At 44.6% G+C, this 144,179-nt stretch overlaps 2 protein-coding genes across 2 annotated transcripts; both read right to left on the bottom strand.

The window, feature by feature from the left end:
- Window positions 1-376: 376 nt before the first annotated feature.
- Window positions 377-3,754, bottom strand: CISD3 (CDGSH iron sulfur domain 3). Its single transcript, XM_077257686.1, has 3 exons — window positions 3,609-3,754; window positions 1,971-2,084; window positions 377-919 (listed from the first exon to the last, which is right to left on the bottom strand). Exons 1-3 carry the CDS (start codon window positions 3,645-3,647, stop codon window positions 746-748), a joined length of 327 nt encoding a protein of 108 aa, XP_077113801.1. The 5' UTR covers window positions 3,648-3,754; the 3' UTR covers window positions 377-745.
- Window positions 3,755-38,393: 34,639 nt separating this feature from the next.
- MLLT6 (MLLT6, PHD finger containing) lies at window positions 38,394-111,886 on the bottom strand. The gene is made up of 20 exons (XM_077252301.1): window positions 111,729-111,886; window positions 106,667-106,746; window positions 85,245-85,299; window positions 78,277-78,386; window positions 78,066-78,169; window positions 76,299-76,407; window positions 68,377-68,478; window positions 67,407-67,502; window positions 67,106-67,232; window positions 60,055-60,498; window positions 59,793-59,941; window positions 55,575-55,680; window positions 49,597-49,663; window positions 49,359-49,486; window positions 46,567-46,728; window positions 46,376-46,452; window positions 45,811-46,130; window positions 45,635-45,719; window positions 39,236-39,445; window positions 38,394-39,064 (listed from the first exon to the last, which is right to left on the bottom strand). Exons 1-20 carry the CDS (start codon window positions 111,835-111,837, stop codon window positions 39,023-39,025), a joined length of 2,682 nt encoding a protein of 893 aa, XP_077108416.1. The 5' UTR covers window positions 111,838-111,886; the 3' UTR covers window positions 38,394-39,022.
- Window positions 111,887-144,179: the final 32,293 nt, after the last annotated feature.

Genomic DNA, 144,179 nt, shown 5'->3' with positions numbered 1-144,179 from the left:
AATGCTGACGGGGGGTGTGTAAGGGGTAAATTTAAAGTTTTGATTTTGACGAAAATGAGAATCTTGTGAATCTCAGCTGGCAAATTTCAATAATCAAATACAATTAATCGTCCAGTCCTACTTAGAGCCCCATAATACTAACTATAGGTGAGCAGCCGATCAAGCAGTGCCACCTGATTCTGTGCCAGGCAGAGATCACAGACGAGATCTGTGGGCAGAGCTGTGACAGACCAGTAATACTGGAGTTTCATGTGGACATAGGGCCCACAAGTGGCCACCATGGAGGTGTATAGATCCTACACAAGCTAGAAATCAAATGATGAAAACATCTTAATTCTGTATGTTTTTGACAAAATATGAAAAAGCCCATAATGTTCATCTAGTAGACTCATTTAATTTACAATTTCTTACAAACAGTTTAACAGTATTTAAACTGATTCATACATAGATAATTAGCATGTAAATCATGTAACTCGTAGACCAAAGACCAGAAAAACCTGGAACGCCCCTCCTGTAGGTAGTCTACAGCGGAGTCAGGGTGACATTGTGACCACTAGCCACCATAGTCATGTGGTTAAGTCTTTCTGTCATAGACCACTGTCTCCATCGGCTGTGTCACCCTAGCTTTGTCATAGAGACCCCCCGGCAATCATAGTGTACATTACATGTTGCATTGTGACTTATAGCTGCAGTGGATTGGCACAATTAGATTACTCAGGCCGCAGCTCGATTAACAGACCAGAAATCACTGTTCCGAGGAGCAATTCTGCACGTAGCTCTGTTTGTGGGTCCCGTCACAGTATGGAGGCTTTTTTGTCTGCTTGCAGCCGCAGAGCCAGGCTTCTTTATCTTCTGTTAGAGTGAAGCGAACTGGAGCGAGATCAGGGGCTGCCTTCTTGTGCGACCCATCACAGAATGGCTGGAGAGCAGATAAGAAAAAAAAAGTTATGAAGTGCCCAATTGTCTATGTGGAAAACCTCCATCTTTAGGAATAAACTAAATTCACTGCCCAGCAACAGAAAGCAGGTCACTAATTTCACAGAATTGGAGAACCCCTATAGATGTGCATATCTCTTTAACAGAATTGCTCTAATGGCGTGTTTTCCTTTCCCTAAGGCATTTGATTGTGCGGAGAAATGACACCTGCCTCCATTTCCTCTAGGTTTGTCATCTTTTCCTCCTAAACTGGACTCTCCTTCTTTTTCAGCACAATCCAAGAGGTCACTTGATAGAAAATGATAGAAAAAAGCCCATGGCAGAGCACAGAAAAGCTGGCCGCAGAGCACAGAAAAGCTGGCCGCAGAGCACAGAAAAGCTGGCCGCAGAGCACAGAAAAGCCGACTGCAGAGCACAGAACCGGCTCCACGCTGAAGAGCACAGAGCCAGCTCCACGCTGCAGAGCACAGAGCGGGCTGCAGAGCACAGAGCGGGCTGCAGAGCACAGAACAGGCTGCAGAGCACAGAGCCAACTCCACACTGCAGAGGCACCTCCGAATGCTGGTGCAAGCCTCACGGACGACTATGGCAGCCAGTGTAAAGCAGAGCCTTTCTGAGACTGTTCCATTTTATGGAATAAGGCATGCAGAAATCCATATACTTGTCACTGGTAGAATCATTTTCAGATGAATGGAAATGATTTTCAGTCGTTGACATTTCTCTGACAAATCAGCCGTATGTGAATATAGACTAATATGTGCGTGAGCAATGAAAGATAGCTCAACCCTATCCACATCATCACCAGGTGGAGAAAACTTAGGACTACGCCATTGTACCACACTGGCACAGCTACATATTTCAGACATCTAAGCTGAAAATCTGCCAAGTGCTCGGAAGGTGAATCTTGGAATATTGCTGCTTTGCTGGTTGGGACCTATGACCCTTTCCTGGTCAATAACTGGAAATATAGTACACTTATGGGAATCCTTTAGGACATCGCCACATACTTATAGACTATAATTCACACCACCCACCTGCTTCTTGCTGTGTCCACAGCTACACCACGAGTATCGTTTGTCAGCCTTCAGCTGCACTTGAAAAGGATGTTTTGCTGCAATAACCGGGGCCGACTGTGCTGTGCTGCATGCCTATAAAGAGGAAAAAGATTACCGGAAAATGCATTCGGTACAGTAAAGCAAGGGTATTACACAAGTAGATTTCTGGGAACACCTATGATTAATGCTTTAAAAATGGGTTACGCATGAATGATTTTCATGCCAAAAATCTTGAAATATTTATCACTGTTTTTCAATGTTACTGGCATACCAAAATATGTATTCTTTTTTTATAATTTAATGTTTCCATTGATCCCCAATGGGCGGCTGTTAATCTGTCTAGGTGGTGGCAGGATTCAATCCTCTTCCTTTTTGGGAATCCATCCCCTTCCCCTCCTGGGAGCTGACAGTATAATCCCTGCTTATTTCCCATGGAAGTCTTCTCAGCTGTGCTGCCATGCTACTCTATGGAATCTCTTTCTTTCCTGACAAATAAGCTACAAAGATTCTTCCATTGGCTTTTCTGCAGTGCAGAGAGGAGGTAGAGAGAGACCGAGAACTCGGCCAGTGAGCTCAATGGGGACTAGGGATTGGTTAAAAAAATAATAAATTCTGGGGCATTTTAAATGGACATTTATTAATTGTTAAAGGGGCACTATTACCTTACATAGAGGAACTCTGGGATTTATAGCCTTTAATGAGGCATAAAAGGGGCAGGACAATGGCACCAATATTTGTGAAGTACAGTATGTGGTGCAGCACCAGGCACAGAATTAGGGGTGTCAGCGGGAAGGGAAGCTTGTAGGTTGGGAGTAGATGGGGATGTTGTTGCAAACTCTACAGATGAGAACAAGTCATAATAGTCTGAGCCAGATGAAAAAAAAAACGACTGTGCAATTGGGAACAATTAAAACTAGCAAGATAAAGACTATTTTTTTTTAACCCACGGAGCCATGGTCTTTGTGGAAATAAGTGGCTTAATCCCTTATAATCGTCCGTCTAGTGTGCACACGGACCAGACCTATGCTACATCAGCACTGACGAGACTGTAAAGGGGCAAATACTGGGTAACAGTCATTGGGGCAAATATCTTAAAGGATAGACTAAAGCATATATATTCTTTGCGGGGGCGGGGGCTGCACAAGGGCCCAGGAGGTAAGGGGGTCGACACCTAATGGGCTACATTATGATGATGAACTACTGGACTGCAAAGGGCCATATACTGTTTTTGTTGTACAGGGGCCTCTTCTATCTTCGTCTGCTCCTGACAGCAGTAATCCAAGTATATTCCTAAAATAGGTCATCAATATCAAAATAGTGGACAACCCCTTTAAATGAGTAGTAGACTAATGTGCAGATGGATTCGTCTGTAAATCAGACATTAATGGTGACACTAATAGTACACAATACCAGACTTCTAATCGAAACCAACTTGTAATAGCCTACATTGGACGACAGAGGGCGCAAGAGTAACAGGAAAAATCTGCACATAACGAAGCTGCACAACATGCACAGCACACGGCGGAGGAGCTTTACTGCTGCACACAGCTGTGCTCCGCTGCACGGTACAGGGACTCCGGCAGCTAAACTTGTATTCACTATATATTCTGCACTCACCCGCGACACTATGACTTTCAGTCCCTGCAGTGACCTCATTGTGTACGGTACAAGCTGATAGCTGTCTCCTCCGGAAACACTTTCCGAACACTTTGGTTCCGCTTTTTCTCTATACACATCTTGAAGTGGCTCCTTGTAAAACGCTATTATATGAAGCAGGAGCTCACATAGCTCTTGGGGGGGGACTAAATGCCTACTCCACTCAGTGTATATGCTGGCAGTCGCCACTGGGGGGAGCTGAAAACGGGAATTGCTATAATGCCCATTGGCAGCTTTCTTCCCAGGGAGCGCCCTCTAGTGGTTGTAAGCAGCTAGACGGCCACAAAGGGGTAAATACTAAAAAATAATTCCTTTCTCTATTGTTCCTTGCTGTATCTATGTGTCCTCCAGTAAATAATTTTATATATTCCTGAGTCGACACTTTATTATGTCAAGAGTGTGTTCACACTGCAGCTTTGTGTGGAAGAAATGGATGTGTAGTTGTCATGGTTACTGGCAGTGTTGAACTGGGGTGATAATGGCCCACCAGTAACATTGACTTTGGGGGCCCACTTTTCACCTGCATGCAAATATTATACTACCTTTGTTCACAAATTTACCCATATCTCTATATAATAATAAAGCGTGGTTAATGAATGATGAGATGCTGCTTTTGTCTGTACAGAGTGAATCAAGTGAATTATGCCAAGTACTGCCCATACAGTGGAGTTGGGGGCCCAGATCTACACAGGCCCCCCCCGGGGGATTCCCCTGTTACCCTGTGGGCCAGTCCGAACCTGTTTGTTACACGTAGAGGAAAGACAATTATGGCAGCTAAATAGGAAAGGGTTCTTTACAGTAAGAGCAATCAGACTGGAATGCCGACCACAAGAGCTCGTATTGGCAGTTACTATAACAACATTTAAAAAAGGTCTGGATGCTTTTTTTTAACAAAACATGACATTGTGAGTTATAAATAATCTAGAAATATAAAATATATAACTTTGAAGATAGGTTGAACTTGATGGCCCTAGGTCTTTTTTCAACCTATGGAATTATGTGAACTGTACATTAGGAAAATTGAAATGTAATTCCCCATAATATTATTTTACTAGTAATTTCCCCTTATTTTTTTCTGTGTAAAGTGCTAGCTATAAATCCAATCTCTGGATTTAAAAAGTGCAGAACACTCCTGAAACACTTGCATGTTTAATCTGTATTTCTTATGGTGCCTAAGGGAAGCCATAATGATAGGTGCCTGCTTGGTAACAAGTGCAGTTATTTGCCTCTATAATGAAGTGAATTACCAATGATGAAAGGGTTAATACTTGGGTCCTGCATCAGTAAAAGCTCCTGCAGTAACCATGACAACTGTTATGAGGTCATAAACAAGTGTGATAAAGAAGATTCCATAATAGAAGGCCGCGCTGCCACGATCAGCGCCATTACTGATGCGCCTGAGGACGTTGAGCTTGACAACCCCACGTAATGTGCCGACCTTGGTGAAGTTTGGAGGTTCTAGCAGGGAAAGGGTTTGTCTGCTTTAGACACCCCCAGGGCATGGGAAGGTAACCGAGGGGGGTCCCCAGCACAGGATCCCCTTCTGTTACCCTCTACAAAGAGCTGCTCTCCTTTGGGAGTTCATGGAAGCACCTATGACAGAAATGGGTGATAAATTGGGATGGGAGAAGGGGGGACGGGTATTTCTCCTATTAGGGGTTATCTATTATGAACAATCCCTGTAACCAAAAGTCTAAATTTATGAGAGGTGGACCTGGATTTGTAAGGAAGAGATGGTTCATCCATCTGGGCATTCAGATCAACTAAATTGGGTCTAACAACCAATGTGGTGACCGATATCACAGCCAGATCTCTCCCACATCGGGTTTATCACATTTATAGTCTATATTTGTTATGTCGTTCTCTGTAAATCTGGTAAAATGTACAAATGTTAAAACTTGTTACATCTGTTATATATCGGCACTAACTCTCTAAGCCCAAGGGAAGGGCGATCCTCCAGCCTTGGTTTACTAGAGGTTTCCACCACAGGGGTTTTTCCTCTCCTGAGTGCAGGAGGGTGACTCTTCGTGAGTCGGGGGTTGTGCCATTTTTGGTGTCATGTGAATGTAAATAAAATTGAGAACGTTTGACACCTAATTACAATGCTTCGTGTATTTATTTTGTGTGCGTCTGTGTGATTCATTTTGTTTGGGAGTTGGGGTCCATCACATGTCACTGTGTCATAGGGCCAGACATCTGCCAGCCACAGTTTTGCCCCAGGTGTTGCTCCTGCTCTGCTGAATATCATGGAGCAGAGTAGACAAGCAAGTGTGCACTCATCATTGGAATAAGAACTTATATTACAGCAGGATTACAAGCAGCTTCCTCGCCTCATTCACACAGTGAGTATTTTGGCCAGTATTTTACATCAGTATTTGTCAGCTAAAAAAACAGACAGGAGCAAACACTGAGGAAAATAATAACTGAATGACTTTCACCTCTTCTGTGCTTTGGATCCACTCCTGGAGTCTGTTAACAAATACAGATGCAACATATCACCATGTAAAAGTGCTGTAAATCCTTACTGACTTCATCACTACATCGATGACAGCGCTGCAGTCGGTAACTTAGCTCAGTGACTCTGCTTGAGTTGACATCATACGCTGCTGAGCTCACTAATTGCAGCGCTGTCGATGTGAAGTCAGCGCTGCAGACAATCACAGATACCATGGGTGGCACCAGAGATTCAGCCCTGGAGCAGGGGAGAGTGTGTAAAGTACAGGAGAACAGAGATTTCACTTTCTGAATACCCTTCATAAAAACCAACGCATTTCGAACCAGGACTAAGAACGTTGTAACGTTTGAAAAGCGTTGGTTCTTATAGAAAGTGTTCACTTCAACCTTTTGGAAAGTTTGTATATTTTTTCACTTTTTTACTGGATTAAATTAAAAAATTATATTCTGGAAGCTGGATCCTTTACTGTTCTTGGACTTGTTTACTTTTATTAATACTACAAAAATTGAAGTGTGTTGAATTTTTTAAATCTTGCGAATTATATGTGTTTTATTTGCGGGATTTCCCCATACACTTTAATGAGATGCCGAATATTTGCATATTAAAAATTAATATCGGTTTTTAGTACATTTCAGCAGCCAAAAAATGGATGTAATCCACATGCACACATAACATTATCAATAAAGCATTAGCAAAGCTCACAGCAAACAGGAAGTTTACAAAAAAAAGTAATTTTAATTAAAAAATTATACTCAAAAAGAAGCAAGAGCGAAACTGAAAAAATACAATAAAAACATGTAAAAACACTCAGAAGGCAACGAAGAAACACAAATAACCTAATCTGGCAAGCTGAAGAATGAAATTCTGCAGGAAATTTACAGCGTCAAAATCTCACCAAATACTCATGGTAGAAACATAGCCTTAGAGGGTAATTTCACTGATTGTGAGATGGGAGATGAGAGACAAGTCTGCTGCCAATGTGAGAGAATTTGTGATCTAAATTATGAGATTGTCCAGCTAAGAAAAAAGTGCACAACCCCCCCCCCAAAAAAAACATTCTGATATGGTATCTTGAAGAATACTAAGGAATATAGGGGTGTCCTTTGTCTGTGATCCTCGTGGTCAGTGTGGTTACAGAGAACATGTCTTGCTCTTACCTCCGGACGGCTGTTATACCCTGCAGTAACTGACAATCCACGGATATAAATAAGCGCTGTATTGTGAGCGGCAGCCAGGGCCGTAGTCATGGCCCACATAGGTGTCTGCTTTAGCATGCCCTGACCACCCACATCACATATATACAGTCCCAGAGTCTCACTTGCCTGGTTCTCAGAGGCAGGGACACTGTCTCTTTATGTGAACAAGAGTTCAATTCCAACTTAAAATGTAGAAGTTTGCTTGTTTCCAATCGCAGCACGTCCACATAAGTTACAGCAGCAACACAGAGTTGTGCACAGTTCACATCCCTCGCTTTCCCTATGTTCTTCCCTATGTCCTTTAGGTTGTACCCGATTTGTCCCATCTTGACCAGTACTGCAGCATCCTCCCTGTTCAGCTTTGCTAAGTTTAGGAGTTCCCTTGTCCCTTTCGCATCAAACATAAGGTCATCTGCCCAAGTAGAAAGCTGCCACATTTTGGAGCAACCTGCGTTTCTTTTCTGTGGTGACTTCTGCTATCACCTCTGCTCTCACTTCTGCTGTCCTACTCCTCTCACTTCTGCTGTCCTGGATGACTGGGCTTCACACTTAACGTTACGTGGCCCACTGCTTAGTTGGGGGCCCCCAGGCCCAGTTGACCTGCCTGGGCTCCTTAGACTGACTGACCCAAAACCAGGATATCCTCCTGTCTTACCCACAGTTGGCCCCTCCTAAGTTAACTGTTACTGTTCCTATCTCTAATTTCAGTGTGCTATAATGCCCCCCTCTAGTGGCTAACCCAGACTCTTAGAGCTGCTTAAAATGTATGGAAACTATCCAATACCCCATCACCATTTTTTTTTTCGACCAAAATTTAGAAAATTTAAGGGAAGCAACAGTTTAATAATGAGACACAAGCAGCAGCGTAGCTACTGGGGGGCATCTCCCCGATACAGTTACATTCAGAGGCAGAGCAGGGATAATTGATCTCCCTGCTCTGTCGCCCGGCCGCTATGGGGCCCCTGAGCAGGCGGGGGGCCCCCGTGCAAGCAGCGGGCCCCCGCCAGTCATCGCAAGGTCAGCTGTACCAGCATTTAGCCGATACAGCTGATCACATTGATGGGAGGAGCGCTATGCTCCTACTCCCATCATCCCCCTGTCAGCATCTGACGTCACCGACGCTGACACTGACAGCGGGCACGATGACGTCACTAACTGGTGCCCGCTGTCAGGAGATTAGCGGGTGCTCAGAGCTGCGGAGGAACCAGAAAGAAGAGAGGTGAGTATTTATTTATTATGGGGGCTGCCTTATACTACAGGGTCTGCCTATGGGGGTGCTATCTTATACTACAGTGTCTGCCTATGGCATTCTGTCTTATACTACAGAGTTTGCCTATGGGGTGCTGCCTTATACTACAGGGTCTCCCTATAGGGGTGCTGCCTTATACCACAGGGTCTGCCTATGGGGTGCTGCCTTATACTGCAGGGTCTGCCTATGGGGGTGCTGCCTTATACTACAGGGTCTGCCTATGGGGTGCTGCCTTATACTGCAGGGTCTGCCTATGGGGGTGCTGCCTTATACTGCAGGGTCTGCCTATGGGGGTGCTGTCTTATACTACAGGGTCTGCCTATGGGGTTGCTGCTTTATACTACAGGGTCTGCCTATGGGGGGGTGCTGCCTTATACTACAAAGTCTGCCTATGGGTGCTGCATTGTGCTATAAAGTCTGCCTATGGGGGGTGCATTATACAATATAGAGTTTGCCTATGGGGGCTGCCTTGTACTATAGAGTCTGCCTATGGGGGTGCATTATACTATATGGAGGCTTATGGGGAGTGCATTATACTATATGGAGGCTTATGGGGAGTGTATTATGCTACATTTAGGACTATCTGGTGCATTATACTATATGGAGGCTATCTAGGGGGGCATCATATAGTGTGAAGATTACAGTGAGGGGGCCATCGTACAGTGTGGGGATTACAGTGAAGGGGCCATCATACAGTGTTGGAGCCATCAAATAGTTTGGAGGCTACTAAGGGGTCAGTATACTATGTGGGTGGTACTATACATTGAGGGGGCTTTATACTGTGTATAAGAGAGCATCATGCTGTGTATAGGGGAGCTGTACAGGGGGCAGACTCGGGACATTATTAAATGTAAAGTGGGCACTTATTGTTATAGGGGAACTCAGGGTACTGTGACTATCAAAGGGGCACACAGGTCATTATCACTTTCTAGGGGGCAAAATATGGGTACTGTTTTCGAGGGCACTTGCACCCGGCATTACTATATTCCAGATAGTTGCTTTAGAATTTAGCGGGCACAGAGAACCACACAGCAGGGGCAGTAATAGGGACAAATACAGCAGCAGTGGCTCAGTATTGGGGTATCCGGGGCAGTAATAGGGACACATACGGCAGCAGCGGCTCAGCATTGAGGTATCAGCAGGTTGAGAAGTTTGTGCAGGTTGGGAATAGATGGTGATGGCTGGAATATGAGAAGCGAAACGTGTCTTTGTTGTATTCTCTGCAGACGAGTCGTGTCTGTAAGAAGTTGCCTTGTCGGTCTGGGTTTATAAATACAAAAATATATAATGGTATAGTGATTTAGCAAGCTAACATGTTGACTAATACCGAAAATTAATTTTTATTACTAACCATTTAAAATATCATAGACAAAAAAAAAGCTACACAACCTGCAGACTACAGAAAACAATAAAGTATACGCATATACTCCTAGTAAACCCTACCAAACCCTGATATACCCTTCCTACCAGCGGAGGTTGGCACCCTATGTTGTACGCAATGTGGCGCCCCCGCTCACCGATGGCTCACCCTGGATGCACACTAGTAAACCCTAGATAGAGATAAATGCAACCAGTAAAACACGCCACAATTTGCCAACTAAAGGTGCCGTATGAAGAAGTAGAAAGGAAAGGAGGTAGGAAATAATACAGAAGGTGAAATCTCCTCATTGCCAAGCACTATTCATCCCTCTGAATAAAGGAGCCAAATGCAAATAACGTGACACAAAAAAAAATAACTGACTATAACAACAAATTGGAAACCCAGATATAGATGTTTACAAGGGCAAGGGTAAAAAGTGGAAAGGCCTAAACTGCTAACCCTCCACTCACCCTAAATAGTTTGTCCCTGCCTTGCTGCAGAGGTTGGCGCCCTAAAACCAAATCACAAATGGAGCCCCCGCTCTCGTCGGCTCACCCTCGGTGACCCTTCACACTTACCCTCTCAACTCTCATAAAAAATGGATAGGAATTAATAACCCAAAAGAGAGTGAGGGAACCACGTGTGAGGAAATCCCTAAATCAAGGGTGTACAGGACAATAGATAATCCCAGGTTTTAAGACGCTAGAAAGTGTGCTTAAGGGGTGGTGACAGGGAGTCAATCGAGTGCCGGGACACAAAAATGAACAGCAAACAGTAATCACTTATAATCAGTATATGCACCAATACTGGACTGTTTGCCATCAAACCAATACACATGTAATCACAGCATCCTTCTTTTGTGTGTTACCCAACAACATCCAATACCAGACTATGGCACTATTGCAGCTTCCCTCATTGCACAATCCCACAAAAAACAAAGCCACACTTTAAGCAAAAGAAAAACAATCTTATCTGGGGTCCAGATGATAAACATATGCCTCTGCATGGTATATCAGGGTTTGGTAGGGTTTACTAGGGGTATATGCGTATACTTTATTGTTTTCTGTAGTTTGCAGGTTGTGTAGGTTTTTTTGTCTATGATATTTTAAATGGTTATTAATAAAAATTAATTTTAGGTACATGTCGGTCTGGGCCAGATGGAAAAGTGGATGATTTCATCAGAAAGAACGTCAGCGGTAAGTCATTATTTGTAACTGTGTTGTGATCTCTTATAAGTTCTGTAGGACTGGTATCTACCACTGACCATATGGCGGTAATATCCATGTTGGTCTTTATACAGAGATTATCTTCAGTAACAGCGCGGTCATCTGCTGAGGTTCTCCTTCACTATTAAGGTGCGTCACCGAGTTGTAATCAAGGTTACCTGGTTAGGGGCCCACTCAGAAGCTTCGCCCCCCTGAACCAAAACTCTAGCTATGGCTCTGGACACAAGTCTCCTTTAGGAGCCTCTAAAAGCCAGCAATGGTCTTTGTCCAGCACCGGACAATGTAAAGTGCTAACAAATATATATGCCCTATTTAACTAACAATTTGTGAACAGACGTATATGCTGACAAGGGACAACTGAACACTGGACTGGACGTGGTTGCTGACTGCTGTGTCTGCGCAACTGCAGGTTGTGGGCAAGAGGCATCAGCGCCTCCTTCCTGGATAGCAAATTGGGAAGGGTGTAACACAGGGGAATTGAATTTCTCCATGCATTTAAATCAGGTACATAAAGCACCAATCCGGAGTTACTTCATTGATGCAAGAAACGCAATTTGTAAAACAGTAACAGACCTACATAGTGTCCTGATGGCACCGAAAAATGTTATATTGACAGCATGGAATCTCATTTACTCAGGAAACTTTTTTGAAAGTTTTTTTCCTCTTAATACAGTGTATTGCAATCATCATATTGTATGTCACTGTGTACTTACAATTGCTCATTTTGCTTTTCTACCCAGCTAATAACTATTCTCTTTTCCATTAGCTCTATATCACGTGATGTAGAATTGTAGTTCTAATGATGACTCATGCAGGTAAGAGAGGCTTCCTGTTTCTACATAGAGCTTAGAAGGATTCAGCTAGTCTGTTTTTACTCACGTGATGTCATAGACCTAATAGAAAAGAAAATAATTAACTGGGAAGAAGGGAATAATGAAGGGCAGAAGGGGAAAATGAGCAATTGTAAGTACACAGTGCCATATAATATGATTGTAATATAATAAGAGGAGTGCGTTTTAAAATGTAGTTTCCTTCAGTTGACACATTTTGTGATGCCGTCAGATATTATAGCTTTTCTTCTAGAGTTTATTTAGGTGTCTGGTTCATGTAGGAAACTGGGCTCATAAGATGTGTTTCTCTTCAAGAACTGCAATGAGAAATCATATCTATCCCCTTATGTGGATACATTTTGGTCAATGATTTTTTTAATGATTTTTGTCATTTTTTTGGTCACAATGTACATTTTTACCATAAGTGGGGTTTTTATTTGAAAGGATTGAAAAAGATCAACATTTTCCAACTTCTACCTATTTGACAGTGAAAAGTGGACAGCATTATGACGCCACACGGATAGCGTCAATTTATCTATAAAAAGCTGGACATGTGAGCATGCCCATAGACTATAATGGGTACTTGTTTATAATGGATAGAACACTATGAGAATATTGGATGAGTGAAAATGATCTAATATTTCTTTATCTTATACTCATCATCGATTACAGGCTGTTAATAGCCAACAGCTGCATTCACAATTTTACAGAATAAATAGCAGTAATCTGCCAGCAGTAATTTCTGACTCAGTGCCTTGAGGTTTAGATTATTGATACTCAGAATAGGTATTATCAGATCAGTGGGACTCTTCACACCCCATAAAGATCAGCACAAGTGCGGTTAGAATGAGTCACAGCTCTTGTGCAAGCACTACTTACTGGCATTCTTGGATGGCACCTGGGCTCTAGCACCTTTGAGCTTTGCTCAAAAGGTTTAATTTGTAAGTTATACAAAACAAGGTTGCACTATCGTGCTAAAGCATGTTAATGTGAAATATATTAAATATGAATAGCAATACAGCTTTTTAATATTAGGAAAAAAAATTAATGAGACGCTTTGCTCAAAATATGGCCAATGTCTGCCCTTCACCATGTGGTGATTTTAATTACAGCAGATTCCTACCTACCCATAAATGCAGGCATTACTGAGAGAGGTGTCCACATTCACCCAGGAATTCAGACATCAGCCTAAGGCCGGGATCACACTTGCGAGAAACTCGCACGAGTCTCGTGTCTCAATACCCGGAACTGCCGCCGGCACTTGGGACTAGAGTGTATTTCTATGCAGATGAACGCTCCAGTCCGAACCGCCGGCGGCAGTACCGGGTATTGAGGTGCGAGTTTCTTAAAAGTGTGACCCCGGCCTAAGAGAGGTGTTCACATTGGATAGGGACCCATCAGTCTTATGAGTCCACCTTGACGTTGGTTAATGGGCAGATTTTATTTGGTCAAATTTTGTGCAAAGCGTCTCATTACTTTTCCTAATATTCAAAAGCCGTATTGCTATTCATATTTCATATATTTCACATTGACATGCTTTAGCACGATAGAGAGCAACCTTTTTTGTATATTGTATATGGAGGTAGCTGCTCCCCGTATGCACCTATTCACACTAGTTTGGATGTGCCAGTCAGTTTTTTGTTAATTTGTAACTTAGCCAGTGGTTTCTAGGCGGAATCCACTCATGTTTTTTACATCAGTATTTGTAAGCCAAAACCAGGAGTGGGTGATAAATACAGAAGTGGTGATGTGTTTCTAATATACTTTTCCTCTGATTGTTCCACTCCTGGTTTTGGCTTACACATCCTGAGGTAAAATACTGGCTACATACTGAACGTGTGAACGTGGCCTAATAGATAACATCAGTGACTGATGCAATTTTCAAATCTGTATGAAAGGCAGCACAGGTTGCCCATGTTAAACAATAGTAGCCACGTTGTGGATGATTTTTAAGTGGAAAAAAATCTCAGTGTAATCATACTATGATAGAAATTTTCCCACGGCGCTCGCATTGACGTCAGAAAGGTAAAGTGAGTTCACTGGCTGTGAACTCGCAGGACCTGTCCAACGGCACCGCGAGCAGGAGAACTTTCTCATACTTACGGTGCACTCAAGGAATAGGAGTTCACAAGGAGACACTGAGCACACGCTGCTCAGTGTCTCTGCTGGATGACAGGTTGTATGGTTGCATCATGCAGAACTGGACCCATCGTGGGACAAATGAATTAGCAGCATCTCTGCAGAAAGGGCAGGAATATTGTTTTTTATTTTTAACTCTTTTGCAGATGACAAGGACGTCAAGGAAATAGGCGAGGTCGTAAGTATGGTTTAATTAAGCTTTATTAAAGGAGTCTATCATACTTTCAAAAAAGGACTTTATTCTGAGTGTCTGTGTTTTCATATAATGTGACTATGAGGTTAGTAATGTGGGCTTCTTATTTACACCTCTCCATTAATAACCCTTGGGCTTGATGTCACCTGGCAATACATCGCCCCACTTGCCACATCTCTTAGAGATGTTCCTTTTCTGGGGCAGCTGAGAGCTGATGTTTTTAGCCTGGGGGTGGCAGTATCCATGGCCCCTTCCTAGGCTATTAATATCAGCCCGCAGCTGTCTGCATCTCCTGTGCTTGTTATTAATTATAGGGGGACCCCACGTCACTTTTTGGGGGTCCCCCATTTTAATAGCCAGTAAAGGCTAATTATACAGCTGTGAGCTGATATTAATAGCCTGGGAAGCTAAATGGGTATTACCCCCTTGCCAGGCTATAAACATCGGCTTTCCCTCTACTGGTTACGAAAATTACGTGGGAGCCCAAGCCATTTTTTTCAGAAAAATAACCTTTTATTAATTAAATACATGTACAGTAAGCTGCACACACACTGTGCTAATTGTATTTGTCACAGACATCTGTATATCTATCTATTCTATATGTATATACTGTATGTAATCCATTTCTTCTACCCTGTCGGCTCCTGCAGTGATTTTACAGTACACGACAAATGAATTGCTGGCTTTTCATCTATCTATGTAACATATATACATATATATACAGCTCTGGCAAAAATTATTTGACCACTGCACAGTTTTATAAAAATCAGTTTCTCTACATGTGTGACAGCCATTCCATTCCAGTGTCAGTTGAATTCCAACCAGAGTACACCTCATTCTACTTAATGTGCTTCTGATTAGGTGATCACCTGAACCAAATCTTATTTAACGAAGGAAAGTATAAAAAACACTGCTGCGGTGTTCACAATTTTCTTGAAATAGGACAAGCTGGATGGCAAAACAAGTGCTAGTAATATCCCACAAGTAATAGGAATGAAATAATAACTTTTAACCATGCCAAAGTAGTTGAAAAGAAAAATCTTGAGTGAGGCAAATAAGGGCTCAATTCTGGCTTTACTGGCAGAGGAATACAGTGTTACCTCCATCCTTAAAATTTCTAAGGTGGCAGTCCATTACAACAAGGTCAAGCAGCAGACATTGAGGACAACAAAGCTACAGACCGGCAGAGGGCGAAAATGATTCTCCACTGACCGGGATGCCTATCATCTTATTCGAATGTCACTCAGCAACCACAAGATGACATCAGGTGACCTACAAAGAAAAAATGACAAATGGCAGCTGGGGTGAAGTGCACAGCAAGAACAGTTCGTAACAGGCTTCTACAGGCAGGGCTCAAGTCATTTAAAGCTAGAAAAGAGCCTTTGATCAATGAGAAGCAAAGGAGAGCCAGGCTGAAGTTTGCCAAAGACGATAAGGATTGGACCATAGAGGACTGGAGTAAGGTAATCTTCTCAGACGAGTCTAATTTTCAGCTTTGCCCAACACCTGGTTGTCTAATGAGTAGACCAGTGTCCCCCAACTCCGGTCCTCAAGAGCCACCAACAGGTCATGTTTTCAGGATTTCCTTAGTATTACACAGGTGACACTTGCATCAGCTGGATGACCAAGAATTCCATCACCTGTGTAATACTAAGGAAATCCTGAAAATGTGATCTGTTGGTGTCTCTTGAGGACCGGAGTTGGGGAACACTGGCTTAGACAGAGACCTGGAGAGGCGTACAAGCCACAGTTTCTTGCACCCACTGTGAAATTTGGTGGCGGATCAGTGATCTGGAGATGCTTCAGCAAGGCTGGAATTGGGCAGGTTGTTCTTTGCGAAGGACGTATGAATCAAGCTGCATACAAGGTTATCCTGGAAAACAGTTGATTCGTTTTAGTTTGATACCAAACTCTCCCCGCTCCAATCTGTCCTGAATGCTGCTGCCAGAATCATATTCCTCACCAACCGTTACACCGATGCCGCTACCTTGTGCCAGTCATTACATTGGCTACCCATCCACTCCAGAATCCAGTACAAAACTACTACCCTCATCCACAAAGCACTCCATGGCTCAGCACCACCCTACATCTCCTCTCTGGTCTCAGTCTACCACCCTACCCGTGCCCTCCGCTCCGCTAATGACCTCAGGTTAGCATCCTCAATAATCAGAACCTCCCACCCCCGTCTCCAAGACTTTACACGTGATTCTTTGGAATGCATTACCTAGGTTAATACGATTAATCCCCAATCCCCACAGTTTTAAGCGTGCCCTAAAAACTCATTTGTTCAGACTGGCCTACTGCCTCAATGCAATAATCTAACCATCCCTGTGTGGCCCATTCAAAAAAAAAAAAAAAACATAATCAGGTTCCTCTCATCATGTTCTCATACATTTTATGCAGTTAATAGCACTCTGTGTCTGTACTGCTACATACTTAGGCAGTTAACTGGTTCATGCAGCTTTACATGAACACCCGAGCCTTACACTATGGCTGGTCCAAATACTTAAAGCAATTGTTACCATCCACCTCTTGTGTCTCCCATTTTCCTCATAGTTTGTAAGCTTGCGAGCAGGGCCCTCATTCCTCCTGGTATCTGTTTTGAACTGTGATTTCTGTTATGCTGTAATGTCTATTGTCTGTACAAGTCCCCTCTATAATTTGTAAAGCGCTGCGGAATATGTTGGCGCTATATAAATAAAATGTATTATTATTATTATTATTTACTCAGGCAATGTTCCCCAATTCTGAGGACTGTTTTTTCCAGCAGGACAATGCGCCATGCCACACAGCTAGGTCAATCAAGGTGTTGATGAAGGACCATCACATCAAATCCCTGTCATGACCAGCTCAATATCCAGACTTGAACCCCATTGAAAACCTCTGGAATGTAATCAAGAGGAAGATGGATAGTCACATGACATCAAAGAACTGCTTAAATTTTTGTGCCAGGAGTGGCATAAGGTCGCCCAAAAGCAATGTGAAAGACTGGTGGAAAGCATGCCAAGACGCATGAAAGCTGTGATTAAAAATCATGGTTATTCCACAAGATATTGATTTCTGAACTCTTCCCGAGTTAAAACATTACACTGTGTTCCAAATTATTATGCAAATTGGATTTAAGTGTTATAAAGATTTAATTGTTTTGTTTTTCAAATAAACTCGTGGATGGTATTGTGTCTCAGGGCTCAATGAATCACTGAAATCAATCTTAAACACATGTGATAATTAGTTTTCCAGGTGATTCTAATTAAAGGAAAACTACTCAAAAATGATGTTCCACATTATTATGCAGGTCACAGGTTTCAAGCAATATGGGAAATAAAAAGGATCTCTGCTGCTGAAAAGCGTTAAATAGTGCAATGCCTTGGACAAGGTATGAAAAATTAGATATTTCACGAAAACTTAAGAGTGATCATCATACTCTGATGAGATTTGTGACTGAAACAGAGCACAGACAGAGTTCATGCAAATAAAGGCATAACGAGGAAGTTTTCTGCCAAATTCATTGGATTAAGAGAGCAGCTGCCAAAATACCATTACAAAGCAGCAAACAGTTATTTGAAGCTGCTGGTGCGTCTGGAGTCCCTCGAACCTCAAGGTGTAGGCTCCTTCAAAGGCTTGCTGTGGTGCATAAACCTACTATTCGGCCACTCCTAAACAGTGTTCACAAGCAGAAACGGTTGCAGTGGGCTCAGACATACATGAAGACTAATTTTCAAACAGTCTTGTTTACTGATGAGTGTCGAGCAACCCTGGACGGTCCAGATGGATGGAGTAGTGGATGGTTGGTGGATGGCCACCTGTTGTGAATCCGCTTTTTGGGCTCCCCTGGTGGTTGCTGGTGGTACTGGTGACTTGTGTGTGCTTTGCTGTCTCAGTTCACCTGCTCCCATCAGTGTTTGGGAGTTTCCTATTTAGCCTTGCTCTCCAGTCATTTCCTTGCCGGTCATCATTGTAACCAGAGCCTTCGGTTGCATGTTCCTGCTACTAGTCTGCTGATCAGCTAAGTGGACTTTGTCCTTTTGTTTTGTATCTTTTGTCCAGTTTGCAGTTTTTGTTATTCTCTGTAGCTGGAAGCTCTTGCGGGCTGAAATTGCCACTCCTGTGTCATGAGTTGACACAGGAGTCTTAAAGTAATTTCAGGATGGTTTTTTGAAAGGGTTTTCAGTTGACCGTGAAGTCCTCTTTTGTATCCTTCTGCTATCTAGTAAGTGGACCTCTCTTTGCTAAATCTACGTTCATACTGTGTATGTCTTTTCCTCTTAACTCACCGTTATTACATGTGGGGGGCTGCTATCATCTTTTGGGGTATTTCCCTAGAGGTAAGCCAGGTCTGTTCCTTCCTCTACCAGGCGTAGTTAGTCCTCCGGCTGGCGCGTGGCATTTAGGAAGTCGTAGGTATGCTCCCTGGCTACTATTAGTTGTGTGGTAGATTTAGCTCACGGTCAGCTCGAGATTCCATCACCCAGAGCTCGTCCGTTATTTTTGTGTTCTGATGTTTCCCTGCCATTGGGAATCATGACAGTATGACCGGCCAATGTTAAAGTTATTGGCAGAAGAAAGGAGAGAAAAAAGAAGTCTGTAGATTTTTTTTTTCTCCCCCCCCTATGCTTGCTCCATAGTTGGATCAGTTGTATTTCAGCTCTAATTACAGCCTTTGCCTTTCTCTCCTTCTAATCCTTGAATGGCTCTGATCTCACCTGTTTAAAGATGGACCCTCAGAGTTTGGCTGTAGGTTTAAATAATCTTGCTACCAAGGTTCAAAATTTACAAGATTTTGTTATACATACTCCGATGTCTGAACCTAAAATTCCTACACCAGAGGTGTTTTCCGGAGATAGATCTCGGTTCCTGAATTTCAAATATAATTGTAAATTGTTCCTTTCTCAGACCTCACTCCTCTGGAGATCCTGTCCAGCAGGTTAAGATTGTAATCTCTTTGCTGCGAGGTGACCCTCAAAATTGGGCATTTTCATTGACACCAGGGGATCCTGCGTTGCTCAATGTGGATGCGTTTTTTCTGGCTTTAGGGTTGCTTTATGAGGAACCTAATTTGGAGATTCAAGCTGAAAAAGCTTTGATAGCCCTATCTCAAGGGCAAGATGAAGCTGAGATATACTGCCAAAAATTTCGTAGATGGTCTGTGCTTACCCAGTGGAATGAGTGCGCCCTGGCGGCAAATTTCAGAGAGGGCCTTTCTGATGCCGTTAAAGATGTTATGGTCGGGTTCCCTGCGCCCACAGGTCTGAATGAGTCCATGACAATGGCTATTCAGATTGATCGGCGTTTGCGGGAGCGCAAACCCGTGCACCATTTGGCGGTATCTTCTGAAGAGACGCCAGAGAAAATGCAATGTGACAGAATTCTGTCCAGAAGCGAGCGGCAGAATTATAGGCGTAAAAATGGGTTATGCTTCTATTGTGGTGATTCTGCTCATGTTATATCAGCATGCTCTAAACGTACAAGGAATGTTGACAAGTCTATTTCAATTGGCACTTTACAGTCTAAATTTATTCTGTCTGTAACCTTGATTTGTTCATTATCAGTTATTACCGTGGATGCCTATGTGGACTCTGGCGCCGCTCTGAGTCTTATGGATTGGTCCTTTGCCAGGCGCTGTGGGTTTGATTTAGAGCCTCTGGAAGTCCCTATACCTCTGAAGGGTATTGATTCTACGCCTTTGGCTTGTAATAAACCACAATTCTGGACGCAAGTGACTATGCGTATGACTCCAGACCATCAGGAGGTGATTCGCTTCCTTGTGTTGTACAATTTGCATGATGTTTTGGTGCTTGGATTACCATGGTTACAATCTCATAACCCAGTCCTTGACTGGAAAACAATGTCTGTGTTAAGCTGGGGATGTCGGGGGGCTCATGGGGACATACCTTTGGTTTCCATTTCGTCATCTATTCCCTCTGAGATTCCGGCATTTTTGTCTGATTATCGTGATATTTTTGAGGAGCCAAAAATTGGTTCACTCCCTCCCCACAGAGATTGTGATTGCGCCATAGATCTGATTCCTGGCAGTAAATTTCCAAAGGGTCGTTTGTTTAACTTATCTGTACCTGAACATGCTGCTATGCGAGAGTATATTAAGGAGTCCCTGGAAAAGGGACACATTCGTCCTTCTTCATCTCCTTTAGGAGCTGGTTTTTTCTTTGTATCTAAAAAGGATGGCTCTCTGAGGCCTTGTATTGATTATCGTCTCCTGAATAAAATTACAGTCAAATATCAGTATCCGTTGCCTTTGCTGACTGATTTGTTTGCTCGCATAAGGGGGGCTAAGTGGTTCTCTAAGATTGATCTTCGTGGGGCGTATAATTTGGTGCGAATTAAGCAGGGGGATGAGTGGAAAACCGCATTTAATACGCCTGAGGGCCATTTTGAGTATTTAGTAATGCCTTTCGGCCTTTCCAATGCACCTTCAGTCTTTCAGTCCTTAATGCATGATATTTTCCGTGAATATTTGGATAAATTTATGATTGTGTATTTGGATGATATTTTGATTTTTTCTGATGACTGGGAGTCTCATGTTCAACAGGTCAGGAGGGTTTTTCAGGTTTTGCGGGAGAATTCTTTGTGTGTAAAGGGTTCAAAGTGTGTTTTTGGGGTTCAAAAGATTTCCTTTTTGGGGTACATTTTTTCCCCTTCTTCTATTGAGATGGACCCTGTCAAGGTTCGGGCTATTTGTGACTGGACGCAGCCTACTTCTCTTAAGAGTCTTCAGAAATTCTTGGGCTTTGCTAATTTTTATCGTCGATTTATAACTGGTTTTTCTGGCGTTGTTAAACCTCTGACGGATTTGACCAAAAAGGGTGCTGATGTTGCCAATTGGTCCCCTGCTGCTGTGGAGGCCTTTCAGGAGCTTAAGCGCCGCTTTTTGTCTGCCCCTGTGTTGCGCCAGCCTGATGTTTCTCTTCCCTTTCAGGTTGAGGTCGATGCTTCCGAGATCGGAGCGGGGGCGGTTTTGTCGCAGAAAAGTTCTGACTGCTCAGTGATGAGACCTTGTGCGTTCTTTTCTCGAAAATTTTCGGCCGCCGAGCGAAACTATGATGTTGGTAATCGGGAGCTTTTGGCCATGAAGTGGGCATTTGAGGAGTGGCGTCATTGGCTTGAGGGTGCCAGACATCAGGTGGTAGTTTTGACGGATCACAAGAATCTGATTTATCTAGAGTCTGCCAGGCGCCTGAATCCTAGACAGGCACGATGGTCGTTGTTTTTTTCTCGGTTTAATTTTGTGGTTTCATACTTACCGGGTTCTAAAAATGTTAAGGCAGATGCTCTTTCTAGGAGTTTTGAGCCTGACTCTCCTGGGGATTCTGAACCTGCTGGTGTCCTTAAGGATGGGGTGGTTTTGTCTGCTGTCTCCCCAGATCTGCGACGTGCTTTGCATGAATTTCAGGCGGATAGACCTGATCGTTGTCCGCCTGGTAGACTGTTTGTTCCTGATGATTGGACCAGTAGAGTCATCTCGGAAGTTCATTCTTCTTCGCTGGCAGGTCATCCTGGAATTTTTGGTACCAGAGATTTGGTGGCTAGATCCTTCTGGTGGCCTTCCCTGTCTCAGGATGTGCGTGTTTTTGTGCAGTCTTGTGATGTGTGTGCTCGGGCCAAGCCTTGTTGTTCTAGGGCTAGTGGGTTATTGTTGCCCTTGCCTGTTCCGAAGAGGCCTTGGACGCACATCTCTATGGACTTTATTTCTGATCTCCCTGTTTCTCAGAAGATGTCTGTCATCTGGGTGGTGTGTGACTGTTTTTCTAAAATGGTTCATTTGGTACCATTGCCTAAGTTGCCTTCCTCATCTGAGTTGGTCCCTCTATTTTTTCAGAATGTGGTTCGCTTGCATGGTATTCCGGAAAACATCGTTTCTGACAGGGGAACCCAGTTCGTGTCTAGATTTTGGCGGGCATTCTGTGCCAGGTTGGGCATTGATTTGTCTTTTTCGTCTGCATTCCATCCTCAGACTAATGGCCAGACGGAGCGAACTAATCAAACCTTGGAGACTTATTTGAGGTGTTTTGTGTCTGCGGATCAGGATGACTGGGTTGCCTTTTTGCCGTTGGCAGAATTTGCTCTTAATAATCGGGCTAGTTCTGCCACTTTGGTTTCTCCTTTCTTTTGCAATTCAGGGTTTCATCCTCGTTTTTCATCTGGTCAGGTGGAATCTTCGGATTGTCCTGGAGTGGATGCGGTGGTGGATCGGTTGCATCAGATTTGGGGACAAGTGGTGGACAATTTGAAGTTGTCCCAGGAGAGGACTCAGCAGTTTGCTAACCGCCGTCGTCGTGTTGGTCCTCGCCTTCGTGTTGGGGACTTGGTGTGGTTGTCTTCCCGTTTTGTCCCTATGAGGGTTTCTTCTCCTAAGTTTAAGCCTCGGTTCATTGGTCCTTATAGGATTTTGGAGATACTTAACCCTGTGTCCTTTCGTTTGGACCTCCCGGCATCTTTCGCTATCCATAATGTATTCCATCGGTCGTTGTTGCGGAGATATGAGGTACCGGTGGTTCCTTCTACTGAACCTCCTGCTCCTGTGCTGGTGGAGGGTGAATTGGAGTACGTTGTAGAGAAGATCTTGGATTCCCGTATTTCCAGACGGAGACTTCAATATCTGGTTAAATGGAAGGGCTATGGTCAGGAAGATAATTCTTGGGTAACTGCCTCTGAAAGGCACGAACCAAATCCGAGGCATGAACATCATAGGGCTCATCCAGATCGCCCTGGCGGTTCTCGTGAGGGTTCGGTGCCCCCTCCTTAAGGGGGGGGGTACTGTTGTGAATCCGCTTTTTGGGCTCCCCTGGTGGTTGCTGGTGGTACTGGTGACTTGTGTGTGCTTTGCTGTCTCAGTTCACCTGCTCCCATCAGTGTTTGGGAGTTTCCTATTTAGCCTTGCTTTCCAGTCATTTCCTTGCCGGTCATCATTGTAACCAGAGCCTTCGGTTGCATGTTCCTGCTACTAGTCTGCTGATCAGCTAAGTGGACTTTGTCCTTTTGTTTTGTATCTTTTGTCCAGTTTGCAGTTTTTGTTATTCTCTGTAGCTGGAAGCTCTTGCGGGCTGAAATTGCCACTCCTGTGTCATGAGTTGACACAGGAGTCTTAAAGTAATTTCAGGATGGTTTTTTGAAAGGGTTTTCAGTTGACCGTGAAGTCCTCTTTTGTATCCTTCTGCTATCTAGTAAGTGGACCTCTCTTTGCTAAATCTACATTCATACTGTGTATGTCTTTTCCTCTTAACTCACCGTTATTACATGTGGGGGGCTGCTATCATCTTTTGGGGTATTTCCCTAGAGGTAAGCCAGGTCTGTTCCTTCCTCTACCAGGTGTAGTTAGTCCTCCGGCTGGCGCGTGGCATTTAGGAAGTCGTAGGTATGCTCCCTGGCTACTATTAGTTGTGTGGTAGATTTAGCTCACGGTCAGCTCGAGATTCCATCACCCAGAGCTCGTCCGTTATTTTTGTGTTCTGATGTTTCCCTGCCATTGGGAATCATGACAGCCACCATGTCCTAACAAGGCTGCGACATCAGCAAGGAGGTGGAGGAGTCATGTTTTGGGCTGGAATCATGGAGAACCAGCTGGTAGGGCCCTTTAAGGTTCCCGAAGGTGTGAAAATGACCTCAGCAAAGTAGATAGAGTTTCTGACTGACAACTTTCTTTCATGGTCTAAAAAGCAGAAACGTGCCTTCAGGAACAAAATCATCTTCATGCATGACAATGAATACCTCTGAGTAATTGGCTGCTATGGGCATAAAAGGAGATAAACTCATGGTGTGGCCACCATCTTCCCCTGACCTCAACCCTATAGAGAATCTTTGGAGTATCATCAAACAAAAGATCTATGAGGGTGGGAGGCAGTTCACATCAAAACAGCAGCTCTGGGAGGCTATTCTGACTTCATGCAAAGAAATACAAGCAGAAACTCTCCAAAAACTCACAAGTTCAATGGATGCAAGAATTGTGAAGGTGATATCAATGAAGGGCTCCTATGTCAACATGTAACTTGGCCTGTTAGGATGTTTTGGGGTTAAATAGCTTTTTTGTTCAGTAAATGTGACCTCCTAATGCTGCAAATTCCACAAATGCGCATTTTCAGTTGTTTAAAACAAATCAAATGTTTAGAAATACTACTGTGCCTAATAATTTGGAACAGTGCATTTTGAGTTTTTATTCATTTTGGAGATTATACTGTTATCATTGGGAGGTTTCTTCAATAAAATTCGATGTATACTCTAACGGGTGATGACTTTTATTAGACTGACTGTTATTTGCACTGACCATTTAGGAAAATCCGAGAAAAATGTCATTTGCATAATAATTTGGAACATAGTGTAGTGCAGCGCCCCAGGGTCCTGGTCGTTGCAGTAATGTCATTTTCCTCTAGGGGGGAGTGATATTATGTTTGGAGGCAAAGAAGGACAACTGCATCCAGGTATCACAAACATGCAACACATTTTGCACTCTAGGTCACCAGGGGAAGCTATGCTCCTATTAGGGCACTTCTCACACTTAGGTAAAACTGTTTGCCTGGGGAGTAAGTTAGTTATTGGCTGGCTCAGCTTCGCTCAGGTAGTTGGTCCCTGACAGGGGTGGGATCCTGTCAGAGATCAAGACAGAAAGACAAGGAGCTGTGCCTGCCATAAGTGCGGCAGCTTCTAGAAAGAGACACTGAAGGAGAACTGTATTGTAGAAAGGGTGAAGAAGTCGTAGCAAAGGAGTGGATACCAGGAGTTCTGTCCTACACAGGCTGCCTCCTTCTGAGGCGCAGGATCCTGGTAGCCGGAACACCGAGGGAGCAACGATCCTTTATGCTCCAGAGACCACCAGGACAGCTAATTTCACGTTACCTGCCCACCCTACACCCAGGAGGCAAGGTGGCACCCCTTAGAGGCTGGGGCATGATTGAGTCCCTGTAAAATGCCTCAAGCCACCGGTCATATGGGTTTGTCCTATCCATCTGGGGGACAGAGAGAGACATAACATCTATAACATCTGTGAGGACCTTATGAGAAGCTTAGCAGTAAGGTACTACAACACCACGGCGCTAGAGGAAGGCTACTGATTTCTACCTGGACAAGGGAACTCTGGACTTGCCACCAAACCGGCCGGACTCTGTCTGCCCTGTGGTCTGGTGCCCTGGACTGTGGACACTGAAGCTTTCAGTAAAGGTAAAGAGACTGCAACCTTGTGTCCTTGTTCTTCACTGCGCCTCTCACCATCCACCATCTACACACTGGGAAGCCCTGAGGATACACTTCACCTGTGGAAGGTATACCATCTAACTGCCATAACATCACCCCAGCGGACCTCTTAAAGCAGCGTCGGTCATCCTGACCGAATACCACAGGTGGCGTCACGAACATTTCCCCTTTAAAGACCTTTCCCTTCTACACGGAAGTCCCAGGGCCACGGACCGGGTCAGCCACCGTGACATCCCCCTGTGAACCGAAGGCCGCGGTACCGAGTACCCCACGGCCCCATGGGGGCGCTCCATTAGTATTGTTTTTTCTAAAATGATTATGATCTTGTTTTCTTAGCATTATTTGAGGTCTGCAAGCAATGCATTTTTTTTGTTATTTTGACCATTTCTCATTTTCTGAAAATAAATACAAAATGTATTGCTTGGAACTTCGGAGACATGTTGTCAGTAGTTTATAGAATAAAAAATATTTTACTCAAAAATATACCTATAAAGAGAAAAATCACACAAACTGAAAATTTTGCATTGGTCTCTCAATTTTTGCCAGAGCTGTATGTGTGTGTCACTGATTATATATATATATATATATATATATATATATATATATATATATATATATATATATGTCACAAAAATAGGCAGCACTCCATATTCTCAAGATAATCTGCAGGTCTTTATTGAGCCCACATCTCGTGCAACGTTTCAGCTCTCAACTGAGCCTTTCTCAAGCCTTATATATATACGTACACACACACGTACACATCTATTCTATTCTGTGTGTATACATCTATTCTAACCTGTCACTCTGTGATTTTACTTTACGCGACATATAGGAGATCGGTGTGTAAAAATCGGACAGCACTTGCATGGTCCGAGAGATGTGTGATTTTTTTCTGCACCCATTGACTTCCATTGCGGGATGCGATCTGATTTCCGATTACAATCGCAGCATGCTCTGAGTTTTTTTCCAGTCCGATCCTGATCCAATCCGAGCTGGGGAAAAAAACGCAGATGTGCACACAATGATAGAATAACATTGGTCCGAATGCAATCTGATTTTTAATCAGACTGCATTCGTCCGATTTCATCGCAAGTGGGCATGAGTCCTAAGATTTAGTGATGAGCGAGTGTGCTGCAGCTGCATGATTTGCAGCTGCTAGACAGCTTGAATACATGTGGGGATTGCCAGTTTGTAAGGGAATCCCCACATGTATTCAGGCTGTCTAGCAGCCGCAAATCATGCAGCTGTGGCGATTCAAACAATCTCCAAGCACGCCCAAAATACTCGGAGAAAACCCGAGCATGCTCAGAAATCTTGAGTAACACACATAGTAACATAGTTTTTATGGTTGAAGGAAGACTTTATGTCCATCTAGTTCAACCCATAGCCTAACCTAACATGCCCTAACATGTTGATCCAGAGGAAGGCAGAAAAAAAAACCATGTGGCAAAGAGTAAGCTCCACATTGAGGAAAAAAATTCATTCCCGACTCCACATACGGCAATCAGACTAGTTCCCTGGATGAACACCCTAACAAGGAATCTAGCATATATACCCTGTAACATTATACTTTTTAAGAAAGGCATCCAGTCCCCTCTTAAATTTAAGTAATAAACCACTCATTACAACATCATACGGCAGAGAGTTCCATAGTCTCACTGCTCTTACAGTAAAGAATCCACGTCTGTTATTACGCTTAAACCTTCTTTCCTCCATACGTAGAGGATGCCCCCTTGTCCCGGTCTCAGGTCTATGATTAAAAAGATCATCAGAAAGGTCTTTGTGCTGTCCCCTCATATATTTATACATTAACATAAGATCACCCCTTAGCCTTCGTTTTTCCAAACTAAACAGCCCCAAGTGTAATAACCTATCTTGGTATTGCAGACCCCCAAGTCCTTTAATAACCTTGGTCGCTCTTCTCTGCACCCGCTCCAGTTCAGCTATGTCTTTCTTATACACCGGAGACCAGAACTGTACACAGTATTCTAAGTGTGGTCGAACTAGTGACTTGTATAGAGGTAAAATTATGTTCTCCTCATAGCATCTTTGCCTCTTTTAATACATCCCATTATTTTATTTGCCTTTGTAGCAGCTGCCTGACACTGGCCACTGAATGTGAGTTTGTCATCCACCCATACTCCCAGGTCTTTTTCATTGACGTTTTGCCCAGAGTTTTAGAATTAAGCACATAGTTATACATCTTATTACTTCTACCCAAGTGCATGACCTTACATTTATCCCCATTAAAGCTCATTTGCCATTTATCAGCCCAAGCTTCTAGTTGACATAAATCATCCTGTAATATAAAATTGTCCTCCTCTGTATTTCCTCTGATTACCCTGCAGAGTTTAGTGTCATCTGCAAATATTGAAATTCCACTCTGTATGCCCCCTACAAGATCATTAATAAATATGTTAAAAAGAAGAGAGCCCAATACTGACCCCTGTGGTACCCCACTGCTAACCACGACCCAGTCCAAGTGTGCTCCATTAATAACCACCCTTTGTTTCCTATCCCTGAGCCAGCTCTTAACCCACTTACACATATTTTCCCCTATCCCCATTATTCTCATTTTATGTATCAACCTTTTGTGTGGTACCGTATCAAAAGCTTTTGAAAAGTCCATATCCACTGGGTTCCCTTGGTCCAGTTCCTAACTTACCTCTTCATAGAAATTGATGAGATTAGTCTGACAGGAACGGTCCCTAGTAAACCCAGACGAGCTCATCACTACTAAGATTTCATCCTAGAAGGAGCCTTTGAAGTTTTTTTTTATTCTATATGGACAAAACCCAATTTCTGGTAAATTTACAAAATGTTTGACAAATCAAAGTTCCCATGCAGGTCCCATGTAGTCCATGGCATTCCCCTGACGATCCCTGAATCCAACGTTCAAATGCTATGGAAGCTCGTTGAGATAAATAATCTCCAAAGGCTGTAGCAGCAGCCACTCCGGGTCCCGCAGCGCTCTGTAAGGGCTTGTTTCCACTTGCGAGAAACACGTCCGTGTCTCACATGTGGTAACCAAGCTATGGCGCCGGCACTCCAGAGCAGAGCGTGCGGCCGCATAGGAACACATGGAGCTGCACAGCTCCGCTCCAAAGTGCCGGCGCCAGACCTTGGTTTCCACATGCGAGACACGGACGTGTTTCTCGCAAGTGGAAACAAGCCCTAAGACTCTGTCTCTGTGATGAGCGGTGAAGTCAGTAACTACACAGCTCATCAGAGAGGTCGGTGTCACACTTGTGTATGCAATGCGAGAAACTCGTGCATCAATTCCTGCCACTGCCATCGGCAGTTCGAACCAGAGCGTTCAGTTGCATATAAATAAATGCTGCCGCACACTACGGTCCCCCAACCTGCTATGTCCCCCATCCTGGCATATGTCCCCCATTTTGCCATCACCGCTGTTCAATGCATAGAAAACAAAAATAAACACTTCTACTCACCTTCCCGCTGCTCCAGCGCAGGGCGGCGCCCTATTCTGTGTGTTCAGAGCATAGCAGAGTGATGATTTCCCTGCTGTGCTCTGAACAGGTCGGCAGTGAACGGTGATTGCAGCCAGTACTGTACTACTGCTGACAGGCTGCGATCACCGCTCCTTGGTCCAGATACTTGCTTCGCCCCGGACCTCCTCTCGACAATTCCTTTCATGGCTTGGCTCACACTTGGCAATGACAGAGAAAAAGTGCACAAAAAAAGGGCTGCGCAGCACTCTTCTGTAGGCGGGTGCATGAATAGGATTCAACTCTGTGGTGTTAGGGTGATGTTGGGGTTAGGGTTAGGGTTGGGATTAGGGTTGAGGTTAGGGCTGGAGTTAGAATTGGGTGGTTTCCACTGTTTAGGTACATCAGGGGGTCTCCAAACGCGACATGGCGCCCGCCATTGATTCCAGCCAATTTTGGATTCAAAAAGTCAAACTGTGCTCCCTACCTTCTGAGCCCTGCTATGCGCCCAAACAGTGGAATTCCCCCACACACTGGGTTATTTGGTGTACTCAGGAGATATTGCACAACACATTTTGTGGTCCATTTTCTCCTGATACCCTTGCGAAAATAAAAAAGTTTGGTTCCAAAATGAATTTTTTGTGAAAAAAAATAAATATATATTTTCCTTCCACATTGCTTTAGGTCTCGTGAAGCACCTGAAGGGTTAATAAACTTGATGAATTTGGTTTTGCGCACCTTGAGGGTTGCAGTTTTTAGAATGGTGTCACTTTTGGGTATTTTCTGTCACATTGACCCACCAAATTCATTTCAAATGTGAGGTGGTCCCTAAAAAATGGTTTTGTAAATTTTGTTGGAAAAATGAGAAATTGTTGGTCAACTTTAAACCCTTATAACGTCTTAACAAGAAACAATTATGTCTCCAAAATTGTGCTGATGTAAAGTTGACATGTGGGTAATGTTATTTAGTAACTATTTTGTGTGATATGACTCTGATTTAAGGGCACAAAAATTAAAAGTTTGAAAATTGCAAAATTTTCAAAATTGTTGCCAAGTTTCCATTTTTTTTCATAAATAAACGCAAGACATACCAAATTGGCTCCGTCACTAAGGGGTTAAAACAAAGCATGGTTTTTGATCAGTTTGTAAGAGGTAATGCCGTTCAGACCTATTTAGATGAATATGGCTAAGCTACAATGCCAGATATAAACTTTGGATATATGTTCCATGTTGTTATAATTCTGTACTATTTTTTTTTTAAATACAATATTCCAAAAGCATTAGGAGCCAGTAAAAAGGAACAGGAGTATGATGACTGACGATAAATCAAGCTGTGATTCTGGAAATGCCTTTGGACAGGGCTGTAATGAAATGTACAATCATCAATGACGGTAATGTATGATGTGTATGTGGAAAACTATACAGAGCAGTAAACGTACGGTATATTGCATATAACATGCCTAACATAAGGGAAACATTAGGCAACACATAGAAATCTAGGATATGTGAAAGGTTATGGTCACACGTTCAGTATTTGGTCAGTATATTACATCAGTATCTGTAAGCCAAAACCAGGAGTGGGTGATAAATACAGGAGTGGTGACAGGTTTCTAATATACTTTTCCTCTTCCTGGTTTTGGCTTAGACATACTGAGGGAAAATACTGACCAGATACTGAACGTGTGAACGTGTGACCGTAGCCCTGGATCAGTCTGATGGATTCTAGACACAAACATTAGGGGAGCAGGTATAGCAGCAGTGATGACGCCGCATACTGTGTCGGGTGTTATCAAATATTGGTTCCCTGCAAAATTTTGTGTCCATTTAAAAGTCTATTAAAAAACACTACTACCGCCACCAGTTTCGGGTGGCTCCTCCTAACCCTACCCTTAGGCCGGGTTCAGACAGCTGTATTTCACAGATCATATACGGACCTGAATTTAAAGAGGACCTTTTACAAATTGTGACCTTATAAACTGTATATTCCAGCACATAATAGAAGGAATGTAGATTAAAATGTGTTTTTTTACCTGCACTCCATTGTGGACAATGAAAAAATTTCTGGTGCCATGACCCATGGCCAATCCAGGCATTGCGGGCCATATATGGGCTGTGAAATATGGCAGTATAAAAAAAAAGTCCAAAGGGTCAGTTCAAATGCTTTTGAAAAAAATGGATAATAAAACCTAAGAAAATCCAGACAATGAACATAAAGATCTGCATCCAATTTGCAGTGGATTTCATAACTTACAGAGCTGTAAATAAAATGTGCAGTGGGGCAAGCTGCATATACTAATTCCTGGACAGTGTCCTAAAAATCCTATGTACTTACATTAAGGGAGGAATTTATGAAGACTGCAAAATTTTGTATAAATACCAGCAACTACAAATTTTGAAATTTGCTGACACCATGAAACTTGCACAGTGTTCCCCTTAGTGTACCTTTGGTGCTGAATTTCGTTTTTATACCAGTCCTGCAGCTGGTGTTCCTGTACTGGTAAGAAGTAGGAAAGTAATGAAAGGACACGGGTCAAAGTGAAAACTGGCATTTTATTAAACAGTCTTATCATTTACTCCTGCAGAAATGGACAAAAAGACACAAAGTATTTACAAGTATAACAAAGAATCCATGGGAGCTATAAAAATGCTAAGAATATGATATTTGTAAAAAGCCAAAACAATTGCCACATTTACCATTTCATAGAAAATTATAATATATATATATATATATATATATATATATATATATATATATATATATATATATATATATATATATATATATATATATATATATATATTTATTATCAGTCATTTCATCCTGGGGTCTGCACTCTACCAATCACTTAATGTGCTGAGAGCCCATCTTTGTATTATAACCTGATAATAATAAATGCTGAATACAATAACATTATACGTCACTGCTCTAAGTGCAAGTAAACAATGTGTAGTAAGTGTCCTGCCAGGAGGACCCCCCTCGCCAATCCAAAGAACAGGTGTACCTTGTCCCCCAATCACTGTGAATGGTACAGCAGGCAGTGGAGGAGGGCGGTAATCAGCAGACACCCCATTCATCTCTATGGGACACATAGATACAGCTGCTTTGAGTATATGGTACCCCTCTTCTGATGATCATTGGGGGCCCAGCTCTTTGGCCTCGCTTATCACACATTTCTTCTATGGAGCAGTTTGCCAGCTGTTAAAGCATGCAATTCCCCAACTGTATGTTACTAGAGAAGTTTACACTGCTATAAACTAACCATATTAGTTGGATGACAACCAGCATGTAAAGGGTTATTCCCAGCATTAAAAGCTAGCGCTTATCAAGTGGACATGGGGCACCGATCTGCTCCATTCTGAAGGGGCATTTCAGAGACCTGTTCTCTAGTTCACTGGGGGAAACCCAGCAATCAGTTCCATCATTTAGAGATACGACAGTTTTTATTGGTGGGGATATCCCTTTAAGACTGCAGAAGCAAATTTCCTATTACATGAGTCTCTCCATTTGCAATGTCCACGGACATTGATTCATGTAACAGTAGTAACTTAGGGAAGTGAAGCTCCACCATAATGCTTTACGTAAAAGATGTCCTGTCTTCTGGAAATTAGATGGTTTACTAGAACAACCAAACAAATAGGAAATGTGTATACATGAGAGTACTGGAATAATCAGCCAGCAACATAGAAATGTATGGACGTTATGATTGTATCTTATTAATGAAATGTGAGAAGTCCCGCATGTGCAGATCATATTGGGGGTCTGATTCATTAAGGTGATGATGCCACAAATCTCCCCCATAAACACCTTAAGAAGACACAAGATGTTTGCACAACTCGGCAGCTTCACAAAAATATTGCGACTTTTGTCATTTATACACCAGACCCAGAACGGGCATAGCCGAGGCGGGACGGGGCATGATCACACCCACCTGTCAAATTCATCATAAAAGTGGTGTAAACTACTCCAGAAATGTACACCAGCCCATGATTTCTGGCGGCAGCGCATGCGGAGTATCAGACGCGCCCGATTCATTGAGTGGTGCCTGCCACGTAATAACTCAGGTGAGTGTACCCAGCGAGCTGGTGTCTGGCGTGCGCTATGTCAGTCTACATGAATCGCCCCCATAGTGTCCGTAGCTTATGTCTTTCCTGGAAAACACTAGCCTTCGTGTCTTACTACTTTCTTAATATGTCACTGAACAACCTGTGCTAGCCCTGCAGATCAACAATGGTCTTTATGGGTGCAAATGACAAAAAAAGCGTCACTTTCCTTCCACCTTTAAAGAGAACCTGTCTGCGCGGATTTACATAGGGTAGATGTAAGGCTATACAAGTGCTTCTTCCCCAATAGATATTTTGTAGATATCCAATGTGTGAGCCATAAGAATCTAGTATAGGAATCGAATGAAAATCAGGCTGAAGTGCCCTAAGGGGGTATCACTGTACTTAGAAGAAGCGGTACAAATGCTTTCCTGCGCCCCCAGTGCACTGGCACCCGGATTTACATTTCATTTCTATGCTAGATTTCTCGCACATCGGATCTTTGCAAAGTATAAGGTTTATTGCTGGACAAATATTGCCATGCCTCTACTTCTGTATGTAAAATCCTCCTGATGGGTTCCTTTGAACACAAAGCTTACAGCCTGGCCCATCAGTTCCAAATACGTTTTCCTTTACATCAGAGACAGTATTCTCTGGCAGAATATGAACCATATAATATACAGCTTATTACTGTAAGCAATAACGGACATAATAATCCAGTAAATACCGCGCTGTGTCCAGCTGCCGCCCATATGACCTTAGAAGATACTAGGTGCACGCTTTCTAGCATAGTCTGGACAACTACAGTAAATTGCAACATTGGACGGAAGAGAATAATTAGACCTGATAACACATTTTAAAGGGATTGACTGAAGAAGAGAAGTTATCGCCTATCCATAGGTTAGGTAATAAATGATAGATTCGGTATAACTGCTGCACCTCCACTGCTTGGTAGAACAGGGCATTTTTGTACCTGACAGCATGTTTGACTGCAGCTCTATTCATTGTCTATGGGACTGATGGAAAAAAAAAAAAAGAGCACTACGTTTAGTCCCACAGTCAATAAATGGAACGATGGCTGAGCCAATTTCTGGAGATTGGTGGAGGACTCAACAATGAGACTCCAACTAATCTACAAGTTATTGCCTATCCTATGGATAAACGACAATTTGTCATCACCGGACAACTCCTTCAAACGGAATCTGTCAGCAGGACTGTGACTGACTGCTATGACTGACAGCCTCTATGATGTGAGACATCAGGCAAAGAAGTCATCAGTCAAGCAAGAGGAGGCACTGCTGAGTAGGGAATAGAGCTGGAACGACAGAGGCTTTAGATCTACCATAGCTCTTCAGCTTGATTTACATATCAATTCAAATGCTGACTTCTCAGTAATGGAGGAACGGACTGGCCATGTAAAGGTATTGTTGGACTTATCTTTGAAAGAGCTATATACATATATAAATATTTTTTGGGGGGAGTGGTGGGGTTTGATGTGACAGTGAAGCTCTGCTGTGCAGCCAAGTGCAATCTTCTACATGGAAAAAATACAACAAATCATAGAAATATGGAGTGTCACCCATTCAGGATAAATTGGCAAACAATCACAGCGTCATCTCTACCTGGCCTTCATCTCAGCTTTTATGCAGCAAAGCTTAACGGATGCATTTAGCCAGATGTTTCATCTCGTTCTCTACTCTTAAGTCTCATTTATATATTTTTTAAGAATAGATATTGATAACAGGGTAATGGTGGAGACAAGTGGTGAATTACAAGCCTCTCATCGTTATGACACTATTGTATTGTAATGCACATGCTCCATTAGTCATTTTCTACTCAACAGGACTGGCTTTTCCTTTTCTTTTTCATTTTTCAAAGGAAAATATGGTGCATACAAAAGAAAAATTTACATGGTCGACATGACCCAGTCGACGCGTTTCGACTGCACTAAGCAGTCTTACTCATGACTATATTCACTTGTACTATTGATTTAAGTAAATTCTGCTGAAAGTTCAGATTCCATTTAAGTTTAATGGTACAGTGAAATATTTTCATAAAATGTTATATCAGTCTTGGGAAAAAAATTTATTGGCACATATACATTTTCTAATAGTATATGGCTTGCAACTTTAACTTGTGTAATAGCACCGGCCTTAGTGCAGTTTAAAGAAAATAATCAGGGTTTTTATGTTATTTATTTTTGTAGTTTTATAATTTTTTTGCCATGACAATGTGTGTTAAAAAAGAATTAAAATCTTGAAATTTTCACACTGTCCACTAGGGTATTTTACATTCACATTTTCGGTTTTGGTTGTTTTTCAGCAAATTCACATGTACATTAGCATCAATGAACAGACCCTGACACTCCTCTTTTGTATTTAACCATCTAATGAGCATTTACAAAGGTCAGTGTGAAGTGAAGAACGGAAAGCTGTGGCATCACCTATTTATTGTGTGTGAATGTTGGAGACTGTATTATTAGCTGTGTATGGAGGCATTACCTGTCATCATAATCCAGCCTCTGATGATAATGAGACTTCTGAAAAGTTTTCTGTAAAGAACAGGAAGTGTGAGTTTAAAATAGACCCAATGGCTACTGTGAAAATTGAAAGTTTTTTTTATTTATTTTTTCTGATTATACACTGGCTTTAGGGCTACATGGCATGATAAGTGAAACTTCCTATGAACCAGTCATCAGTTTGCCAATTCAAAGCATCCCTTGTGTCTACTCGTAGAATCCAATAGGGAGAGCTACATGGAAGATGGGCCACCTCCATATTATACTTTAAATCAGCTGAATAGTGGACACTAGACCTCCTTGTAGAAATGAGACTCCTACTTTTCAGACATTTATGGCAAAATCCTGTGGATATTCCAGAAGTATCTACCCTGCCTGTTTATTATATTATTTATTTGATAATCCTGGAGACCTGCACAATCAGACTTTATCCAGAGGTTAATTTGGACTACCTGAGTATGTGTAGATGAGCTTCCATTGAAAATGCTACTCCTGTGGAACTACAAGTCCAAACTGACCAGAACATGCCACAACTTGTAATGACATAACAGTCATGAGTTCCTTTCATTATGTTAAAGAAGCACTCCAGCTATTTTTGTCTATATAGTGCAGTATAGTGTATCACCGAATAATAAATGTAGAGACTCCTGTGTATGCTTTATGTATACTTCTTTCAGTTTATGTGCTTGCTGTGTCTGGGTTGACACTTTGATTTATTCTTCTCTCTTAGATGGTTTCCATAATATAAACAACATTGTCTATGGTGCCAGAGTGTCATCACATTGTTCTTGCTCCTATGTAATGGTTGATTGATCAGTAACATAGAGCAGATGTCCCCTGATGTATACAGCAGTCTCAGTGTCTCTTATGTGATGCATCTACAGCAGTCTCAGTGCCTCCTATGTGATGTATATAGCAGTCTAATGGGATGTATATACAGCAGTCGGTGTCTCCTATGTGAAGTATAATAGCAGTTTCATTGTCTCCTATGAGATGTATATACAGCAGTCTCAGTGTCTGTGATGTATACAGTCTTAATGGGATGTATATACAGCAGTCTGTCTCCTATGTGATGTATATAAAGCAGTCTCAGTGTCTCCTATTTGATCTATATAGAAGTCTCAGTGTAAGCTATAAGATGTATACAGCAGTCTCAGTGTATGATATGTGATGCATACAGCAATCTCGGTGTATGCTATGTGATGTATATAGCAGTCTCGGCGTATGCTATGTGATGTATGCAGCAGTCTCATTATATCTTATGTGATGTTAGCAGCAGTATCAGTGTATGCTATGTGATGTATACAGCAGTCTCATTGTATACCATGAGATGTATATACAGAAGTCTGTCTCCTATCTGAAGTATATATAGCAGTCTCATTGTATCTTTTGTGATGCAGATTTAGCTCATCTCACTGCTTTCATATATAGAGCAGAAATGGATGGATGGGAGGCATACATAGGGACAGAGAGGTGATGAGTCTGAGAGCAGCTAGGAGGGATCTGATAGGTGATGACGTCTTCCTGTAGTTCACAAAAAGTCAGAGACTGGCATCCTGTTTACACATTAGCGCATGAACTGGACTAGTTGTCAGATTTGAGATCATGTAACCCACCTCCTATAATGAAGAGGAAATTGTACAGATGTATCTGAGGTGGGATGGAATAAATTACACAGGTAAAATATTGATGGTGAGTATGTATCATATGTGCATAAAGAAGCTGGAGTGCTTCTTTAATTGAGGGAATTCATTTAGATCTGTGGCTGTAGACAACAGTAAACTTTCCTGTGTTATGACAAAGCCTTTTATACTAGTCTAGGACTAATAATGAGCAAACATTCTCGGATAAGGTGTTCTCTGAGCACGCTCAGGTGCTGAGTGACTTTGGCGTGCTTGAACAATATGTTTGTGTCCTCGCGCCTGAATGTCTTGTGGCTGTTTGACACAGTGTGTTAGGCTACGTTCACATTTGCGGTCAGCGCCGCAGCGTCGGGCGCCGCAGCGTCGCCGCATGCGTCATGCGCCCCTATATTTAACATGGGGGCGCATGGACATGCGTTGTGCTGCGTTTTGCGCCGCATGGCCGCAAGCGTGGGACGCAAGAAACGCATCAAGTTGCATTTTTTTTGCGTCCAACTTTCGGCCAAAAACAACGCATGCGGCGCAAAACGCAGCGTTTTAGCGTGCGTTTTGACGCGTTTTTGTTTGCGTTGTGCGCTGCGGCGCCGACGCTGCGGCGCACAACGCAAATGTGAACGTAGCCTTAGGCAATACATACATGTTGCAAGACATGCAGGAGCGGGAACTCGAATATATTATTCGAGCACGCTGAAGACACTTGGTTAGCAACCAGCATGCTCAGATAACACCTTATCCAAGCACTTTCACTCATCACCAATTTGGACCAAAAACAGGAGTAGGCAATTTTTAGCTTGCCAGCTGCAAAAAAAAGAAATCCAGCATTTTTTCTCAGCCAAAGATTTCTTACATCAGTCTTATCACGCAAAAAAAAAAAAAAAAATCCTATTTCTGTACAAAACAGTCATTGAGACAAAGGTGCAAATTTTGGGGCTACAAAATGCTCTGGACACATTTCTTACATAGTTATATATGTATATATATGCTTATATTACATAAAAGCCAAGCCCCTTTAAAAGGGATCAATAAATTCCTATTTACCCCAAGATACACACATGGTAAAATATCTACATCTTGTGCTAACGAATTCACAAGAAATTGCTACATACATTGATCCGTGCACAGTTATCACGGAAACATGAGTGACCAGGGTCAAAAGAAAAAGAAAAAACAAAACAAAAAAAAAAAGCTTGTGTATACGTACGTGTACAGATGAACATATACTATAAAATATGGATCGAATGTACACAGAGAAACACAAGGATAGTGCAACAGAGCGAAGAACTTGCCGACACACATCCTTCACATGGACTGATACTTTGTATCACAAGGTGCTTCAGGCTTCGCCCATAGTGCCGGAGAACGGAAATAGGCATGGGGGGTTTAAGGGGCTGAGTGCACAAAGTTCTACTTCCAAGAGAAGAATAAGGAGAGAGGAGAAGGGACGCAAGGATCCCTGCCTGAAATGCCATAGGAGAGGCCACTGGGACATTTAACATCTAGAAATGTATATACACGCACACAAAAATGTGCACAGCGTACTAAGGAGAGCAGTCATCTGCATGACACATACATTTAAAGGTGCTGTGCAAGGATAGACCATTACATAGAAATGACACATCACTCTGAATGAGACACAGATACGCTACATATTTTCAGTATGTGTCCGGAACAGATATTTCCAGCTAGTCTATGTAATATGGCCTTATCTGCAGGCCGGTACATATTGTCATTGCTTTGTAGACATGTGCTCTTTTCTCCCAGAAGATCTGGGTATCCTTTCCTACCGCCGATATTGGGAACATCCTCCCCAGTGCTCCATACAATCCTGCTCAGCTGGGTAGAGAACGGTCAGATATGGTGGACGCAGGGAGTTTGGTTCATCCCTTGTCATGATTTGTGGGCGTCTTCTCACCTCCTCTCTGTAATAAAAAACAGACAAGGAAACGATGGGGGATCATTTGTGTCCATGCTAAGATAAAAGAGAATATAAAGAATGTAGAATGTAACAAGGCTGATGCATGAGGCAAAGGCAATTATAATGAAAAATATATGTCAACTCTCACCTTATACCACTACTTAATGAAACGTACCGTTGACTTCTGTACCCCCCCCTCGCCTTGTGGCACAAGGTAGGGGGGGGCTTGAGCGGTAAGAATGGGTGGGGCCGGGGAGGACGCCAAGGTGTTAGACGTTGATGTCACAGGCAGTAGAGGAGGGGCAGCTGGCGCTGTAATCAGACGATGTAGATCCTGTCGTTGTTGTAAGTGTTGAACAAGTTGATAAAGGACATTCTGCTGTTCCTACGAAAGACACAAAATACAGGGATGAAATAAATGGAAAAAAATGCACCGATTTCTAACTCTACAAGACTACACGGATTGTGATTCGCCATTCCATCCGACGGATCTGTAATGATCTGGTTTTCTATTCCCCTCCACTTATGATAATGTCTGGCAGATTTACATTTTCTTCGTATTGGATTAAACAAAACATCAAAGTGAGCTACAATATTCTCATCAAAAAGCAATGGAAAATGAAGAAAAAGAGCGAACGCGAGTGTGAAGACATCATAAGAAGGCATTGTATAGACTAGATAATACTAACTTACAGCCTAAATCAAAGTTATTCAGTCCCCAGGTTTATTAGTAATATGTACAAACTTTCTGCTGTTGCAATAAACCAAACTAGAAAAATACTATTCACCCTTCATAATATGGCTACTTTCACACTAGCGTTTTTTTTGCATACGTCGCAATGCGTCGTTTTGGCGAAAAAACGCATCCTGCAAAGTCGTCTGCAGGATGCGTTTTTTCTGCATAGAATAACATTAGCGACGCATTGCGACATATTGACACACGTTGCAACCATCGAGCGACGGTTGCGTCGTGTTGTGGCGGACCGCCGGCAGCAAAAAACGTTACATGTAACGTTTTTTTGTGCCGACGGTCCACCATTTCCGACCGCGCATGCGCAGCCGGAACTCCGCCCCCACCTCCCCGCACCTCACAATGGGGCAGCGGATGCGTGGAAAAACAGCATCCGCTGCCCCCGTTTTGCGGCACTTGCACAGTATGCGTCGGTACGTCGGGCCGACGCAGCGCGACGGCCCCATACCGACGCTAGTGTGAAAGTAGCCTAAGCGTCTTCGGCACTCCGTAGAACATTTTTGGTTGTTATGACCTGCTGCAGACATGATGCACAGCCAGACACCAGCTACTGGCAGTATTCATGAGGAGTCTTAGCTTGCTCCTAAATGGTCACTAATTAGGTCACTAATATTCTTGGGTTTTATGGACTGAATCCGCCTTCTACAAATCCCACCAAAGAATTTTTATGAAGTTCAAGTAAAGTGACTGACGGCCGCTTCTGAATCCTCCAGGACATGTTCTGAAACGAAGATTTGGAGAACTTTCACGTATGCTTCAGATGGCTTTCCTCCTAGAAAGTTCAATGATGCCAAAGCTCCAGCTTCCTCACAGAAGGCAGGGCTGTGGAATCGGTAAGCAAAACCTCTGACTCCGACATTTCTCTGTCTCCAACCCCACAGAATTGGTCACTACTGAGCATGTACGTAAAGTGCAGCACAGATTCAGCTCAACTAAAAGCCCAGATCCTCAGATCAGGAACAGAACAGACATTTATAGGACGTTTCCCTTACTCCTGACTCCACAGCGCTGCCTAACTACTGAGCATGTGCATAAAGTGTAGCACATATTCAGCTCAACTAAAAGCCCAGATCCTTAGATCAGGAACAGAACAGACATTTATAGGACGTTTCCCTTACTCCTGACTCCACAGCGCTGCCTAACTACTGAGCATGTGCATAAAGTGTAGCACAGATTCATCTCAACTAAAAGCCCAGATCCTTAGATCAGGAACAGAACAGACACTTATAGGACATTTCATAACTTTCCCAAATTCTTATGGAAACATTTACAGCAAATCCTGCACTGTACTACTGTACACAGTGTATTATATATTTTAAGAGTCAGAGTCGGTCCATTTTATACTGACTCTGGCTCCACCAAAATGGACACAGACTCCAACTTCACAGCCCCGACAGAAGGCATGATGATTTCTCATATGGTTTCTTGATATTTGGTTGAATCTATCTTGACCTGCATATGTAGCAGGTTTCCAGTGTCAGAGAAGGCAAAGCAGGCCCAGAGCATTACTGAGTACCCCGCTAGTGGTACTACAAAGTGTTCCAGGATCTGTTTTTGAGCATGACAGCACCAGGCTGAACGTTGCTTGGTGCTTCTGTGAACAACCTTCGTGGTCTAAATGTGTAATCATGGCCTGCAGTGTCTCTGGACTTGTCTCCCATTAAGAACATCTGGGGTCAGCGGATCTTGATGATTTGTGTGCCCAAGTGCAGTCACTGTGGCAGAACATTCCTCAGACAACCATTAATAACATCACTGATATCAGCCAAAGACAGTAAGTGCAGGGATTTTTGCATGTGGGGCTTAGACTCAATACAGACTAAACTGTGACTTTTTAAAAAATGTTGATTAAACGCTACTCGAGTCACAAATTTGAAAAGATATGGAGTCCTTGGCTTGATACTCCAGAGCTAGTCACAAAACTTTTAATTAGATGCAGAATATATACGGTGTTACTCCCTAACCATTAGCCGCCCTCCCACCCAGACAAATGTTATACTCCTTCATTCTAGAAATGATGTGTAAATAACAATGGTTCTCTCTGGAATGTTGGGATTAAGGGAGAACTAGGGATTTGAAGTTATGATGTTTTGTCTGTGTTTTAGAGCATGGAATTATTATGTCAAACTTGTTTATTGAAAATTTGTATTTAGAGTTTTCAATAAAAATGATCTGATTAAAAAAAATGTGTTTCCTTTTTTTTTTCATCATTTACATATCATTAACATGTCTATCCATCCTGTGGTTTCCATAAATCCTCGTCTCATCCTTCTTGGTGTTGCAATTTCAATGTCAAGGAGTATATAAGGATTTAAGGATTACAACTCACACATCTAAGGGCCCCTGTCTGCAGTTTTGACCCAGTAAAACTGACAGCACTAGGTAGGACAGGTGTAGAGGTGAACATGAATGTAAAACTGAACTATTACTCTGAAACGCGTTGCTGCCACAAGCGCTCTAGAGGTGATCTCCAAGGCAGGAACAGGGCAAAGTTAGTTTACTGAGTAGTTGATGTGGTAGGCTTGTTTGAAGAGATGGGTTTTCAAAGTGCGCTTGAATAGGTCGGGGCTAGGTATCAGTCTGATCGTCTGGGGAAGTGCATTCCAGAGAGCTGGCGCAGCACGAGAGGAGTCTTGGAGACGGAGGTCCGAGGTTCGGTTTACAGGTGATGTAGAACGGAGGGCACGTGTAGGGCGATAGACAGAGATGAGAGAAGAGATATAAAGCGGTGCAGAACTGTGGAGAGCTTTGTGGGTGAGAGAGATGAGTTTATACTGGACCCTGTAGCGAATGGGTAGGCAGTGTAATGACTGGCACAAGATTGAGGCATTGGGGAAGCGGCTGGACAGAAATATGACCCTGGCTGCTGAATTCAAGATGGATTGGAGAGGAGAAAGATTGGTAAGAGGGAGACCGATCAGAAGAGAGTTGCAGTAGTCCAGACAAGAATGAATAAGAGCGACAGTAAGAGTCTTAGCAGTTTGTGGTGAGAAAAGGTCGGATTCTGGAGATGTTTTTAAGATGCAGGTGACAAGAGCAAGTGAGTGATCGGATATAGGGAGTAAAGGAAAGTTTGGTGTCGAATATGCATGCTGCTTGGGAGTTATGGTTGAACCCTCTAGGGTAATTTTAATGTTAGGTAGAGTGAGGTTAGTGGAGGGGAGAAACACAAGAAGTTCAGTTTTGGAGAGATTTAGTTTCAGATAGAGGGAGGACATGATGTTAGAGACAGAAGACAGACAATCCTTGGTATTTTGAATTAGGGTAGGGGTGATGTCAGGAGAAGAAGTGTATAATTGGGTGTCGTCAGCATAGAGATAATACTGGAACCCAAATCTGCTGATTGTTTGTCTAATAGGGGCAGTGTATAGAGAGAAGAGGAGGGGGCCTAGGACTGAGCCCTGCGGAACCCTGATAGTAAGGGGACGAGGAGAGGAAGAGGAGCCGGCGAAAGATACAGTGAAGGAGCGGTCAGAGAGATAGAAGGAGAACCAGGAGAGGGCTGTGTCCTTGAGCCCTATAGAGCAGAGTATAGTGAAGAGGAGCTGGTGATCCACAGTGTCAAATGCGGCAGAGAGATCCAGGAGAATCAGCAGGGAGCAATGAAGTTTGGATTTAGCTGTTATTAGATCATTAGAGACTTTACACTCCACTGACACTGCCCTCATTAAAGAGCGGAAACCAGATTGTAAGGGATCGAGAAGAGAGTTATCCGAGAGATAGCGGATTAGATGGGAGTGGACCAAGTGTTCCAGGAGTTAAGGCTAGGTTCACATTGCGTTAATGTGTGCACGCTAACGGACAGCGTTGCACAGCGAAAATGTCGCAATTAACGCCGTGCAACGGGTCCGTTAGTGCACCCATTGACAGCAATGTTAAGTTTCCCTGTAGCGCATCGCTAGCGCGTGCCTTTTTCGGCTCGCGCTAGCGATGTGCCGTTCTTCTGTGGCGCGCCTCGGACGCTGCTTGCAGCGTCCGCGGCGCGCCCGAGGTCCGTTCCCCGCTCTCGCAGATCGGGGATCTGCGAGAGCGGGGACGTTAACGCGACCCCTAAATAAACATTGCGTTAGCGCAATCCGCTAGCGCTAAACGGATTGCCCTAACGCAATGTGAACCTAGCCTAAGAGATGAAGGAAAGGTTAGAGACAGGTCTGTAGTTAGCAGTGCAGTTCTGGTCCAGTAATGGCTTTTTAAGTAAAGGGGTTATGATGGCATGTCTACATGAGGAGGGAAAGATACCTGAAGAAAGAGAGAGGTTAAATATTTTAGTCAGGTGAGTGGTGACCACTGGTGAGAGAGACTGCAGGAGATGTGAATGAATGGGGTCACTGTTGCAGGTTGTAGGCCGAGCAGAAGCGAGGAGCTTAGGAACTTCTTCTTCTGAAACAGGCTCAAAGATGTCTAGTGAGCTTGAGGTGCGGCAGGGAAGGGGATCCAGGCACTGAGGAGATTGGGCTGAGATATCCTGATGGATGTGGTTGATTTTTTTCTAGGAAATAAGTGGCCAGATCCTCACCGCTGAGGTTAGTGATGGGGGCCGGTACTTTAGGTTTCAGGAGGGAGTTTAAGGTTTCAAAAAGTCGTTTTGGGTTGTTGGATAGTGAGGTGATGAGGGTGGTGAAGTAGGATTGTTTGGACAGATGAAGGACAGAGTTATAGGTTTTGAGCATGAACTTATAGTGGATGAAGTGTTCTGCTAAGAGAGATTCTCTCCACTGCCGCTCTGCACACCTTGAGCAGCGCTGAAGAAAGTGTGTTTGCATTGTGTGCCAGGGCTGCAGTTGTCTGTGTCGGGTTTTTCTGCGTGTAGAAGGTGCTGCTTCATCTAGGGAATTCTTCAGTGTATTATTGAAGTGTGACAATGCTAAGTCTGGACAGGAGAGGGAGGAGATGGGGGCTAGAGATGTGTGGAGATTGTCTATAAGCTGCTGGGTATTAATGGTACGTGTATTCAGATAAGTGTGGTAAGTGGATCTGTCCTGGGTGAGGAGACAATTCTTGACAGAGAAGGAAAGAAGGTTGTGGTCCGAGAGGGGGAAAGGGAAGTTAGAAAAGTCGTGCAGCGAGCCGGGACGGGGGAAAACCAGGTCCAGAGTATTCCCGTCCTCATGCGTAGGAGAATTAGTAAACTGTGAGAGGCCGAATGAAGAAGTTAGAGAAGGAAGATGAGAGGCAGATTGGGAGACGGGATCATTGATGGGGATGTTAAAGTCTCCCATGATGAGGGTGGGGATGTGACAGGATAGAAAGTGAGTAAGCCAGGTGGCAAAGTGGTCTAGAAAATGGCGGGAGGAGCCTCACAAGATACTCACAATACTCACAAGATAGGAATTATTTATAATCCTGGAAGCTTAACCCATTATTTATAATCCTGGAAGCTTAACCCATTACATGCTGCTATCAATAGAATGGGATCTGAGGTGTTTGTCTGGGTCTACCCACTGTCTGAAGTTGCAGTTCAGCGCCTTTAGACTGAATAGGGCCGAGTTGTAATATTACCTGTGTGCTGCTGTTGAATGGATTTTGGAAGAAAGCTTTCATGTTTTTCCTGTCCTGTATACCTCACATGACCTCTGTAGTGAATCCTTAGACTCAGCGTTCTTATGCTGTATATGGCTGAGGCCGGTGATTGGCTGCAGCGTGAAGTAATCCGGACATTATCCCTATATCCAGCTAAGCAGAAGACCAGAGGGGAGGATTGGGGACACAGTGCTGGAATGGTTGGGATTAAATAGGAAACAAAAAGCAGTTGTCTATCCCTTTACTGCTTATAAAAGGCTTAGGTGTAGTTGAAGTGCTCATGTAAAGGCTGAGGATACCTACCACAGTGAGATGAGCAGAGGCGAGCTGCTGCAGCTGTTGTGCTAGCTGCCTCTGTTGTTCTGTCAGTGCGCTCAGTGGGGAAAGGCTGCATAAGAAAAGAAGCACATTTTGATGAATTGTAATAGGAAGCTAATACAAAACATGAGATAGAAAATCTTGGATGTCCACCATCTCACCTGGCTGGTATGTGGCTGCCGGCAGTCCCGCTGCACAGAGGGTTCGGAGTTTGCCCAGATGCCTGCAGAACGCCTGTGATACTTCCTAGAATAGTATTCAGTGAGAGTGCACCAGGATTACCAGAAAGAGCTCCAAGCAGAGGAATAGCTGCCAGTGCAGAGGGCGCTCCAGGGCCTGCGGCTTGTACCAGCCCATTCATTAGTTGTTCTGCTCCCATTGTGGGAAGTGATGGAGCTGTATGAGATAGGGGTCCTGGGGGAGGAGTGCTGTGCAAGGATAGACAGGAGCTGCTTCTGCTGGGACAGCCGGACTGTGGGTCCTGTGAAGGAAAATTGCAAAAATAAGGAAAGGTCATTAATTAAAGGAAAAAAATAGAAAAGCAAAAGTTAAAATGTATAAAAGTACACCAAAACAGGAAATATCCATAGAGAAGAATGGTGCATGACAAGTATGGACAAGGAAGATATGTAACCAATATATATGTGAAAAAATAAGCAAAGAAAGAAAAAAAAAGATTAAATAATGACGATGTATGTAAATTAGAAGAGATAGAAATATCCCCACCTCAGAAGGAGAGTTTTCAGTACGAACGCTGCTCTTGGAAGTCGGACTCTTATTGCTCAAGGTGTCTTGGGTGCTCACTAAGGATACAGAAAAAGGGAGTTATGGAAGAAGAGGTTATTTGTACAGAAACTGCTGGTAGAAGTGAACCATCTCTAAAGAAATATGAGGAGAACCATAAACCAAGGACTCACTATGAGGAACATTAATTGCTGGTAAAGTAGGGGGAAAAGGACAAGCAAGTTGAACATTCAGTAACTGCAGCTTCTCCTTCCGAGCGGTCAGACTTAAGATCTGGTCTTGTAGTGAGCGGTTCTCTTTTTGCAGGGAGTGCAATGCCTGGAGCATGTCCACAACTGTGGAGGCAGAATGAGAATTAAGAATGATAATGCACAGCGGTACTGTGACTGCACTCCCTTTGTATAATTTACAGTAAACAGTGCATAAAGACTCTACTTAGGCCACTTGTAATGGATCCTATTCTGACCTGTCTGATTCCTAACCCACAGCTGCTCTTATCATCCTAACCAATCCCTTATACTATATAAGACCGGTTTTCTTTCTTATATACAGGTCCTTCTCAAAAAATTAGCATATAGTGTTAAATTTCATTATTTACCATAATGTAATGATTACAATTAAACTTTCATATATTATAGATTCATTATCCACCAACTGAAATTTGTCAGGTCTTTTATTGTTTTAATACTGATGATTTTGGCATACAACTCCTGATAACCCAAAAAACCTGTCTCAATAAATTAGCATATCAAGAAAAGGTTCTCTAAACGACCTATTACCCTAATCTTCTGAATCAACTAATTAACTCTAAACACATGCAAAAGATACCTGAGGCTTTTAAAAACTCCCTGCCTGGTTCATTACTCAAAACCCCCATCATGGGTAAGACTAGCGACCTGACAGATGTCAAGAAGGCCATCATTGACACCCTCAAGCAAGAGGGTAAGACCCAGAAAGAAATTTCTCAACAAATAGGCTGTTCCCAGAGTGCTGTATCAAGGCACCTCAATGGTAAGTCTGTTGGAAGGAAACAATGTGGCAGAAAACGCTGTACAACGAGAAGAGGTGACCGGACCCTGAGGAAGATTGTGGAGAAGGACCGATTCCAGACCTTGGGGAACCTGAGGAAGCAGTGGACTGAGTCTGGTGTGGAAACATCCAGAGCCACCGTGCACAGGCGTGTGCAGGAAATGGGCTACAGGTGCCGCATTCCCCAGGTAAAGCCACTTTTTGGGCTACAGAGAAGCAGCACTGGACTGTTGCTAAGTGGTCCCAAGTACTTTTTTCTGATGAAAGCAAATTTTGCATGTCATTCGGAAATCAAGGTGCCAGAGTCTGGAGGAAGACTGGGGAGAAGGAAATGCCAAAATGCCTGAAGTCCAGTGTCAAGTACCCACAGTCAGTGATGGTGTGGGGTGCCATGTCAGCTGCTGGTGTTGGTCCACTGTGTTTCATCAAGGGCAGGGTCAATGCAGCTAGCTATCAGGAGATTTTGGAGCACTTCATGCTTCCATCGGCTGAAATGCTTTATGGAGATGAAGATTTCATTTTTCAGCACGACCTGGCACCTGCTCACAGTGCCAAAACCACTGGTAAATGGTTTACTGACCATGGTATTACTGTGCTCAATTGGCCTGCCAACTCTCCTGACCTGAACCCCATAGAGAATCTGTGGGATATTGTGAAGAGAAAGTTGAGAGACGCAAGACCCAACACTCTGGATGAGCTTAAGGCCGCTATTGAAGCATCCTGGGCCTCCATAACATCTCAGCAGTGTCACAGGCTGATTGCCTCCATGCCACGCCGCATTGAAGCAGTCATTTCTGCCAAAGGATTCCCGACCAAGTATTGAGTGCATAACTGAACATTATTATTTGATGTTTTTTTTGTTTGTTATTAAAAAACACTTTTATTTGATTGGACGGGTGAAATATGCTAATTTATTGAGACAGGTTTTTTGGGTTATCAGGAGTTGTATGCCAAAATCATCAGTATTAAAACAATAAAAGACCTGACAAATTTCAGTTGGTGGATAATGAATCTATAATATATGAAAGTTTAATTGTAATCATTACATTATGGTAAATAATGAAATTTAACACTATATGCTAATTTTTTGAGAAGGACCTGTAGAACAGGATATTTTGAGAAATAATAGCTTTCTTTATAGTTTTGTCAATGTTATCACCACCTTCCGCGTTATTATGGAGCTGCCAAATTCTTATTTTATTCTTTTTCATACTCCCATATCACGGCCATCACCAGGGTCTAATCGGATACTTGAATTCTGTTACATACATTTCTACATGTCCTTTAGCCTTCCCAACAGTTACCCATTATTCTCCAACACCATGAAATGATCCATTATATCTTCCTCTGATCCCTTTGGATTGCAACCGTTCCTTGTATGAGGGCCACATTGTCAGGTTGCCCAGTTGCCAAAGTCCACATTAAAATTCGAAGGGATATTACATTCCGAGACATTTGTGACATATCAAAATTGTATTCCATAAATGTCTCACCAATTCCACTTTCGGGTCTCCCTTCTCCTCTGTTCTCTCAGAAATGGCAAAACAATGAGTCTATGGGGCTCCCCCATTGCAGTTTATGCACTATAATGATGGTATGCATCAGCATTTCATCTTTCTGGCGTACCAGACAGGACTAAGAAGACCCTCATTTTGCCAATATACTGAAGTCCCAGAATTGTCCCCACAGTGCACAGTTAGTACTTTTCTACCCTGACTCTTGCACTATGTACCACTCACTTCTCTTTTCTGGGATATGTAAGATAAATGTGAGCAGAGACAAGACACAGCAAAGGACGGCTATGACCATCTGTTTGGGAGCCGCACAAAGAGGCAACATGGCCCCTCAGGATGCAAATTACAGTCATATTCCCAATACCCCGTGATATGAGAATCAACAGCTACCAATTATTAAACCTTTTAAATGAGAGTCTTACTGTTAACCCCTGCCTCTCCATGCTTCTCCAGTAATTGTTCGAGGTTGGCTGTGACCTGTGGTACATTATCATTCTGTGTGGAGGCGCCACTTGGATCATATAATGGGGGCAGGCTGCTGATTGGTGACCTGTTGGAGAACAAAGTCTTTTTCTTAATGTGAACTTACATGTACACTACATAAACATGGAACGTGCGTTACTATGCTTTATGCATTTCTGCTATATCAAGTTTACTTACATAGAGGACAAACTCTCTCGTGGAGAACTACCTCTACATATAAAGCTGCAGTCTTCCAACTCAGGCTCTGTGTAAGAGAAGTCTTATTAAATATAGAAACATTCAGCCCTTTTATTAAGAAAATTACTTGTTATACATGCAATTGCAGAAAGCGACCCGAGGTTCAGGACCATGTACTAAGCCAAAAGAACAGTCTCGCAATCAAATACAATTCCACAAAATGAACTCAGTCCAACATGTTTAAATTCACTGAAAATATTATGCCGTAGTTCTCTGCAATAGTGTTCAATTCACTGACTATTCCAATTAGGGTAATATATTAAAATAGAAAGTTTATTAATAGATTTAAAAGTCCCTAAACAATCCCAAATTAACATAGAAAAATTAAAGAAAAATTAGTAATAGGGTAATATATAACATATAATAATACTATCAACTATATGCTGAGAGAACTATTACTAATTTTCATTTAATTTTTCTATGTAAATTTGGGATTGTTTAGGGACTTTTAAATCTAATAATAAAACAGGTATTTTGAAGCGGCTAGACCCTTCCTGTGACCCTCAGGAAACACAAACAAAGAATCCAACCTTCGGAAGGACACCGTCCTTGAGACATACTGTACCTTCTCAGAGCTTTGACTACATCCAGAGTATGGAGAGCCCTTTCCACCCTGTGGACTGGAGTTGGACAAAATGAAGGAAGAACAATGTCATCGTTAAGGTGGAAGGATGAGACAACCTTGGACAAAAAGGATGGGGACAGCCTAAGGACAACCTTGTCTTGGTGGAAAATAAGGAAAGGCGCCCGACAGGACAGGGCAGCCAGCTCCAAAACCCTCCTGATTGATGTAATTGCAACGAGAAAGGCAACCTTCCAGGACAGAAAGGTGAGTGAAATGTCCTGAAGCAGTTCAAAAGGAGCTTCTTGTAAGACTCCCAGGATCAAATTAAGGTTCCAAGGGTCTAAATGCATGCGATAGGGGTATGCACATGTGTAACCCCCGAATGAACAACTTCACCTGAGGTTTTGTCGCAATCCTACATTGGGATAAGGTGGATATCTGGCACTTGAGCGAGCTGAGCGCCAGGTCTGAGTCCAGATCGGTCTGTAAGAACTCCAAAATGGTGTGAATAGGGAAGACGTCCATGAGCCTTGCACCAAGCAAAACATTTCTTCCAGGTACAGTGATAAATGCATACCAACGCAGGCTTACGAGCACTGATCATTGTGGACGCGACCTGTGGTGAAAAACCAGCCTGGGTCAGAATCCAGGATTCAACGACCAAGCCGTTAAACACAGGGCCGCTGAGTTCTGGTGGTAAATCGGTCCCTGGGAGAGCAGATCTGGACAATCCGGCAGTCGCCAAGTTACGTCAGCGACGAGGCGCACCAACCCTGCGAACCACGCCTGGTGTGGCCAATCCGAAGCAACCAGGATCACTGGGACCCTTCCGCCTTGATCATCCTGATGACTCTCGGAAGAAGCGGCAGCAGGGGAAAAATGTACAAAAGACGGAACTGTCGCCACTAAAGAACCAGAGCATTTACTCCTATGGCTCTTGGATCTCGCGACTGAGCTATGAACCTGGAGACTTTGGCGTTCAGTCTGGAAACCATCAGATCCACATCCGGGATTCCCCAACGAAGACAGATCTGTTGAAAAACATCCGGAAGAAGTTTCCACTCCGCCGAGGCGAGACCCTGGCGGCTGAGGAAGTCTGCCGCCCAGTTTTCCACGCCTGGTATGTGCACTGCTGAGATTGTGGTTCCTCTCTGCCTATCGAAGAATGCGAGTTACCTCACACACGGCCGCCCTGCTGCAGGTACCCCCTTGATGGTTGATGTATGCCACAGCCGTGGTGTTGCCAGATTGAATTTGGATGGGAAGACCCGCTAGGAGATAATGAAACTGCAGTAGTTAATTGCTGCCACCATTTTCCCCAGTATCCTCATCGCAAAGCGGATGGAATGAGGGGATGACTGAGAAAGTGCACAGGCTCCTTGCTGAAGGGCTAGGACCTTGCCTAGAGGGAGAATCACCAACCCTCAGGAGGAGTCCAGGGTCATGCCAAGAAAGGATATCTGCTGGGCTGGAACGGGGAAGTTTATCAGCCAACCCATACGAGAAAGAGTATCGCAAGTGATACGAACGGACTCCGCACAACCGTGGAAAGACCCTCAACTAAGAGGTCGTTCAGATAGGACGACCACGCCCCGAGAGTGCAGGATGGACATGACAGCTGCCATGACCTATGTGAAAACCCTGGGAGCGGTAGTGAGGCCGAAGGGCAAAACCGTGAATTGAAAGTGCTGGTCGCGAATGGCGAAACGCAGGAACTTTTAATGGGGAGGAAAAATCGGGATGTGCAGGTAAGCATCTCAAATATCGATGGATGCTAGAAACTCCTCTTTTTCTATTGAGGTGATGACCGAACGCAGAGACTCCATGCGGAAATGACGGATCTTGACAAACTTGTTTGAGGTCTAGTATGGGCCTCACTTTTCCGTCCTTTTTGGGGATGACAAATAGGTTGGGGTAGAATCCCTAGAACCTTTAGTTTTCCGGAACTGGGACAATGATGCCATTGTGGCGCAAAGAGTCTATGGCCCGGGAAAGAGCTTTGCCCTTGCCCTTGATGCTGGAAGTCGGGGAGGAAAGAAACGAGTTGGGGGACACGAAGAAAGATCGATTTTGAATCCGGAAGTAGGCGACCGCCTACCCTGCTGGTGTCAACCACATAACCCCATGAGTCATTGGGCGCAAAATCTCTGGGACCTAGATCCCTTAGATCCAGACTGTTTGGGCTGACCCTTCCATTGCTGATTGGACCTATAGGATGTCTGGGGTCCTCTGTTCCTGCGTGGAGAGCATCCTGATCCTGAAGAGGTAGTGGACCAAACCGGATTGGCGTGAAAGAATCGGAAACGGATTTGTTGTTGACACTGAAAAGGACGCCTAAGCCTCTGCTGGGGAAGAAACTTGCTCTTTTCTCCCGTAGCATCTGAGACAAGCTGATCCAGGTTCTCTCCAAACAAACGCCCACTCTGGTAAGGAAGAGATGTCAGACTTTTTTGACGCAGAATCCGCCTTCCATTCTCTGACTCATAAAAATCTTCTGATCGTGATGGCATTTGCCGCCAATAGTGCAGCACAGTTGGCCGCATCCAAAGAAGCGTGTACCAGGAAATCTCCTGCCTGAAAAATTTGGCTAGTCAGCTGCGCTGCCTCCAGAGGAAGATTACTGCTCTGAATTGAATTAGCCAAGGTCTACGACCAGGAAACCATTGCTTTAGCTACCCACGTTGCAGCGAAGGAAGGACATAGAGCTGCACCTGAGTCCTCGAAGACAGATCGAGACAAATTTTCTATCTGGTGGTCTGTGGGATTTTTAATAGATGAGCCGTCCGGCAGGGATAGAAGGGTTTTGGATGCCAGGTGAGAGACTGGCGGGTCTACTACAGGGGACTCGACTCAATCTTTTCTCAGATTGGCTGAGAAAGGGTACTTCGCCTCAAGCGATTTTTGTCCTGTAAAGTGCTTATCCAGTCGCTCTTTGTGCCGATTAACTAAATCCCAAAACTCCGGGTGAATGGGGAATGCTCTATGAGGACGCTTGGCTTTTTTGAAGCACACAGAGTGATTCGGCACAGAGCCGGAGTCTTCATCAACCTTCAGAGTTTGGTTGACAGCCTCAGAGAATCAAGCGTCCTCTGAAAGTCTGGCAAATCTGGATCTAAGGAGATGTCCGATTCATACTCAGAATCGAGTTCGCTACCAACGTCTGGAGAGGGAGAACGAGAAATGGAGCTCACGGACGGCATGTGATTGTACGGGAAACGTACTACGTATCTGCTTCCTAGACGCTTGTACGTTTCTAGATTGTGTGCGGCCCCTGCTAGCCGACTGTTCCAATGTAGAGAATGGTCCCTCTGAGTCAGACGTGCGACCTCCACGATCTCCAGAAGGAACACTGAAGGATTAAAGCGCTTTGACCAGAGAAGTCATAGATTGCGACTGAGACGAGACCCACTCAGGGGGACTAAGGACACTGGGCTCAGTGTCAGAGGGGGCTCCTGAGCGCATTTGGGGTCACAGGCTTTGCAGAGCGGCGAACTCTGAGCTTTTGGAAGCGCAAACTGGCAGGAGTTACATTAAGTGAAAAAGACTTTAAGAGTCTTATGGGACTTTTTAGGTGCCAGAGGCTGGGACATGATGTGTCCCTTTAATCAGGGTTCCCACAGAGGATAGAATACTGAAAGGGAGAGAGAGAGCTAATGGCAGCGCTCCTTACCCACGTCCTGTGTCACAGCCATGAGAATCACACTCCGCGTCGCTATCCGGGCAATCAGGAGGCTTCCTGAGCATCCGGAGGCCTTGTCAGCTTGCGACAGGGTGTAGGAAAATGGCCAATGAGATTTCATGGGCGCCTCTCGTTCAGAACGAGGAGAGCTAAAAAAAAAGTGGGCGGGGCTGCAAAACGCATCATAGAGGGGGCAGAGCTTCAGTCTGTACAAGGTCAAAGCCGGGAACTAAATTTATGCCCAGGCCAAAAAAAACGGAAACATCCCCCCCCCCCGCTAGAAAAAGTCTGCTGCCTGTACCCGGACTGCTCGGAGCCCCACCTTCTCAGCGCTTACCCGGAGAGGCTGGAGCTGTCCTTTGGACGATGCTGCAGGCACCTTCGCTGTAGTGCTGGTGCCTTTGTTGTGCAGCTGCTGTTGGTGGTTATTTGGTCAGTGCAGGGATAAGGGAAAAAAAAACCCTCAATCCACTAATCCACTCTCCGTTTCATAGGGAGATGGGGAGGAACCGTCCGCCTCCTTGCTTCATCCGCTAGACAGTGGTGGAGCAGTGGGGGCTGCACGGACGCCAAAACGGAGGGTGCCTCTGTGCATCCAAGGGGTTCAATCCTGGTGGACAGGGCTGGTTGTCCGGCATTAGGCCTGGCTGCAGATGAGGGTACATAGAGGTGACACTCCATGTGCTCGTCTGTTGATGGTGCAGGGAGATCGGTGCCCTTTAAGAGACCCGTTGCCCCTAAAAATCAGCCCAGGCATGGCATCGCACTTCGCAGGAGGGGGTACATGGTGGCGAAACTCCAAGTGCTTACCTGTTGTTGGTTCGGGGAGATCGGAGACTTGAAACGTTCCGTCGCCCCTTCGTCCAGGTAAAAATTCTTAAAAATTTAAATCAGTTTTTGATATGAATAGCAGACCCGTGTGCCACCTATGGACCCTAAGCAAGAACTGGTTCTCTGGGAGCCAGCAGAAAGGTGTATACTGCAGGGGAGGAGCTAACTTTCCTTGTATCACTTAGTGTCAGCCTCCTGGTGGCAGCAGCATACACCCACGTTCTGTGTCCCCCAATGAGGAGAAAGTTATATTTTAATATATCATTTCAATTGGAATAGTCAGCGAATTCAGTCCTACATTTCATGTACATGAATATCTGTAGGGTTCTTTGTGCCCATTCAAGTCATATATGCACCTGTTTAGCACGATTAAGAGGGGGGTGACATCTAGCAGAAAATTGTGTCACCTACAACTACATATTCTTCTTACCCTCAATTTCTTTTAATGGTAAATCTCACATAACCAGGACTAAATCAACGTTTTGGTAATCAGAAGAGAATTTTCTTTGTCAATCTGAACACTAATTTCTGACTGCTGGTTTTCAACAGATCGCTGGGATCTGCGATGGCTGCAGTGAGGACGAGTTCTATGGAGTGACAGCATTCATGCTCAGACATGAATCAATACACCTGGACTGGTGACGATGTGTCAGCAGCTGATGGGAGGTGTCAGGGGTCAAACCCGACAATCTACCATTTATCACATATTCTGTTGACTTTAACTATTGAAAAACCTCTGTTATGTAATGTTATGTTGTGCTCACAAAATATTAAAACATTTCACTGGCTTGTGTATTTCTGTTTTATGTAATATTTAAGATAACAGAACTAGAGGTTGGTTACCTGTCCTATTATTCTCAGCCTGACTGAGGAGAGGGGGCATTGACAGAGGGCTTCCAAATATATGTGATGATGGTATACTGAATGTGGAGCCTGCCAGTGAGAATACCTGCAGCAAAATTAAGGAAAAACATTGACACGCATTAAAACAGCTCCAAAACCAAGGAGATATTTTCTTATAAAATTTAATATAAAAGTAGATTTCAAAACTAAAATATTGATACAAAATGTGTTAGGGACTTACAATAAAAAAGAAGTGATAATATGAGCTTCTTATATCATAGTTTGCATTTCAACATGTCACCTGAGAAAGGCATGATGTATGTTAAAGGGGATGACATATCCTCAATGCCTGACTGGTGGGGGTGCAACAGCTGGCACCCTCATTGATCAGCTGTTCCCAACGTTGTCGTTGTCGTCGGCCGCCAGAACTGCTCGGTTAGGAAACTGCACAGCTCCATTGACGGAATAGTGGCCGCGGCCGGGAAATGCACATCCGCCTTCTAGTGAAATCAATAGGGAGTGGATGTGCCCTACCTTGCTGCGGCCACTATTCCATCGATTGAGCATTGCAGTTCCGTAACTAAGCAGTTCCGGCTGCCACCGACATCAATAACAGCTGATCGGCAGTGGTGCTAGGTGTCATACCCCTACCGATTTGATATTAATGACTTATCCTAAGGATAGGCCATCAACGTTAAATTCCAGGACAACCCCTTTAATGTAGTTCAACAAACACACAGGAGTGGTTGGCTAGCCATTAGAAAAGTATAGAATACTTTGGGGTAATTAATTTAACAAAATCAGGGTTTGTAAAAAGGGGTTGTCCAACAGTATAAAGGGGATGTTCAGTCTTCTAATGCAGTCACAGACTTCTGAATTCTGACAGTGTGCACACCGCACGCTGTCTGGAGTCTCCGGTGTTGCAGGTGTAAGCGGACATTCACATCACAGTACCTATATATGATCTGTATAAATACAGTCACAAGCCGATTGGACGTGCACGGCCTTGATCAATAACAGTGAGCTGAGTGAGGCTACACACATGTAGTCAGTACTATACAATCCTAACATCCTAACAGCGTGCGATGTGGCAGACAAATCCTAAAAGCAAAATCCTTCTTTGCTTTCTTAAACGGATATTGTGGTTTTGAAGAGTTACTAATCTTCACTTTTCCATGTGATAAAGGATAGTAACTACAGTGGCATGTAAAAGTTTAGACACCCCTGGTCAAAATTACTGTTATTGTGAACGATTAAGCAAGTTGAAGATGAAAGGCCTAAAGTTAAAGATGACACATTTCCTTCGTATTTTAGGGGAAAAAAATGAATATGTATTTGTGTATTGTATGTGTTCATCTTTTACATTTTAAAAATTATAAAAAGGAAATTGGGCAGATGCAAAAATTTGGGCACCCTGCATGGTTAGTACCTAGTAGCACCCCTTTTTGGAAGTATCACAGCTTGTTAACACTTTTCGTAGCCAGACAAGAGTCTTTCAATTCCTGTTTGAGGGATTTTCACCATTCTTCCTTGGAAAATTCTACCAGTTCTGTGAGACTCCTGGGTCGTCGGTTTTCAATGATGTTCAGATCAAGGGACTGTGAGGGCCATTGTAAAACCTTCTTCCCTCTACCCGTTAAATGTTCCCCGTGCCATTGGCTGCAAAACAACCACATAGCAGGATTGACCCACCCTCATGCTTAATGGTTGGCGAGATGTTCTTTTCCTGAAATTCTGTGCCCTTTTTTCTCCACACATGCCTTTGATCATTGTTGCCTACCAATTCTATTTTAACCTCATAGGTCCACAGGACTTATTTAGATGTTCTTTTGCATACTTCTGACACTGAATTTTAGGCCGGGGTCACACTTGCGAGTGCAATGTGAGAAACTTGCGTGACTCTCTCACCTCAATACCCGGCATTAGCGCCAGCACTCAGGACCGGAGTGTGCGGCTGCATGAATTTCTATACAGCTGAACGCTCCGATCCCGAGTGCCGATGGCAGTGCCGGTATTGATGCGAGTTTCTCGCATTGCAATCGCAAGTGTGACCCCGGCCTTAAGGTACCTTCACACTGAACGATATCGCTAGCGATCAGTGACGTTGCAGCGTCCTGGCTAGCGATATCGTTGAGTTTGACAGGCAGCAGCGATCAGGATCCTGCTGTGCCATCGTTGGTCGGAGCAGAAAGGCCAGAACTTTATTTCGTCGCTGGATCTCCCGTAGACATCGCTGAATCGGCGTGTGTGACGCCGATTCAGCGATGTCTTCACTGGTAACCAGGGTAAACATCGGGTTACTAAGCGCAGGGCCGCGCTTAGTAACCCGATGTTTACCCTGGTTACCAGCGTAAACGTAAAAAAAAACAAACACTACATACTTACATTCCGGTGTCTGTCCCCCGGCGCTGTGCTTCTCTGCACTGTGTAAGCGCCGGCCGGAAAGCAGAGCACAGCGGTGACATCACCGCTGTGCTTTCCGGCTGGCGCTTACACAGTGCAGAGAAGCACAGCGCCGGGGGACAGACAGCGGAATGTAAGTATGTAGTGTTTGTTTTTTTTATGTTTACGCTGGTAACCAGGGTAAACATCGGGTTACTAAGCGCGGCGCTGGTTACCAGGGGACTTCGCACAGTTGGTCGCTGGAGAGCTGTCTGTGTGACAGCTCTCCAGCGACCACACAGCGACGCTGCAGCGATCGGGATCGTTGTCTAGATCGCTGCAGCGTCGCTAAATGTGACAGTACCTTTATTGTGAAGATGCATGAGAGGTCTTCTACTCATAACTCTTCCATGAAGGCCATATTTGTGCAGGTCCCCCTGGACAGTAGAACAATGTACCACAACTCCAGACTCTGTTAAATCTTTCTGAAGATCTTTTGCAGTCAAGCGGGGGTTCTGATTTGTCTCTTTAGCAATCCTATGAGCAGCGCTGACTGAAATTTTGCTTTGTCTTCCAGAACTTATGTTGACCTCCACTGTTCCTGTTAACTGCCATTTTTTAATTACTTTTCGAACTCGGGAAAGGGCAACTTGAAAATACTTTACTATCTTCTTATAGCCTTCCCCTGCTTTGTTGGCCTCCACCATTTTCAAAGTGCCAGGCTGCTGCTTAGAAGAACCCATGGCTGCTGCTTTTTTGACACAAGGATAGAGGACGCTGGGTTTTATAAAGCTGGGAAATTAGCATAACCTTTCTTAATGATGATAGGGTTATGGCTTGTGCACTAACATCCTAATTAAGGTCTGAAACATTGGTCAAGGTTCTATGAGCACACAAATCTCCAAGGGTGGACAAACTTGTAAAAAATTATATATATATATTTATTTTTTCTGCCTAAAATACAAAGGAAATGTGTCATCTTTAACTTTAGGTTTTTTATAGATGATTTCTTCTTCAACTTGGGTTTTTTATAGATGATTTCTTCTTCAACTTGCTTAAAGGGAACCTGTCACCCCAAAAATCGAAGGTGAGCTGCGGCCACCGACATTAGGGGCTTATCTACAGTACCCGCCCAGGTGAGTATAATATAACCTCTTTTTCTCATCTTTCAGGTTACATCGGGGGCCTATCTAGAGCATTACAGAATGCTGTAGATAAGCCCTCATGCCAATGGCCACAGCTCATCTTCGATTTTTGGGGTGACAGGTTCCCTTTAACTGTTCACAATATCAGTAATTTTGACCAATAACTTTTACATCCCACTGTATATCTGTCAGGGTCCAACCAGGGTCTAAATATCGCCACAACTGGGGGTCCTGAGTCTCCTGTGTAAACGTAGCAAGGGACCAGTCTGTGTGCTTGTGCTCTATTCAATGTCTATTGGCCTTCCAAATAGTACGAAATTGTAGAGCACACAAATTAAGTTTTAGGTGCAACTAAAGAGGGATATAAGACCCTTCAAATAACTGCTGCAATGATTTACTGCACACTGTAGTTTTGATGCAAAAGTGTTACATACTTTTTTTGGATATTTCAGCAGCAACCAAGGTGAAACTGACAATTCAACCCTCCCATGTATTATTCATAAGAGTCGCTTATGTAACTTCACTGCATCTTGTGTAAATGTCAACAATTAAACTACACCTTGGAAATATTACCTTAATAAATCTGAATATATGCACAAACCACTAACATAGTACATGCACAATAGTAAGCATACATATGTATTTACATTAATATTCTGCATCACACAGCATTTAATTTCCAAGTTCAGACCTGTGTGGTAGAAGTAGAAGAAGACGGGGTGATGGAGCAGCCTCTGCTGTATGGAGTAAGGGAGCTCTGGTGAGACAGGAGGCTGGAGGGGAGTGGAGTGCTGCAGGCCGCCCTCACAGAGATGGGGTCCTTATTACTGGTGTAGATCCCTGATGAGAAGAAAGTAGAGTAAACCTGTCAGATTCACATGAACATTTTCATTCACACTGGTTTGACTCCTGTGACAATCCCAGCACCAATATACAAGTATTCTTTTTTGTACCTGATGACATCAGGGGCGATTCCATGCTGACACTGTGCAAAGAGGATGAGTGAGTATACTGCCTTGGTAGCAGGGACATGGCAGAGGAGGCAACACTGTGCGGTGGGTTGTTCTTGCTACCCCGAGGCCTCCCAGGACCATGCCTGCTTTTCCTGCTTCCTTTATGCTTTTTCTCTCGTGGAGGCTCACTACCTTCTCTGCTCCACCTCTGGGGTCTATGATCACCAGAAGAGGAATCCCATGGTCGGGGATGAGTGGATGAGTCACTTGAAAAGCGCATGATAGAGCCAAAGCTTGAGAAAGTGAGTTCTGGAGGAGAAGATGGTGTAGGTCTAGAAGGCCTTCCCACATCTTCATCTTCCTCTTCTTCCTCATCCTCCTCTTCTTCTTCCTGCTCTTCCAATTTAGGGAATGTGACCAGATCGGGGGGAGAGGAAGCACTACCTGTAATGTGAGATCTGATGAGTGGCAATAAAATGGCACCTTTACATGACATGCTTGCTTGACTGTTTGTGCAATGACATCAGAAATGAATGGAGAGACCCGCAGACGTGTACAGCCACCTCTTCATTAATTCTCCACTTGGCATTTGGGTGACCCCCGTTCTGGAGATATTTAAGGCGGAGATAACTCTTTAGCTATCTTCATATTATACAGTACACAACTTTAACGATTCATTCCTGTATATGTACAGAACTGGCTGGTTATAATAACATGACTCTGTGAGTGACAATACTGAGCTGTTAACCAGTTGATTACAGTCAACCTAAATCTGTCTTTAAACCAGACAAATAAGAAACTATCAGCAAAAAAAAAAAAAAGAAAAAAAACAGGATTTTTGGTTGCTTACCGTAAAATCTGTTTCTCGGAGCCTTCATTGGGGGACACAGGAACCATGGGTGTATGCTGCTGCCACTAGGAAGCTGACACTATGCACAAAAAAGTTAGCTCCTCCTCTGCAGTGTACACCCCACCGACTGGCATTATGCACTTCAGTTAGTGAGAAAGCAGTAGGAGACAAAACAATAAGGTTGAAACATAACCACAAACATGAGAACTGTAAACATGAGAACAGTCATAGAACACAGAACAACAGAAGCTTAATAACATGGGAGGGTGCTGTGTCCCTCAATGAAGGCTCCGAGAAACAGATTTTACGGTAAGCAACCAAAAATCCTGTTTTCTCTATCGCCTCTCATTGGGGGACACAGGAACCATAGGACGACCCAAAACAGTCCCTGGGGTGGGAAAAACAGACTTCCATAAGGTCAGAGGACTCACCACTGCCGACTGCAAGATCCTTCTTCCTAGGCTGGCTTCCGCTGAAGCGTAGGTATGGACCTTGTAAAATTTGGCGACCGTGTGGATGTAAGACCAGGTTGCCGCTTTGCAAAGCTGTAGGGCGGAAGCCCTGTGGTGCACAGCCCAGGAAGCGCCGACTGCCCGGGTAGAGTGAGCCTTTATCCCAGGAGGGAGCACTCTGTTCTTGACCTGGTAAGCCTTCAAAATTGCCATTCTGATCCAGAGAGCAATAGTAGCCCTGGAAGCCGGCAGGCCTCTACGCGTTCCATCAGGAATGACGAAAAGAGAATCCGTCTTCCGGAAAGCGGCAGTTCTAGCCAGGTAGATCCTCACTGCCCTGATGAGGTCCAGCTTGTTCAACGATCGCTCCAGAGGATGAGTCGGAGCTGGACAAAAGGAAGGTAGAACAATGTCCTCGCTGAGGTGGAAGGTGGAAACCACCTTAGGAAGGAAGGCGGAGGCCTGAAGACCACCATGTCCTGGTGGATAACCAAGAACGGAGGTCGGCAATAAAGGGCCGCCAACTCGGAAACGCGGCGGATCGAAGTGATGGCCACAAGAAAGGCCACCTTCCAAGATAGAACCGACAGGGAAACCTCCCTGAGAGGCTCAAAGGGGGAACCCCTCAGAACGTCCAGCACAAGATTTAAATCCCATGAATCCACAGGGGCCCTGTACGGAGGGACAGCGTGGGCTACTCCTTGAAGGAAGGTCTTAACCTGTGGCCGAGAAGATAACGTCTTCTGAAAAAGGATGGAGCGCAGAAACCTGGCCCTTTAGGGAACTAAGAGCAAGGCCCGAATCCAGTCCTGCCTGGAGAAAGGCCAAAATGGAAGGCAGGGAAAAGGACATAGGTGAAAAGTGGTTGGACTCGCACCAAAGGAAGTAAGCCTTCCAGGTAGGATAGTAGATCATGGAAGACAAAGGCTTCCTAGCCTGGATCATAGTGTGAATCACCCGGTCCGAAAGGCTGGACGCTCTTAGAAGTTGAACTGCGGTCTCAACAGCCACGCCGTTAAACTGAGCGACCGAGAATACGGGTGGCAGATCGGACCCGGAGACAGCAGATCGGGTCTGTCTGGAAGGCGCCAGGGGGCGTCCGCGAGAATATTGACGATCTCCGCAAACCAAGATCTCCTGGGCCAATCCGGGGCGATCAGAATGACTGGCACCCCTTCCGCCTTGATCTTTTTTAACAGCTTGGGAAGCAAGGGAAGGGGTGGAAACAGATAGGGGAGCATGAACTGCGACCAAGGAATGGCCAGAGCGTCGACGCCCACTGCGAGAGGGTCGCGAGACCTGGAAACGAACCAAGGAAACTTCCTGTTTATTCGGGGCGCCGTGAGGTCCACATCCAGAGTCCCCCATCGAAGACAAATCTGATGGAAGACCTCCTGATGCAAGGACCATTCCCCTGCCGCGACACCCTCGCAGCTGAGGAAGTCGGCGGCACAATTGTCCACGCCGGGGATATGCACCGCGGATATCACCGGAACTGTTGCCTCTGCCCAGAGGAGGATCTTGGATACCTCGTACAAGGCCAAGGAGCTCCGAGTCCCCCCCCCGATGGTTGACATATGCCACCGCTGTGGCATTGTCCGCCTGGATTCGCATAGGTAGACCCCTGAGAATCCTTTCCCAGTGACGAAGGGAGAGAAAGATGGCCCGAATCTCGAGGACGTTGAACGGCAGAGAAGACTCCTGCGCCGACCAACGACCCTGAACAGTTAGGTGGCGAAACACCGCACCCCAGCCGAGTAGGCTGGCGTCCGTCGTCACCACCTGCCAGTGAACTGGAAGGAAGGACCTGCCCTGGGAGATGAAAGGTGACGTCAGCCACCAGTTGAGGGACCGTTTGACCCGGGGAGAGAGTCGGATCGGACGATCCAGGGAGAAGACAGACCTGTCCCACTGTGACAGGATGGCCTGCTGAAGAGGTCGTGAGTGAAATTGGGTGAAGGGAATAGCTTCCAATGTTGCTACCATCCTCCCTAGAACCTTCATGGCTGATCGGAAGGAGGGAAACCGAGGACCCTGGAGCAAGCGTACGTCCCGACGAAGGATGGATCTCTTGTCTTCGGGAAGGAAGACTTTGGTCTGATGAGTGTCGAAGAACATGCCCAGAAAAACAAGGCGCTGGGAAGGAACAAGACAGGATTTCTTCCTGTTGACAAGCCACCCGAAACTGGCTGGAGTGTCGAGGACGATGGATAGGCTCTCGTGAGCCTGAGAAAAGGACGGAGCCTTGATAAGGATGTCGTCGAGGTACGGAAAAAGTACCAGTCCCCTGACCCTCAAGATGGCTATCAGCGCCGCCATGATCTTCGTGAAAACCCTGGGAGCGGTTGCGAGACCGAACGGCAGGGCGACAAACTGAAAATGGTCCTGGAGCACCACAAAGCGCAGGAATCGGTGATGTCCCGGGAATATCGGGACGTGGAGGTAGACGTCCTGAATATCTATGGTACACAGAAATTCCTGAGCCTCCATGGAAGCAATTACTGAACGAAGGGATTCTATCCTGAAGTGGCTCAGATGAACTCTCTTGTTCAGCAATTTGAGATCCAGAATGGGACAAACCTTGCCATCTTTTTTCGGTACCACAAAAAGATTTGAATAGAAACCTGTGAACCGTTCTTTTTCTGGGACGGGAATGATTACCCCAGCTCTGAGGAGAGAAGAGATGGCTGCGAAGAAACCCGGAACTAGAGCGGGGTCTCTTGGAGGTCGGGATTCGAAGAAACGATCCCGGGGTCGTGAAACGAACTCTATTTTGTATCCCAAGGATACAACTTCCCTGACCCATGCGTCCTCTACTGAGGAGATTCAGACGTCCCTGAAGAAGAGGAGACGGCCGCCCAGCCTGGGAAGTGGGCTGGGGTCTTGCCGTGAGTCATGCCGAGGTGGATCTTCCAGTCCTAGACCTGGAAGATCTACCCTGGGAGTAGCGGGAATGCCAGGAAGGAGTGGGTCTAAAGGACACCGTCTTCTTCTCTTGACGTGCCTGTGGCCTCTGCTGCTGCTGGGAAAAGGAGTTTGACGCAGCGAAACGACGAAAAGGCTGAAAGGCCCGAAATTGACGTCTAGGAGGGCGACGAGGTTTAGACTGGGGAAGAAGGGAACTTGTGCCACCGGTGGCGTCCTTAAGATTTGGTCCAGCTTAGAACCAAAGAGACGTGAACCTTGAAAAGGCAGGCTGGTAAGGGACTTTTTAGAAGACAAATTCGCCTGCCAGGCCTTGAGCCAAACGGTCCGGCGGATGGCAACAGCATTGCTGGACGCCTGAGCCGCACAAGATGCGGCGTCCAGGGAGACCAGGTATTCACCCGCATGAGGAATCTGGTTGGCAAGCTCCGCCAGCGGTCCGGGTGGAGCCCCGTCCAGGATGCCCTGACGGAGTTGTTTGGCCCATTTGGATATGGATTTTGAAACCCAAGTGGAAGCAAAGGACAGGCATAGAGTAGCTGCAGACGCTTCAAAGGCTGACTTCGCAAAGGAGTCTATGACTATCGATAGAATCCTTTAGAGATGCTCCGCCGGACAGTGGAAGGACCGTGTTGGTGGACAGCCTAGAAACTGGAGGATCCATCGAGAGAGAAACAGTCCAGTTGGCGGTAAGTTCTGGAGAAAAAGGATATAAGTGCCAAAGCGCTTTCCCCTATGAAAACATCAGGTCGGATTCTCTCTTTCTCTGGTCATGATCTCCTCGAATTCAGGGTGAGGAGAGAAAAACTTGGAAGGTGATTTAGACAGTCTAAACGAAACCGCCTGACCTGCGGGTTCCGTAGAGGAATCCTTGATGCCACAGGTCTGATTTATCGCTCCAATGAGGTTCTGAACCACATCCCTCATGCTAGCGATTTGGTTAGAATCCAGCTCCGAAATATCCTCTGAAGGCGCATCAGAGAACGCCTCATCTGACTCAGAGAAGGAGGACCGGGGGGAAGCCGACCGCAGAGAAGGACCATGTGGCGAGATGGAACGAGAAGAGGACTCAGACCGGCATTCCTGTCTGGGCCTTTTGCGGCTTATAATGGAGGGCTCGGACGGAGGCTCCTGCGACCCGCTGGCTACTGCAGGAGTCCGCAGGGGTAATCGATCAAGCACGGACACCAGAGTTTGAGACACCCGTGTTAGAGCCTGGGGTGGGGGTATCACTCTCAAGCGGAGAGGCCGGGGGATCCTGGGTGGTGGGAACAATCGGGTTGCTGCAGGCCTGACAGAGTGGAGAGGACTGACCTGAGGGAAGTTTGCAGTTACAAGACGAACATGCAAAGTATTTGACTAAGGCAGAAGAATTAGAGGAAGAAGTAGGAGGACGAGAGCGGCCTCCTTTAGAGGTAGACATTTTGAAGGGTCCCTGAAGAAAATGCCAGAGGGTTAGGGGACAGGGGGGCAGAGGGGAGTGTCAGTCTGCAGTGCAGAGCTACTCACGGCAGACGAAAATGGATTCCAGGTGGAGGAAGCTGTCCGGCTTGCGGGTGGACCTCCGGGGAGAAGTAGCCCTTTAGGCAGGAAGGCAATGTGAGCTCCTGCCGCAATCAGAGGAGTGGAACCGCAGATGGCAACCGCTGAGAAGGACGCCAGAATGCGCGCTCTGGAAGGGGCGGAGCGGCGATGTGTGCAGCGGAGTGGCGATGTGTGCAGCGGAGTAGTGGGAAGGGAGACGTTGGCCGTGCGTCCAGGAGCACCAAGATGGCGCCGGTGGGCAGAGAGTGCAGGGAGAGAGATTGTCGGGTGGGAGAAAAGCCCGCCCGATGAAAAACGGAAGTGGGCGGAGTCACGGTGCCGGAAGTCGGCCCGGGCAGAAGCCGGGACCTAAATTAGAGGCAAACCCGTGGCGCCGGAGCAGTGCGGCCGCAGGGGTAAGAAGCGGCGCGGCAGCCTGCCAAGGCTGTTGCGCTGAAACAGAAGGCAGTGCGGCCGTGAAAACCGCGGCGCCAGAGCAGTGCGGCCACAGGGGGAAGGAAGGGGCATGGCAGCCTGCAAAGGCCGCCGAGCCGGAATAGAAGGCAGAGCGGCCGCAGCCCCCGGGTAAGGAAGAAGCGCGGCTGCCTGCAAGGGCCGCCGCGCGTGCAAGCCACGAGCAATGAATCCTGGGATCCCCTTAGTAAAATAAAAAAATTGAGCAGTGCAGCTCCAGAGTGACCCCTTAATGCAAAGGCCGCCGCTGAAAAAAAGGCCCCTACATCTGCGCCCCCCTTAAATGATCTGGGATGGGATGGGAAAATACTCACCTCAAACATCCCACGCCGTTACTAACCTGAAGAGGAATGAGACGTCCAGGGAGCTGTGATGGACGTCCTCATCTCTGCAACCGACAGGCTCTGGTGGGTGAGTAGGTGGGGGACGGAGCTAGGACCGGACTTCTGAGCACACTTGTACTCATAGTCCGTATTGTGGGATTACAGGTGTGACTGTTCACCCTGTATCCCTCCGGAAAACCTGAAAGAAAAACGACAGACATTGAGGTAGATAAGGGTCTAATGAAAGACCCGTGTCCACCTCCTACTGACACTAAGCTAAACTGAAGTACATAATGCCAGTCTTTGGGGTGTATACTGCAGGGGAGGAGCTAACTTTTTTTGTGCATAGTGTCAGCCTCCTAGTGGCAGCAGCATACACCCATGGTTCCTGTGAGGCGATAGAGAAAAGTGTATTTATCATGTCATTGGTTTATTGGGTTGCCCATACCTGCCAATCAATTAGTATTATCGCCATATGAGAAAAAAATAATTGTGATACATACCCATAGAGGAAGCACTGCCAGCCCCTGGCACCCCTTTGCCAATTCCTGCCTTTCGGCCTCTATGACATGATGGTTTTTTTCCCTTCTCTGACCTGGACACCTCTGGACTGTCTGTACTGCTTTCCAGCTGTATGGCCACAGAGCAAGATATAACATGAGAGAAATGCATGTACAGGAAGAAGAGATATGTTAACATTTCAACTTTCAGATTACAGCTAGTTAAATTAATTCTACATCAGGAAAAAAACTGGTCAAAACTCTAAGTGTGGATATGAACATATGAGATCACGGGTAAAAATACCTTCTCTGTAGATATGGGTAACAAAGGAGGGGCAGTTATGTGACCTGGTGAATCGCGATGCTTCCGATGACGAATTCTCTCCCTGTCTTTGTGACTCTAGAAAAATTTTTGAAAAAGTTTAGAAAGTAATTAGAAAACCAAAAAAATAAAGTCATCTTGTCAACAAAACTTTATTCCTCTTCACATTCACAGGGGTTCCAGCAGTTTGCGAGACTATTATAGGTGTAGTTTCAGAACTTTAATGTATGAAATGAATACTGGTAAAATTTTCAACATTTTAAATTTACCTCCAGTTACAAAAACTGGTGACAGCATAAAAAAAGGACAGACCCTGATTCCAGAGCTATGACACTTACTGGACTTCTTGCTATAGTTTTGACAATCTCTCAGCTGCTGCAGCTCTGCTAGTCCTCTCAGTCATGACATTGGTATAACCAAACCCATAATATTGATTTACAGCATTCTTGCCTACACTGTGCATAGACACAAAGCTGATATTTTTACTTTATTTCTTAATATGATTAGGGATTTTGAACCCTCAATCGTTCAACTGCTTATACTATATAATGCAATACTATAGAAATTGCAGTATATAGAGTAATAGTAGTTCTAAGGAGCCAAGATGACAGCGACACAGGCATTCGGCAGGCCCCTGGTTGCCATACCATCGGATCACTGTGATCAAAGACTGACAGCGACATTTACATGGTTAAACCACAGTGATCAAGGAATGCTCAGGTCGCTGCAGTTACAGGCAGATTCTAGCTACATAACACAGCCAGCACCAGCCTGTTATAAAGCAGGCTCAGCTCCTGAGACTGCTTAACACATTCCTTATTGACCTATGAGGAAAATGTACAACGTAGGTCGATAATGGGTTAATGTGCATTGTTAAATTTAAAAAAAAACACATAACAGCTTAATCACAAGCCATAAAAAATTGAACAAACAAATCTGGCCAAAAACATACCTTTTTCTGTCGCTCTCGATATAGGAGAGGCTTTTCTATAGAAGGGGAACCTGACCGGCTACATCGTCCTGGGATGAAAGGGCAAGGGAGACGGGAGACTTTCTAAGTAACAGAAATAAAAGAATATTATCACTGGCTTTTTCCTTAAATTATCCTGATGCTAGCGTTGTTTGTATAGGAGATTTTAATCTGGTCATGGATACCTCCATGGATAGATTGAGACTAGATGACGAGATATCTGGAGGATCCCCTCCTCAGTCCCCCTCCCAATTGGCACTGTATAATTATAAATTATTATATAGGTCTGGGAGTGGCCTCAATGTTTCGGAATGTTTAGATTATTTATCGGATGTGGCGTTCCCCTCAATAAGTCCAACTCAGCAAGCTTTTATGGATGCTGAGTTCACGTTGGAGGAAGTTGAGCAGGCTATGACGGATATGGCTACTGGAAAAGCCCCTGGGCCTGATGGGTTTCCCATTGAGTTTTATAAGAAATACCGGGATAAATTGGCACCACTGACACTCCAGTGCTCGTCTGATAAGGGAGGGGGGAGATCGGTGCCCTTGAAGGGTCCCGTCGCCCAAAAAGGTCAGCTCAGGCAGTGGCTTCCCACGTCGCAGGAGAGGATACGGAGAGGTAAAACTCCCGTGCTCGCCTGTTGTTGGTTCGGGGAGATCAGAACATGAAAGAATCCGTCGCCCCATTCGTCCGTTGTAAAGGTAAAAAAAAGAGTTTTTGGGTGTGAATAGCAGACCCGTCCGTGTGCCTCCTATGGACACTAAGCAAGAACTGGTTAGCTGAGAGCCAGCAGGAGGGTGTATACTGCAGGGGAGGAGAGAACTTTCTTTGTATCACTTAGTGTCAGCCTCCTGGTGGCAGCAGCATACACCCATGGTCTGTGTCCCCCAATGAGGCGAAGGAGAAATTGGCACCACTCTTATTGAAGGTGCTCCAGGGAATATGGGAGGGAGGATCCATGCCTGAAACATTTTATGATGCAAATATTATTGTGCTTAAGAAGAAAGGGAAGGACCCCTTGGAATGTGGATCGCATCGCCCCATATCACTGGTAAACGTAGACTATAAAATTTTCACCAAAATTTTGGCTACTGGACTGAACACGATCATACTAGATCTTATACACCCAGACCAAACTGGTTTTATGCCTGGGAAGAGTACCTCCATTAATATTAGGCGGGTTCAATCAGTGATTCAATATAGTTCTTTAGAATCAGATAATAATTGGGCATTGGCATCGCTAGATACGGCCAAGGCATTTGATTCTCTTGAATGGCCCTTCCTTTCTGCCTGTCTGCAGAAATACGGTTTTGGGGATAAATTTTTGAGAGGGATAGGTATACTCTATATGAATCCCAGGGCGCGTATAATTGTGAATAATTAATAATAATAATAATAATAATTTTATTTATATAGCGCCAACATATTCCGCAGCGCTTTACAACTTATAGAGGGGACTTATACAGACAATAGACATTACAGCATAACAGAAATCACAGTTCAAAACAGATACCAGTAGGAATGAGGGCCCTGCTCGCAAGCTTACAATCTATGAGGAAAAGGGGAGACACGAGAGGTGGATGGTAACAATTGCTTTAGTTATTTGGACCAGCCATAGTGTAAGGCTCGGGTGTTCATGTAAAGCTGCATGAACCAGTTAACAGCCTAAGTGTGTAGCAGTACAGACACAGAGGCTATTAACTGCATAAAGTGTATGAGAACATGATGGAGGAACGTGATTATGTTGTTGTTTTTTTATTAATAGGCCACACAGGGATAATTAGGTTAATGCGTTGAGGCGGTAGGCCAATCTGAACAAATGAGTTTTTAGGGCACGCTTAAAACTGTGGGGATTGGGGATTAATTGTATTAACCTAGGTAGTGCATTCCAAAGAATCGGCGCCGCACGTGTAAAGTCTTGGAGACGGGAGTGGGAGGTTCTGATTATTGAGGATGCTAACCTGAGGTCATTAGCAGAGCGGAGGGCACGGGTAGGTTGGTAGACTGAGACCAGAGAGGAGATGTAGGGTGGTGCTGAGCCATGGAGTGCTTTGTGGATGAGGGTAGTAGTTTTGTACTGGATTCTGGATTGGATGGGTAGCCAGTGTAATGACTGGCACAAGGTAGAGGCATCAGTGTAACGGTTGGCGAGGAATATGATCCTGGCAGCAGCATTCAGGACAGATTGGAGCGGGGAGAGTCTGGTAAAAGGTAGGCCAATTAGTAGAGAGTTACAATAGTCCAGACGAGAATGAATAAGTGAGACAGTAAGAGTTTTTGCAGAGTCGAAAGTAAGAAAAGGGCGAATTCTGGAAATGTTTTTGAGATGCAGATAAGAAGAGCGAGCCAGTGATCGGATGTGGGGGGTGAATGAAAGCTCGGAATCAAGGATGACTCCAAGGCAGCGGGCATGTTGCTTTGGAGTAATGGTGGAACCGCACACAGAGATGGCAATGTCGGGCAAAGGTAGGTTTGTAGAGGGAGAGAACACGAGGAGTTCAGTTTTTGACAGGTTCAGTTTCAGATAGAGGGAGGACATGATGTTAGAGACAGCGGTAAGACAATCACTGGTGTTTTCTAAAAAGGTCGGCGTGATAACAGGAGAAGAGGTATATAATTGGGTGTCGTCAGCATAGAGATGGTACTGGAAACCAAATCTACTGATTGTTTGTCCAATAGGGGCAGTATACAAAGAGAAGAGGAGGGGGCCTAGGACTGATCCTTGAGGAACCCCAACAGTAAGGGGAAGGTGAGAGGAGGAGGAACCAGCAAAACAAACAGTGAAGGATCGGCCAGAGAGATAGGAGGAGAACCAAGAGAGAACGGTGTCCTTGAGGCTGATGGAGCGGAGCATAGTGAGGAGGAGCTGATGATCCACAGTGTCGAATGCTGCGGAGAGATCCAAGAGAATTAGCATGGAATAGTGACCATTAGATTTAGCTGTTAGTAGGTCATTAGAGACTTTAGTGAGGGCAGTTTCAGTAGAGTGTAAAGAGCGGAAACCAGATTGAAGAGGGTCGAGAAGAGAATTATCTGAGAGATAGCGGGTAAGACGGGAGTGGACCAGGCGTTCCAGGAGTTTAGAGATGAAGGGAAGATTAGAGACAGGTCTATAATTAGCGGCACAATTTTGATCGAGGGAGGGCTTTTTAAGTAGTGGATGTATGATGGCATGCTTAAATGAGGAGGGAAAAATACCGGAAGTGAGGGAAAGGTTGAATATTTTTGTTAGGTGAGAGGTGACAGCCGGGGAAAGGGACTGGAGGAGATGCGACGGAATGGGGTCGCTGGTGCAAGTGGTCGGGCGAGAAGATGCAAGGAGCCTGCTTACTTCTTCTTCTGTAACTGGTTCGAAGTCAGAGAGTGAACTAGATGCAGTGGGGGAGGGAGGACAGTGCTTGGTATGAAGAGATTGGGAAATGATTTCCTGTCGAATGTGGTCAATTTTTTCTTTGAAGTAATTGGCCAGATCGTCAGCGCGGAGATCTGTGGTTGGGGCCTGCTCTCTTGGGTTGAGTAGGGACCGGAAAGTGTCAAAGAGACGTTTAGGGTTATTGGACAGCGAGGTGATGAGGGTGTTGAAATAGGTTTGTTTGGAGAGGTGAAGGGCAGAGTTGTATGTTTTTAACATGAACTTATAATGGATGAAATCTTCGGGCAGATTAGATTTTCTCCACAGACGTTCGGCGCACCTGGAGCACCGCTGCAGGAAACGTGTTTGCAGCGTGTGCCACGGTTGTCGCCGTCTGTGCCGAGTTGTTCTATGTATAGGAGGTGCAGCTTCATCCAGGGCACTTTGCAGGGTTTCATTGTAATGCTTCAGAGCAGAATTAGGACAAGAGATGGATGAGATTGGGGCCAATGAAGACTGCAAGTTCTTCATAAGTTTCTGGGTGTTAATGGCCTGTATGTTTCTATAAGTGTGGAAAGTGGGGGTGACCTGAGCGGGATGGCAGTTCTTGATAGAGAATGAAAGAAGGTTGTGGTCAGAGAGCGGGAGAGGGGAGTTTGTGAAATCATCCAGTGAGCAAAGCCGGGAGAAGACCAAATCAAGGGAGTTTCCATCATCATGTGTTGGAGAGTTAGTATGCTGCGAGAGGCCGAAAGAGGAGGTTAGAGATAAAAGGTGAGAAGCAGATGGGGAGAGGGGAGAAGCAATTGGGATATTGAAATCACCCATGATGAGGGTGGGGGTGTCATAAGAGAGAAAGTGTGGAAGCCAGGTGGCAAAATGATCCAGGAACTGGTGAGAGGGGCCGGGAGGACGATACACCACCGCCACTCGCATGGAGAAGGGGACGTAGAGTCTGACAGCATGGACCTCAAAGGAAGGGAATACAAGTGAGGGTACTTGGGGGATAACTTGGAAGGTACATTTGGGTGAAAGGAGCAGACCAACGCCTCCACCTGCTCTGTTGTCTGATCTTGGGGTATGAGAAAAGTGTAGTCCACCAAATGAGAGAGCAGCAGCAGCGGTGGTGTCTGACTGCTGGATCCAGGTTTCAGTAAGAGCCAGGAGATTAAGAGAGTTAGAAAGGAAGAAGTCATGAATGAAGGAGAGTTTATTACACACAGAGCGAGAATTCCAAAGGGCACAATTCAAAGAGACAGAAGGCATGCAGGGAATATTAATAAGGTTAGAGGGGTTTCTTGGTGTAGCAGTTGGGAGGTTTGACTGGCTATAACATGGGGGGCCGGGGTTCGGAGAGATGTCTCCAGCAACTAGGAGAAGGAGGATAGAAAGAGTGATCAGATGGTTAAGTGATTTGTGAGAGCGTCTCTTGTGTTGGATGGTGGGACTGAATGGATCTGTACTGTTAAGCAATGTGAACAGAGCATGAGTGCTATACATAGGAGAGGCAAGGACAGAGGGGCCAATATGGATGGAGTGTAAAGAGTTTATGCAAGGGCGGTGATTGTGTGTGAAAGCAGCAGCCATGATATAGATTAATGAATCTAATTATTAATTAATTATTAATGAATCACTAATGAATTAGTGAATAATTCCATCTCTGAACCTTTTGCCTTACATAGGGGAACCCGTCAGGGGTGTCCTCTATCCCCGGTTCTCTTTGCCCTTGCTATAGAGGCTCTGGCAATACGTATAAGGTCCTCCTCAGATATTAAGGGTATAAATATTGCGGGTCGTGTGGATACCATTGGTCTTTATGCTGATGACATGATAATATTTATGGATAAAGTAGAGGAAACGTTACCACGAGTAATAGCGACCATAGATAAATTTAGTAAATTCTCCGGTCTCTATATAAATTGGGATAAATCTACTCTGTTGCCTCTTTCTCATACCCCAACACCCCGTCTTGAAACTCTCTCGTCGTTACCCATCGTCTCTAATTTTAAATATTTAGGTGTCCATATGTCTCAGCATAGTCGACTTGACCTACAACTTAATATCTACCCATTATTGGATTTGGTCAAGTCTAAATTTGCAATTTGGAACAAACTCCCACTTTCGGTTGCTGGCCGTATTAATCTAATTAAAATGATATTGCTCCCCAAACTTAGCTACTGCTTTCAACACAGCGCTATGCCAATACCTAAGTCTTTCTTTGCGAATTTAAACTCCCTAATCACGTCCTTTATATGGGGGAAGACCAGGCCCAAACTTAAGCTGTCGGCTTTGCAGAGACCAAAACAGGCGGGTGGGGCGGCTTTGCCAGATTTGTATTTGTACTACCTTGCAGGACAGGCTAAGGCAATAAATACATGGATGCCCAATAATTCTCTACCTAACTCTGAGAATCATCTGCTCCACTCTGCCAGGATTGATTGACCACTGGGGTTTTTGGAGTTGGAGAAAGTTAGTGCTCCTCGTTTGCTGCCTCTACTCCGGTTGGCAAGATTAATATGGAGGCAAATTAAAAAAGTCATTAGATTTGTAGATGTAGTAGCTGAAATGCCACTGTGGAATAATGGTTATTTCCCGGAGCTGCTGAACCATCCATCTAACGATTTTTGGGTTTCGTGTGGTGTTCTCTCGATAAGCGACATATGCGACCAAGTGGTCTTTGTATCCTTTGAACAATTACAAAATACTTATAATATCCCGAGATCTCAATTCTTCCGTTACTTACAATTAAGGTCAGCTTTCCAATCACACATGCGGAATATGGGTAAAAGTCGGGCTATTTCATCTTTGCCTTTGATAGGCATCCTTAACTGACAGGGTCCTCAAGGACTCATATCCTCTTTGTATACATATTTGTTGTCTCAGGGAGTTGGGTCTGCTATAGATTCTATCAAGGGGAAGTGGGAGGGTCTTCTTCCTGATGTATTGGGAGAGGAATGGGATGATATTCTGGAATCTCCAACTAAAGTCTCCCCTTCGATTAACAATAGGATGACCCAACTGTATATTATATATCAGTCTTATTTGACCCCGACACGACTCTTTAAAATGGGTCGCCTCCACTCGTCAGATTGCCTAAGGTGTCATACACGAGATGCAGATTTTATCCACATGATCTGGAAGTGCCCTGTAGTCTCTCCTTATTGGAAAGAGGTAACGACATTACTAACATCCTTATTATCGATTCCTGTTCCACTTAAGCCATTGACCTGCTTATTCGGAGTGTGGGATGTGGAAACCTGGGATCATTACACTGGGATTTTTCTACGAGAAGCACTTTTTATGGCACGGAAGGTGTTAGCGTTAAGGTGGATGGGTGGTTCTCACCCGCCTCTCAGAGCTTGGGTGGATTTGGTGAACTCGATTATCCCGTATGAAAGAACACTGTACTGTCCAGGTAAATTTGAGAAGATTTGGGGTAGATGGAATTCTTCTCATCATACTCTATAGTCCACACTAATTTAATACTTATGCAAGTGGCTGGATTTATGGCTTCGGGGGCATCACTTAAGGGCGAGTTTTACGTAGAATTTTCTTTGGCGACTTATTATTCTTGGTAGTTAAAGTAGTTAATGTTATACAATAGGTAGTTTGTAAGTGCTAGTGATTTGACACACACAGTCTGCTATCCTCGTATTACTTGGGATGTGATGTTGCACTGCAATTATTTGTATTTCATGTTATAACTGATAGTAACAAATGCAAATGTGTGTATTGTTTGATTTATTCTGAATTAATAAACGAATTAGAAAAAAAAAAAAGAAATAAAAGATTATATAATATGTTCGAACACAAAACATCAGCAACAACAGTAATATTTTATAGTAATGTAGATTATCCCACAAAAAACTTTTAGGACCTGTCAGCAGTGTAAGCAATAAATGTATGATCACTGGGGCTTCCATCGTACATTAGAACAGATATTTTTTATGCTGAAATATCACAGGATTCTGTGTTGGCTTAATTCTGCACAGAACTTGTTCCTAGGATTCACATTTTGATGTCAGAAAAATAAGTGTCCCACTGAATTATGGGAAGATAAGTTTGGAAAAAGGTGTACTCCCATGCACCACTCCGTGGTCCGTGCAGTCTTGGTGCAACTTGCCACAGTGTTGTCAAATCATTAAAAATTGATTGGATCCATTAACAACATTATATCAGGGGATTGCTAGTCAAGCAATTCTGTAAGGGTGCTTTCACACTGCGTTCCGGCACCCGTTCGGTGGCCCCTTCGGGGCTTAAGTCTTTTACTCCCCACAAAACATGATTCAGGTGTAAGTGTTGATGGGGCTCTAGACTATAGTGGTACCGGCAGAGCGAACTTTAGCTCTGCCGACACCATTATAGCCTATGGCTTGTTGGCGCATACGCCCGAATCCCGGTTTGAGGGGGATTCAGGCATAAACCCCGACGGGGCCACCGAATGGGTGCTGTAACGCAATGTGAAAGCACCATGTTTTTAAAGCTAGTTTCACTTCGCTGTGCAGATAGTTGAACGTTAAACTGGTAACAGAAAAGTAAACAGACTGGTACCTGTGGATCTCTGACCATTTTGTTATAGTGGTATTTGCAGTATCCAATATACTTTACGTTGTCCACTTCCTGAGCTTCCTCCTCACATAACAGACCAGCCATCTGTGCACTATGATTAAAATAAAATAATAAAAACATCAAAATGGCCCATCAAAAGTTGGAACACACTTGTTCATGCAGAGGTTTTGCTTCTTATTATTGGAATGTGCACATTATAGATTCACTATGAAGGCAGCAAAACCCGCGAAGGCACACCCAACACGTGTGAAAGACACCAGAATTTTTGTTAAACCTTAGATTCCTTTAAGTACCTGCTTTTCCTCTGATGACCCACTTAGACCCACTTAGCATTCTCTCAAGCATTAGGTAGTCAGTAGGAAAGGCTTCCAATGAACAGGTATGTAAAGAGTCCGTTTGTGTAATCACTGGCCTTCAGAAAGTGTTTGCGAATATCCGTTGTGCTTTGCAGAGGCAGTGTTGGTTCACAGATCCTTACTGTACTGAGCCCTATTCCACAACTGGTCTAAGCCAGAAAATGGCAGGAACCACTCAAATAAGTAAAAAGAAGCAACAGTCCATCATTACTTTGACTGAACTTTAGATCTTAATCTGAAAAAAGCTTGAACTTTGAAAGTATCCTTAAGTGCAGTAATGAGAACCAACAACCTCTATGATGAAACTGGCTCTTGTGAGGACCACCTCAGGAACTGAAGCCCAAGAATTACCTCTGCTGCAGAGGATACATTTGTCAGAGTTACCAGCCTCAGGAATCACAATTAACAGCATCTCAGATAACAGCTCTCAGAAAAGATGTACAGACATCAAATGGTCGCATTTCAATATTAGCTTCCACAAGAGACTGTGAGAAGTAGGCCTTTTTAATAACTGAAAAAAGCCACTATTAAGGAACGCAAAAAAGAAGAGACCAATTTGGGTCAAGCAACACTAGGATTGTAGATCAGTGGAAATCTATACCGTGGTCTGACAAGTCAAAATTTGTCATTTTGAGATGCAAAAAACTTGCAGTTGATGGTTTATACATGTATGGTGACCACAGTGAGGCATGTTGTGGAAGGTGTGATTGTGTGGGGGTGCTTTTCTGACACAGTTAGTGACTTATTCCAAATTCAAGGCGTATTTACTCAGCATGGTTACCACAGCATTCTACATGACATGCCATCCTATTTGGTTTGCTGTTAGTGGGACCATCGTTTGTGCTGTAACAGGACAATGATTCAAAAAAAACCTTCAGGCTAAAATAAGGGCTATGTAATCAAGAAGGAAAGGGGTAAAGTGCTGTGTCAGACTGAAGACAAAGCAGCCAATAAATGCTCAGCACCTTCTCCAAGACTATTAGGAAGCTATTCCTGATTAAGCTGCTTGATAGAATGCTAAGGGGGTGTAAAGCTGTCATCAGAGTAAATATGGGGATACTTTGAGGAATCTAAGGTTTAACACAAATTCTGGTTTGTTTCACACATTTCTTTACTCTTAGTTTCCATATGTGTTCCTTCATGGTTTTTCCATCTCATAAAGTGAAAGCAAATTCCTATGATAAACCATCCCTGTTGGTGTAGTGCTGAGTCTGAGGATTCACTTTTCTTCCCTGAGTAGCAGTATGTCCCACCGCCAGACTGTGCATGGTGCTGCATATCTGCATAGTAGCCCTATAAAATGTACATTAAGCCACAAAATCATGGCTAAAACAGTTTGTGAAAGGACCTGTAAATTTTACACTAGTTTCATATTGATATGATAACCTCTCACCATGTCACATGGAACGCCTGTCGACAACCATGTCTGTTACAAGTCATACAGGCCCCAGATGCAGCCCTGCTTTCTCGTCCTTGGTCTTCACATATATAGCAAGTCTATGGAAGGAAACATAGTGAGACTGGAATAAAGAATGAAGGCAGACAGCTGGCAAAACACATATCAGTGACATTCTGAAAGTTAAAGGGCCATTATAGCCAATTACCTTGTTGAAACGATCATGCGGCACATACTGCAGGACTATGGGCTCCATTGTCAACACATTCGCAAACTGAACCTCTGGGATATATAATGCACACACCACATGTGCCCAGCCTGGGGGAAGCAATAACATGAAATTTAAAAAAAATGTAAAAAAATGAAAGCTGGTGAGATCATCAATTTTCAAGTTAAGCAGACAGCTCTATTCTGTCAAATCTACTAATAATGCCACTTAGTGTCCATGGCTAGCCATAAACATAATTATACTTGATTTTAAAAGGATGGTCTAGTGAAAGCATGTTATCACCTATCCATAGGATGGCAGATAACTTATTGATGGGTTGGTTTGACCATCGGAATGGGGTATGTTTACCCCTGTGTGCATTCTCTACCTTGCTGGATTTATTCACTATGGGAATGCCGAGTGTTGCACTTGGCTTCTTCTGGTAGTCCCGTAGAGAATGTATAAATCATCCGACCTGCCGCTCCACCTTGTAATAAGGATAAAAGTGCCCCATTGGGGGGGGGGGGGGGGGTTTAAACATTCCAAGTTCTGCTGATTGGTGCAGGTCCCATTGGTCGGACCGCCACCAAACAGTAAGTTATCACCCATCACTAGGATAGCTAATAACCTGTTCCACCAGAAATCCTCTTTAAAGGGAAGGTGCCATAAAAAAAAAAATTTTTACAGCAATTGTAAAAATGTAAAGAATTAATGTTTAAATTTTCTTAAAAAATATTTTCATTTGTTTATAATTTAGTAAAATATGAAAAATAATTTGAAAAGTTTTGGAATTTCCACTTTTAAACACTAGGGGGAGCAGCTGCTGAAATTTCAGAAAAACCTAGTGTACAACAAGCTCACATTACTGCACTGCAGTAATTATGGGCGGAGTCTGTTGACGTGTGTGATGTCTCCTCTCCTTCCATGTGTTTGCTAAGGGATAAGAGGATGATATTCAGGAACCCAGTGAGCAGCCATTTTGTTGGTGACTGCAGAGTAAGGCTGCCGTCACACTATCAGTATTTGGTCAGTATTTTACATTAGTATTTGTAAGCCAAAACCAGGAGTGGAGCAATTAGAGGAAAAGTATAATAGAAACATATGCACCACTTCTGCAGTTATCACCCACTCCTGGTTTTGGCTTACAAATACTGAGGTAAAATACTGACCAAATACTGAATGTGTGACGGCAGCCTTATACTGACAAGTAGACAGTCACCGAGGATGGCAGGCAGCAAGGATTCTGGGAGATATGTGGTGGAGGGAGCAGGGTGACAGCAGCACAGAGTATTTCAGGAGAGCAGTGTGCTGGTCTATGGGGGGCACCCTGTTCAGTGCGCAGAGCAGCCAGGGATTGTACATAGAATGCTGTCTTTTATACACATGGATGGACCGTCTGCTCCACAGAAATCCAGGAAACATTTCTGTGGATTGATGGCCTGTTCTGATCCAGACTTTGCATGCAGACCCCATTCCCCTCCTCAGATCCTGTCTTCTCCATCCTGTCCTGGCGATGTGTGAAAGCGAGGCAACAGGCGCAGTCCGGGTGACGCTGGGAAGGAAATGTAGCCATATGGTAATGATAAAAATGAGACCCCTCTCTTCAGCTGCCTCACCAGCCCTGACTGCACCTAACTGGAGGTCATGCTGCCCCCTCTATTACCCCAGACCCACGTGCAGGTGCTCAGCCAGAACCACCATAGAATGGGTCTGCTTTCTGAAGATAATACTGCCATAGTGTTCTCACATAATGCCACCATATAGATCACACATAATACCGCCATATACATCACACACAATACTATCAAATAGATCACACAATACTGTCATACAGTTCTCACATACCACAAATCACAGATCACAAATAATACCGCCATATAATTCTCACCTAGTACTTCCACATAGATCACACATAATCCCACAATATAGTTCTCATATACCACCGTCATATAGTTTTTACATCATTCCACAACACTGAGCAAACATAATATTGCCATATAGATCACATATAATACCGTCACATAGATCACACAATACTTGGCGGCATAATGTGTGATATTATATATATATTATAATATCCCGGCATAATGTGTGGTCTTTATGGGAGTATATGTGATATATATATATATCGGTATTATACGTGATTCATATGGTATTGTGCTGCTCTAGGGAGGTGAGAGACGTATGGTGGAAGAAGCAGGGTGACAGGAGCACAGTATTTCAGGACAGCAGTGTACTAGTCTGTGGGTGGGAGGGTGTGCTCACACTCACACGCTCGCAACTGTATACTTATAGCCTTTACTGGCTATTAAAATGGGGGACACCCCCCAAAAAAAGACGTGGGGCCCCCTTATAATTAATAACCATCAAATATTATGCAGACAGCTGCGGGCTGACATTAATAGCCTAGGAAGGGGCCATGGATACTGTCCCCCCCCCCCCAGGCTAAAAACATCAGCTCTCAGCCGCCTTTTACATGCGCCTTTTCTGGCGCTTTGCCTGGCAATTTCCACTTACCCTGTAGCGGTAGCAAGTGGGGTTCATATTTGTGGGGTTAATGTCACCTCCATATTGTCCGGTGACATCAAGCCCACGGCTTAGTAATGGAGAGGCGTCTATAAGGCACCCATCCATTACTAATCCTATAGTTGTATTGTAAATAAAGACTCGGCCAGAATAAAGTCCTTTATTAATCTTTTTTAAACCATACCGAACGCATAATCCTCGACTCCCTCATCTCCCACAACAAAAATAATAAACCACATTGAGGAAAGAAACGCAGGGGGGAGAGGAGTGCATAGGAGAGGATTAGATACTGACTGCTGAGCCGTGTATCTAATCCTGGCCTGTGTGATACCGACAGCTGAGCCGTGTATCTAATCCTGTCCTGTGATACCGACTGCTGAGCCGTGTATCTAATCCTGTCCTGTGATACCGACTGCTGAGCCGTGTATCTAATCCTGTCCTGTGTGATACCGACTACTGAGCCGTGTATCTAATCCTGTCCTGTGTGATACCGACTACTGAGCCGTGTATCTAATCCTGTCCTGTGTGATACCGACTACTGAGCCGTGTATCTAATCCTGTCCTGTGTGATACCGACTGCTGAGCCGTGTATCTAATCCTGTCCTGTGTGATACCGACTGCTGAGCCGTGTATCTAATCCTGTCATGTGTGATACCGACTGCTGAGCCGTGTATCTAATCCTGTCCTATGTGATACCGACTGCTGAGCCGTGTATCTAATCCTGTCCTGTGTGATACTGACTGCTGAGGACACAGTACACGGGACAGGATTAGCTACCCAGGACAGAGGTAGCAGTGGTAGGTGTATATAGAGGCAGGTAGCAGTGGTATATAGAGGCAGATAGTGGTATACAGAGGCAGGCAGGCAGTGGTATACAGAGGCAGGCAGACAGGCAGTGGTATACAGAGGCAGGCAGGCAGGCAGTGGTATACAGAGGCAGGCAGGCAGTGGTATACAGAGGCACGCAGGCAGTGGTATACAGAGGCAGGCAGGCAGTGGTATACAGAGGCAGGCAGTGGTATACAGAGGCAGGCAGGCAGTGGTATACAGAGGCAGGCAGAGAGTGGTATACAGAGGCAGGCAGAGAGTGGTATACAGAGGCAGGCAGTGGTATACAGAGGCAGGCAGACAGTGGTATACAGAGGCAGGCAGTGGTATACAGAGGCAGGCAGACAGTGGTATACAGAGGCAGGCAGACAGTGGTATACAGAGGCAGGCAGACAGTGGTATACAGAGGCAGGCAGGTAGCAGTGGTATACAGAGGCAGGCAGGCAGTGGTATACAGAGGCAGGCAGGCAGTGGTATACAGAGGCAGGCAGACAGTGGTATACAGAGGCAGGCAGTGGTATACAGAGGCAGGCAGACAGTGGTATACAGAGGCAGGCAGGCAGGTAGCAGTGGTATACAGAGGCAGGCAGACAGTGGTATACAGAGGCAGGCAGTGGTATACAGAGGCAGGCAGACAGTGGTATACAGAGGCAGGCAGGCAGGTAGCAGTGGTATACAGAGGCAGGCAGGCAGTGGTATACAGAGGCAGGCAGGCAGTGGTATACAGAGGCAGGCAGTGGTATACAGAGGCAGGCAGGCAGTGCTAGGTGGCATATAGGGGCTTGTAGCAGTGGTAGATGCATAAGAAAATAAAAACGCTGTACTTACCTTCTTTCCTCTACCAGGAAGTGCTGAGTCATGTTCAGGGCAGAGCAGTGGGACGATCTCCCTGCTCTGCTCTGAACAGGTCGGCAGTGATTGCAGCCTGTAATGTAATACTAAGTACAGGCTGCAATCACAGCTCCTCGCTGCAGATATTTACCCTGGACCCTCGGCAGCAGCTTCTCCCAGCAGCAGCTTCTGCCATCGCACGCACTGAGCTGTGTGTGCGATGGCAGAGGGAAATAAACAAAATGGCCGCGATCTCCTCTCACAGCTGTGACGTGGCAGCTCAGTGGGCGTGGCCAAGTCACAGCTGAGAGGCAGGAGATGCGGTCGGAGCCCGACCGTTGGCTCCTATGTACATGGCTGCCGTGAGGTGTGCAAGTGTCGTGCCCAGACACTTACACCCACACTAATGAAAATGGCGGCCTCCAGTGGTGAATGTAAAAGTGAATAAATAAAAAAGTATGAAAGAGGTACATTTACTTTTGTATTAAAAATAATTGATTGTATAATCAATAATTATTAATACAAAAACTAAAATCACGGCACCCTCCCTTTAAAGACTCTACAATAGTTAACAACAAGGCTGCCATCAGGTCATTACTGCCCTTACTGGTGTATGGGGCCTAGTGAGCAGAAACAAAGAAGGGGTTCCAGACCCAGTCTTTTGCGTGTGCTCACCAGGCCCCAGGGTATAAAGGCCCCGTCTCACTAAGCGATTTACCAACGATCACGACCAGCGATACGACCTGGCCGTGATCGTTGGTAAGTCGCTGTGTGGTCGCTGGGGAGCTGTCACACAGACCGCTCTCTCCAGCGACCAACGATCAGGGGAACGACTTCGGCATCGTTGAAACTGTCTTCAACGATGCCGAAGTCCCCCTGCAGCACCCGGGTAACCAGGGTAAACATCGGGTTACTAAGCGCAGGGCCGCGCTTAGTAACCCGATGTTTACCCTGGTTACCAAAAAAAACAAACAGTACATACTCGCCTTTCGGTGTCCAGGTCCCTTGCCGTCTGCTTCCTGCTCTGACTGAGATCCGGCCGTACAGTGAGAAGTGAGAGCACAGCAGTGACGTCACCGCTGCGCTCTGCTCTCACTGTACGGCGGCTTAGTCAGAGCAGGAAGCAGACGGCAAGGGACCTGGACACCGAAAGGCGAGTATGTACTGTTTGGTTTTTTTTGTAACCAGGGTAAACATCGGGTTACTAAGCGCGGCCCTGCGCTTAGTAACCCGATGTTTACCCTGGTTACCAGTGAAGACATCGCTGGATCGGTGTCACACACACCGATTCAGCGATGTCAGCGGGGCCTCAACGACCAAAAAAAGGTCCAGGCCATTCCGACACGACCAGCGATCTCGCAGCAGGGGCCTGATCGCTGGTACGTGTCACACATAGCGAGATCGCTATGGAGGTCGCTGTTGCGTCACAAAACTTGTGACTCAGCAGCGATCTCGCTAGCGATCTCGCTATGTGAGACGGGGCCTTAAGTCCTGGCTGGAAGAAGTGATGAAAGTCTGCACTGGACGAAGAAGAAAAGCGAAGATGGACTTCAACTAGAGACGTCACTATGTAGTATATACAGAGCTCCTGTGTATAATGTCATTGGTGATCACTGTATTACCTGTACACTGACACTATATACAAAGCTCCTATGTATAATATCACTTGTGATCACATCATTAATTGTGCACTATACACTATAAACAGATCTCCTGTGTATAAGGTCACCGGTGAGCCCTGTATTACCTGTACACTATATACAGAGCTCCTGTGTATAATGCCAGTGGTGATCCTTGTACACTGACACTATATAAAGAGCTCCTGTGGGTAGTGTCACCAGTGATTACTGTATTACCTGTACACTATATACTATAGTCTGTATACTACGTACAGAGCTTCTGCATATAATAGCAATTATGGTAATACTACTATTGTGTTTCTTTTTATTAATGATCAGTATTGTAGTATTCGGTCACTACGTGGTGGTAATATGTGGTCTGGTCATGGTGTGGAGGTATTTGTCCCTTGTATGTGGCATTATTAGGTTACTATGTGGTGGTAACATGTAGTCTGGCCATGAGGTGACGATATTTGTCCCTTGTATGTGGTATTATTGATAATTTTAAAAAATATATGTAACTCATTCCCTTAAAGAAAAATATACCTAAAAAGAGTATTGGATATTTTAATAGGATAGGATAGGATAGTTTAATAGGTTAGAGTAGAGTAGGGCCTTGTCAAAAGAATCTACCTTGTCATGGTGACAGGCTTAAAAAAAGTTTTTGGCCAAAACAAAAGCTGATGGCTATGTATGTGATATAGTGTTTGATGGGAACTGTTAATGTGGTGAGGAAGTGGTGCAGAAGTGGAGTTTGTCCAAGACTGGGCAGTGGGACTGTGCAAGGTTTGAGGGGTGGAGGCGGAGCTAGGTTGGAGCCTGGGTGGAGTCTCAAGGGGGCCCAAAAATGTTGTCAGTATGGGCCCTGAAATTCCTGGTGGCAGCACTGGTTAACGATAATCATACTATTCATGGATCGTTTTGACCTACGGGAATCTGCTTCATCAGTGGGTACTCTTTTGACCCATACTTGGAAAAAAAAAAATTTTCTTGAGTGAGAAACAAGCATGTGGCACTCAACATAGGCACAATATTTCCCAATATTACATGGATCATAAAATGGCTAGATGTATATGACCCCATCTTGTCTACAGTTCTGGCCTCAGAACAAAAGAGTAATTATCATATGAAAGAGGGGATCTTTAAATCAAGAGTTAACCTTACCTCCATTGTCTGTTCTCTTCAGCGCCCCCTCTTTATGTGGACAAAGATCACATCTCTGGAAAGAAGAATGATAGAATGGTCAATTACACAAATGTTTTCAGTACTCTTCATCTATAGATAGTTGATTACATAATGCTGGGGCTGGCAGACACAGAATATAGGTTACCATAACGGATAGTCTATATTCTGCTAATACTTTCTGCAGGGTAAGGGGGCGAGAGATATCTGCGTTCTCTGCAGTGTTAGAAGCTTCTTATGAGATTTGCTACTACGCGATCTTTAAAAGGCACTAGCGTTGGTGCAGTCCGTTTAACGCATGCGTTGAATGGACTGCACTAACGCAATGTGAACCCAGCCTTAAAGAGGTTGTCCGCTACTTTTTCACTTATGACCTATCCTTAGGATAGGTCATCAAGGTCTAATTGGTTGGGGTACGACAGCCAGCATCCCCACCAATCAGCTGATATTGATGACCGGAAATACTCACTTGCTGCTGCTCCTTTTTCTGATAGTGGCCGAAGCTGGGTACTGCACATCCCCCTCCTATTCAAATCAATAGGAGGCAGATGTGTAGTACCCTGAGGCAGCCACTCACTATCAAAAGACAGAGCAGATCTGCAACTGAGAACTTCAATAGTAATTGGCTATTGTTACGCAAGGTTTATCAATGGTGATAAGGGGATAAGCAACTGCAAGACATCTGAAGAGTGGTTGAACAAGAGGATCAAGAGTTGCAGGATAGACAAGAGGCCATCATAAACATGAGAGTGGAAGGCTCGTCTTCCCAAACTATGCAGGTTCAGTCAACATTGTTAAAATATTTAAGTACGCTTGTAGAGTGAATTCACACCAGATTTACAGCAGATATTCATCGAAAGTTAATTGAATCTTTGCTTGAAGCTAAAACAACATCATTCAGATGAATCTGATTTTCAGTTACCTAAATTTCTGCAACAAAACTTGATGCGTGTGAGAATAAATGTGAGTTTCAGCCCACTAATTACCAAGACTGGGAATTCATATTCCAAATTAAAAATGAAAAGGAAACCTGAAAAACGCATAAAAAACTCACTGAAATGCAGAAAAAGAGCTTTCATAGATTTGTGCCAAAATGTTTGCCCCATTTTCATCTAATAAATGTAAAACATGATGGCCTCACCTACGTCAATGTAGCCATAGCCACCATTTTTAACTAATAGCAAATGTGGTGTAAAAGGCTAACTTATCTTTTCCGCATTGTGCGACTTTTTGGCCAAACTGTGACGTTTTTATGCCAATGGCCTAAACTGAATAATAAATGTGGTCACCTAGCTGGTGATGAAGATCGAGCACCTTCATGTTTGCCTTAGGATGGTGAGCTTAGCGCACATCTGTCTAACCTAAGATGCCTCCTTACGTTTCACTATTGGCTAGCAGGACCCATCCCTGATGCCACAACCATATACAGTATATATTACCGATGTGTGCAGTACGCTCAATAGGATTCATATTAAAGGTGACTTATCAGCAAATTCATGCTGCCCATGGTTTAGGCAGTGTCCGGCTACACAAGTGTAGAAGTGCATGCTTTACTCTTAATTTTACAGCATATCAGTGTAAACACGCTTTGAAAAGCCAGCCGGGGACAATGTCTCAGCAGACTAGTCCAAAGCTTCTCTGCGCCTCGCTCCAGTTGACATACAGGTCTCGCCCTATGTACAGACTTAGGAAGAGGCCTATCAGTTATGGGGAGTAGCACGGGAAGAAGCTGGCCAGGGACTACATCAGACAAGTCAGCCGAGACACACAGGGCCCAATTCATCAGGAACGCCATTGTTCACACCAGTCCTAATGAGGAGATATGCTAGAGTCAGACACTTCTGATACACAAAGAGGCATACGCCAAGGGGTCTACACCTCTGTGTGCACCTCACCACAACTCCTACTCCAGTCCCTGCTGGAGTAAGAATTGTCGGGCAGCAAATGCTACCACTCCTCATGAGTTTGATGAGCGGCAGTCACCATGCACACGTCTCTGCTCCATCCACTTTGTTGAAGCCGAGTAAAAATGTTGTCAGAACTCCAAAAGTCTAGCACAGGCTTGATTTGTGCCAAAATTATGTGACTTTTCAAAGCATGTTTATTCTGAACTAGATGGTTGCCCGATTCTAACGTATCGGGTATTCTAGAATATGTAGGTAGTATATAGCACAGGCTACGTACTATATTGCACAGTGACGTAGTATATAACACAACCGACGTAGTATATAACATAGCTATGTAGTATATAACAGAGCTACGTAGTATATAACAGAGCTACGTAGTATATAACAGAGCTACGTAGTATATAACACAGCGTACGTAGTATATAGCAGAGCTACGTAGTATATAACACAGCCACGTAGTATATAACAGCCACGTAGTGTATTGCACAGGCAAGTAGTATATTGGTCAGCCACGTAGCATATAGCAGAGCCACATAGTATATAACATAGCCACGTAGTGTATTGTAGAGCCTCGTAGTATATTGCACAGGAAAATAGTATATTGCACAGCCACGTAGTATATAACACAGTCACGTAGTGTATTGCACAGCTACGTAGTGTATTGCACAGCTATGTAGTATATTGCACAGCTATGTAGTATATTGGTCAGCGACGTAGTATATAGCAGAGCCACGTAGTATATAACATAGCCACGTAGTATATTGTAGAGGCACGTAGTATATTGCATAGCTACGTAGTATATTGCACAGCCACGTAGTATATAACAGAGCCACGTAGTATATTGCACAGTCGACGTAGTAAATAACAGAACCGACACAGCCACATAGTATATTGCACAGCTACGTAGTATATAACAGAGCACGTAGTATATTGCACAGCCACGTAGTATATTAGACAGTCACATTGTATATTGCACAGTCACGTTGTATATTGCCCAGCTACATAGTATATAGCACAGAGATGTAGTATATAACAGAGCCCACGCAGTATGGAACACAGCCCACGTAGTATATAGCAATGTGGGCACTATATGCGTGGTTAAAAAAGACTTAAATTAAAAAATAACCATATACTCACCTTCCGAAGGCCCCTTGAAGTCCTGGCGCCTGTGTGCGGTGCACGCGGCAGCTTCCGGTCCCAGGGTTGGTATGAGCGCAGGACCTGTGATAACGTCGCGGTCACATGACCGTGACGTTATGGCAGGTCCTTCTCGCATAGCATTCTTGGCACTGGAACCTGCCGCTTGCACTGCCGAGGACAGCGCGCGACGTCGGAAGTTGAGAATAACTTTTTTTTATTATCATTATTATTTGTAACATTAGATCTTTTTACTATTGATGCTGCATACGCAGCATCAATAGTAAAAAAGTTGGTCACACAGGGTTGATAGCTGCGTTAACGGAGTGCGTTACACCGCGGTATAACGCGGTCCGTTAACGCTGCCATTAACCCTGTGTGAGGGCTGACTGGAGGGAATTATGGAGCGGGCACTGACTGCGGGGAAGAAGGAACAGCCATTTTGCCGCAGGACTGTGCCCGTCGCTGATTGGTCGTGGCTGTTTTGCCGCGACCAATCAGCGACTTGGGATTTCCGCTACAGACAGACAGACAGAAAGACGGAAGTGACCCTTAGACAATTATATAGTAGATGCTGCAGCATATTTCAGAGCAAACATACTTTGCTAAAATCAGAGCGGGGTCCTGATTCATGCTGCATGTGCTTTGGGCAGCATGACTAATGACGGGTTCCCTTTAATAAAGATATGACCTTTGCTATACTAAACACCATGCATGAGAATTCTAGTAGTGGGTTACACATGGCGCATAACTGTCCTCACCTAACAATACATATTTGTTCAGAAGCAACTAGAAAGGGGAGCAGATAATCTCCAAAAACAGAAACCCCTTTATTGTAAACCGCAATGGGACAGATTACCAACCAGTTTTGTACATCAGTAAACAAAAATAATGTTCTACTTCTGGAAAATAACAAACTTGTTCATAATTAAAAAAAAAAAATAACAAAAGTGATTAAATGTGATCACCTGTTCCCTTGTTAAAGTCACAGGAGAAACGCGTTGGGTGCAGCACACGTGCTGCAGGGTTTGTATTTCACATAAAGCACTAGCTTAACATACAGAAAAGGGGACTGGGTTAGGAATCTGAGGACCAAGTTGAGGTCCCAGGGAGGCGTCAATTGCCTAATGGTGGGGCGCAACCTCTGAGTAGCTCGTATAAATCTGACCACCCACGGGTGAGATGCTAGGGGATAGTCAAAGAAAGAGCTAAGTACCGAGATCTGCACTTTCAAGGTACTTGGTCTAACACCCTTGTTGAACCCAGCCTGCAGGAAATTTAGGATTCTAGGTATGTCAGGAGTGTCTGCCGCAACCTCAGACCTGCCACCCTCCAGACAGAAATGCTTCCAGATCTTTTAAATAGATTGCCGATGTGACTGGCTTCCTGCTGGATTTAATAGTGGCTATCACTTGATCTGATAAGCCTCTTGCCTTCAGGATGTCCCCTTCAGGATCCATGCTGAGAGATGGAGTTTCTCTGGATTCGGGTGATAAACTGGACCCTGGTGGATTACATCCTCCCTGAGAGGAAGCTCTATTGGGTTCTCGATCGCCAAGTCCGCTAGCAGAGGGAACCAGCTCCTTCTTGGCCAGTATGGAACAATCAAGATAACCTGAGCTTGATCCTCCTTGATCTTTCGGAGAAAGGCTGGGATCAGTGCCAGAGGTGGAAACGCATATGAGAGGGGTTCCGTCCAGTCCTGGCTCAGGCCGTCTACCCCTTCCGGGAGGTCCAGTGGGTTCAGAGAGAAGAATCTTGAGACCTTCGAGTTTCTTCTGTTTGCAAACAGGTCTATACTGGGGGTTCCCCAACGAAGACATAAATCCTGGAAGATATCCTGGTTGAGTTCCCACTCTGTTGCGAATACCCGCCTTCTGCTCATATAGTCTGCTATGACGTTTTGAGAGCCCTCCAGGTGGATTGCAGAAATAGATAGGACCGAATTTTCCGCCCAGCGAAATATTCTTCCTGCTAGATCCTGGAGCAGATGGTGTCTTGAGCCCCCCTGATGTTTCAGGAAAGAGACCGTTGTCACATTGTCGGATAGTATCCTGACATGACAATTCGCAAGAGTGTATCGATTTCTTCTCAAGGCCTCCCACACCGCATACAGCTCCTTGAAGTTGGAGGAGCTGTGAATGACATCTGCTGGCCACCTTCCTTGTAGGATCTTGCCCTTTAGATGGGCTCCCCAGCCCCATGCACTGGCATCTGTAGTGACTACCACGTAGGGGGAAGTAGACCATAGTACTCCAACTCTTAGGTTCTCTGGCTGTGTCCACCAGAGGAGAGACCTTCGTACTGGATTTGTTAGCTTCAAAATACTGTCCAGTGAATACTGGCGACAATCCCATTTGGAGAGAATTAACCTCTGCAGAGGTCTTTTATGAGACTGTGCCCATCTGAGACATGGTATACAGGCCGTCATTAGACCTAGTATTCTCATAGCCATCCTTATTGAGGCTCTGTGCTCCAGTAGGAGCCTGATCTGGGTCTGGATTGCCTCCCAACTTGTTTTCGGGCAGTAGGGATATCCTGCTTCTGGAGTCTAAACACACTCCCAAGAAGGTCTTCCTGTGTTCCGGAGTCAGGTCGGACTTCTGCCAGTTTATGACCCATCCTAATTGTTCCATTACCGATACAGTCCGGATCCTGTGGGCTGATAGTGTCTCTGGCGATCTTGCTACAAGGAGCAAGTCGTCGAGATATGGAACTATTCTGATTCCCTGGTTTCTCAGGAAGGCGACGATCTCCGACACCAACTTTGTGAATATACGAGGTGCTGATGCAAGCCCGAAGGGAAGGCATTGAAACTGGTAGTGACAGGTCCGGGACGGCAGAGCTACAGCAAACCTCAGAAGCCTCTGAGATGAGGGGTGGACGGGGACCTGATAATAGGCACTCTTCAGGTTGAGAGTGCACATCACAGCGTCCTGGTCTATGAGGTGAATTGCTGATTGTATGGATTCCATACGGAACCTTTTGTACCTGACCCAGGCATTTAAAGGTTTCAGATTTATTATCGTGCGGGAGTCGCCGGATGGCTTTGTGATGGAGAATAGGGAAGAGTAGTGTCCCTGGCCTACTTCTAGTGGCGGGACCGGAATTATGACTTCTGAAGAGAGCATCTCTTGCAAGTCTAACAGCATGGCAGAGCCTTGCGTGACCATAGTAGGTGCGATGTATCTTTCTGGAGGAGGGGAATACAGCTCGATGCTGTATCCCTCCGCCACCGTCCGGAGGACCCACTGATTCTGAGCGATTTGGGCCCAACTCTCTGCAAAGTGGCGGAGCCTTCACCCGATATATGTGGCGTCATTGTGTTTTGGACTTAGAGGAGGAGCTGAAGAAGAAACTCTTGTTCTTATTGCCCTGGCTAGGGGAACCCCTATAAGATCCTCTATTGGATCTACCCCTTCTGAAATCGTACTGTCTCCTGAAGGGGAATCCCTTCTGAAAGGACTGAGACCACTTAGGTTTGTCCTCTGGAAAACCCTTCTTTTTATCAGAGGCAGACTCTAGAATAGTATCTAGAGACGGACCAAATACTCTTGACCCTGAAAAGGGGATTGAGCAGAGCTTGGTCTTAGGGTACCGTCACACATTGAAATTTTCATCGCTGCGACGGCACGATTCGTGACGTCGCAGCGTCGTATAATCATCGCTCCAGCGTCGTAGACTGTGGTCACACGTTGCAATCACGGCGCTGGAGCGATGCCGAAGTCCCCGGGTAACCAGGGTAAACATCGGGTAACTAAGCGCAGGGCCGCACTTAGTAACCCGATGTTTACCCTGGTTACCAGCGTAAACGTAAAAAAACAAACAGTACATACTCACCCGTCGTGTCCTTCAGGTCCCTTGCCGTCTGCTTCCTGCTCTGAGTGCAGTCGTACAGTGAGAGCAGAGCGCAGCACCGCTGCGCTCTGCTCTCACTTTCCGGCCGGCACTCAGAGCAGGAAGCAGACGGCAAGGGACCTGAAGGACACCGACGGGTGAGTATGTACGGTTTGTTTTTTTACGTTTACGCTTGTAACCAGGGTAAACATCGGGTTACTAAGCGCGGCCCTGCGCTTAGTTACCCGATGTTTACCCTGGTTACAGGCGAACACATCGCTGGATCGCTGTCACACACAACGATCCAGCGATGTCAGCGGGTGATCAAGCGACGAAAGAAAGTTCTAAACGATCTGCTACGACGTACGATTCTCAGCAGGGTGTCTGATCGCAGTAGCGTGTCAGACACAGCGATATCGTAACGATATCGCTAGAACGTCACGAATCGTAACGTCGTAGCGATGGAAATTTCAATGTGTGACGGTACCCTTAGAGGCATTATCTCCTGACCAGGATCTTAGACAAACCACCCTTCTAGCCGCGTTAGATAACGAGCCGCTTCTAGCTGAGAATCTAACTGACTCTGCTGTCATATCGGACAGAAAGGCCATGGCTGATTTCATAATAGGAAGGGAGCTCAATATGTCGGACCTCGGGGTTTTATTGGACAGGTGCTCTTCCAATTGCCCCATCCATAGGTACATACATCTGGCCACCGAAGTGGCTGCTATGTTAGTCTTAATTAGGGCCGCAGAAGATTCCCAGGCCCTTTTAAGAAGTATGTCAGCCTTTCTGTCCATGGGATCGTGCAAACTTGATGAGTCCTCAAAGGGTATGGCTGTCTTTTTGGCAACCTTTGCCACCGGAACGTCTATTTTGGGTATTTCTTCCCATAGCTTGACTTCCTCAGGCTCGAATGGTAAGCGAGCGTTAAAGTCACGAGACAGTACCAGCCGACGTTCAACCTCCTTCCACTCTTCCAGTATCATAGCTTTAATATGTTCACTAAAGGGAAAGACTGTCGACGTGACATAAGTCCCCCGAACATCAGATCCTGTCTGGATTGTGGCTTAGATGTCTCTTCTATCTGCATCGTGCTTCGCACTGCCTGCACAAGTTCATTCGTCTCCTCCGCCTGGAAGAGGTATTTTCTATGGTAGTCATGGCTCCCTGAGGGGAGCTCCCCCTCTTCTTCTGAGACTGAGTCCTCTGGGTCGGACCTGTCCTCAGAACTAAACTCCGGCTCTTTCAAGTCTCGCTCCCGTCTGGCTCTCTTGCGGCCAGGGATGGGGCTGGACTGCCCTGAAATACTGCACAAGGAAGCCTGAACTTCTTCCCGGATTACGGACCTCATCTCTGACAAAAGCGAAGCCTGTTCGTCCCTCATAACCTTAGATGTGCAAGATGCACACAAGGATTTGCCATGGGATTCCGGGAGCTTCACGTGGCATATAGGGCACCTGTTGGACTTTGCAGAGACCTTGCCGGGTTTCTTAGCTGGAGCGGGGGGGGAACAGCGGGGGTTCCCTTATCCTTAAATGACATAAGATAGGGAGTAGATATAGGATAGGCCTGCTTGGATGTGCAGTGAGGGAAGTCTGCGCTATGCGCACTTACCCCTTCCTCGCCTGGCATGTCTCCTTCCATGGCACCTTTACTGTAGGTAGAATAGTCCCCGTGGCTCCGGACACTTGGATAGGAGCGCCATTGCTGCTATGCGTTCCAGCGCTGGAGCGCACGCACTTCCCCGCTTTACGACGCCACCGGAAGTGACGTTACCGGATGCCGTGATACCGGAAGTGACGCGGTTCCCTCGGAGTTTCCGGAAGACGCCATGTAGGGCGAGACGCTGCTCTGAATGCCGCGACTCCCTGCCACATGGAACCGCGTCCGCAGCCGAGAGCCTCCCACTGGGAGGAGCGGCTGCCACCAGGAGCCTCGTCCCACTCCTGGTCTTTGGAGCAGAGGGACTCCCCGCCTGGAGAGTTTCTACCCTGAGCCACTTGACAAGGGGAAGGGTATTGGCAAGCCGCACAATCCCCCCGAGCTCCGGTAAGCCTGCGCAGCTTCTCTCGTGCGTCCCTCCTTGCAGGAACAGGAAAAACACTGAGGATTGGGGGTGGGACATGACCTTTTAAACTCTCGTGTGTTTCCTGTCCCAGCAAAGGGGAGGAGGACATCCTCCAGGGTGCTGTCAGGAGGGACGTCCTGGAAAAAAGTGATGTGTGAATGAGGCCTAAGACCTGGAGTTCACTGCACATGCTCTGTGTGCCACTTGTGGCTGGAAGCCCTGGCCTAGACTGAAGACTGGCCACAGATGAGACGCAACTAAGGCTACTTTCACACTAGCGTCGTGCACTGCACGTCGCCATGCGTCGTTTTGTAGAAAAAAAACGCATCCTGCAAAATTGCTTGCAGGATGTGTTTTTTCTCCATAGACTTGCATTAGCGACGCATTGCGACGGATTGGCACACGTCGCAACCGTCGTGCGACGGTTGCGTCATGTTGCGTCGGACCGTCGGCACAAAAAAACGTTATATGTAACGTTTTTTGGTGCGTCATGTCCGCCATTTCCGACCGTGCATGCGCGGCCGGAACTCCGCCCCTGCCTCCCCGGACATCAAAATGGGGAAGCGGATGCGTTGTAAAACTGCATCCGCTGCCACCATTGTGTTTTCTAATCACAGTCTGCGTCGATACGTCGCCACGTCGCATTGCGACGTGCGTCGTACGACGCTAGTGTGAAAGTAGCCTAAGGTGCGGAGGACCAGACAGTGGGCAGGAAGCAGATGGACAAAAAAGCAAGTATGAGTTGAGTATAAGAATTTTTTTTATCTGACTTATTATGCCCTGGGGTCTGCATAGAATGATGAGACATTTAGTTTGGGGGGGGACACAACTTTTCTGCGAATCAAAGTTCCTGGTAAAATCTGCGGGGATCAGGTGAACTTAAACTCTATCTGATCCGTTCATCTCTATCCATAATAGAGTCTGCCCTAGAGAGCAAGTTTTTCCTTCTGATCCCGAGGATGGGTAAAGGTTTCCTTTCAGTCTTCTCACTGTGGCTGATAGCTCCAAAAAGTAAAATTTAAATCAGATCATTGGGGATGAATGAAACATGGGAAGGCACAACGGTGTCGAGGCTGATCACCAGATAAGTACCATATGCAGTATAAATACTTGGATTTCAACAAAAATTGTTGTTTGCTTAATGGGCAGGCAAAAAGTGCTTGTTACTTGGGGGCTAAGTGTTCTGTAAAAATAACAAAAATTATACTTCCCTGCTGTCCCTCACCTGGATCCAGCACATTCCACTTTGTAGTCTGCACCATTACCGGAAGACAAGAATGCGCTGTACAAGACTGCTCTAGATTGTGATGGGCTGCAGTGGTCAGGAGACTTGCATGCTTTTTTAATGACACACAGTTCAAGTCACCTGACCACTTCAGCCTATCATAAGCTGCAGCGGTCAAGTGGCTGGTCGAACGATGATGCGACCACTTCCATTACCGAAGAACACCATGGAGCAGCCAGCCCTGGAATCAGGAAAGTGACAGCAAGCACATTCTGCCTAGACAACGCCTTTAATCCCTTACGGATGCTGCATCAATTTTCATTTTTGGGCTTTCATTGTTTCCCCTCTAGTTTTCAAATAGCCATAATTTTTTCATTTCTTTTTTTTATCTTACACGCACACACACACACACACACACACACACACACACACACTTCTCACAAGATTAGAATATCAGCAAAAAGTTAATTTATTTCAGTTCTTCAATACAAAAAGTGAAACTCATATCATATAGAGTCGCTACAAACAGAGTGATCTATTTCAAGTGTACATTTCTGTTAATGTTGATGATTATGGCTTATAGCCAACGAAAACCCAAAAGTCATTATCTCAGTATATTAGAATACTTTATAACACCAGCTTGAAAAAGGATTTTAAAATCCAAAATGTTGGCCTACTGAAATGTATGTTCAGTAAATGCACTCAATACTTGGTCGAGGCTCGTTTTGCATCAATTACTGCATCAATGCGGCGTGGCAAGGAGGAAATCAGCATGTGGCACTGCTGAGGTGTTATGGAAGCCCAGGTTGCTTTGATAACAGCCTTCAGCTCGTCTGCATTGTTGGGTCTGGTGTTTCATCTTCCTCTTGACAATACCCCATAGATTCTCTAAGGGTTAAGGTCAGGTGAGTTTGCTGGCCAATCAAGCACAGTGATACTATTGTTTTTAAACCAGGTATTGGTACTTTTGGCAGGGTGGACAGGTGCCAAGTCCTGCTGGAGAATTAAATTTCCATCTCTAAAAATCTTGTCGACAGAGGGAAGCATGAAGTGCTCGAAAATTTTGTGGTAGACAGTTGCGCTGACTTTGGTCTTGATAAAACACGGTGGACCTACACCAGCAGATGACATGGCTCCACAAACCATCACTGATTGTGAAAACTTCACACTAGACCTCAAGCAGCTTGGATTGTGAGCCTCTCCACTCTTCCTCCAGACTCTGGGACATTGATTTCCAAATGAAATGCAAAATTTACTTTCATCTGAAAACAACACCTTGGACCACTGAGCAACAGTCCAGTTCTTTTATTCCTTGGCCCAGGTAAGATGCATCTGGCATTGTCTATTGGTCATGAGTGGCTTGACACAAGAAATGCAGCACTTGTAGCTCATGTCCTGGATACGTCTGTGTGTGGTGGCTCCTAAAGCAATGACTACAGCAGCAGTCCACTCCTCATGAATCTCCCCAAAATTTTTGAATGGCCTTTTCTTAACAATCCTTTCAAAGCTGTGGTTATCCCAGTTGCTTGTGCACCTATTTCTTCCACTCAACTTTCCATTAATATGCTTGGATACAGCACTCTGTGGTCAAGCCAGCTTCTTTAGCAATGACCTTTTGTGGCTTACCCTCCTTGTGGAGTGTGTGTCAATGGCTGCCTTCTGGACATCTGTCAAGTCAGCAGTCTTCCCCATGATTGTGGAGCCTACTGAAACAGACTAAGGGATCTTTTTAAATGCTTAGAAAGCCTTTGCAGGTGTTTTTTGTTAATTATTCTAGTTTACTGAGATATTGACTTTTTGGGTTTTCATTGGCTGTAAGCCATTATCATCAACATTAACAGAAATAAACACTTGAAATAGATCACTCGGCAATTACCAAGACACACTCAAAAATGGAGTGGTTCTGCAGGTGGGGACCACAGACCACATCTCTGTACCAATGCTTTCTGGCTGATGTTTTGGTCACTATTGAATGTTGTTTGTGCTTTCACACTCGTGGCAGCATGAGATGGACTCTAAAACCCACACAAGTGGCTCATCCAGGATGGCACATCAATGCGAGCTGTGGCAAGAAAGTTTGCTGTCTGTCAGCGTAGTGTCCAGAGGCTGAAGGTGCTACCAGGAGACAGGCCAGTACACCAGGAGACGTGGAGAGGGACGTAGGAGGGCAACAACCCAGCAGCAGGACCGCTACCTCAGCCTTTGTGCAAGGAGGAGCACTGCCAGAGCCCTGCAAAATGACCTCCATGTGTCTGCACAAACGGTTAGAAACCGACTCCATGAGGATGGTTTGAGTGCCCAACAGATGGAGGTTGTGCTCACAGCCCAACACCGTGCAGGACGTTTGGCATTTGCCACAGAACACCAGGATTGGTAAATTTACCACTGGCACCCTGTGCTCTTAACAGATGAAAGCAGGTTCACACTGAGCACATGTGACAGATGTGACAGAGTCTGGAGACGCCGTGGAGAGCGATCTGCTGCCTGCAACATCCTTCAGCATGACCGGTTTGGCAGTGGGTCATGTCATGGTTCCCAATGGCAGGGGAACGTCAGGACACATAAATAACGGACGAGCTCTTGGGTGATGGAATCTCGAGCTGACCGTGAGCTAAACCTACCACACAACTAATAGTGGCCAGGGGGCGTGCCTAAGTTTTATCCCTAGACGTCTCTCGCCAGCCGGAGGACTAACTAACCCTAGTAGAGGAAAAAACAGACCTGGCTTACCTCTAGGGAAATTCCCCCGAAAAGGAGACAGAAGCCCCCCACATATATTGACGGTGAGTTCAGAGGAAAAGACATACGCAGTATGAAGGTAGGTTCAGCAAAGCGAGGTCCGCTTACTAGATAGTAGAAAGATACAAAAAGGAACTTCACGGTCAGCTGAAAACCCTTTTAAAATACCATCCTGAAATTACTTTAAGACTCATGTGTCAACTCATGACACCGGAGTGGTAATTTCAGCCCACAAGAGCTTCCAGCTACAGAGAATGATATAACTGTAAACTGGAACAAAAAATGCAAACAAACTTAGGACTAAGAGTCCAACTTAGCTGATCAGTAGTCTAGGAGCAGGAACATGCAACAGAAAGGCTCTGGTTACATTGATGGCCGGCAAGGCAATGACTGAAGAGCAGGAATAAATAGGAACTCCCCACTACTGATGAAAACAGGTGAACTGAGAAAGAAAACACACCCGAGTCACCAGTACCACTAGCCACCACCAGAAGGAGCCCAAAAGCAGATTCACAACAGTACCCCCCCCTCAAGGAGGGGGCACCGAACCCTCACAAGAACCACCAGGGAGATCCGGATGAGCCCTATGAAAGGCACGAACCAAATCAGAGGCGTGAACATCAGAAGCAGTTACCCAAGAATTATCTTCTTGACCATAACCCTTCCACTTAACCAGATATTGTAGTCTCCGTCTGGAAATACGGGAGTCCAAAATTTTCTCCACAACATACTCCAATTCACCCTCAACCAGCACAGGAGCAGGAGGCTCGGTAGAAGGAACAACCGGCACCTCATACCTCCGCAACAACGACCGATGGAAGACATTATGGATAGCGAAAGATGCCGGAAGGTCTAAACGAAAGGATACAGGGTTAAGAATCTCCAAAATCCTATAAGGACCGATGAACCGAGGCTTAAACTTAGGAGAAGAAACCCTCATAGGGACAAAACGGGAAGACAACCACACCAAGTCCCCAACACGAAGACGAGGACCAACACGACGACGGCGGTTGGCAAAATGCTGAGTCTTCTCCTGGGACAACTTCAAATTGTCCACCACCTGTCCCCAAATCCGATGCAACCTATCCACCATAGTATCCACTCCAGGACAATCCGAAGACTCCACCTGACCGGAAGAAAAACGAGGGTGAAACCCCGAATTGCAAAAGAAAGGAGAAACCAAAGTGGCAGAACTAGCCCGATTATTGAGGGCAAACTCTGCCAACGGCAAAAAGGCAACCCAGTCATCCTGATCCGCAGACACAAAACACCTCAAATAAGTCTCCAAGGTCTGATTAGTTCGCTCCGTCTGGCCATTAGTCTGAGGATGGAACGCAGACGAAAAAGACAAATCAATGCCCATCCTAGCACAGAATGCCCGCCAAAATCTAGACACGAACTGGGTCCCCCTGTCAGAAACGATATTTTCCGGAATACCATGCAAGCGAACCACATTTTGAAAAAACAGAGGAACCAATTCGGATGAGGAAGGCAACTTAGGCAAAGGTACCAAATGAACCATCTTTGAAAAACGGTCACACACCACCCAGATGACAGACATTTTCTGAGAAGCAGGGAGATCAGAAATAAAATCCATAGAGATGTGAGTCCAAGGCCTCTTCGGAATAGGCAAAGATAACAACAATCCGCTAGCCCGAGAACAACAAGGCTTGGCCCGAGCACAAACATCACAAGACTGCACAAAAACTCGTACGTCTCGAGACAGGGAAGGCCACCAGAAGGACCTAGCCACCAAATCCCTAGTACCAAAGATTCCAGGATGACCTGCCAACGCAGAAGAATGAACCTCCGAGATGACTCTACTGGTCCAATCATCAGGAACAAACAGTCTACCAGGCGGGCAACGATCAGGTCTATCCGCCTGAAACTCCTGCAAAGCCCGTCGCAGGTCTGGGGAAACAGCAGATAATATCACCCCATCCTTAAGGATACCTGTAGGTTCAGAATCAGAAAAAACAGCAAAACAAGGCAGAGATGCTTACCTGCCTAGGCCTCCAAACAAATGCACTATCAGGATGCAGTGGACCCATGTGGTCAAGATGAAAAAAACACAGGTGCAGCATAACCGATGAGGCAGCCACTCACGGCCTACCAAACTAATGGAGGGGGTGGCTGCTTGGCACATTGCTGCACATAAAAAACTTGTATGTGGCGCTGTTCACACAATGGAGATGCACAGCATCCAGGCAGGCCTAGTAGTGACACCCTTCTATTAGATCAGGCGGGCCTGCCCAGCGCTATCCAAATGCACCCCATGTGAACAGACACCACAGTTTACAAGAGAAAAATGGGCCCAACTGCACCCCGAAAAAAAGTGCAAAAAACACATAAAAAAATATTTTTATGTGAGGTATTAGTTGATATTTTGGCCAAAATAAAGAAGCTCATGACCCACGTCAAGGGTCCCCACGCTCATGAGTCCTAACTCTAAAATAGCTAAAAGCACAAAAAGAGGATTCAGAGATCCTCCAAAAATGAGAAAAAAACAGCAAAACAAGGCATTGTGTGAACAGCGCCACATACAAGTTTTTTATGTGCAGCAATGTGCCAAGCAGCCACCCCCTCCATTAGTTTGGTAGGCCGTGAGTGGCTGCCTCATCGGTTATGCTGCACCTGTGTTTTTTTCATCTTGACCACATGGGTCCACTGCATCCTGATAGTGCATTTGTTTGGAGGCCTAGGCAGGTAAGCATCTCTGCCTTGTTTTGCTGTTTTTTCTCATTTTTGGAGGATCTCTGAATCCTCTTTTTGTGCTTTTAGCTATTTTAGAGTTAGGTTCAGAATCACCAGGGGAATCAGGCTCAAAACTCCTAGAAAGGGCATCTGCCTTCACATTTTTAGAACCTGGTAGGTATGAGACCACAAAATTAAACCGAGAGAAAAACAACGACCAGCGCGCCTGTCTAGGATTCAGGCGCTTGGCAGACTCAAGATAAATCAGATTCTTGTGATCGGTCAATACCACCACCTGATGTCTAGCCCCCTCAAGCCAATGACGCCACTCCTCAAAAGCCCACTTCATAGCCAAAAGCTCCCGATTACCAATATCATAGTTTCGCTCGGCGGGCGAAAATTTTCGAGAAAAGAACGCACAAGGTCTCATCACGGAGCAGTCGGAACTTTTCTGCGACAAAACCGCCCCAGCTCCGATCTCGGAAGCGTCGACCTCAACCTGAAAAGGAAGAGCAACATCAGGCTGACGCAACACAGGGGCAGAAGAAAAGCGGCGCTTAAGCTCCCGAAAGGCCTCCACAGCAGCAGGGGACCAATCAGCAACATCAGCACCCTTTTTTGTCAAATCAGTCAAAGGTTTAGCAACATCCGAAAAACCAGTTATAAATCGACGATAAAAATTAAAAAAGCCCAAGAATTTCTGAAGGCTCTTAAGAGAAGTAGGTTGCGTCCAATCACAAATAGCCCGAACCTTGACAGGATCCATCTCAATGGAAGAAGGGGAAAAAATGTACCCCAAAAAAGAAATCTTTTGAACCCCAAAAATACACTTAGAACCCTTCACACACAAGGAATTAGCCCGCAAAACCTGAAAAACCCTCCTGACTTGTTGGACATGAGAGTCCCAGTCATCCGAAAAAATCAAAATATCATCCAGATACACAATCATAAATTTATCCAAATATTCACGGAAAATGTTATGCATAAAGGACTGAAAGACTGAAGGGGCATTTGAAAGACCAAAAGGCATTACTAAATACTCAAAATGGCCCTCGGGCGTATTAAATGCGGTTTTCCACTCATCCCCCTGCTTAATTCGCACCAAATTATACGCCCCACGAAGATCAATCTTAGAGAACCACTTAGCCCCCTCTATTCGAGCAAACAAATCAGTCAGCAGTGGCAAAGGATACTGATATTTGACTGTAATTTTATTCAAGAGTCGATAATCAATACACGGCCTCAAAGAGCCATCCTTTTTAGACACAAAGAAAAAACCGGCTCCTAAGGGAGATGAAGAAGGACGAATATGTCCCTTTTCCAGGGACTCCTTAATATACTCTCGCATAGCAACATGTTCAGGTACGGATAAATTAAACAAACGACCCTCTGGAAATTTACTGCCTGGAATCAGATCTATGGTACAATCGCAATCTCTGTGAGGAGGGAGTGAACCAAGCTTAGGCTCCTCAAAAACATCACGATAATCAGACAAAAATGCCGGAATCTCAGAGGGAATAGATGATGAAATGGAAACCAAAGGTACGTCCCCATGAGCCCCCTGACATCCCCAGCTTAACACAGACATTGCTTTCCAGTCAAGGACTGGATTATGAGATTGTAACCATGGCAATCCGAGCACCAAAACATCATGTAGATTGTACAACACAAGGAAGCGAATCACCTCCTGATGGTCTGGAGTCATACGCATAGTCACTTGTGTCCAGTATTGTGGTTTATTACTAGCCAATGGCGTAGAATCAATACCCTTCAGGGGTATAGGGACTTCCAGAGGCTCTAGATTAAACCCACAGCGCCTGGCAAAGGACCAATCCATAAGACTCAAAGCGGCGCCAGAGTCGACATAGGCGTCCGCGGTAATTGACGATAATGAACAAATCAAGGTCACAGATAGAATAAACTTAGACTGTAAAGTGCCAATTGAAACAGACTTATCAACCTTCTTTGTGCGTCTAGAGCATGCTGATATAACATGAGTTGAATCACCACAATAGAAGCACAACCCATTTTTTCGCCTAAAATTCTGCCGTTCGCTTCTGGACAGAATTCTATCACATTGCATATTCTCTGGCGCCTTCTCAGAAGACACCGCCAAATGGTGCACAGGTTTACGCTCCCGCAAACGCCGATCAATCTGAATAGCCATTGTCATGGACTCATTCAGACCTGTAGGCGCAGGGAACCCCACCATAACATCCTTAATGGCATCAGAGAGACCCTCTCTGAAATTCGCCGCCAAAGCGCACTCATTCCACTGAGTAAGCACAGACCATTTACGAAATTTTTGGCAGTATATTTCAGCTTCATCTTGCCCTTGAGACAGGGCCATCAAGGCTTTTTCAGCCTGAATCTCTAAATTAGGTTCCTCATAAAGCAACCCCAAAGCCAGAAAAAACGCATCCACATTGAGCAACGCAGGATCCCCTGGTGCCAATGCAAATGCCCAATCTTGAGGGTCACCTCGCAGCAAGGAAATTACAATCTTAACCTGCTGTGCGGGATCTCCAGCGGAGCGAGGTCTCAGAGAAAGAAATAATTTACAATTATATTTGAAATTCAAAAAACGAGATCTATTTCCGGAGAAAAATTCTGGTATAGGAATTCTAGGTTCAGATATAGGAGCATGTATAACAAAATCCTGTAAATCTTGAACTTTTGTGGCAAGATTATTCAAACCTGTAGCCAAACTCTGAGGATCCATTTTAAGCAGGTGAGATCAGAGCCATTCAAGGGTTAGAAGGAGAGGGAGACAAAGACTGCAATTAGAGCTGAAATGCAACTGATTCCACTATAGAGCAAGCACCAAGGGAGAAAAAAAAATAAAAATTGCAGACTTCTTTTTCTCTCCTTTCTTCTGCCAACAGTTTTAACACTTGGCCGGCCATACTGTCATGGTTCCCAATGGCAGGGGAACGTCAGGACACATAAATAACGGACGAGCTCTTGGGTGATGGAATCTCGAGCTGACCGTGAGCTAAACCTACCACACAACTAATAGTGGCCAGGGGGCGTGCCTAAGTTTTATCCCTAGACGTCTCTCGCCAGCCGGAGGACTAACTAACCCTAGTAGAGGAAAAAACAGACCTGGCTTACCTCTAGGGAAATTCCCCCGAAAAGGAGACAGAAGCCCCCCACATATATTGACGGTGAGTTCAGAGGAAAAGACATACGCAGTATGAAGGTAGGTTCAGCAAAGCGAGGTCCGCTTACTAGATAGTAGAAAGATACAAAAGGGAACTGCACGGTCAGCTGAAAACCCTTTTAAAATACCATCCTGAAATTACTTTAAGACTCATGTGTCAACTCATGACACTGGAGTGGTAATTTCAGCCCACAAGAGCTTCCAGCTACAGAGAATGATATAACTGTAAACTGGAACAAAAAATGCAAACAAACTTAGGACTAAGAGTCCAACTTAGCTGATCAGTAGTCTAGGAGCAGGAACATGCAACAGAAAGGCTCTGGTTACATTGATGGCCGGCAAGGCAATGACTGAAGAGCAGGAATAAATAGGAACTTAAAAGGAAAAGAATCCAGCTCAACGATGCAGTGAAAGATCCGTAGCTTTATTTCACTTCAAAATAGCGTGTGAGGACAAAACATCAGCACATTAAAACCAAGATCAACGCGTTTCCGGTGACTGAGCACCCTTAATCATGATCATGATTAAGGGTGCTCAGTCACCGGAAACGCGTTGATCTTGGTTTTAATGTGCTGATGTTTTGTCCTCACACGCTATTTTGAAGTGAAATAAAGCTACGGATCTTTCACTGCATCGTTGAGCTGGATTCTTTTCCTTTTATGTTTGCCTACGCCCTGACACAGCGGTTCCGTGCTCCGAGCCTCCGGGAATGTCGATATGGTGAGCTGGACTTTGTTTTTTCTTACTTCAATAAATAGGAACTCCCCACTACTGATGAAAACAGGTGAACTGAGAAAGAAAACACACCCGAGTCACCAGTACCACTAGCCACCACCAGAAGGAGCCCAAAAGCAGATTCACAACAGGGTCAGTAATGGTGTGGGGTGGCATTTCTTTGGAGGGCCGTACAGCCCTCCATGTGCTCACCAGAGGTAGCCTGACGGACATTAGGTACCGAGATGAGATCCTCAGACCCCTTGTGAGACCATATGCTGGTGAGGTTGGCCCTGGGTTCCTCCTAATGCAGGATAATGCCAGACCTCATGTGGCTGGAGTGTGTCAGCAGTTCCTGCAAGACTAAGGCATTGAAGCTATGGACTGGCCCGCCCGTTCCCCAGACCTGAATTGAACACATCTGGGATATCATGTCTCGCACCATCCACCAATGTCACGTTGCACCACAGACAGTCCAGGAGTTGGCGGATGCTTTAGTCCAGGTCTGGGAGGAGATCCCTCAGGAGACAATCTGCCGCCTCATCAGGAGCATGCCCAGGCGTTGTAAGGAGGTCATACAGGCACGTGGAGGCCACACACACTACTGAGCATCATTTCCTTGTCTTGAGGCATTTCCACTGAAGTTTGATCAGCCTGTAACTTCATTTTCCACTTTGATATTGAGCAACATTCCAACTCCAGACCTCCGTGGGATATTAGTTGTGATTTACGTTGATAATTTTTATTGTTCTCAACACATTCCACTATGTAATGAATAAAGATTTACAACTGGAATATTTCATTCAGTGATATCTAGGGTGGGGGATTTTTGTGTTCCCTTTATTTTTTTGAGCAAGATAGATTAGATAGATAGATAGACAGACAGACAGACAGATAGATAGATAGGAGTTTTTTAATATAACAATTCTGCCATTGTTTGGGGGTTTCATTTACTTTATTTTGACAGCATTAATTTTGCAGTAAAGTGAAATGAAAACGTGATTCTCCAGGTCAAGACAATTACAAAAATACCAAACATCTATAGTTTTTTTTATTTCAATAGTGTCTTTTTGTGTGGTGAGTTGAAGTTTTTATTTAACCCGTTTTGTTGGACATTTTTGTTATTGCTTCTTATTGCATATACAGATAAGACTTTCATAGATGCACTGGTGCCAATTATGAGGGTGTTTTTTTACATTTTGTAAATGTATTGAATTTTTAACTGGGCAAATCTAGCGGTGAATTGAATTTTTAGGTTTTTGTTTTTATACACTTTTATTTTATTTTTCACTTTATTTTTTAGTCCATGTAGGGGACTTGAACCTGCGAATGCTTACATTATAATTAGCAATACAACAGTATTGCTGTACATATTCACAGGAAAACTAACATTACAGGCAAGGGGCCTTCAGCAGGTCTCCAGCTGTCATAGGAAACCAACAGCTCCCTGCGACCGCATTGCTGGAGGACTGGTGGACGCCAAACAGACTGCAGCACTTAAAAACTGCTATACAACAGTATTTAAGAGGTCAATAGCAGTAATTGTCATTAGCTGGAATCTGTCAGTGATGCGGGCTCTGCTCCTGAGCCTCCATGATGTAACATTACATCATTCATGGAGCGATAAGAGGATAAGGCTATGCTTCAAACACAATGAATGTAATGTAAAAGTCAGGATCCCAAGATGAGTGCAATGTGCTCTAAAAGCCTACAATAATATAGTAGGGCATTAAAGGAACAGATTTACACTACTTGCTCACTTTACAAACCAGATCATTCTCATCACAAGCAGTGAAGAAATATAATCCCACGACAGCTCTGTCACCAGCTCCCAAGAACAGCAGGATTTGCAGGCACAGGATGCATCTGCTGACGGGAGAGGGAAACCATAATGGGCACATATATATCACTACTTACCACCCTGGCGGCTCTCTCCTGCGACTCACACTTCCGACAGAACCACGGACCTGTTGGCACCTGTACAATCCCATAGCATGCTGGAAGGAGAAGGAGAAACATTACAAGATTAAAAAGGGAAGACAAAATCAACACAAGGCCAATATGTACACCCACTACCAATCACTGGAAAGGGGCAAAGCAACATTAGCTCAGTCCGGCAGCACCAGACTCTCCTTGGTGATGTCAGGGGGCTTTATCATTTCTATATTGTCCATCACTACTCTACATTATTGGAATGTACACATGCAAATGGGAGCCAAATGGGGACAGCACTCCTGAACGTTAATTCTGGTGCTTGTTTGAGGGGGGTCTCAGTAAATGGACAAAACTCGATCAAAACTCCTGCATCTACGTCGTTTTTATTAGCCAAACATAGGAGAGGCATAATATAAAAAAGCCCTTCCCATCCAACTGGATGTGTTTAAAAACAATGTCCCTGTGCTGAGATAATCTTATAAATGTGCCCCTGCTGTGTACTGTGTAATGGCTGTGTCTGACCATGTAGAGTTGCTCCAGTTCATGGTCAGCACATACCACAGCTCCTGGACAGGGGCGGAAGCAAAAGAGTGTGCAGATATTACAGCAAATATTTATTCTTTGAGGTAATACTTTTTAAAAACAGGCAGGGAAATGCTTTACCTCACAAAAAGAATCAGCTGTGATCCCCAGCTGTAATGTCTGTATACTTTCTTTAGCCTCTGCAGCATTGGAGCACCGCAGTGATACTGAACCTGGCCGGAATGGAAGCTAACAGTGGGCTTCAAAGATCTGAGCAACTTCAAGGCTGTGTATAGACGCTCTACTGGAAAAAGTTTGTAAGCACTGCGCATGTTTGACCACCTCTAGTAGACTACAGCGGTGGCCGGTATCCCAGGCAACAAGCAATACATAAAAGTTAAGAATACCTCTGTTCTTGAGAGCAAAGAGGATTTTAATAACAAGTAAATTGCCAAAGTGCATTACAATTTTAACCTTTAATGAACCATGCATTAGACGGATTTCTTCTACACATAAATCACCCCCCCATAGAGGTGCATCTCCAAAACACAAACCATGCCTTGATCTACAAGTCAGAGTGCTCTGTACTATCACACAGCGCTGGCTTCCTGTATCGTGACAGCGACAGTCATATGGAAGCCACATCCGCTGTCGGGGACAACAAGTAACCACATAGGGCCGCGCACTGCAACCACACCACCCTCAGTGAGCGCTATACTGACATAACCAATGACGCTGTACATGTGCTCCTCCGGATATCACCTACACACCGGCACTATGGAAAGGAAGCCTGCAGATTTCATCCCCGAGATCTCTATACGCTCTGGAACATCTGAGGCCAAAGCTCGTCCTTCTCACACGTGTCAACACATCATATAAGCGATCACAAATCTGTACACAGCACCTTCTGCATAGTAATGAGCGCTAGCATAAATCTGTACACAGCACCATCTGCATAGTAATGAGCGCTAGCATAAATCTGTACACAGCACCTTCTGCATAGTAATGAGCGCTAGCATAAATCTGTACACAGCACCATCTGCATAGTAATGAGCGCTAGCATAAATCTGTACACAGCACCTTCTGCATAGTAATGAGTGCTAGCACAAATCTGTACACAGCACCTTCTGCATAGTAATGAGCGCTAGCATAAATCTGTACACAGCACCTTCTGCATAGTAATGAGCGCTAGCACAAATCTGTACACAGCACCTTCTGCATAGTAATGAGTGCTAGCACAAATCTGTACGCAGCACCTTCTGCATAGTAATGAGCGCTAGCACAAACCTGTACACAGCACCATCTGCATAGTAATGAGCGCTAGCACAAATCTGTACGCAGCACCATCTGCATAGTAATGAGCGCTAGCACAAATCTGTACGCAGCACCATCTGCACAGTAATGAGCGCTAGCACAAATCTGTACACAGCACCATCTGCACAGTAATGAGCGCTAGCACAAATCTGTACGCAGCACCATCTGCACAGTAATGAGCGCTAGCACAAATCTGTACGCAGCACCATCTGCACAGTAATGAGCGCTAGCACAAATCTGTACACAGCACCTTCTGCATAGTAATGAGCGCTAGCACAAACCTGTACACAGCACCATCTGCATAGTAATGACCGCTAGCACAAATCTGTACGCAGCACCATCTGCACAGTAATGAGCGCTAGCACAAATCTGTACACAGCACCTTCTGCATAGTAATGAGCGCTAGCACAAATCTGTACACAGCACCATCTGCACAGTAATGAGCGCTAGCACAAATCTGTACGCAGCACCATCTGCATAGTAATGAGCGCTAGCACAAATCTGTACGCAGCACCATCTGCACAGTAATGAGCGCTAGCACAAATCTGTACACAGCACCATCTGCACAGTAATGAGCGCTAGCACAAATCTGTACGCAGCACCATCTGCACAGTAATGAGCGCTAGCACAAATCTGTACACAGCACCATCTGCACAGTAATGAGCGCTAGCACAAATCTGTACGCAGCACCAACTGCACAGTAATGAGCGCTAGCACAAACCTGTACACAGCACCATCTGCATAGTAATGAGCGCTAGCACAAATCTGTACACAGCACCTTCTGCATAGTAATGACCGCTAGCACAAATCTGTACACAGCACCTTCTGCATAGTAATGAGCGCTAGCACAAATCTGTACACAGCACCATCTGCACAGTAATGAGCGCTAGCACAAATCTGTACACAGCACCTTCTGCATAGTAATGACCGCTAGCACAAATCTGTACACAGCACCTTCTGCATAGTAATGACCGCTAGCACAAATCTGTACACAGCACCTTCTGCATAGTAATGACCGCTAGCACAAATCTGTACACAGCACCTTCTGCATAGTAATGAGTGCTAGTACATATCTGTATACAGCACCATCTGCATAGTAATGAGTGCTAGTACATATCTGTACACAGCACCATCTGCATAGTAATGAGTGCTAGTACATATCTGTATACAGCACCATCTGCATAGTAATGAGTGCTAGTACATATCTGTATACAGCACCATCTGCATAGTAATGAGTGCTAGTACATATCTGTATACAGCACCTCTGCACAGTAATGAGTGCTAGTACATATCTGTATACAGCACCATCTGCATAGTAATGAGTGCTAGTACATATCTGTATACAGCACCTCTGCACAGTAATGAGTGCTAGTACATATCTGTATACAGCACCTCTGCACAGTAATGAGTGCTAGTACATATCTGTATACAGCACCATCTGCATAGTAATGAGTGCTAGTACATATCTGTATACAGCACCTCTGCACAGTAATGAGTGCTAGTACATATCTGTATACAGCACCATCTGCATAGTAATGAGTGCTAGCACATATCTGTATACAGCTCCTCTGCACAGTAATGAGTGCTAGCACATATCTGTATACAGCACCTCTGCATAGTAATGAGTGCTAGCACATATCTGTATACAGCTCCTCTGCACAGTAATGAGTGCTAGCACATATCTGTATACAGCACCTCTGCACAGTAATGAGTGCTAGTACATATCTGTATACAGCACCTCTGCACAGTAATGAGTGCTAGTACATATCTGTATACAGCACCATCTGCATAGTAATGAGTGCTAGTACATATCTGTATACAGCACCTCTGCACAGTAATGAGTGCTAGTACATATCTGTATACAGCACCATCTGCATAGTAATGAGTGCTAGCACATATCTGTATACAGCTCCTCTGCACAGTAATGAGTGCTAGCACATATCTGTATACAGCACCTCTGCATAGTAATGAGTGCTAGCACATATCTGTATACAGCTCCTCTGCACAGTAATGAGTGCTAGCACATATCTGTATACAGCACCTCTGCACAGTAATGAGTGCTAGTACATATCTGTATACAGCACCTCTGCACAGTAATGAGTGCTAGCACATATCTGTATACAGCTCCTCTGCACAGTAATGAGTGCTAGCACATATCTGTATACAGCACCTCTGCACAGTAATGAGTGCTAGTACATATCTGTATACAGCACCATCTGCATAGTAATGAGTGCTAGCACATATCTGTATACAGCTCCTCTGCACAGTAATGAGTGCTAGCACATATCTGTATACAGCACCTCTGCATAGTAATGAGTGCTAGCACATATCTGTATACAGCTCCTCTGCACAGTAATGAGTGCTAGCACATATCTGTATACAGCACCTCTGCACAGTAATGAGTGCTAGTACATATCTGTATACAGCACCTCTGCACAGTAATGAGTGCTAGTACATATCTGTATACAGCACCTTCTGCATAGTAATGACCGCTAGCACATATCTGTATACAGCACCATCTGCACAGTAATGAGTGCTAGCACATATCTGTATACAGCACCATCTGCATAGTAATGAGTGCTAGTACATATCTGTATACAGCACCATCTGCATAGTAATGAGTGCTAGTACATATCTGTATACAGCACCATCTGCATAGTAATGAGTGCTAGTACATATCTGTATACAGTGGGCAGCACGGTGGCACAGTGGATAGCACAGCAGCCTTGCAGTGCTGGGGTCCTGGGTTCAAGCCCCACTAAGGACAACATCTGCAAAGAGTTTGTATGTTCTCTCCGTGCTTGCGTGGGTTTCCTCCGGGCACTCCGGTTTCCTCCCACATTCCAAAGACATACTGATAGGGAATTTAGATTGTGAGCCCCAACGGGGACAGCAACGATAATGTGTGCAAACTGTAAAGCGCTGCGGAATATGTTAGCGCTATATAAAATAAAGATTACACACCTCTGCACAGTAATGAGTGCTAGCACTGGCTTAGATGACACCTAGGTAAATACAAGCTACTGACACCTCATTAGCATATATGTAAATAGCCCGTGCCCCATTATTAACCCTTACTACGTAGTGAGCTCCCACCACTGCCCATCTCCATACACCTGACTCGTTCACCCGAACAGTTGCCCCAAAGGTGTCTATCTACCGCCCCTTCTGTCAATACTTGCCCCTCCCCCAGGACGCGTTGCCCCACCTTGGTGCACCGCCACATTGCACCCGTGGCCGTCACAATAGACCAGTGGGTTCTCGGCCCAGCCCCTCTCATCCGAGCACACGCAACAGCCTCCAACCATCTCCTTCATCCTCCCATGGAGCCGCCGCCACTGCTCTCCCCGGGGCCGGGCGGCCGACCTGCCGGGGCCAGTGCGCATGCGCAACCTGCTCCGCTCACCCCGGGCGACGACCATAGTTCTAGGGACGTGACGCATGCGTACAGAAACTCAGTAGGTACACTAATATCGCGCAATGCGCATGCGTGTAGTAAGTTTTATTTTTTTTCCATCAAGTACAAAAGCGTCGGTAGTAGCCAAGGTTGTGTCTTATAAAGCGCATGCGCGATACGTGCATGTCGGTTCGTTGTGGCTAATGGTAAAGTGGTGTATCTGGGGGTTTAGGTCACGTGAGGGGATGAGCTGTTGTGCTGAGACAGGCGGGTGGGGACTGGGGACGAGTAGCTTTTGGGTAGGAGCTGCATTCTGCACTGCAGTGCACCCCTGACTGGTCATACGTGGGTCATGAAGCTTCCAAAACATTGGGGTCACCTTTGAAGAAGAGCGGAACGTTTGAGCAGTCTCCTGTAGCAACCAATTACATGACGCGTCTTATTTTCTTGTAAAATGAACACAAGCGCCAGGCAGATTAGATTGGGCTAGCTAGAAAACAATAGAATCTTACAGGGATGATCCATTTTAGGGAAAAAAAATGTTACTTGAATGTATTTGGAGCTAAAAATCATTTTTGCAATTGGATTTCCTTAAAAATGTTGCAGTTTGCCTTGTATAGCCTCAGTGTTGCACTTTCTGTTTTTTTGCCAACTTCTGATTTTATTTTCACCACTAAAATAATAAACTTTTCCCATGTTTGGTATTGCCGTAATCGTATTGATGAGAATCCTATTGCGTGGTAACTTTTACCACAAAATGTACACCGTGAAAACTATTCCCAAAAGCGAAATGTGAGAATTGTTTTTTTTTCACCATTTCACCTCATTTGGATTTTTTTCTTCCCCGTTTTCGAGTACACTATGTGTTAAAATGCATAGTGTCATTCAAAAGTGCAACTCGTCCCGCAAAAACAGCCCTCACATGTCTGTGTACGGAAAAATAAAAGAGGTATGGCTCTGGGAAGAGGGGGAGGAAAAACGGAAATTGGCTGCGGCATGTAGGGGTTAAAGCTTCTACATTTTAGGCTGCCGTCACACTATCAGTATCTGGTCAGTTTTTTACCTCAGTATTTGGAAGCCAAAACCAGGAGTGGAACAATCAGAGGAAAAGTATAATAGAAACATATGCACCACTTCTGCATTTATCACTCACTCCTGGTTTTGGCTTACAAATACTGAGGTAAAATACTGACCAAATACTGCTAGTGTGATGGCAGCCTAAAAAAGAGGTAACAAACCTAACTGGGAATGTAATGGTGCCTGCAGTGCTCTCCAGATCCAAATGTAATGGGAACCTGGCCTGTAGATCATGGCATCTGATCTGCCAGCAGCATAGTACAGAGCTGGACTAGATTAACATATAGGCTTGTGAGAAAAGATTCAGTATAACTTGTATTTTATTCATTGCAATCCCTGCCCTTTCTGTGCTAAGGAGTCCAGTGGGCGGTCCTTTTCAGTGATTGACAGACTCCTGTATGAGTATGCATGAGGACCGCCCATTGGACTACTAAGCATAAAAAGAGCAGTGATTGCAATGGATAAATTGCAGGTGCCCCCATATTCTAGTGTTTGCTAGATTACTCAGTGGTCACATCATAACTACCTGGCATAGATCCACTCTGACATCCCTTATACTAAATGGGCAGAAAAAAATACAAACTATAAAAGCAGTGCTGAGCATTGTAGTGTCATAGACCGAACATATTCAGTAGTATAGAATCTAAATCTATACATGCCAAAGATTTTACAACAGGTCTGTAAAAAAAAAATCTGATTTGTTTCTCTAGGATTTAAATTAAAAATGTACATCAGTGAGCAAGGATGTTTGTTAAAATTTGTATGTATTCTCATTAATTTTCTCAATAATTTTTTTAAATTTTTATTAAATGTATTCTCATTGATTTTCAGTCCATTAGATATTCTTCATGAGGGAACTCGGACACCGCAGTTAAGCCTCATTTAGACTTCCATGCATTATGGACATCTGAATGAGGCTTTATACTGAAATGACAGGATCCGTGTGCAGAGTGCAGAAGTTTCGAAAAAATAAACAAAAAAATGTAAAATATATACATAGAAAAATACATACATTTCCAATAACCCCCTTGTCTAAAAAAAAAAAAAAAATTATATAAACATACTTTAGTATTGCCGCAAAAAAGTAATCTTCCAGGGGTCACAACAGGTCAGACAGGCTACTTGTTCTCACCACTATATAAAATCAAGTGAAGTGAATTCTAGGATAAAGTTCAAGTTCCACAACGGGACAAAAAAAAAAAGAAAAAAAAAAGTAAAAATAAAATTAAAGTCACCCCATTCTCCCCCATTTAAAATATATTAAAAAAAGCAAAGTTGGTATCGACACATAAAAGTCTGGGCTTTCAAAATACACAATTAACCGTTGTGGTACATGCCATAAACAGAAAAATAGCATTACACTTGGTTTTTATGACAAATGTTAGCAGCTGCTCCCCTAGTGTTTAAAAGTTGAAAACATCAAAACTTTAAATAATATTTCATATTTTATACCAATAAAAAAGTAAATATTTATAAAAATTAAAACATTAATACATTTTTTCAATTGTTGAAAAATGTTTGTTTGAATGACACATTCTCTATAAATAGACTACGCACAGAATGACTGTTAGCAGGGCCGGCTCCAGGTTTTTGAGGGCCCCGGGCGAAAGAGTCTCAGTGGCCCCCCTCTTTAACACATACCATGATTCATGATCGCATATAACACAGCCATGTAGTATATAACAGCCCACGTAGTATATAACACAGCCACGTAGCATATAACACAGCCATGTAGTATATAACAGCCCACGTAGCATATAACACAGCCATGTAATATATAGCCCAGCCCACGTAGCATATAACAGCCCATATAGTATATAGCACAGCCACATATTATATAACACAGCCCACGTAGTATATCGAACAGCCATGTAGTATATAGCACAGCCCACGTAGCATATAACAGCCCATATAGTATAGCACAGCTACATATTATATAACACAGCCACGTAGCATATAGAACAGCCATGTAGTATATACCACAGCCATGTACTGTAGCATATAACAGCCCATATAGTATATAGCACAGCACATATTATATAACACAGCCCACGTAGTATGTAGAACAGCCATGTAGTATATAGCACAGCCCACGTAGCATATAACAGCCCATATAGTATATAGCACAGCCACATATTATATAACACAGCCCGCGTAGTATATACAGTAGAACAGCCATGTAGTATATAGCACAGCCCACGTAGCATATAACAGCCCCTATAGTATATAGCACACCAACATATTATATAACACAGCCACGTAGTATATAGAACAGCCATGTAGTATATAGCACAGCCCACGTAGCATATAACAGCCCATATAGTATATAGCACAGCCACATATTATATAACACAGCCCACGGAGCATATAACAGCCCACGTAGTATATAACACGGGCCACGTAGTATATAGAACAACCATGTAGTATACAGTACAGCCCCCCTCCCCCCAAGAATGGCCCAATAGTCCAGTACTCACTGTTATAGTTAAAAAAAAACACTCCTCACCTCTCAACGTGCCTGCGCTGCTCCCTGCTCCGGTCTCGGCGGCTGCCGCTGCACTGCCTGATACACAGCGAGTGCGCGATGACGTCATCGCGCACCCGCAGCGGTAGTGTCAGAGGCAGAGTGGGGAATGATGGGAGAGGGAGTGTCAGGTGACGCTCTCTCCTCCATCATTTGCTTTGATCTTTACCGGCAGACGCCGGTATAGTTCAATGCGGCAGCGGGGGAGTTGGCGCTTACAACAGGCAGGCCCCCCTGCCTCACAGGGGCCCCATAGCGGCTGCCTGATGTGGCGCTAGCTGGGGGCCCCTGGGGGAGCGGGGGCCCTAGGCACTGGCAGCTGCCTGCCCCTAACGCCGGCCCTGAATGGGCCCCCCTGTCTCGCCAGGGCCCCAGCACTTGCCCGGGCACGCCGGGTGCTGACGCCGGACCTGACTGTTAGGCTGGGGTCACACTTGAGAGTGCAATGTGAGAAACTCGGGCAAATCTCTCTCCTCAATACCAGGCACTGCCGCCGGCACTTGGGATGGGAGTGTGTGGCTGCATAGAAATGCATGTAGCTGCACGCTCCGGTCCCGAGTGCCAGCGGCAGTGCCGAGTGTTGATGTGAGAGACTCGCCCGAGATTCTCGCATTGCACTCACAAGTGTGACACCGGCCTTAAAACCAAGAACAGGTTCTCGGTGCACCCTTGGTGTGGCTAAACATTTAAAGGGACTCTGTCAGCACAGAATGACTGTTCAAAGCAAGTGCAGGTGCTCGGTGCATCATAGTGGGGTCAATCATTTAAGTGCACCTTCTCACCTGCTTGTTTTCCATCTAGCTCCACCCTTCTCTGGATCTATGAAGCCAGAGCTGTCAATCAAAGAATGGGGGGTGGAGACAGAAGGAAAACAAGCAGGTGTGAAGGTCCATTTAAATTATTGTCCCCCGCTGTGAAGCATCGAGAGGTGGGGCTTAGTTTGTACATTTAGTCTGTGCTGACAGAGTCCCTTTAACCCCTTAAGGACCGAGCCACTTTGTGGGTTAATGACCTGGCCTAAATTTTGAAATCTGACCAGCGTCTCTTTATGAGGTAATATCTCTGATTCTGAGATTTTTTTGTGGCATATTGTACTTCATGATAGTGGTTAATAAATAACATTTCCCACATGTCTACTTTACATCAGCACAATATTTGAAACTTATTTTTTTTTGTTAAGAAGTTAAGGGTAAAAAGTTGACCAGCGATTTCCAATTTTTCCAACAAAATTTACAAAACTATTTTTTTTAGGGACCACATTACATTTGAAGTCACTTTGAGGGGCCTGTATGACAAAAATACCCAAAAGTGACACCATGTTGAAAACTGCACCCCTCAAGGTTTTCAACACCACATTCAAGAAGTTTATTAACCCTTCAGGTGCTTCAATGGAACTGAAGCAATTTGGAAGGAAAAAATGGACATTTAACTTTTTATCGCAAACAATTTTTTTTTTTTATTTTCAAAAGGGGATAAGGAAAAAAATTAACCCAATATTTGTTGTGCAATTTCTCCTGAGTACGCCAATACCTCATATGTGGGGAAAAACCACTGTTTTGGCGCATGGCAGGGCTCTGAAGGTAAGGAGCAGCATTTGACTTTTTGAGCCCAAAATTGGCTGAAATCGAGAGCGGACGTCCTGTCGCATTTGGAGAGCCCCTGATGTGCCTAAACAGTGGGAAAAAAACCCAAAAGTGACCCAATTTTGGAAACCAGACCTCTCAAGGAACTTATCTAGATGTGTGTTGAGCATCTTGCACCCCCAGGTGCTTTAGGCTAGCTTCACACATCAGGTTTTTGCCGTCAGGCTGAATACGGCGACTTTAGAGAAAAACGGATCCGTTGCAAATTGTGAAAAACTGATGCAACGGATCCATTCTTTTGCCGGATCCGACTAGGTGATGAGAGAGAGAGAGAGACTCCAGAATGGAAAATGCAGCTATGGGGCATGCTTAATGTAAAAAAACGGAACCGGCCGCCGGACTCACTCATTTGACGAATCTGGCGCCATAGGCTTCCATTATAGCAAAAGCCGCATGGCGCCGTATTCGTCGCTGGCCGATTTTTAGAACGACACAAAAAACGTTCCTCTATGCGCTCTCTCCGGCCACCAGACCGACAATTTTTGACGGATCCGGCGAAAAACGGATGAAACGTGAGGCCATCCGGTGCAAATACAAGTCTATTAGAAAAAAAACGGATCTTGCTGCAAAAAAACCCAGATCTGTTTTTTTCAAAATTCGCCGGATTGTGCCTGACGGCAAAAACCTGATGTGTGAAAGTAGCCTTACAGAAGTTTATAACAGAGCTAAGAATATTTAAAAAATCTAAATTTTCCAACAAAAATTGTCTTTGAGACCCAATTTTTTTTTCAAGGGTAACAGGAGAAAATGGACCCCAAAATCTGTTGTGCAATTTCTCCTGAGTATGCCAATACCCCATCTGTGGGTGGAAACTACTTTTGAGGCACAATGCAAAGCTCAGAAAGGAAGAAGCGCCATATTGGAGATCAGATTTTGCTGGAATGCTTTGAGGGTGCCATGTCACATTAGCAGAGCCCCTGAGGTACCAGAACAGCAGAAACACCCCATAAGCAGGCTCGGACTGGACCACAGGGTGATGGGGCAATCTCGCGGTGGTCCCCTGTGTAGATCTGGGCCCCCAGCCCCACTGTATGGGCAGTACGTGGCATAATTCGCTTGATTCACTCTGTACAGAAAAAAGCAGCATCTCATCATTCATTAACCACGCTACCCAGTTTATCTATCTATATATATAATGGCGGCCTCGACCAATCAGCGACGGGCACAGCATGGCGACGATGATGTCATAAAGGTTGCCTCGACCAATCAGCGACGGGCACAGTATCGACGTAGATGTCATAATGGTTGCCATGGCGACGATGATGTCATAAAGGTTGCCTCGACCAATCACAGTCTGCCGCGAATTCTGGAATCATCATTGTCCATATACTACGGGGACATGCATATTCTAGAATACCCGATGCGTTAGAATCGGGCCACAATCTAGTTATTATATAGAGATATAGGTAAATTTGTGAACGAAGGTAGTATAATATTTGCATGCAGGTGACAAGTGGGTCCCCCCAAAGTCAATGTTACTGGTGGGCCCTTGTCACCCCAGTCCGATACTGGTTGTAGTGCTTGCACAAGTGCTGTGACTCATTCTAACCGCACTTGTGCTGATCTTTATGGGGTGTGAAGAGTCCCACTGATCTGATAATACTGGCCTATTCTAAAGGCCCCGTCTCACATAGCGATTTACCAACGATCACGACCAGCGATATGACCTGGCCGTGATCGTTGGTAAGTCGTTGTGTGGTCGCTGGGGAGCTGTCACACAGTCAGCTCTCTCCAGCGACCAACGATCAGGGGAACGACTTCGGCATCGTTGAAACTGTCTTCAACGATGCCGAAGTCCCCCTGCAGCACCCGGGTAACCAGGGTAAACATCGGGTTACTATGCGCAGGGCCGCGCTTAGTAACCCGATGTTTACCCTGGTTACCAGCATAAATGTAAAAAATAACAAACAGTACATACTCGCCTTCTGATGTCCGTCAGGTCCCTTGCCGTCTGCTTCCTGCTCTGACTGAGCCGCCGTACAGTGAGAGCAGAGCGCAGCGGTGACGTCACTGCTGTGCTGTGCTCTCACTTTCCGGCCGGCAGTCAGTCAGAGCAGGAAGCAGACGGCAAGGGACCTGACGGACATCAGAAGGCGAGTATGTACGGTTTGTTATTTTTTACATTTACGCTGGTAACCAGGGTAAACATCGGGTTACTAAGCGCGGCCCTGCGCTTAGTAACCCGATGTTTACCCTGGTTACCAGTGAAGACATCGCTGGATCGGTGTCACACACACCGATTCAGCGCTGTCAGCGGGACCTCAACGACCAAAAAAAGGTCCAGGCCATTCCGACACGACCAGCGATCTCACAGCAGGGGCCTGATCGCTGGTACGTGTCACACATAGCGAGATCGCTACTGAGGTTGCTGTTGCGTCACAAAACTTGTGACTCAGCAGCGATCTCGCTAGCGATCTCGCTATGTGAGACGGGGCCTTAAGGATCAATAATCTAAACCTCAAGGAACTGAGTGAGAAATTACTGCTGGCAGATTACTGCTAATTATTCTGTAAAATTATGAATACAGCTGTTGGCTATTAACAGCCTGTAATCGATGATGAGTATAAGATAAAGAAATATTAGATCATTTTCACTCATCCAATATTCTCATAATGTTCTATCCATTATAAACAAGTACTCATTATAGTCTATGGGCATGCTCACATGTCCAGCTTTTTTATAGATAAATTGACGCTATCCGTGTGGCATCATAATGCTGTCCACTTTTCACTGTCAAATAGGTAGAAGTTGGAAAATGTTGATCTTTTTCAATCCTTTCAGTCAAAAACCCCACTTATGGTAAAAATGTAGATCGTGACCAAAAAAAATGACAAAAATCGTTTAAAAATCATTGACCAAAATGTATCCATATAAGGGGATAGATATGATTTCTCATTGCATTTCTTGAAGAGAAACAAATCTTATGAGCCCAGTTTCCTACATGAACCAGACACCTAAATAAACTCTAGAAGAAAAGCTATAATAGCTGACGGCATCACAAAATGTGTCAACTGAAGGAAACTACATTTTAAAAGCGCACTCCTCTTAATATATTACAATCATCATATTATACGGCACTGTGTACTTACAATTGCTCATTTTTCCCTTCTACCCTTCATTTTTCCCAGTTTATTATTTTCTTTTCTATTAGGTCTATGACATCACGTGAGTAAAAACATACTAGCTGAATCCTTCTAAGCTCTATGTAGAAACAGGAAGCCTCTCTTCCCTGCATGAGTCATTAGTAGAACTACAATTCTACATCATGTGATATAGAGCTAACGGAAAAGAGAAGAATTAGCTGGGTAGAAAAGCAAAATGAGCAATTGTAAGTACACAGTGATATACAATATGATTGCAATATACTGTATTAAGAGGAAAAAAAACTTTAAAAAAGTTTCCTGAATAAATGAGATTCCATGCTGTCAACATAGCATTTTTTGGTGCCATCAGGACACTGTGTAGGTCTGTTACTGTTTTACAAATTACATTTCTTGCATCAATGAAGTAACTCCGATTGGTGCTTTATGTACCTGATTTAAATGCATTGAGTAATTCAATTCCCCTGTGTTACACCCTTCCCAATTTGCTGTCCAGGAAGGAGGCGCTGATGCCTCTTGCCCACAACCTGCAGTTGCGCAGACACAACAGTCAGCAACCACGTCCAGTCCAGTGTCCAGATGTCCCTTGTCAGCATATATGTCTGTTCACAAATTGTTAGTTAGATAGGGCATATATATTTGTTAGCACTTTACATTGTCCGGTGCTGGACAAAGAGCATTGCTGGCTTTTAGAGGCTCCTAAAGGAGACTTGGGTCTCTTTATTAAACTGTCACTTCCCTTAAATTTTCTAAATTTTGATTTAAAAAAAAATGATGATGAGGTATTGGCCAGTTTCTGTACATTTTAAGCAGCTCTAAGAGTCTGGGTTAGCCACTAGAGGGGTGCATTATAGCACACTGAGATTAGAGATAGGAACTCAGGAACAGTAACAGTTAACTTAGGAGGGGACAACTGTGGGTAAGACAGGAGGATTTCCTGGTTTTAGGTCAGTTAGGCTAGAGAGCCCAGGCAGGTCAGCTGGGCTGGGGCCCCAAGCTAAGCAGTGGGCCACGTAATGTTAAGTGTGAAGCCCAGTCGTCCAGGACAGCAGAAGTGAGAGCAGCAGAACAGCAGAAGTGAGAGCAGCAGAAACAGCAAAAGTGAGAGCAGAGGTGATAGCAGAAGTCACCGCAGAACAGAAACGCAGGTCGCTCCAAAATGTGGCAGCTTCTACTTGGGCAGATGCCCTTATGTCTGGTGCGAAACAGACAAGGGAATCCTGAAAGTGGCGAAGCTGAACAGGGAGGACGCTGCAGTACCGGTCAAGACGGGACAAACTGGGTACAACCAAAAGGATATAGGGAAGAGCACAGGGTAAGCGAAGGATGTGAACTGTGCAGAACTCTGTGTTGATGCTGTAACTGATGTGGACGTGCTGCGATTGGAAATAAGCAAACTTCTACGTTTTAAGTTGGAATTGGACTCTGTCTCTTTATGTGAAGAAGTGTCCCTGCATCTAAGGGAGGCCTCTGAGAACCAGGCAAGTGAGACAGTGGGACTGTATATATGTGATGCGGGTGGTCAGGGCACACTAAAGCAGACACCTATGTGGGCCATGACTACGGCCCTGGTTGCCGCTCACAGTAAAGCGCTTATTCATATCCGTGGATTGTCAGTTACTGCAGGGTAAAACAGCCGCCCGGCGGCAAGAGTAAGACATGTTCTCTGTAACCACACTGACCACCAGGATCACGGACAAAGGACACCCCTCTATTCCTTAGTATTCTTCAAGCTACCATATCAAAATGTTTTGTTTTGGGGGGTTTTGTGCACTTTTTTCTTAGCTGGACAATCTCATAATTTAGACCACAAATTCTCTCCCATTGGCAGCAGACTTGTCTCTCATCTCCCAATCAGTGAAATTACCCTCTAAGGCTATGTTTCTACTATGAGAATTTGGTGAGATTTTGGGGCTGTAGATTTCCTGCGGAATTTCATTCTTCAACTTGTGTTTCTTCGTTGCCTTTTCAGTGTTTTTTACATGTTTTTATTGCATTTTTTTCAGTTTCGCTCTTGCTTCTTTTTGAATATAATTTTTTAATTAAAATTACTTTGTTTTGTAAACTTCCTGTTTGCTGTGAGCTTTGATAATGCTTTATTGATAATGTTATGTGTGCATGTGGATTACATCCATTTTTTTGCTGCTGAAATGTAATAAAAACCCATGTGAATTTTTTATATGTGAATATTCGGCATCTCATTAAAGTGTATGGGAAAATCCCGCAAACAAAACACATATAATTCGCAAAATTTCAAAAATTCAACACACCTCAATTTTTGTAGTATTAAAAAATGTAAACATGTCCAAGAACGGTAAAGGATCCATCTTCCAGAATATAATTTTTTTATTTAATCCATTAAAAAAGTGAAAAAATGTACAAACCTTGCAATAGGTTGAAGTGAACACTTTCTATAAGAACTAACGCGTTTCAAACGTTACAACGTTCTTAGTTCTGGTTCGAAATGCGTCAGTTTTTTCGAAGGGTAGTCAGAAAGTGAAATATCTGTTTCCCTGTACTTTACACACTGTCCCCTGCTCCAGGGCTGATTCTCTGGTGCCACCCATGGTATGTGTTATTGTCTGCAGCGCTGACTTCACATCGACAGCGCTGCAGACAATTAGTGAGCTCAGCAGCTTATGATGTCAACTCAAGCAGAGTCACTGAGCTAAGTTACTGACTGCAGCGCTGTCATCGATGTAGTTATGAAGTCAGTAAGGATTTACAGCACTTTTACATGGCGATATTTTGCATCAGTATTTGTTAACAGACTCCAGGAGTGGATCCAAAACACAGAAGAGGTGAAAGTCATTCAGTTATTATTTTTCTCAGTGTTTGCTCCTGTCTGTTTTTTTTAGCTGACAAATACTGATGTAAAATACTGGTCAAAATACTCACTGTGTGAATGAGGCGAGGAAGCTGCTTGTAATCCTGCTGTATTATAAGTCCTTATTCCAATGATGAGTGCACACTTGCTTGTCTTCTCTGCTCCATGATATTCAGCAGAGCAGGAGCAACGCCTGGGGCAAATCTGTGGCCGGCAGATGTCCAGCCCTATGACACAATGACGTGATGAACCCCGACTCCCAAACAAAATGAATCACACAGACGCACATAAAATAAATACACGAAGCATTGTAGTTTGGTGTCAAACGTTCTCAATTTTATTTACATTCACATGGCACCAAAAATGGCACAACCCCCGACTCACGAAGAGTCACCCTCCAGCACTAAGGAGAGGAAAAAACCCCTGTGGTGGAAACCTCTAGGAAACCATGGCTGAAGGATCACCCTTCTCTTGGGCTTAGAGAGTTTGTGACGATATATGACAGAAGTAACAAGTTTTAACATTTGTACATTTTACCAGATTTACAGAGAACGACATAACAAATATGTACTATAAATGTGATAAACTGGATGTGGGAGAGATCTGTCTGCGATATCGGTCACCACATTGGTTCTTAGACCCAATTTAGTTGATCTGATTGCCCAGATGGATGAACCATTTCTTCCTTACAGATCCAGGTCCACCTCTCATAAATTTAGACTTTTGGTTACAGGGATTGTTCATAATGGATAACCCCTAATAGGAGAAATACCCCTCCCCCCTTCTCCCATCCCAATTTATCACCCATTAAAGTAATAGGTGCTTCCATGAACTCCCAAAGGAGAGCAGCTCTTTGTAGAGGGTAACAGAAGGGGATACTGTGCTGGGGACCCCCCTCGGTTACCTTCCCATGTCCTGGGGGTGTCTAAAGCAGACAAACCCTTTCCCTGCTAGAACCTCCAAATTTCACCAAGGTCGGCACATTACGTGGGGTGGTCAAGCTCAACGTCCTCAGGTGCATCAGTAATGGCGCTGATCGTGGCAGCGCGGCCTTCTATTATGGAATCTTCTTTATCACACTTGTTTATGACCTCATAACAGTTGTCATGGTTACTGCAGGGGCTATTACTGATGCAGGACCCAAGTATTAACCCTTTCATCATTGGTAATTCACTTCATTATAGAGGCAAATAACTGCACTTGTTACCAAGCAGGCGCCTATCATTATGACTTCCCTTAGGCACCATAAGAAATACAGATTAAACATGCAAGTGTTTCAGGAGTGTTCTGCACTTTTTAAATCCAGAGATTGGATTTATAGCTAGCACTTTACACAGAAAAAAATAAGGGGAAATTACTTGTAAAATAATATTATAGGGAATTACATTTCAAGCATTTTCCTAATATACAGTTCACATAATTACATAGGCTGAAAAAAGACCTAGGGCCATCAAGTTCAACCTATCTTCAAAGTTATATATTTTATATTGCTAGATTATTTATAACTCACAATGTCATGTTTTGTTAAAAAAGCATCCAGACCTTTTTTAAATGTTGCGATAGTAACTGCCATTACTAGCTCTTGTGGTCGGCATTCCAGTCTGATTGCTCTTACTGTAAAGAACCCTTTCCTATTTAGCTGCCATAATTGTCTTTCCTTCACGTGGCCATAAGTGATGTCTTTTTACAAACTACACCTCTCAATTCATTCATCTAAGGGTGCAGTGATCATATTGACACCACAGCTGTGTCACAGAAAGTTATACTGTTGGGCAGTGAAGAAAAAAAAATTAAACTTCTTCCACTAAAATGTTGTTTTAGCCCCAAATTTTTAATTTTTATGAGGGCTAATAGGAAAAAACGGACCTTTCAGGTTGTTATGCAATTTCTCCTGCGTGCGCCAATACCCTGCATGTAATCAGGAACTACTTTTGAGGCACAATGCAAAGCACCAAAGGGAAGGAGTACCATATTAATGTGCAGATTTTACTATTATGGTTTGAGTGTGCCATGACCCACTGAGAGAGTCACTAAGGTGCCAGAACATCAGAATCCGCTATAAGTGATCCCGTTTTACAAACTAAACCTCTCAATTCATCTAGGGGTGCAGTGATCATATTGACACCGCAGGTGTGTCACAGAATTTTATACCATTGGGCAGTGAAGAAAAAATAATTACATTTTTACCACAAAAAATTTGTTTTAGCGCCAGATTTTACATTTTCACATTGGAAAATGGGTAAAAATGGCACTAAAACTTGTCCCACAAACTCTGTTGAATGTAGAAATATCCCACATGTGGCTGTACAGTACTTCTTAGCCATACAGCAAGATTCTTGAGTGACAGAGAGCTATTTGCCTCCTGGAACGCAGATTTTTCTATAATAGTTTGCGGACTTCATATACACAGCCCCTAAGTGCTACAGAGCATAATTCCTCCTCAAGTGACCTAATTTTTGAAATTATACCCCTGCCAAACATGGACGCTAAAGGTGGTTTATGCACACTGGAGTTTAGAAGGGAGGTAGGCATTTGGACTTGGGAACGCAAAATTTGCTAAATTTCTTTTGGGGGCGAGAAGCCATTTTGCTTTTCCAGAGCCATTGTACTACCAGTAATGTGGAAGCCCCCTACATTTCTATTAACAGATGACGGACCTGAGTGGGGACTTGCTCTTTTTATGGATAGAGTTGAAGCTTTTTTTGGGAACATTTTGCAAAATGTTGGGGATCACATTTATCCTGCGCCCTATGCTGAGCACTTACATCGGGGTTTCCATCTAAATCTCTGAGTGACGTGATTCAGATGAAACCCCCGAGGGATCCATTCACTATAATGAAGCAGCATAGATTATCTGGACTCCATCTGGCCTCTGTCAGCAGAGTCCTTCTATTCAAAAGTATACAAAACTATGCATGTCTAAAAAGATGGACACCGCCGGATCACAGGCTATACGGCGTCCACAGTGCCTCCATCTGCCTCATAGGGAATCTTCCATTGGGGGTTCCATCTGAATCACATATTTCAGAGATTTACACGGAAACCCCAGTTTAAGTGCTCAGAGGATAAATGTGAGCCGAGCCTTACTCGAATAAACAAATGAACAGCAGGTGAAAAATTGGTTTTATTTATTTTTTACGTCATTCCTCATGCGGTATAAGTGGTTAGGCGCCTTTATTCTTCGGGTTGGTGAGATTACAGCGATACCAGATTTATATACTTTTTTTTATGTTTGGCTGCTGTCACACACTAAGACTCTTTTTTTATTGCAAAAACTATTATTTGTATCCCCATATTTTGAGAGCTATAATTGTTCTATATTTTGGAAGACAGAGTCATGTGATGGCTTGTTTTTTGCATCATGAGTTAACATTTTTATTGGTACCATTCTCAGTCACATCACTTTTTTATCGCTTTCTATTCCGATTTTTGTGGAAGCAGAATTAACAAAAACCAGCAATTCAGGAATTGTTTGTTTTTGTTTCCGTTCTGCAGGTAGTATAATTAATAGGGCACTTTTATTCTTTGGGTCAGTATGATTACAGTGATACCACATTTATGTCGTTTTTTTATGTTTCGGCGTTTTTTTCACAATAAAAACTTTTATAGAAATAATAATTATTTTTGCATTGCTTTATTCTTGAGAGCTATAACTTTTTTATTTTTCTGCCAATGGAGCTGTATGGTGGCTTGTTTTTTTCAGGACAAGATTATGTTTTCAGCGATAACATTTTAATTTACAGTTGTCTTTTTGATCGCGTTTTATTACACTTTTTTCCAGCGGTATGATGATAAACCATAGTTTGCTTTTTTTTTTATTATAGCGTTTACTCAGGGCCGGCCCGAACGTATAGGCGAACTAGGCGGCCGCCTAGGGTGCCGACCCTAAGGGGGCGCCAGAGAAAAAATTATAAAAAATATTTTCAAAAGGCAAAAGGTGTATGGAGCAGAGCTGAATGTGTATGAGGTATACGGAGCGGAGCCGTGTGTGTACGAGGTGTATGGAGCGGAGCGCGTGTGTACGGAGTGCAGCCGCGTGTGTAGGAGTAGCTATGTGTGGCCATTATACGGTACGAAGTATCATGTGCGGCCAATATACAGTATGGAGCATCATGTGTGGTCATTATACAGTATGGAGCATCATGTGGCCATTATACAGTATGGAGCATCATGTGTGGCCATTATACAGTATGGAGCATCATGTGTGGCCATTATACAGTATGGAGCATCATGTGTGGCCATTATACAGTATGGAGCACTGTATGGCCATATTTTTTTGTTTATAATTATTCTTTATGAAACAGTGTGATGAGCAGTGCTAAATGGGTGTGGTTTGGACGTGGATATGGGTGTGGCTAGTTATGAATGGGTGTGGTCAGAGGTGTGGCCTAAAATTTGCCTCTTTCCCATCTTCAAAAGTTGTGAGGTATGTTAAAAGTAGTAGGGGCGCAACAAAATAGTTTCGCCTAGGGCGCCGTAATCTCTCGGGCCGGCCCTGCGTTTACTGAAGGGGATAACTATTTCTATGGATAGGTTTGCTCCAGACTCAGCTATACCAAACATGTACTAATTTAATTTCTTTCACAAAAAATGTGTATTTCTTAGTGTAATATTTTTATTATTATTATAATTGTTATTATTATAGTGCTTTGGAACAAATTATTAATTTGTAATTTTTTTTTACATTTTTTTTTTTTTTTACATTTTTACTTCGTCCCTTTATAGGATTTTAACTTTTTTTAGTTTAAAAAGGCATAGGGAGCTCCCGTCCCTCTCTTGTCTCCTGAATTTTGCGATCGTGCTTGATCACATTTAGGGGGTTAAGAGCCAGGGGCTGTGCTGACACCATTCCTGGATGTTAGTGCAGATGCTCGGCCACTAGCAGAGCTGAGCTGCTGCACTGATCGGGCAGGAGGTGCTGATATTTCAGCATCTCCTGCGTGGTCATGCTGTGATCGATCAGTCAGATTGACTGACTGATCACAGCGATCTGGGTGAGGGGACCGAAGGCATGGGTCCCTGCGCCTCTTCCCGTGCCTCTCAGCTGTCGCTGACAGCTGTCAGCACTGAACTGTCACTTTGTGTGTACGTCATCTGATATCAAGGGATGGTCAACAGGCCTCCATGCATGTTAGATTGTCAGCCAATCTCCATTTTTCTTTTGAAATGCTCTGGTGTTTCAGAGGAAATGTGCTTTGAGCACGGGAACCACAATGAGACAACTAATCAACGAGGCGGACCTCCTCCCAGGGCCAGCGTTAGGGTCAGGCAGGCCAGGCAGCTGCCTAGGGCCCCAATCCCCCAGGGGCCCCCACATAGCGGCACACCACGCAGCCGCTATGGGGCCCCTGTGTGGCAGGGGGGCACGCCTGCCGCCAGTGCCGACTCCCCCGCCACCGCATTGAACTATACCGGCGTCTGCCGGTACAGTTCAAAGCAATTATGGAGGAGAGAGTGTCAGCTGAGGCTCCCTCTCCCATCATTCCCCGCTCTGCCTCTGACACTGCGGGTGTGCGATTGCGCGCACTCAACTGTGTGCCAGGCAATGCAGCCGTTGAGACAAGAGCAGGGAGCAGTGCGGGCACAAGGAGAGGTGAGGAGTGTGTGGTTTTTTTTTTACTATAACAGTGAGTACTGGACTGTGGGGCCATTCTCAGGGGAGGGGGAGATGTGGGCTGTGCTATATACTATGCGGGCTGTGCTATATACTATGCGGGCAGTGTTATATACTACTAGATTGTGGCCCGATTCTAACGCATCGGGTATTCTAGAATATGCATGTCCCCGTAGTATATGGACAATGATGATTCCGACTGTGCCCGTCGCTGATTGGTCGAGGCAACCTTTTTGACATCATCGTCGCCATGGCAACCATTATGACATCTACGTCAATACTGTGCCCGTCGCTGATTGGTCAAGGCCTGGCAGCCTCGACCAATCAGAGACGCGGGATTTCCATTATGACATCATCGTCGCCATGCTGTGCCCGTCGCTGATTGGTCGAGGCCTGGCGGCCTCGACCAATCAGAGACGCGGGATTTCTACGTCGATACTGTGCCCGTCGCTGATTGGTCGAGGACCAGGCGGCCTCGACCAATCAGCGAATGAATGAACGGGACAGACAGAAAAACCCTTAGACAATTATATATATAGATGCGGGCTGTGCTATATACTATGCGGGCTGTGTTATATACTATGGGGCTGTGTTATATACTATGCGGGCTGTGCTATACTGTATACTCTGCGGGCTGTGCCATATACTATACGGGCTGTGTTATATATTATGCAGGCTGTTATATACTATGCGGGCTGTGCTATATACTATGCGGGCTGTGTTATATACTATGCAGGCTATGTTATATACTATGCGGGCTGTTACATACTATGCGGGCTGTGCTATATACTATGCGGGCTGTGCTATATACTATGCGGGCTGTTATTTACTTTGCGGGCTGTGCTATATACTATGTGGGCTGTGTTATATACTATGTGGGCTGTGGTATATACTATTGGGGGGTATACTATATTCTATGGGGGAGGCTGTGTTATATACTATTGGGGGTATATTATATTCTATAGGGGAGGCTGTGTTATATACTATGGGGGGTACATTATATTCTATGGGGGAGGCTGTGTTATATACTATGGGGGTACATTATATTCTATGGGGAGGCTGTGTTATATACTATGGGGGTACATTATATTCTATGGGGGAGGCTGTGTTATATTCTATGGGGGTACATTATATTCTATGGGGAGGCTGTGTTATATACTATTGGGGGCTGCATTATATTCTATGGGGGCTACATTATATACTATGGGGAGGTGGGCTGAATTATATTCTATGGGGGAGCTACATTATATTCTATGGGGGGCTGTATTAGATTTTATGAGGGAGGATTGCATCATACTCTTTGATGGGGCTACATTATATTCTATGGGGAGGTGGGCTGTATTATATTCTATTCGGGCTACATTACATTCTATGGGGGGCTGTATTATATTCTATGAGGAGTGATTGCATCATACTCTATGAGGGGGCTACATTATACTATATGGGGGCTGCTTTATATTCTATGGGGGGTTACATTATACTCTGTGGGGTGGTTGCGTTATACTCTGTGGAGTGGCTGCATTATGCTCTATGGGGTGGCTGCATTATATTACCGTATATGTGGGATGCATTATACTGTATTGAGGACTATGGGAAATACATTATACTATATGAAGAACTATGGGTTGCACTATACTATAGGAAGTGAATTGTACTACATGGATGACTATGGTGGTGCATTATACTATATGGAGCACTATGAGGAGTGTATTATACTATGTGGAGGACTGAGCAGTGTATTTTAATATATGGAGTACTATAGGGAGTGTATTATACTATATGAAGGACTATGGTGAGTGTATTATACTATATGAAGGACTATGGGGAGTGTATTATACTATATGGAGGTCTATGGGGAGTATATTTTACTATACAGAGGACTATGGGGCACATTATAGTATATGGAGGACTATGGGTTGTGCATCTTACAATATGGAGGACTGAGGTGCACATTATAATATATGGAGGACTATGGGTGTATTATACTAAACAAGCAAAATGCTGCATATGCATTGAGTGATTGGATTGTTTATGCTGGAACAAAAATCATTGTTCACAGCAGCACATCGCAGGTGCAAACTGTAGTTGTGCTGCTGATAACATGATACTGTATGGTGATCTGATAGTGATCTATTAGTGATCATTCTGTTCCCATCATTCTTTTTCAGATGGTGGAAAGAGGCCGGGAAACAAGCGTTGAACAATTTCAATATTGTCGATCACACTCATTTAGCGGCCTGAACTCAGCGCATGTAAATACAACCGAAATGCTTCTGTGTGATTTGCACCTCGTTAGCATTTGAGGCCCCATTTTAAACTTTGCCTAGAACCAGCCTTGCCTCCACCGGTTTCTTTCCGCCCAACTCTGCATGAATAATAGATCCCTACGCGTGTATAGGGAGAGATCTGTCAATCATGCAGAGCTGAGAAGTCAGTGGCTGCTCACCTTGATGACTCGTCAAATGATGACAGTATGTTTTCCCTGAAAAGTACTTCAGTGTGAAACGGGTATCTCTAATCATGAGTCCTGTCCCTGATACTTGGGGCACCTGGTTTCAGGCAGCATGAATCACAATGTTATGTGCAAACAGAGTTTTTTGACAAGCTCAAAAATGATGAGTTTTCTAGTATAAAACCTTGTCAGGAACCCTCCTTGTTTTTTTGTAGGAGTTAGTTTCCTGCACTGGTTTTGAAGAATTTTTCTACAGTTTTTTTGGAGAGTTTTTCCAAAATCATTTTTTGCAGTCTATCTGATTAGACAGTGACTAGTTTGGAGTCGATTTTAGCAGTACCTACTTCCAAGACATGACATGCACCTTCTTTTCTTCCACTAGGTGTTTTTCAAATCTGGAAGCAGAAAAGAGCTCAATAGATTGAACATTTGAACAGCAAAGTGTTTTTGCAATAGAATTTGATAGGAAAAGTCTTTTCTAAGTTTTTTTTACAGTGATTATTCAAGTGTCATGTGGAGCAGACCAGCTCCTAAATCCTCCTCGCCCTCAGTGTGCACATTTCCTTAGAGGCGTTATTCTCTACTGGACAACCTCAACTTAATGAAGACTCCAATTAAAATCAGTATATATTTACCTCTTGCAGTGGCGCCGTTCCATCGATGTAGGTGCCGCTGTTCCTGGAGAGTGATGTGACTTGTGTCACGTGGTGCCTTTAGCCAATGAGTGGCTACCCTTTCATGCCGCTCATCAATATTCAGACAGGACGGCCGTTCACTCTGACAAAATAGTATCGGCTGCAGCTGATGAGCGACTGCTTGTTGGCTGCAATATGCAAGTCACACAAGTCAGGTCACTCTCTGAGAACATCAACATCGCTGAAATGGCGCCACCACAAAAGGTGAATATTCATTGTTTTTATTAAAATTGGAGTCTTGATTAAGCAGAGGTTGGTCAGTAGTGGACAACCCCTTTAAATGCCTTGCATTTTAACATAAGGAGCATGATGATCATATGATTCTGATTTCCTATTGGAGGAAGAGGCCAATTGTAAAAGTATGAAGAAATAAAGGGAGCACCAAGCCATGATCAGTGACAATTTCTTGCCAGAAGAATGTTTTTGATGCTGGTTTCACACACTTGGGAGTAGATTTATTAAAGGGAACCTAATCCTGCAAAACTGCTGATAGATAATAGATAGATAGATAGATAGATAGATAGATAGATAGATAGATAGAAGACCTGCTTAAACATGTCTGTGTGCAGTCTTTTTGGTGCAGCAGGACGTTTGATTCTGTCGCTTGCCGTTCCCACAAGTGCTTTGGAGGTGGTCCCTAACTTTGATGTATCTCTGGCTTTTGTAGTGAGCGCTTCACAACGTATCAGACTGTATTCCTAAATATATATTAATAAATATATATAATAAATAAATATATTGCACACGTTCCATAAGGATAATTCTGTTTAATTGATTTGCTGCCCTGTAAGCATAGCCTTCACCGTTTGCAGTTCGCTTGTAGCTAATCTATGGGAAGATGTGGCGCACAGATGCAAATGGTTTTTAATATAGTCATACACAGTTGTATCAGATACTATTGACATAAGGAGAATATTGTGGCAGATTATGTGTAAACAGACAACACTGCATTTGTGCTGTTTTATTGGAGACAATTGGCCATATAAAGATGCACTGGTCTGTGTACGCTTTGTCTTCTCTATGACCCCCCTGTGACTGAGAGCGCATCACACAGAGAAGTAGGAAAACCATCTGGAAGCCATAAGATGCTTCTGAGCTGCACAGATAAAATGTTTACAGATGTGTTCATGGCATGAGGCTTCTACAAAAAACAGCACTTCCCTGTTTAGCAGGGGGAGACTGGTGTGATTGTGATATTGTGCCAGTATGGATAATAACAGGTACTATTCATGTATTTGCAGCAGTCCTCTTGTCACCTAATTTAGATGCCCCCCGTTTAATTGTATTGTGCTGTGGAATACATTGACACTACAGAACTAAAACTATATTATTATTAGTTTATGGTACTGCAAAGAATAGAGTGTGAGTGTGTTTGAAAAGCCGGCAGATCCATTTTATACAGACCAGTAATTCCCTAAGGCCGGCGTCACACTGGCGTTTTAAACGGCCGAGTGCAATGCGATAAAAAATCGCATTGCACTCGGACCAATGTTCAGCTATGGGGCAGCTCCCACCAGCCGACTTTTTGTCGGCCGTTTTCCTTGGTCCGAGACAATCGCAGCATGCTGCGATTGTCTCAGACCGAGGAAAACTCTCGGCTCACTCGCACCCATATAAGCCTATGGGTGCGAGTGAGACAGCGCACACCACTCGGATATCATCCGAGTGCTGTGCGTTATAAGCGGACCCCAGCAATGAAGGAGATGGAGAAATTCATTTCTCCGCCTCCTCCGCAGCCGTGCTCCGATCCTCCCTGTGCGAGAGAATCGGAGCACAGACGCATGACACTCGGCTCCTGCTCTCCTGCGAGCAGGAGCCGAGTGTCATTAGCATATCGCATCCGATAATCTCGCATCGGATGCAATATGCCAGTGTGACGCCGGCCTAAAGCAGTGGATTCCAAATTATTTGATGGACCCTAAGGCTACGTTCCCACAATTAGATTTTGGAGAGTTTTTTTTGTTGCAGATTTTCTGCACCATTTAGGCACCCATTAGGCAAAATAGGTTACTTAAATTTTTTCAAAAACACACAGAATAAAAAAATGAACATAGCCTAAAGTGGCCTTACCCCTTCACTAGCAGTCAGCAGAACACTTGTTCACCCTGCGGATATTCCTCCAACCCCCCTTACACATGTTCGATTTGGCCACTACTGGCTTCCCACCTTTGAGAACACAAGAATCGGGCATTGAATTTCAATATGTCCGATCACTTTTTCCCCCAATATCACCTGTTGGAGAAAAGTTGGGAGGCCCTCACACATAAGAGCTTGACCATGATAAGAAGTCAGCTGGTCTCCAATAATGTTGTTTTAATGTTTATAAAAAAAATTATTTATATATACAGTGCCTACAAGTAGTATTCAACCCCCTGCAGATTTAGCAGGTTTAATAAGATGAAAATAAGTTAGAGCCTTCAAACTTCAAACAAGAGCAGGATTTATTAACAGATGCATAAATCTTACAAACCAAAAAGTTTTGTTGCTCAGTTAAATTTTTATAAATTTTAAACATAAAAGTGTGGGTCAATTATTATTCAACCCCTAGGTTTAATATTTTGTGGAATAACCTTTGTTTGCAATTACAGCTAATAATCGTCTTTTATAAGACCTGATCAGGCCGGCACAGGTCTCTGGAGTTATCTTGGCCCACTCCTCCATGCAGATCTTCTCCAAGTTATCTAGGTTCTTTGGGTGTCTCATGTGGACTTTAATCTTGAGCTCCTTCCACAAGTTTTCAATTGGGTTAAGGTCAGGAGACTGACTAGGCCACTGCAACACCTTGATTTTTTGCCTCTTGAACCAGGCCTTGGTTTTCTTGGCTGTGTGCTTTGGGTCGTTGTCTTGTTGGAAGATGAAATGACGACCCATCTTAAGCTCCTTTATGGAGGAGCGGAGGTTCTTGGCTAAAATCTCCAGGTAGGCCGTGCTATCCATCTTCCCATGGATGCGGACCAGATGGCCAGGCCCCTTGGCTGAGAAACAGCCCCACAGCATGATGCTGCCACCACCATGCTTGACTGTAGGGATGGTATTCTTGGGGTCGTATGCAGTGCCATCCAGTCTCCAAACGTCACGTGTGTGGTTGGCACCAAAGATCTCGATCTTGGTCTCATCAGACCAGAGAACCTTGAACCAGTCAGTCTCAGAGTCCTCCAAGTGATCATGAGCAAACTGTAAACGAGCCTTGACATGACGCTTTGAAAGTAAAGGTACCTTACGGGCTCGTCTGGAACGGAGACCATTGCGGTGGAGTACGTTACTTATGGTATTGACTGAAACCAATGTCCCCACTGCCATGAGATCTTCCCGGAGCTCCTTCCTTGTTGTCCTTGGGTTAGCCTTGACTCTTCGGACAAGCCTGGCCTCGGCACGGGAGGAAACTTTCAAAGGCTGTCCAGGCCGTGGAAGGCTAACAGTAGTTCCATAAGCCTTCCACTTCCGGATGATGCTCCCAACAGTGGAGAAAGGTAGGCCCAACTCCTTGGAAAGGGTTTTGTACCCCTTGCCAGCCTTTTGACCCTCCACGATCTTGTCTCTGATGGCCTTGGAATGCTCCTTTGTCTTCCCCATGTTGACCATGTATGAGTGCTGTTCACAAGTTTGGGGAGGGTCTTAAATAGTCAGAAAAGGCTGGAAAAAGAGATAATTAATCCAAACACGTGAAGCTCATTGTTCTTTGAGCCTGAACTACTTCTTAAAACTTTAGGGGAACCAAACAGAATTCTGGTGGGTTGAGGGGTTGAATAATAAATGACCCTCTGAAAAGACTTTTCCCAATTAAAAAAAAAAATAAACAAAGAAATAACATTCTTTTTTGCTGCAGTGCATTTCACACTTCCAGGCTGATCTACAGTCCAAATGTCACAATGCCAAGTTAATTCCAAATGTGTAAACCTGCTAAATCTGCAGGGGGTTGAATACTACTTGTAGGCACTGTATATATATATATATATATATATATATATATATATATATACACCGTGTTTTCGGGTGTATAAGACGACTGGGCGTATAAGACAACCCCAACTTTTCCATATAAAATATGGAGTTTGGATTATACTCGCCGTATAAGACGGGGGTCATCTTATATGCCGGGTGTGGTCTTATACGGCGTGTGCGGTCCGGATGGTTCCCAGTGACCGCAAAGTCATCTCCGGTCCTTCGCGCAATGCATCCTTGGGAACGGAGGCCGCCGCTTGCACCGCTGAGAGCCGGGTGCCGTCGGAAGGTAAGTATAGCCATATTTTTTATTTTTATTCTTTTTTTTACATGAATATGGATCCCAGGGCCTGAAGGAGAATCTCCTCTCCTCCAGACCCTGGGAACCATCCAGGACCGCTCCCTGTACACGCCGTACCCGGCGTATAAGATGACCCCCGACTTTTGAGAAGATTTTCAGGGGTTAAAAAGTCATCTTATACGCCGGAAAATACGGTATATATATATATATATATATATATATATATACACTAGCTGAAGATCCTGGTGTTGAACAGGCATAGTAACTACCGTATTTTTCGGACTATAAGACGCACCGGACCATAAGGCGCACCCCAAATTTGGGGTGAAAATTGCAGAAAAACAGATTTTTTATAAGATGGGGGTCCGTCTTATTGTCTGAATTTACAGTATCTTACCTGAGGGCTGGCGGTGGCAGAGCAGGGTCACAGGAGGCATGGTGTCGGCAGAAGTGGGGTGATGCGGTACGGCGTGCACCTGAGCAGGGTCCCTTCCTGCTTAGGTGGGCGACGCCACGGCCTGGTGTCCATGGGAGGGTTGCAGCAGTGGTTACCGGCAGAGGTGCTGAGATGAGGAGGTGCTGGGATGAGGAGGTGCTGGGATGAGTTGGCGCAGTGAGAGGTATGGCGTCAGAGGGGTCCCTTTCCCCGGTGAGGTGATGCAGCAGACCGGTAAGCAGCAGAGCCGGGTGAATCCTGTTGTTAGCGGTGGTGTCGGCCATCTTCCGGAGGCCGCGCATGCGCAGAAGGAGCGCTCTGCTTCCCGGGGCTTCAGGAAAATGGCCGTGGGAGGCCGCGCGTGCGCAGATGGAGATCGCGGCGGCCATTTTCCTGAAGCCAAGAACTTCAGGAAAATGGCCGCCGCGATCCCCATCTGCGCACGCGCGGCATCCCGCGGCCATTTTCCTGAAGCCCCGGGAAGCAGAGCGCTCCTTCTGCGCACGCGCGGCCTCCGGAAGATGGCCGCCACCACCGCTAACAACAGGATTCACCCGGCTCTGCTGCTTACCGGGCTGCTGCATCACCTCACCGGGGAAAGGGACCCCGCTCACTGCGCCTCCTCATCCCCGCACGTCTGCCGCCACACCTCTGCCGCCACACCTCTGCCACCGCACCTCTGCCGCCACGGTAAGCCTGCATTGCGACTATTAGACGCACCCCCCATTTCCCCCCCCCCTTTTTTTGGGGGGGGAAAAGTGCGTCTTGTAGTCTGAAAAATACGGTAACTGTGGTTAGCTATAACAAATTATAATGATTATATTGCACATAAAAGCATTTCATATCATATATTCAACATTACAAACTTTTCTCCTTTAGATCTCGTTCACACGTTATTTGGTCTGCATTTGTAAGGTAAAACTTGGAGTAAAGCAATAAGAGGAAAAGTATATTACAAACATGTCACCACTTCTGTATTTTTCTCCCACTCGTGGTTTTGGCTTACAAATACTGATGTAAAATACTGACCAATTACTGAACATGTGAATGTGGCCTTATACACAGCCTCCACCTGCAGCGCCTCACTTTTCTCTATACACAGCCTCATACTGCAGCACTTCACTTCTCTCTTTTTCCCATCACGCCTCTCAATTTTCCCCTCACATCTGTCATTTCCCCCTCACATCTCTCATTTTCTCCTCACTCCTCTCATTTTCCACCTCACACCTGTTATTTTCCGATCACTCCACTATTTTCCACCACTCTTATTTTCCACTCACACCTCTTCATTTTCACCTCACACTTCCCATTTTCCCCTCACTCCACTATTTTACCCTAACTCCTCTAATTTTCCCCTCACTCCTTCATTTTCCCCTCACTCCTCTCATTTTCCCCTCACTCCTCTCATTTTCCCCTCACTCCTCTCATTTTCCCCTCACTCCTCTGGTTTTCCCCTCACTCCACTCTTCCCCTCACACATGCACAGCAACTTCCTGTTATGAGCACAGTGGTGTAATCCATGAGGCTCCTCCCTTTCCCTTGAAGTCATGCCTCACAGGAGCAACTCCATTCTAGACATGATGGAGCTAGATGTGGCCTGTGCCTGCCGCGCACTGATACTCTGAAGGCGGTGGTCCATCCAGTGAGTTTTGCAGGGTGGCTTTCTACGTGAATGTGTCTCCGCCCGCTAACAACCCGGGCCCTGTGGATGGGGCTTTACGTGTGGAGTGAGTTTGGCTATGTGGAGTGGGCGGGGCTATGTGGAGTGGTCGTGGCTTGATACATACATACACACACATACTGTACATACACTCAGCTTTATATATATATATATATATATATATATATATATATATATATATATATATATATATATATATGTATATATTATATATGGCATCTGTACAGAATATGCCATAAATGTCCGGTAGATGTGTGTCTTACCTATGTGACTTTCTGGTGTCCTCATCCTGCTTGGTTAGCCGGCCATCAATTTTCCACTGGCCAGAAGTAGATGGAAGCACCCCAAGCTGACTTTTTGCATCAGTAGCCATGGGCTTGTAGTTTATAGCCAAGGAGCTGCGTACTATCGACAGTTGTCCATGAAGCCAAAATGCTACGGCTGCGTTCCCACGATGAGCTTTTGGTGCGTCTTTTATGTTGCATCTTACAATTCTAGCAAAGTGGATGAGATTTATAGAAATCTAAGGGTATGGCTCCACGGTACGGCTTGCCGGCGGGATCGCCGCAGCGGCGAAGCCGCTCGGCGCTAAGCCCCGCCCCCTTTCTGGGACGCGATGGTGCCGGATGTGTACAGTACACATCCGGGATCATCGCACCCCTCGCCATAGGGCCCTGTGATATGCCTTGCGGGGACGCTGCGTCCCCGCAAGGTGTACGGACATGCTGCGTTCTGAAAAGACGCGCAGCATGTCCGGAGTCGCAGGGCCGCCGCGTGCGGGTTTCCACACATAGTGGAGACGGGATTTCATAAAATCCCCTCCACTATGCAGGAACATCTGGACGCTGCTTGTTTGACGCTGCAGCGTCAAACAAGCAGCGTTTACGTACCGTGGAAACATACCCTAATGCTCATTGTGCTTCTTTATTGCTCAGCATAAACTGTCGTGCCATGCATCTTTCAAGTCTGCAGCATGTTGATTTCTCTAGTGAGTACTCTGAATTTTCCGTGCAAATTTTCCCCATAGACTTGCATTAGATGCAAAAAAAATCCACAGGTTTAAAATGCACTTATACTTTTTGTGCATTTCCACAGCAGAAACACATTTAAAAAAGCATGTAATCCACATCTAAGTTTGTCAAAAAAGTTTTGTCAATGCAAAAACCTAGGAAATATCAAAATCAAAACAGCTTTATTTAAAGCATGACACACCAACAAGAGACAAAGTGATAAGAACACGTTAAAAATAAGCTCACAAAAATGCAATGAAAAAACGCAAGTAACTAATTTAAATAACGGGTGCAGAAATTCTGCAGCGGCAAAAACTCATCATGGGAATGTAGCCTTAGGCCGAGATCACACATGCGAGAAACACGGCAGAGTCTCGCATGTTAATACTCGGCACTGCCGCCGTCACTCAGGAGCGGAGCGTGCAGCCGCATAGCAATACATGGAGCCGCAAACTCCGTTCCCAAGTGCCGGCGGCAGTGCCGGGTATTAACATGCGAGACTCTGCTGTGTTTCTCGCATATGTGATCCCGGCCTTAGGAGGAGTAGATGCAGGCATGAATATCCTCTTCCTGTAGCCTTGCCTTTACTCCCTCCACACCGGAACGGGGCAGTTGGCTGGAGCAGAACAAGAGCAGAACCCACCAGTGTGCAACGTCTTTTCATGACCACAACCAACTAGTAACTTACAGTTGTATCTCTGGGTGAGAGAATGCAAAACTAGTACAAGCCCTGTTTATGTGGTCAGAGCGACCTCTCAGCGCTTAAGAGCTAGTGTCAGGTTCTACAGCTGTGACCCCTTATACCACTGGGTTAGGTGTCCCCAGCAATGGAAAGGTTGCACACTCTCTTGTTTTCTCTCTTTTGTCATGTGTACAAGAAACATTACACTCAAATTTATTTTATAGGCCAGGATTTTATAGCCAGACTGGTATATTCTAAGAGTTTAATCCCCATACATAGAAGAAACAGAATCCTGCTGAAGAACGTGAACCCACAGACAAGGTCAATGTAACTTTAAGATACAGATACCCCTGAGAATTAATACATGCACTGTGCCCCTAATAACTATAGCTAAGCGACTATGAAATAAAACATCGCCGGAGTGCTACTTTAATAAATTCTAACACTTCTAAGCAGTAGTTTGCATGACATCTCTTAGATGCTGATTACAAAGAAAAATATAACACCCCCTGGACAGCTTGCCAAACCTCTGATGGGGGAGGGCATGAAAAAACACACACTTTATAAAAATAAAGTGTATATATTAGGCCTCATTCACACATCGTGTTTAAACACGTATATGAAAATTTGGTGTCATCAATGATTTGGATCAGTGTGTCATCAGTGTACGGTCCTTGTGTCTGTTTTGACCACCAAAGTGTCATCAGTGTTTTTCACAGATGTATAAATTTAAAAAATAAATTACAAAGCTTCTCCTATTCTTTGTATTGTTAAATACAGACGGCACAAGGACGGAATCCGTGTGCTGAATGTGTTTTTCACGGAACCATAGACTTGTATTGGCCCATTTAATCTGTAATGCTGTAAAAAATGGACATGTTTCCATGAGATTTTCATGGTTACACGGTCTTTGAAAAAAAAGCCACAGACATGTGAATAGCACTATAGATTGTAATGGTTGTACTGCAATGTTGTATTTGTGAAAAAAAACGGACGCAACACGTACGTGAAGCATGGATGTCTGAAGGAGTGCTGAGGCACCTTGGACAACCGTTTGGAATATGGGTTTGAATTTAAAGCAATATCACTAAAATTAAAATCCACCAATTAAAGCAATGTTGCATAAAGTTCTGTGTTGATTTTAAAGGAAACCTAACAGCTGATACATGCTACCCAATTCAGGATGCATCAGACCGTGGTTGTATGATTTCAGCCATATATGTTTAACTCTGAAATTCTGCTGGATTTCAGAGAAAACATAGTTTAATTTCTGCCGGGAACATAGTCTCATGGGAGACTAGTCGGGCATGTTGGTCCCCGGCAGCTTCTCCCCACCTGCTGCCTTGGACTGACGTGTCTCTCCCTACAAGACATGGGATTGGATCGTTGGGACCACAAAGATCCTTGGCAAGAAGGATATGCAGAGAATTAATCCATCGGCCTCAAGGACACCGTTCTCTCTTGGTTCTCCTCCTATCTCTCTGGCCGATCCTTCACTGTTTGTTTTGCTGGTTCCTCCTCCTCTCACCTTCCCCTTACTGTTGGGGTTCCTCAAGGATCAGTCCTAGGCCCCCTCCTCTTCTCTTTGTATACTGCCCCTATTGGACAAACAATCAGTAGATTTGGTTTCCAGTACCATCTCTATGCTGACGACACCCAATTATATACCTCTTCTCCTGTTATCACGCCGACCTTTTTAGAAAACACCAGTGATTGTCTTACCGCTGTCTCTAACATCATGTCCTCCCTCTATCTGAAACTGAACCTGTCAAAAACTGAACTCCTCGTGTTCTCTCCCTCTACAAACCTACCTTTGCCCGACATTGCCATCTCTGTGTGCGGTTCCACCATTACTCCAAAGCAACATGCCCGCTGCCTTGGAGTCATCCTTGATTCCGAGCTTTCATTCACCCCCCACATCCGATCACTGGCTCGCTCTTCTTATCTGCATCTCAAAAACATTTCCAGAATTCGCCCTTTTCTTACTTTCGACTCTGCAAAAACTCTTACTGTCTCACTTATTCATTCTCGTCTGGACTATTGTAACTCTCTACTAATTGGCCTACCTTTTACCAGACTCTCCCCGCTCCAATCTGTCCTGAATGCTGCTGCCAGGATCATATTCCTCGCCAACCGTTACACCGATGCCTCTACCTTGTGCCAGTCATTACACTGGCTACCCATCCAATCCAGAATCCAGTACAAAACTACTACCCTCATCCACAAAGCACTCCATGGCTCAGCACCACCCTACATCTCCTCTCTGGTCTCAGTCTACCAACCTACCCGTGCCCTCCGCTCTGCTAATGACCTCAGGTTAGCATCCTCAATAATCAGAACCTCCCACTCCCGTCTCCAAGACTTTACACGTGCGGCGCTGATTCTTTGGAATGCACTACCTAGGTTAATACAATTAATCCCCAATCCCCACAGTTTTAAGCGTGCACTAAAAACTCATTTGTTCAGATTGGCCTACCGCCTCAACGCATTAACCTAATTATCCCTGTGTGGCCTATTAATAAAAAACAACAACATAATCACGTTCCTCCATCATGTTCTCATACACTTTATGCAGTTAATAGCCTCTGTGTCTGTACTGTTACATACTTAGGCAGTTAACTGGTTCATGCAGCTTTACATGAACACCCGAGCCTTACACTATGGCTGGTCCAAATAACTAAAGCAATTGTTACCATCCACCTCTTGTGTCTCCCCTTTTCCTCATAGATTGTAAGCTTGCGAGCAGCAGGGCCCTCATTCCTCCTGGTATCTGTTTTGAACTGTGATTTCTGTTATGCTGTAATGTCTGTTGTCTGTATAAGTCCCCTCTATAAGTTGTAAAGCGCTGCGGAATATGTTGGCGCTATATAAATAAAATTATTATTATTATTATTATTATTAATCCATGTAACAAATGATGACCGCCTACAGCGCTATGGCCCCTTCATTGGTAGGATTCCCTTATTCCTTATTAACAATGTCTAGCGCTGCACATACTCCACATTAGCCAGTTGTAAAACCAGGAAAGTGAAAATTATGAATCCCAGCATCATTATTTTTGTAAGAGTGCTTAAAGTCAGAGATTTTTTTATCATATGCGGATGATACTTCTAAGGGATCACTCACACTTGTAATGTAATCTGGAAAAAAAAATCTGATTGTACTCGTCCCAATATTAAAGTATGGGGCAGCTCACATCTGCGGTTATTTTCTCAAGCAGATTTGGGAAGGGGAAATCAATTGCAGCATGCTGCGATTCCATCCAAGAATTGAATCACATGCACCCATGTAAGTCTATAGGTGCGTGTGAAACATTGCACTGCACTCTGATATTACCCGAGTGCAGTGCCTTTCCCGTCAATGTCCGCAATGGTGGAGATGGAGAAATTACTTTCTCCATCTCCTCAGCAGCTGTGCTGCGATTCTCTCATGCGAGAGGATCAGAGCACTGACACTGGGCTCAGGGTCGCAGCACGGCTGGAGCTGAGGGTCATTAGCATTTTGCATCCGATGCTCTCCCATCGGATATGAAACGTTCGTGTGACTCCAGCCTAATAGTCCTGTTTGCACTCAGCAGTTAAAAAATAGGGTCAGATTGATGACTCTAATGTCTAACCTATCAGAATATAGTAATTTTAATTATGATTTTCTATAGACTTGGATAAAGTGGAATTGTGTTAACTCACCTCAAGAATTTCATCATCATCATGTTGCCCACATCTGAAGTAGATGATCACTCATTTCTTCCATTGTTCCATTACCTTTTTCTTCTGTTGTCCCATATCTTTTAGATCTGAAGGAGTAGGGGCAGAAAGGTTTTTATGCCAAGTCCTGTCCTTGTACTCCAGTGACCCTTTACTTTGGGTTAAGTCTTCAAAGGACTTGCAGCTGCATGTTAGAAACTGATAGGTGGATCTTTTTCACATTTCTTGTATCGTGAAATGGAGATTCGTTATTCATCTATGATGAAGGATCATTTAACTATCATCACTACATGCATAGAAAACATCAGGGCAGTAGAGGTTTAAACTTGTGTTCCAGAAACTGAGGAAAGTAACTTGTGTTATGACATCTTGAAATAATGTGATAATTTGTTTTTTTTTTATTGTATCCCTTTCCATTCCCTCTCCCTATTCTTCACTGTTATATTTTCCCTCCCCTATTCCCAATTACTGGTTTTTATTCAAAAAATTAATAACATATTTAAAAAGAAATGTAATAAAGCACATGAATGTATACCCCAGTATTGCTACCCACCTTAATTAATAAGGGAGTTG

The sequence above is a fragment of the Ranitomeya variabilis genome, chromosome 4 (assembly GCF_051348905.1).
Source record: "Ranitomeya variabilis isolate aRanVar5 chromosome 4, aRanVar5.hap1, whole genome shotgun sequence".
Classification (NCBI taxonomy): domain Eukaryota; kingdom Metazoa; phylum Chordata; class Amphibia; order Anura; family Dendrobatidae; genus Ranitomeya; species Ranitomeya variabilis.
Note: the sequence above shows the minus strand (reverse complement) of the source record. Positions and strands in the feature narration are given on the sequence as shown.

Coding starts and splice junctions, on each gene's coding strand:
- MLLT6 (XM_077252301.1), bottom strand. CDS start 111,837: ATGAAGGAGATGGTTGGAGGCTGTTGCGTGTGCTCGGATGAGAGGGGC. Junction 85,300..106,666: donor AGGAGAGAGCCGCCAGGGTG/GTAAGTAGTGAT, acceptor TCTTCTTTCCAG/AGATGTGATCTTTGTCCACA. Junction 76,408..78,065: donor CAGGCGTTCCATGTGACATG/GTGAGAGGTTAT, acceptor TTTTAATCATAG/TGCACAGATGGCTGGTCTGT.
- CISD3 (XM_077257686.1), bottom strand. CDS start 3,647: ATGAGGTCACTGCAGGGACTGAAAGTCATAGTGTCGCGG. Junction 2,085..3,608: donor TGAAAGTCATAGTGTCGCGG/GTGAGTGCAGAA, acceptor TCCTCTTTATAG/GCATGCAGCACAGCACAGTC. Junction 920..1,970: donor GTGGACACAGCAAGAAGCAG/GTGGGTGGTGTG, acceptor TCTGCTCTCCAG/CCATTCTGTGATGGGTCGCA.